Consider the following 144,179-nt stretch of genomic DNA (forward strand, 5'->3'; position numbering starts at 1 on the left):
ATTAACCTGCACTCTGGTACTTTAATCTGTGCTAATATTTCAATGGGGTTGAACAACATAAAAGCTCCTTTTTACAGTCAAGCCATTAGACCCTCTTTCTGCCTCAGGTCTGTTTCCTAAGCATCTTTCTACTTGCAGGCAGGCTCCAGGGATTTAGCTTGCTTACCTCTCTTCCTGCCAGCAATCATGCATCTACTTTACTTCTAGGCCTGGCTTTGGGAATGTTATCTCTTAGATTCCTAGTGAAAAGGCCTGTGGCAATTTAAAAACTATAATTGTTTCTGGATGACTTTATCTTTCCTACATATTTTAGCCTGTCTCAGCAAACTCTCTCCAAACAGGGGATATGTTACAGGACAAGAGTTTGAGGGAGAACTAAATTAATACTGGCCACGGCCATGTTTGTATTCTTTTTCCTTGGTAGAAGGCAATGGGAATAGCTGGAGTGGCATTAGTTAACTCTAGGAAAGATTTGTAGCTCTAGGGAATAAATGTAAATGACTTACATGTGGATTCCATAATAGCCTCATGTAGACTGTATCTGTGACAAGTCATATTCTTCTAGATATCTGATTCCCCCCACACCAGCTCAAAGGTATATGGAAAGAATGTTATTAGGAGATTATTGATTTACTTGGTTGTGTCTGCCTTCAATAGATAAGACATACAAGCAATAAAAATGCATGTACATTCTCCTGGCTATTCTCTGTAAAGAGGTGCAAATAGGCCCAGTGCCAGGAAATGCTACCAGGCATTGTTTTGTCTTTTGAGTAATGCTTCCTACTACTTTTATCATTTACATGGGTATTCCAACCCAACAATATTAACAAATTTATGTTTTACAGTCTTATTTACAAATTCAAGAAACAATCCTGCAGTCAATGCCTATGACCTAATTTTTTGTATTTTCCTGTAAGTTAAAAAACATAGGTACCATCTTTGGTACTACTGATGGGCCCAATCTTAGAAATTGTTAAAATCTATAGTGCACAACAGTTATCAATATATTCAATTACTAAAGACAAGCAGTGACATGAATAACAAGTGCTTTATATTATTGCAAAAAGTGGAATAGCTATTAATTGAGCAAAGGTGTTCTGTTTAAAAATAAAATTCACAGTTGAACACTGCTTATGTAGACTCAAAGTTACCACTCAGTAATGCCATCTGTAACAAATTCTTATCTGAAAAATACATACTAAACTACCAAGCTCATTCTGAAACAAATTTGGGATAAAACATACATTCAAACTTGAGTTTAAAATAAATAGAGATTCCAATTATTAAGGTTTGAATATCTCTAAGACAAAATAGGGTTTAGAAAACCTAATACTTCTCTCCTTTTATAACATTTAGAGGTCTTAATTTGTTAGCTATTGTAGCATGCTTGTTTATTTGGGTATTATGTAATATAGGCCACCACTAATAATTTTGGGGAGCTTTGTGTTCAATTGATCATGGACATGAATTTTTTATTGTGAACTATCATGCAAGTTACTGCAAATCAAGTTTTTGGAACAAATAAAATAATTATAGTACAAACATTCTTTGTAATAAACGTTTGTATTATATGTTTTTAGGGACTAGTAATTTAGAGGTATTTGTTTTTCACCTTTGCTAACAATTTCCAACACCAAGAAGGAGCCAGATCTTAAGTCTACATTCTACTTACCTAGTATGTGGACTCTTGAAGAGGAATACCATTGCAGTACTGTGCTCAGAAAGTGTGGGAAAATGGAGCAAAAGCTCAATTCTATTTTTTCCCTGCCTTTAACAATCAGAATTTTTTTCAGTTTGCACTTTTCTGGAGGGATGAACAATACATCCCTCGTATCTACAATGTGTTTGTGATTTGCTAAACAGTTTTTGTTGTGTTTAAAAATTTTTTTGCCTCCTGTTCTATTCAGGAAACAAATTAAGGAAGTTAAGCAGGAACAAAGGTATAGGATCAGTAGGCAATCATTCCTAGATACAGATGTTAACTCCATGTAGAATGCTTGTTGTCTTCATCAGATCGTAAGTTCCAATGAAAGCAGGGGACTGTGAACACACCAAACCCTGCTGTTTCCCCAGCATATTGCATATTTCCCCAGCATATTAGAATTCAAATATCTGTTTAATGAATAAAGAACTCTTTCACATCATGAGAAAGCCATCTGCTGCCCTAAAATAACTGATATACTTAGGTAAATTATCTTGGATGTAATTAACTTTCAAGGAAAGCAGGGTATGATATAGTTGACATATAATGAACTAGAATTTGTTTGTTGTCCTTGTTCGTTGGTAAATAGCATGATAATGGGTAAGTCACTTGAGCTCTCTGGATCTCAGTGAATGAATTTATGAAATTAAGGGACTGGACTAGATGAAACCAGATAGAAAATTCTAAGTCATTTAAGTTTTAAATTGCTTCCCAATTCTGAAATCACTTAGTGAGATTAGGTCAAGACCACAAAACTTTCAGTTCGTAAATAACAGACAAGGAATATTAGAAAATTTAAAATTTTTAATAAATGTGCTTTGTTCACAAAATGTGAAAAAATACAACAAACACAAACATACATTTTCAGGTAAGCCACCTCCCACCACTTGGCAACTACCATATAAACCACTTGATCTAGTCATAATCCTGAAGAAACCAAGCAAATGATCATTTATTTGTTTTTGAAACATCAAATTATTTTGGAGAATACTGTTGTGAATGTGACAGGAGGCCCCTTAACTTCTTCATATCCAAACAAAATCATTCTCAAGAGTACCCATACAGTATTAAAGGCTCTAATAACTTCTTGTGTCATTACATATATAATCTGGCACCAAGCCACATGACTGCTTATATTTTAACATTTATATGTTGAATTGGCTTTGGTGGAATATGTATTAGTTTAAATCCTGCGCCAACCTAATTTTGAAGATGAATTTACAGTAGTAACAAATGAGATTTATAAATCCAAACAAATTTATACTAAGTGAGAGTATAGGTTTTTATAAAGAGATTTTTTCTTTAAAGTACTACTTAAAATACATCATGCACACTTTGGAGCATAAGCAGAATCAACATCTGTAAACAATCAGAAGAATTTATAGCACCAACATTTTAGCTGTAACACATGGGCTAACTCCAAGGTCATATATCAATACTTACACCAGCCTCTCAAAAGCACTGTTTTCATTTACTTTCAAAGCACTTTTGTTTGGTATGTTGCTTTTCTTTGCCTTTAACATAGCATTTAGCCAAATCACAGAAAACGGACCGTATGGTAAAGGAGGTACTAACAACACACATTTCTATGTTACCCTGAACACAGTGTTTTTTTTCTTCTTTTGGGCGAGTTACAAGACTTGACCTGTAGCTCTTAATTGGAAAGAAAGTCCTAATTATTCCTTATTATTAAGTAATCTTATGCTATTGAAAGTAAACGAAAAACTTCAAGTTACTTCTGGCAAATTTGAGCAACCAATATTTATTGCATTTACTCAACTTTTAGGTTAATTACAATCTTGTTACTTTCATTAATTTAGAATGTGAAATTTAATTTGAAATATTGGGTATACACACTCAACCATTTATATCTTAAAGGGTAAATTTTTTATTTCTAAACAAAGTTTGACATTCAGAGTTAACTACAGCAATTCACAATAAGCACAAAAACACTTTTATCAGAGTAAAGAAGTTCAGTTTATGAATTTAGGATCAACTATTGAAAATGCAAATTTCCTTTAAAAACGCACACACACAACATTAACCATGAAATCTGAAACTGTGATATTTCAGTGCAAAAACCTCAGTATGAGGTAATTTTAATGTAATAACCACTTGAAAAAAAATCCACACAGTGGCACTCTTAAAAATGATAGTTTACATGACAATTGCTGGCTGACAAGACAATGTGGACTAAATGTTCTTAGCCATTTAAACTAATCTTGTCTTGTTGGACATATATTTCTCCTTAATCATTTGCTTCTGATTCAGAAACACAGAAAGGCATTTATCAGTGTGGAAAGGGAAAATTCCCACAGCCAACTAATGGTTTATATATTCAAAGAAAAATTTCTTCTAGGATTTAGATAGAAATTAGAATACCGAAACGTCAAAACCATTTTATGAGATTACCAGCAGAGGGTTAATTTAAAATTTTTCTATATAATTCCAGACTTGTAGTGCAGCACCTCCTTAATGGAAAGGTGAGGACCCTATTAAGGTTGGTCTAGGTAGAATATAAGCTCTCTTACAAGTGCAAACCCTTTCACAAATGTGTTTCGGGTCAGTATTGAGTATTATATTGTTCCTTGCTTAAATCGAAAATTTGGTAAATGAAACCTAAATGTAAAAAAGTAAAAGTGAATTCTCACCATTAAATATACTTAACACCAAGGCCCAAATCAACAAGAAAGATATGAAAACTCTATTTTGGCAATGGTGTTTACTGTACTATGCTAATCAAATTAGAATACATACTTTGGGGGAAATATCTCCCCAATGTCTGCCAAATGAGCAAGCAAGAAAGAATAAGAATTATCAATTCCAAAAAGTTTGGGGAATGTTCAATCATCAGACAAAACTGAGCCAAAATGGCTTTCTCTAACAGGTAACAATTTAGTTAGAAAAAAGAATAAGTGCATCACAAAACTACTAAACCAATCTATCTCTGTCACATTTAACTTGTGAGTCATCAAAGTGCAATCTACAGCTTTCTACATATCTTAGTTTCTCATTGCAATGGTTTAAAGTCAACACTGAAAAGATGAAAATAAGAAAAATACATAGCAAATTATGCTTCATTTTTCACAATAGCACTAAAGAGAAAAAGGTACCTTTCTATAATATCTTAGTGCTAAATGCTAAAATAACAGTGGTTTCTGCTATGACAGGAGTCACTCTGCGTGAAACTTTAAGCTTTCTATATAAGAATAAATTTTAAAATCCAGAAGTAGAAAAAAATAGCAAACTCTGTAAACCTTTGCATTTCTTCTATGCAAAGCAGGTTTTAAGTACTGAGTTCATGTTAGTATTTCTGATTAGTGTAAGCAGTTAAGTTTACGAGTCTGGACTGAAAGGGCCTTTTGCTTTTATATTAACTTAAAAGTAATATGGGATCTTCTAGCTCATAGAAAGGAATAGAGCTGGATTGACTTTCTCCAGAATCTGAGTCGTATGGAGCATCAGGGAGCTCTGTGAAACCATATGCTAGCTGTTCATCTTCTATATCTGATCGAACGTAGCAGGAAGGGTTAGAATATTCCTCATCTTCTATACTGTTGAAATCTTGAGGAATATATAACATCCCTGGGTAGTTCCTACTAACCAAGTCACTTGTGGTTTTTAGAGAGGTTTTTCTAAATGCCATCAGATGCATATGTGAAAATTTTGAATACTTGAAACGTTTAAAGCCCAGGGACTCTATAGCAATCTTCCAGCTTTTCATCATCATAGCGTGACGGTTCTGATGGGAGGAATCAGGTGTGATGATAAGCAATAAACCATTTAACACTAACAGTTCATGGGCTTTCTTGCAGCAAATCCATCGCTGGTAAGGTGATGGAAAATAGGAAAGAAGGAGAGAGAAAACAACCACATGGAAAAGTTCTCCAGGAAGAGAATCAATAGGGTTTTTTAGCTGCTTCAAAAAGGCATCTATAGCATCCTGTGCAAGCTGGAGTGGTTGCTGAAGCTGCAAATTCAGGAAGTCACATTTATACACACTCTGCAGAAAGGGAAAAACAAGGCATGTTAAGAATTTTAAGATTACCTCTACCTAATTACATAAATTTTAAACCAAGCTATTTCATTGCATTTCTATATAATTCAAGCTTTAATTATGTACCTTTCCCTTATAAATATTCCACTTGCACAGACTTATTCAACCAAAACTTTTATTCAGAAAAAACTCAGAGTAATTAAGCCCAAAGAATTTCTGTCATTATTTAAAAAAAATATTTCTGAGTAACAATTAATTAAAAATTAGAAATAATGTTTAAGTATATATATTTTAAAAATAATAAGAGTTTATTTAAAATCTTATTTGGGTAAGAGCTTACAGGGGAGATTTATTTCTAAACTTAGTCATATTTATATTCACTTAAACATTTATAGTTACCAAAAAACAGGTTTATATAAAAATAACTTTAAACAAGAAATACCATGAAATAAAGATGAATCTAAGAAGTCAAAGAGGATAATGAAAGCAGTTATAAATATGTAAAAGCAAAATACCAAAACTTTTTAAGGTCATGAAAAACATCTTTTCAACCATTAACTTTAACCATCTCAAAAGTAATTTTAATAATATATTGATTCTATTAAATAGCGAATCTCCGGCTTGAAACAAACTATGTATTAAATTTAATTAACTGAGTCAAATGACCATGAGATACACTGAAAGTAAAGAAACAAACAGCACTGTATCATTTGCTGAATATTAAAGCTCTATGGAGACCCTCCGCCTCTGCCCTGAAGGGGCTGGATGGGCGAGTTTGGCGCGATGGCTCGATCCTGGGCGGCAGCGGCAGCGGCAGCGGCGGCGGCTGGAGATGGCAGCGCGTCCTCCTCCCTGACCCGGCACCGGCGGTGACCGGAGCGAGTGGCCGCGGCCCCCGATGAGACTGCTAGCGGGCTGGCTGTGTCTGAGCCCGGCGTCCGTGTGGCTGGCGCGGAGGATGTGGACCCTGCGGAGCCCGCACACCGGCTCCCGTACGTGAACATGACGAGCGGACCGGGGTGGGCTGGCGGCGGCCGCAGGCGGCAGGAAGAACCACCAGTGGTTTGCGTGCAACAGAGAGAAACTATGCGACTCACTCCAGGCTGTCTTTGTTCAGAGTTACCTTGATCAAGGAACACAGACCTAAACAGCAGCACTGAGAAATCGGGCTGGCTATTTATCCAATTATATCACTCTTTTGTGTCATCTGTTTTTAGCCAGTTTACGTCTAGAACATCTATCAATGGGTTGCTACGAAGAGGCTCAATGTGTTTTCACCAGATCAGTTTCAGAGACTGCTTAAAATTAATCCAGACTGGAAAACCCACAGACTTCTTGATTTAGTTGCTGGAGATGGAGAAGTCACAAAAATCATGAGCCCTCATTCTGAAGAAATTTATGCCACTGAGCTGTCTGAAACTATAATATGGCAGCTTCAGAAGAAGAAATACAGAGTGCTTGGCAGAATACAGGGTTCCAGTATGATATCATCAGCTGCTTGAATTTGCTGGACCGCTGTGATCAGCCCCTGACTTTGTTAAAAGGTATCAGAAGTGTCTTGGAACCAACGAGAGGCAGGGTCATCCTTGCTCTGGTCTTACCTTTTCATCCCTATGTGGAAAACATAGATGGCAAGTGGGATAAACCATCAGAAATTTTGGAAATCAAGGGATAGAACTGGGAAGAACAAGTGAATAGTCTGCCTGAAGTTTTCAGAAAAGCTGGTTTTGTTATCGAAGCTTTCACCAGACTGCCATGCCTGTGTGAAGGTGACATGTATAAAGACTACTACGTTCTGGATGACGCTTTGTTCTCAAACCAGTATAAACATGTGGAGGTTGAAGTCTTCAGAGCCCACCCCAAGAATGTATGCTCCGGAAGAGGGTCTGTGTTCTCAATTTTGTGAAGGGAGGACGTTTGGGGACTGCCATTCTAAATATCATGCAGGAATTTTAAAAGCCAAAATACTAATTATTTCTTTGTAGTGTGTAAAAAATGTTTTTGAAAAACAAAAACCCAACTCTTTGAGGATTTTTATTAACTCTTTACTCTGTAATGCAGGTCACACTCCGATTATGGGAGATATATGTATTTTTTTGAATTTTTGAATTTTATTTATTTTTTTATACAGCAGGTTCTTATTAGTTATCCATTTTATACATATTAGTGTATATATGTCAATCCCAATCTCCCAATTCATCACAGCACTCCCCGCCCCCCGCCACTTTCCCCCCCTTGGTGTCCATATGTTTGTTCTCTACATCTGTGTCTCTATTTCTGCCCTGAAAACCGGTTCACCTGGAAGATAATTTTTTTATACTTAATTGCAGTAGGGACTCATTCTCAGGCAAAGCAACAGTCATGACTTCACATGGAACCAATAAATATGGATTGTCTTTAATAAAATGAAGACTGGCAATAAAGCTGTCCATCCAGTTGCAAATACTGGTTATAGGATATAGCCACTGATACTCTTTTATGTTTAGAAATTCTATTATTCAAAAAATGTTTTTAATCATGCTAATAAACTTTTTTGGAGATGGAAAAAAAAAAACCAAAAACTCTGTGGAAATAATCCAGAATAAGAAAGCAGTTTTAAAATTAGATAAAAATTAGTTACCCTTATATATAACAACAGTTAATTAATTACCAAAGATATGAGCTAATACCTTAGTCCCTCAGTTCTGTTAGTGTGTAGACAAGCTGGTCACATAAGCATCTGGACTATCTATTAGGAAATGCGACACAAAGTTCTACTACATGGAACTACGTGGAAAAAGGTTGTTTTTCTTCTTCCTTTTGCTCCTTTTAGGGTAGGGGGATAGTATAACTGATGTACAACGTGAAGTATAACTGACACACAAACATTTAAAGTGCACACTTTGGTAAGTTTTAACATTTATACACTCATGAAACCACTACTACAATCAAATTAATGAATAGATCCAACACCTGCCAAAGTTTTCCTGTGCCCCTTATATAATCCCTTCCTTGTACCCTCCCTGTTTTTCCCCTGCCACTAGGCAATCATTGATGTGATTTCTATCTCTATCGATCAGTGGGTATTTTCTAGAATTTTACATAAGTGGAATAATACAGAATAACGTACTCTTATTTTCATACAGCACAATTATTTTCAGATTAATCCATTTTTTTGCTTGTATTGATAGTTTATTCCTTTTTTTTTTTTTTTTGCGGTACGCGGGCCTCTCACTGCTGTGGCCTCTCCCGCTGCGGAGCACAGGCTCCGAACGCGCAGGCTCAGCGGCCATGGCTCACGGGCCCAGCCGCTCCGCGGCATGTGGGATCTTCCCGGACTGGAGCACGAACCCGTGTCCCCTGCACTGGCAAGCGGACTCTCAACCACTGCACCACCAGGGAAGCCCAGTTTATTCCTTTTTAATTGCTGAGGTAGGCTACTATATTAAGATATACCTTTCATAGATAACTTGGTTGTTTCTAGTTTTTGGCTATTACAACTAGAGCTGCTATGAGCATTCCTGTTTGTCTTTGAATGGACATGTTTCATTTGTCTTGGGCAAATACCAAGGAAGGGGTGGCTGGATCATATAGTACGTGCAAGTTTAACTTTTAACGAAACTTCAAAACTATTTTCAAAAGCACTTATACTGAGTTTTACATTTCTACCAGGAGTTTATTGCAGTTCCAGTTCCTCCAAATCCTCATCAACACTTGGACCGGCCAGGCTTTTAAATTTTAATCATAGTCACAGGTGTGCAGCAGTATATTGAAGTTTTAATTTGGATTTTCCTAATGAGTAGTGATGTTTACCTGGGTATCTTCTTTGGTGAAGTGTTTGTTCAATTTTTTTGCATAGTGAAAAATGACTGGGTTGTTTTAAATGTTAAAAACCTATTTTCTTATTGAATTTTGAGAGTTCTTTATTCTTCATCCAAGTCCTTAATCTGATATATAACTTGAAAATATTTCTCTCAGATTATGGCTTGTCTTTTAATTCTTTAACAATATCTTCTTTTTTATTGAAATATGGTTAATTTATAATATTAGTTTCAGGTGTATAGCCCAGTGATTCAGTATTTTTAGAGATTATACTCCATTAAAAGTTATTATGAAATGGCTATATTCCAGAGTGCTGTACAATATATCCTTGTTGCTTATCAATTTTATACACAGTAGTTTGTATCTATTAATCACATACTCTATCTTGCCCTTCTTCCCTTCCCTCTTCCCACTGGTAATACTAGTTTGTTTTCTATATCTGTGAGTCTGTTTCTGTTTTACTATATACATTCATTTGTTTTATCTTCTAGATTCCACATATAAGTGATATCATATAGTATTTGTCTTTGTCTGACTTATTTTACTAAGCATAATATTCTCTAGTTCCAACCATGTTTTTGCAAATAGCAGAAATTTCATTCTTTTTTTATGGCAGAGTAAGGTTCCACTATGTGTGTATGTATGTGTATATACCTGTGTGTATGTGTATATATGTGTATGTATTTTCTTTATCCATCCGTTGATGACACTTAGGTTGCTTTCTTATCTCGGCTATTGTAAATAACGCTGCTATGAAAACAAGGGTGCATTTATCTTTTTGAATTACTGTTTTCATTTTCTTCTAATATATACCCAGGAGTAAAATTGCTGGATCATATGGTTGTCTATTTTCAGTTTATTGAAGAACCTCTATATTATTTTCCTTAGTAGCTGCACCAATTTACATTCCCACCAACAGTGTACAAGGGTTCCCTTTTCTCCAAATCCTCTCCAACATTTGTTATTTGCAGACTTTGAGAACAGCCTTTCTGAGGTATAAGGTGATATCTCATTGTTGTTTTGATTTGCATTTCTCTAAATTAGCAGTGTTGAGCATCTTTTCATGTTCCTATTAGCCATCTGTATGTCTTCTTTGGAAAAACGTCTATTCATGTGTTCAGCCCATTTTTCGACTGGGTTGTTTGTTCTGTTGATATTGAATTGTATGAGTTGTTTATATATTTTGATATTAACCCCTTGTCAGTCATATCATTTGCAAATACTTCCTCCCATTCTGTGGGTTGTCTTTTTGTATTGTTGATCATTTCCTTAGCTGTGCAAAAGATTTTAAGTTTAATTAGGTCCCATTTGTTTATTATTGCTTTTACTTCTTTTGCCCTAGGAGACAGATCTGAAAAAATATTGTTACAATTTATGTCAAAGAGTGCTCTGCCTATGTTCTCTTCCAGGAGTTTTATGGTATCATGTCTTATGTTTAAGTCTTTAAGCCATTTTGAGTTTATTTTTGTGCATGGTGTGAGGGCGTGTTCTAACTTCACTGGCTTATATTCAGCTATCCAACCTTCCCAGCACCACTTGCTGAAGAGACTGTCTTTTGCCCATTTTATATTCTTGCCTCCTTTGTTATAGATTAATTGACCATAGGTGTGTGGGTTTATTTCTGGGCTCTCTATTTTGTTCCATTGATCTATGTGTCTGTTATGCCAGTACCATGCTGTTTTGAATACTGTAGCTTTGTAGTATAGTCTAAAGCCAGGGAGCATGATATCTCCAGTTTTGTTTTGTTTTTTTCAAGACTGCTTTGGCAACTTGGGGTCTTTTGTGATTCTATATGAATTTTAGGATTAATTGTTTTAGTTCTGTGAAAAATGTCATGGGTATTTTGATATGGATTGCATTAAATGTGTAGTTTGCTTTGGGTAGCATGGCCCTTTTAACAACCTTAATTCTTCCAATACAAGAGTACAGGATATACTTCCATGTTTATGTGTCATCTTCAATTTCCTTCATCAATTTTTTATAGTTTTCAAAGTACAGGTCTTTCACCTCCTTGGTTGAGTATATTCCTAGGTATTTTATTCCTTTTGATGTGATTTTAAATGGGACTTTTTTTTTTACTTTCACTTTCCAATAGTTCATTACTAGTGTATGGAAAAGCATAAGATTTCTGTATATTAACCTTATATCCTGCAACTTTACTAAATTCATTTATTAGTTCTAATAGTTTTTTGGTGGAGACTTCAGAGTTTTCTATATAAACTATCATGTCATCTGCAAGTAATGACAGTTTTACTTCTTCCCTTTCAACTTGGATGCATTTTATTTCTTTTTCTTGCCTGATTGCTGTGGCTAGGACTTCCACTACTATGATAAATAGAAGTGTGAGAGTGGGTGTTCTTGTCTAGTTACTGAATTTAGAGGAAAGACTTTTAGCTATTCACAGTTGAGTATGAAGTTAGCTGTGGGTTTGTCATAAATGGTCTTTATTATGTTGAGAAATGTTCCCTCTATACCAACTATAAGGACAGTTTTTATCACGAATGGATGTTAAATTTTGTTAGATGCTTTCTGTGTCTATTGAGATGATCATGTGACTTTTATCCTTTTGTTAATGTGGTGTATCACATTAATTTGCAAGTATTGAAACATCTTTGCATCCCTGGACTATATCCCACTTGATGATAGTGTATGATATTTTCAATGTATTGTTGGATTTGGTTAGTTAATATTTTGTTGAGGATTTTTGCATCTATTTTCATCAAAGATATTGGCCTGCAATTTTCTTTTTTGTAGTGTCTTGCTGTTTTTGGTATCAAGGTAATGGTGGCCTTGCAGAATGAATTTCGGAGTGTTCTGTCCTTTTCAATATTATGGACTAGTTTGAAGATGAAAGGTATTAGCTCTTCTTTGTATGTTTGGCAGAATTCCTCTGTGAAGCTATCCAGTCCTGGACTTTTGTTTGCTGGGCGTTCTTTTAAATTACAAATTCAGTTAAACTACCAGTGATCAGTCTGTTCAAATTGTGTTTATTCTTGATTCAGTCTTGGCAGGTTGTATGTTTCTAGAAATTTATCCATTTCTTCTAGACTGTCCAATTTGTTGGCATATAAATGTTCATAGTATTCTTTTATTTTTCTTTTGGTATCTCTGTGGTATCAGTTGCTATTTCTCCTCTTTCGTTTTTTATTTTTTATTTTTTATTTTTATTATTTTTTTTTTTTTCTTTTTGTGGTATGCGGGCCTCTCACTGTTGTGGCCTCTCCCGCTGCGGAGCACAGGCTCCGGACGCGCAGGCCCAGCGGCCACGGCTCACGGGCCCAGCCGCCCCGCGGCATATGGGATCCTCCCAGACCGGGGCACGAACCCGCATCCCCTGCATCGGCAGGCGGACTCTCAACCACTGCGCCACCAGGGAGGCCCTCGTTTTTTATTTTGTTAATTTAGGTTCTCTTTTTTTCTTGGGTGACCCTGGCTAAAAGTTTATCAATTTTGTTTGTCTTCTCAAAAACCAGCTCTTGCTTTCATTGATCTTTTCCATTATTTTGGGGGGTTTCTATTTCATTTATTTCCTCTCTGATCTTTATTATTTCCTTCCTCCTGCTGACTTTGTTCTTCCTTTTCTAATTCCTTTAGGTGGTCCACGATTAGGTTGTTTGAGATTTTTTTTCTTGAGGAAGGCCTGTATTGTGATAAACTTCCCTCTTACAATTGCTTTTGCATCCAATAGATTTTGGGAAGTTGTGTTTCCATTTCCATTTGTCTTGAGGTATTTTTCTGATTTCCTCTTAGATTTCTTAATTGAACCATTGTTTTTTTTAGTAGCATGTTATTTAGTCTCCCCGTTTGTTCTTTTCCCATTTTTCTTCCTGTAACTGATTTCTAGTGTCATACTGTTGTGGCTGGAAAAAATGCTTGATATAATTTCTATTCTCTTAAATTTGTTGAGACTCATTTTGTGGCCTAGCATGTGATCAATCCTAGAAAACATTACACGTGCACTTGAAAAGAATGTGTATTTTGCTGTTTCATGATGGAATGTCCCGTAGATATCTATTAAGTCCAACTGGTCCACTCTGTCATTTAAGACCACTGTTGACTTATTGATTTCCTATCTGGGTGATCTGTCCACTGATGTCAGTAAGGTGTTAAAGTCCCCTACTATTATTGTATTCTTGTCAATTTCTCCCTTTATGTCTGTTAGTTATCTGCTTTATATATTTAGGTGCTCTTCTGTTGGATGTATATATGTTAATGAGTGTAAAACTTCTTGTAGTGATCCCTTTATCATTATATAATGCCTTTGTCTTTTGTTATACACTGTTAAATTCTATTTTGTCTAATATGAGTATTGCTACCCCCACTTTCTTGTCATTGTGTGAAATATCTTTTCCATCACTCACTTTCATTCTGTGTGTCTCTTTAGCTTTGAAGTGAGTCTCTTATAGGTAGCATATAGATAGGTCTTGTTTTTTAGGCCAATCAACCACTCTATGTCTTTTGTTAGGAACATTTAGTCTATTGGCATAAACTGATTATTGATAGGTATGTACTTATTGCCATTTTATTACTTGTTTTCTGGCTGTTTTTGTAGTTCTTTGTTCTTTTCTTCTTTTGTTTCTTCCCTTGTGGTTTGATGAACTTTCTTTAGTAGTAAGCTTGTGTTCCTTTCTTTTTAATTTTTGTCTACCTATTTTAAGTTTTTTTATTTGTGGTTACCACAGTGTTCATATGTATTGACCTATAATATATCTACTTATTTTAAACTTACAGTCATTTAAGTTCAAACACATTCTAAAAGATCTACATTTTTAATTCCCCTCCCATTTGTGTTTTGATGTCATATTTTACATCTGCATGATTCTCCCTTAACTGTTTATTGCAGTTACAGTTGCTTTCACAACTGATTCTCTGTCTTTACTATATATTTGCATTTCCTAGTGGGATTTTCCCTTTCCTGTAGATCCTTACTTCTTTCCACTTAGAGAAGACCCTTTAACATTTCTTTTAGGGTAGGCTTAGTACTGATAAAACTATTTTTCGCTTGTCTGGGAAGTTCTTTATCTTGCTTTCTATTCTTTTTCTTTTCTTTTTAAAATTTTTTTATACAGCAGGTTCTTATCGCTTTCTATTCTAAATAATCGTTTTGCTGGGTATCCTAGTTTGCAGGTTTCCCATTTCAGCATTTTGAATATATCATGCCACTTCCTTCTGGCCTGCAAAATTTCTGCAGAGAAATCAGCTGATAGCCTTACAGGAATTCCCTTGTATATGACTCTTTGTTTTTCTCTTGCTGTCTTTAAATTCTCTCTTTAAATTTGCCATTTCTATTATGATATGTCTTGATATGGGTCTGTTTGGGTTCATCATTTTGGGACCCTCTGTGCTTCCTGTACCTGGATATGAGTTTTTTCTCTTTCAGGTTTGGAAAGTTTCCAGCCATAATTTTCTCAAATACATTTTTGATCCTCTTCTCTTTTCTTCCTCTGGGACCCCGATAAGGGGTTTAGCCCTATTTGTGGACTCTCTGTTATATTTCATGGATAATCTTGACACTAATACCACACTGTTTTCATTACTATAACTTTAAAATAAATTTTGAAACTCTCCAACACTATCCTTTTAAAAAGTTGTTATTCTAGGACCTTTGGATTTCCACACAAATTTTAGAATACATTTTTCAATTTCTACAAAAAAACCTGCCAGAATTTTGATCAGGATTGCACTGCATCTATAGATCAATTTTGGGGAAATGGGTGTGTTAAAGATATTGAGTTTTTCCACTAATAAACACAGTATATATCTCTACTCATTTAGGTCTTCTTTACTTTCTCTTGATAATTTATAGTTTTCAATATACAGGTTTGCCACATATTTGTCAGCTTTATATTTCATATAAATATATGTTCATATATTAAATACTTCATATTTCTGATGCTATTACAAATGGTACTATTTTTAATTTCTAGTTGATTGTGGCTAGTATACATGAATTGATTTTTATATGTTAATCTTATATCTTGCAACCTTGTTAAACTCACTTACTGGTTCTAGTAGCTTCTCTGTAGATTCCACAGAATAATGTAATAGATGATCAATGTCATCTGTGAACAAAGACAGTTTTACGTCTTATTTTCCAATTTGGATGCCTATCATTGCTTTTTCTTGCTTTCCTGCACTGGTTAAAACCTCTAGAGAATGCTGAATAGAGATGGTGAGAGTAATCTTATCTTGTTCTTTTTTCAGTTTTTATTGGAAAAACATTTTTCTTTCACTATTAAGTAGGATGTTAGCTGTAGGTTTCTTTTTTAGTGTATTACTGTGATGAAAATAAGTGGGTTTTTATTATGGTATATGTAATTTTATTTTTAACCATTTTTAAACTGAAGTAGTTAATTTACAATGTTGTGTTAGTTTCAGGTGTATAGCAAAGTGATTCATTTATATATATATTCTTCTTCAAATTCTTTTCCATTATAGATTATTGCAAGATACTGAGTAGAGTTCCTTGTGCTATACAGTAGGTCTTTGTTGTTTATCTATTTTCTATATAGTAATGTGTATATGTTAATCCCAAACTCCTAACTTATCTCCTCACCAAACCCATCCCCCACTATCCCCTTTGGTAACCATACATTTGTATTCTGTCTGTGAGTCTGTTCTGTTGTGTAAATGAGTTCACTTGTATCATTATTTTTTAAGATTCTACATATAAGTGATATTATATGCTATTTATCTTTCTCTGTCTGACTTCATTTAATATGATAATCTCTAGGTCTATCCATTTTGCCACAAATGGCATTATTTCATTCTTTGTTATGGCTGAGTAATATTCCACTGTGTATATATACCATATCTTCTTTATCCATTCATCTGTTGATGGACAGTTAGGTTGCTTCCATGTCTTGGCTATTGTAAATAGTGCTGCTATGAACACTGGGGTGCATGTATCTTTTCAAATTGGAGTTTTCTCTAGATATATGCCCAGGAGTGGGATTGCAGGATCATATGGTAACTCTATTTTTAGTTTTTTAAGGAACCTCTATACTGTTCTCCATAGTGGCTGCACCAGTTTACATTCCCATCAACAGTGTAAGTGGGTTCCCTTTTCTCCACACCCTCTCCAATATTTATTATTTGTAGACTTTTTAATGACGGCCATTCTGACTGGTGTGAGGTGATGCCTCACTGTAGTTGTGATTTGCATTTCTCTAATAATTAGTGATACTGATCATCTTTTCATGTGCCTGTTGGCCATTCATGTGTCTTCTTTGGAGAAATGCCCATTTTTTGATTGGGTTGTTTTTTTGATACTAAAAATCACTAAAATTAGGCTCCTGCCCATTTTTTTTTTTTTTTTTTTTTTTTTTTTGCGGTACGCAGGCCTCTCACTGCTCCGGCCTCTCCCGCTGTGGAGCACAGGCTCCAGACGCGCAGGCTCCATGGCCATGGTTCACGGGCCCAGCCGCTCCGCGGCACGTGGGATCCTCCCGGACCGGGGCACGAACCCGCGTCCCCTGCATCGGCAGGCGGACTCCCAACCACCGCGCCACCAGGGAAGCCCCGCCTGCCCATTTTTTGATTGGGTTGTTTTTTTGATACTAAGCTGTATGAGCTGTTTGTATATTTTGGAGATTAATCCCTTATTGGTAGCATTGTTTGCAAATATTTTCTCCCAGTCTGTAGGTTGTGTCTTTTTGTTTTGTTGATGGTTTCCTTTGCTGTGCAGAAGCTTTTAAGTTTAATTAGGTCCCATTTGTTTATTTTTGTTTTTATTTCCATTACTCTGGGAGATGGATCAAAAAAAAATATTGTTGCGATTTATGTCAGAGTGTTCTGCCTGTGTTTTCCTCTAGGTGTTTTATAGTATCTGGTCTTATATTTAGGTCTTTATTCCATTTTGAGTAGATTTTTGTATAGGTGTTATAGATTGAGTATTTTTTTTAACATTAAACCAATCTTACACTCCTAGAATAAATCAAACTTAGCCATGATGTATTATCCCTTTTGAAATACTGTTTGGTTCAATATGCTAGAATTTTGTAGACAACTTTTCTGTCTATGTTCATGATGGATATGGTCTACAGTTTTTGTTGTTGTTGTTCTGTAATGTCTCTGGTTTTGGTATTGGGGTAATGGCCTCATAGAATAAGTTGGGAAGTGAAGCCATTTGAGCCTGGAATTTTCTTTGTGGGAAAGTTTTTAACTGCCAATTCAAATTTCTTTAATACATTTAGGGCTACTGAGGTTATGTATTTCTTCATGAGTGAGCTTTGGCAGTGTCTTCCAAGGAGTTTGACCATTTCACTTACATTGTGGAATTTATTGGCATAAAATTTTTTGTAATATTTATTTTCCTTTCTTTTAATATTGGTAAAATATACATGATGTCACACCTTTCTCTTTATTTCCTAATCAGTATGGCTAGTGATTTATAAATTTTATTGATCTTCTCAAAGAGTGTTTGCTTTAATCAGTTTTTCCCTACTATTTTCTGAAGGTTTTCTATTTCATTGATTTCTGCTGTAATCTTTATTTTCTTTCTTGTATTTTGGATTTAATGTGGACTTGTTTTCCTCCCTAGTTGGAAAGTTGATGTCATTACTTTGAGACCTTTCTTATTTTTCTAATAAAGGTGTTTAGTATTGTAAAATTTCCTCTAAGTACTATTTTAGTGATTTTAGTGGCATCCTATGCATATCTTATGTTTTTGATATCATATGTTTTTATTTATCTTCATTCGAAAATATGGTCTAGGGCTTCCCTGGTGGGACAGTGGTTGAGAGTCCACCTGCCGATGCCGGGGACACGGGTTCGTGCCCCGGTCCAGGAAGATCCCACATGCCGCGGAGCGGCTAGGCCCGTGAGCCATGGCTGCTGAGCCTGCACGTCCAGAGCCTGTGCTCCGCAACGGCAGAGGCTACAACAGTGAGAGGCCCATGTACCGCAAAAAAAAAAAAAAAAAAGAAGAAGAAAAAGAAAATATGGTCTAACTTTCCTTGTGAGTTCTTCTTTGACCAATGTTTTAACTGTTCCATCAATTATTGAGAGAGGGGTAATGATATCTTCAACTATAATTTTATAAATGTCTATTTGTAATTGCTACTTTATCAGTTTTTGGTTTACGTATTTTGAAGTTCCGTTATTAGATGCATATATATTGAGGATTGTTTTGTACTCCTGATGAATTGACCGTTTTATCATTATGAGATGGCCATCTTTACTGCTGGTAATATTGCTCTGACATCTACTTTGTCTGACTGTAATAGTGCCACAGTGCCTTTCTTTTACACATCCTATTTTGTGTGTTTATAACTGAAGTGCATTTCTTATAGGCAACATATATTTGACTCTTGCTTTTTTTAATCCAATCTGACAATTTCCACCTTTTAATTGGGGTATTTAGGCCATATCTATTTAATGTGATTATTGGTAAACTTAAGTTTAAATGTATGATCTTGTTATTTATTTTCTATGTTTGCCATCTGTTCATTGTTTCTTTCCCTTTTCTGCCATCTTTTGGATTAAAGAAATTTCTTTGTAATTCTATTTTATCTCCTTTGCTGGCTTATTAGCTGTAACTCTTTATTTTACTGGTTGCTTTAGAATTTATAGTCTACATCTTTAACCTATCATAGTCTACTTTCAAATAGTATTTTACCACTTCATATATATTATAAAAACCTATTACTATACATATATTTCCCTTTCTCCCCTCTTGTGCTTTTGTTATCATACATTTTATTTTTATATAGATTATAAACTCTACATTACAACTGACTCTTGAACAACACGAGTTTGAACTGCATAGGTCCAATTATACATGGATTTTTCCAAGAAATATACACTTAGTCCTCTGTATCTGTGGACATGGAACCCAGGAATATGAAGAGCCAACTCTAAGGACCTGAGCATCCACATACTTTGATATCTGTGGTGGTGGTGGGCTGTCCTGGAACAATTCCCCTGGTGCCAAGGGTCAGCTCTACTATTAGTTAGCTTTTATCAAGTTCAGAAAAATTCTGACCATTATTTCTTTCATTTCTTTCTGGGGGGGACTCTAATTATGCTTACATTTGGCCATTTGAAATTAACTCACTGCTTGCTGATGCTTTTCCATTAAAAAAAAATCTCAGTTTAATTTTGGGTAGTTTCTATTGCCATGTCCTCAGTTTAACTTTTCTTCTTCAATATCTAATGTACCGTTAATCCCATCTAGTACATGTTTCATATCATAGATCATAGTATCCATCTCCAGAAGTTAGATTTGGGTATTTTTAATTATCTTCCGTGTCTCTACTTTACTTTTTGTTCATACAGAATACAGTCAAAATGTCCCTATCTTAATGTCCTTGTTTCCGAATTTTAACATCTGTGTCAGTTCACAGTTGGTCTCTGCTGGATGACTGACCTCCTCATTGTGGGTCCTATTTTCTTGCTTCTTTACTTGGCTGATTACTTTTTTTTTTTTTTTAAAGAAGATGTTGGGGGTAGGAGTTTATTAATTAATTTTTTATTTTTGCTGTGTTGCATCGTTTCTGTGCGAGGGCTTTCTCTAGTTGTGGCAAGCGGGGGCCATTCTTCATCGCAGTGTGCGGGCCTCTCACTATGGCAGCCTCTCTTGTTGCGGAGCACAGGCTCCAGACGCGCAGGCTCAGTAGTTGTGGCTCACGGGCCCAGTTGCTCCGTGCCATGTGGAATCCTCCCAGACCAGGGCTCGAACCCGTGTCCCCTGCATTAGCAGGCAGATTCTCAACCACTGCGCCACCAGGGAAGCCCAGCTGATTACTTTTTTATTGGATGCTAGGCATGGTGAACTTTACTTTGCTGCATCCTGGATGACTTGGTATTGCTATAAATATTCTAACTTTGCTCTAGGATGTAGTTAAATTATCTGGACACAGTTTGATCTTTTTTGTTTTTGTTTCAAGATTTGCTAGGTGGGACTAGAGCAGCCTTCAGTCTAAGGCTAATTATTCTCCACTACTGATGCAAGGCTTTTCTGTGTACTCTACCCAGGCTACTGTGATTCTTGAGGTTTCCAGTGTGGCTGGTGGGAAGGGTGCTACTTCCAGCCTGTGTGAGTGTGCTGGGCACTATAACCTCTAGATCTTTGAGGTGGTACTTCCTCCAGTCTCATGCAGTTTTCTCACAGACATGTACTGGTAAGTACTCAGCTGAGTACTCAGGGAGGATTCTTTGTAGACCCCTGGAGTTTTCTCTCTGTGCAGCTCTCATATCTTTGGTACTTTGTCCATGAGCCCTAGCTGTCTTGGTCTCTCAGGACTCTCACCTCTGCCTCTATAACTCAGTACCAGCTGGACTCTGCTTGGGATCCCGTTTGTGCCACACATTGGAAACTCTCTGAAGGCTGTATGCTGGTGCAACCATATGGCTCATCTCATTTGTTTTCCATCTCCTGGGGATCACTGTCCTTCACTACCTGATGTCCAGTGTCTTGTATATTATTTTGAATATTTTGTCCACTTTTTAGTTGCTGCAGGCAGGTGGAAAGAGGATCAGTCTGGTCCCTGTCACTCCATCTTGACTGGAAGTATAAGTTTCTTCCCTTTGTTTTAAAATTAGTTATAGTGTACTGGAACTATCAAAGTCTGATTCTACTACTGAACTCATGTATAGTAGTCCTTTTGCCTTCTCTAATGGCTTTACAGTTGAAAATTTATAGCCCTATCTATAAATAAGCTTAGTATTTTAATATTTGAGCCTTAGGTTTAGATCAAATGGTCATCATGTCTTACCAGTCCTTGAAGGACATCTCTAATGTGTGCCTTAAGGAAGGAAAGGGAGAGAATTCATGTACAAATCCACCTGCACTTTAAAAATATAGCTTCTAATGGCCCAGGAATTCTCTGCCGTGGTAAGCTAAGAACAGCTGTTTTACCGTACAGCAAGTATCTGTCTACCTTTAGGAGGTAAGAGTAATGCTTTTAGCATTTTCTTATTCGTCAGTGTTAGTCATATAGATTCAATATAGACAGTCAAGCTCATAAAAATTAAAGAATAAATTCATATGAAAGTTGACTCTTCATGCAGGAACTTTTCAATAATAACAGCAAACATTTCTTTAGCGCTCACTATATAACAGGTGCTTTGTTAGGTGCTTTAAATACTTTTTCTCAAGTAAACATGACAACAATCTTATAAGGTATGGTCCATTACAAACCCCACTACACAGATGAGAAAACTGAGGCTCAGAGAGTCAAATCAAGGTTGAAAATAGATTCCATTCTTTTATTCAAGAAGTATTTCATGAGTACTTAGTATGCCAGGCACTCTTCTAGGTACTGGGAATATAGCAGTGGAGGAAAAAAAATCTCTGAGCCTGAGTTTATACTCTACCACAATCTCTTTATAGCAATAAAAATTTGTAAAAAAATTTTTATGCCTGGTGCCATATCAAAAGTAAAATGACAAATGTTATAAACTTATGTCATTGAGGGAAAAAAATCTAATTTTAAAAGCAGAGGAAACATTCTTTGTAAAGTTAAGTAGTTTTATCTACTAAGTACAAATAGCTGGGATTTAATAAAGTTTTGGCTGTCTCCAAAGCCCCTGCTCTTTCCACTATTCCATAATAGCTCTACATCAGAGTACATTTCAGAAAGAGATGCATTAAAAAATAAAATAAGGAATCTTTGCAACTTACTGAAGTTTCTTGATTGAAATGATAGATGATAAACAGGGAACAAAACAAAATGAAGACAAATATGGTGCTGGTCAAATTAATATTAGTTAACTAAATGCTCAAATTTTCACAAAATATACTTTTAGTTTTGAATAGAAATAGTCTCTTATCAACTTGTACACAAGAAATATATTGGCTATTTCAGGAATGTAAAGACAGTGCTTTCCTTTGTGTGTGTGTATATATATATATATATATATATGTAAAATATGTAAAATATTATATATGTAAAATATTCAACTCAAAACAAACAGAACTATGCATACCTCTACAGCAGGTACGATGTCTATGCCAACAGTTAGAAATTCTTCAAACTTCAGAAATGGGTTAAAGCAGCTGCCAACATCAAGTAATCTGATCTTTCCTGAGGTTTGTAGCAACCTAAAAATAGATAATTTTCATTATGCTTTTTATAAGATGAAATAAAATATAAGAAAAAATCAAACATTTGAGAATAAAAAAGGTCATATAGATTATTGGCTCTCTTTTTGGTCTCATGATCCCTTTACATGTTTAAAAATTACTGAGGGCCTAAAAGAGCTCTTTTGTTTATGCAGGTTCTATCAATAATACCATATTTGAAATTAAAACTGAATGGTTTGAAAACATCAATTCATTTATAAAACAATAACACTATAGTATATGCTAATGTAAATTATACTTTCTAATGAAAATCTAGATTAGAAAGATAGTAAAAGTGAGCTACTGTTTTACATTTTTTCAAGTCTCTCTAATGTCGGGCTTAATAGAAGACAGATGGATTCGCATGTCTGCTTTGCATTCAAGCTGTTGCAACATCACATGCCATGAAGTTTCTAGAAAACTCAACCCTACACTCAAGAGAGGAGGAGAGTAGAAAAGGCAAACGATATTTTAGTATTATGATGAAAATAATTTCCCCCCCACAGAGACCCTAGAAAGGTCTCAGATCCCCAGACCACACTTTGAAAACTGTCTTTGTAGATGAAAGAATCCATTCACAAATTAATTCTCAGTAGTCAATATAATGATGTCTTTGGACTTAACTTGAATTTGTCTCAATGATTTAAAAGGACCAAAGAGCAAAGCAATGATAGAATAGTATTTCTTAAGTTATGAAAAATTTTATTTTGTGCAGGAGCGTTCCTTGTGTCCCAAAGTAGTAGGAAACAAGAAGGTAAACAAAACTGAACATGACCATTTAGTTAGTCAAATGCAACTATTGATAATATGGATCTACATAGCAGCAAATAACGATGAAGGAAAACAGTGGATTTTTGTCGGTCTGAAGCCTATAGACCTAGTGTTCAGACAGTAAAGCAATAATAAAAACCAACTTAAGACATATGCCATTTTATTGATATTAAGACAATTTTTCTGAAAAAAAATTATGAGTAGATACTGGAAACATAAAGGAAAGAAATACAGTGAAATAACTGGGTAAAAACAGAATCTTGGTTCTTTAAAGCCTATAAGGCAGAGAAAATCTGCCCAGCTTCTGTTCCTTTTACCTCAGCTAGCATATTGCCATAGTGTCCATTAGAGAGGTGTTAAACTACAGACTGTAGTTAAGCTCCTGGAAAAGGCACTGTAAGTCAAAATAAAATAATATAATCTAAAGTTGATTTTGTTTTTTCAGAAAAGGAATGCAATAAATAGGGGTTACATTTTTTACCAAGAGCCTGATGTCCTAACATTTTATAGAAATGACCATAATCACCATTTGATTATAAATAAACTGTATACAGGACCTGTTTAATACAGTACATGGCATTTCATAGTACCATAAAAACAATATGAACCAATTAAAAGATTTCTGTCAACAAAATTTTATTTAAGAACTCATCCAAAGAAGGGGTTATGAGGGTATAAGGAAATAAATGGAATAGCTAGAAACTCCCTCAGCAATAAGAGCTGATCCTAGGGCTCAAAAGGTAATTTTCTGTACTGCAGCCAAATCAGGAAGCAGATTATTATGTAGTTTGGGTGATGTGTATAACAAATAATCATCGGTAAAGTTGAATTAAGTTTAGCGATACTTGAAATATCACAATACACTAGCTCTAAGGAAGAAGGAGGCCAGCGAACTACTGTGGTATAGGTTCCAAGTTGCTAAACAGAGCAAAAGATCCAGTAGATAGGTACCTTGAAATGCCTGGCATATAGCTGACATTTTCTGCTGAATTAACAAATCTGAATACTCAAATCATAACCAGTTTGAATAAATGAATCTATAACAACATGTAATACTAAGTACACTACTAGATTGCTGTTCTAATCCTTATGTGGGGCTATGGTTAAGAACAAGAGTTCTGGAATCAAAGAGACTAAAATCAAAACCTGATTCTGTCCTTTACCTGTGTGATATGGGGACAACAATGGTACCCACACTTAAGAGTTGTTTCTAGGATTAAATGAAATAATGCGTTTATAATTCTTGCCTTAGTATCTGGTACATGGTAAACGCTCAAAAAGTGGTAGATATCATTGTTAGCTATAAATATCATGTTATATATAAAATCTTTTGTGGTTTGTCCATTAATGATCTTCCTGAACATGGTAAAAGCAGAATTTTACTATCTTCCTGAACATAGTAAAAGCAGAATACTGGTAGACGCTAGTAAATTGGGTAACAAAAAATTTCTGATAGTCTTTAAAAAAGTGCTTCTTAGAAATTAACCTTTCTACCTGGATGGTGTATTCCAAATCATTCAACTTAATTCAACTTTAAAATATAATTACCAATAACTTAATATCATGGATTAACTTAATAACATTAACTCTCAGTAATACACTTAATCCATTTCAAATTCTTTGGTTGAGCTCTGTAATTTTTTTTGCCTCAAACATATATTTAGTTTAAAGACTAATCACAAAGTGAACAGAACATCCAAGTAATTATCACCCAGGTCAAGAAATAACACATTGCCTGCACTGCAGAAACAGGATCCTCCCTGACGACATCCCCTACCCCTTTCTGTAATGGTAGCCACTATCCTGTTTTTAGTGATAATCATTCCCTTGATTTCCTTTTATAGTCTTGCTACCTATGACTGAATGTCTTCTGAATAACATAGTTTAGTTTTACACTACACATTTGCTTTTGTGACTTTCTTCTTTCATTTAATATTAAGTTTGTGAGTGTCATTTGTGTTTCTGTAGTTAATTCATGTACATGGCTGTGTGATAGTACCTTTATACAAAACATCCCATTGTGATTTTGATTAGAGTGGCACTGAATCTAAAGATCATTTGGGAGAATTAACGTCTTTACAATATGGACTCTTTTAATACATGGACATGGCATAGTTCTCCATCTATTTAGTTCCTCATTGTCTCTCAATAGCTTTAACAATTTCTCTTAAAAGGTTCCATGTATATTTTGTTGGATTTGTATTTCTTGTTAACTCATATTTTTTGGTGCTGTTACTACTTTTCCCCTATGGATAAACCTTATTATTTTTTAAAATTTGATTTTTCATTGTTGGTTACAGAAATGCAATTCATTTTTGTACAATGATTTGTATCCAGCAGCATTACTAAATTCCTGTTATCTCAACTGCTTATCTGTATATTATTTTGGGTATTCTAGTCTAGGTACATAGTTATATAATCTGTGAAAAATAATATTATTTCTTCTTTTCTTATCTATCCATCCACCCACCCATTCATCTATTTTTTGCCTCACTGCTTTGCCCAGGACTTCTAATACAATATTAAACAGGACTAATACAAGCAGGTACTATTTTGTTTCCAGTCTCAGAGGGAACATTAAGTATAATGTTCACCATTAATGTATAACTCACCATTAAATATAATGACTGTTGTAGGTTTTATATAGAATCCTTGATAAAGTTGATGAAGTTACTTTTATATTTCGCTAGTTCCTTTAAAAAAATTTCAAACAAATCTATGTTGGATTTTATCAAATGTACTCAGCTACTGAGATATGACTTTTCTTTGATCTGTTTATGTGATACAGTATACTCATTAATTCTGTAGTGTTAAATCAAACTTGCCTTATTGGGAAGAATCTAATTTGGTTTTGATAAATTATTGTCTTCATAATTTCAAGGATTTGTTTTATATATGTATATATAGTTGGTTCTATTTGTGATGGGTCTGGTCTATAAAGTCACCACAATCACCAAACCATGCTCCTAAGGGAAATACAAGACTAGGCCTCTGGTTACAATACTTTCAACACCAGAGCAACACATAACTTGGATTTATGTGTATTTCTGTTTAAAGGTAACTTATTTAATATGTATTATGAAGCATCAACACTGAACTCACAGCCAACACCATTATAACTCATGCCTAAGGGAAGCATATCTAATACACTATTTTCTCTGTAAGGCATAATACAGCATTCCTGTGCTTAGATAGGCTCGATAGAACTTTAACATTATGCTTAGGGGCTATTTTTAAAGCAAAATAGGGCTTCCCTGGTGGCGCAGTGGTTAAGAATCCACCTGCCAATGCAGGGGACACGGGTTCAAGCCCTGGTCTGGGAAGACCCCACATGCTACGGAGCAACTAAGCCCATGTGCCACAACTACTGAGCCTGTGCTCTAGAGCCCACGAGTCACAAGTACTGAAGCCCGCCCACCTAAAGCCCGTGCTCTGCAACAAGAGAAGCCACTGCAGTGAGAAGCCCGTGCACCGCAACGAAGCAGTCCCCGCATCGCAACGAAGTAGTCCCCGCATTGCAACGAGCTAGTCCCCGCTTGCTGAAACTAGAGGAAGCCCGCGTGCAGCAATGAAGACCCAATGCAGCCAAAAATAAAATTTAAAAAATAAACGCAAAATCAATAAAGCACAAAAAATGTGATATTAAATAAACTGAAAATGGGACATTTTTATACTTGAGAGCTGAAACAATAAGGCAGAGCTTGCATTGTTCGACTTCAGCTGGGAAGGTGTGTGTCAGATGACATATTTTTCACCACCCTCAGCATGTCCACAAATGAGTCTGAAAATTCCATGAGTACTGACATTGGAGTTGAATTTTAGTGAGTAGGTGAATTTGCAGATATGGAATTTTTGAATAATTAGGATAAACTGTGTGTGTGTGTGTGTAGAGATTTTTGCATCTATGTTCATAAGTGAGATCAGACTATAATTTTCTGTGCTAGTACTGTCCATGATGGGTTTTAATATCAAGGTTATGCTAGACTCTTAAGATGAGTGTGGGATAATTCCTTTCATTCTATTTTTAAAGAGTATGTGTAAGAACAGAATTCATTTTTCCTTAAATGTTTACTAGAACTTGCTGGTAAAGCCATTTAGGCCTGGAGTTTTATTTCTGAGATCTTTAACCACTGATTTAATTTCTTTAATATTATTACAAAATTCCAACTTTTATCTCTGACTTTTTCTATCTTCCTGCTCTTTACTATTTCCTTTTCATTGTTTTTGGAGGGGGAAAGGGCCTTATTTGCTGAGTTATCTTTAATTTCTTGAGGTAGATTCTTAGTTCACTAGTTTCAGCTTTTCTTTATAATATATGCATTTAAGCTATAAATTTTCCTTTAAGTGATGCTTTAGCTATATCCACAAGTTTTAATAAAAAGCATATTTGTAACATTTTTGACAAAAAATTTCTTCACAAAAAGTATCATTATTATTTAGTTGAAAATATTTTCTAATTTTTATTATAAATTTTCATCTCATGGATTTTTTTTTTTTGGAAGGTTATTTACTAATTCCTAAACCTTTGGGTATTTCCTTATTGCCGTTTGGTACCAATTTTTAGCTTACTAGCATTGTCTACATAATTCAACCCTTTGAATCTTACTAACATTTGACTTATAAATTTTTACAAATTAAATAATATCTTAAATATTTAATATATTTTTTTAAATTTATAAATTTTTAAAAAACATTTTTATAAATTTTACCTGTATGGGGCTGAAATGAATATTACTTTGTAGTTTTGGGGTACACTATTCTATATATGGCTATTAGATTGTTAATTATGTTGTTCAAATCCTCTACAGTCTTACTCACTGTGAATGCTTGCTCTGTTATTGAGAAAGTGTATTAAAAATCTTCCAACTTTTTTTTAAAGAAGCAGATAAAGATCGGCATAAATTGATTTGAAATGATAGTTATTGAAATTAAATAATTCTGAACACAGTATTCTGATTATAATCATATCAATGGGTGAAATTTTAAGGACAAAAAGCTGCAAAGAAATCCTGACTTTTACTTAGTATGTTGTTGTGGTACTAGTGCAGCCATTTAAAAATTATTTTGTGTGTATTGAAGGGCTGAGCAAATAGGGAAATAAACTAAAGTTTCTGGGAGATACAAATTCAGAATGAGGGAAAGGAGAGAAAGAATTCTTCGGTGATAGACTAGAATTAGAGGTTTCATACGAAAGGGAGTAGATGCAATGACACCCCAGTAGCAGTGAGGATACCTAATGCCAGAATTTTGTCCCTTGCTAAAAGGAATCTGCACTTCTTACAGGAAGGCTTATTCCAGGGTTGAAGCAGAGAAAGTACAAGGTGAGCTTCAACTATCTTGTTGTACAAGAAGGTAAGGTAATGCTCAAAAACTAATAGGAATATATCAAAAGGTCAAAGGAGCTAGCTTACAGGAGTTTCCACTGGCCTAATTTGAGATGATTTTAGCATCATAATAATGATAGGAATGAATTATAACACACTGAATTTTTTACAAAATCTATCAGTCTACAGAACTTTAAAAAAGAGGGGGAAAAGGGAAAGTTCTTCTTTATAGAAGAATACCAACCAATCAATGTGTAAGCAAGCTAGAAATAGAAAAATCACCTATTTCCAACTATTATAGTAAAAAAAACAAAACAAAACTTGATTCAGGCAAGACCATGTTAAAGTTACAGTGAAAACTGTCAAGGAACAGGAAATTGTCTCGATCTTCACGTATAACCCAAAAGATTAGAGATTAAAGGTGCCTTTACAGTGAAGAAATCTGGTGGATACCAATTTAGTCAAATGATTAAACTTAACATGAATGATAATGGACAAACTGATATATGCCCTCTTAGTGATATACTGAGAACACAGTATCATCTATACCTATCAAAAATATTTAACATGGATCTATCATGGGGAATTTTCTAGATTAATCAAGCCTAAGAGATAGTCAACTAAATACAATATATAATATTTGATTGGATCTTGGATCAAGCTACCAACCCACAGTTATAAAGAACATTATTAGAACAATCTGGAAAATTCAAATGTGAACTATGTAAACATGTTAACTATATCAATGTTAAATTTCCTGAACGTGATGACAACTGTATTGTGGTTATGTAGGAAAATGTCCTCAATCTTTGGTGATGCATGATAACGTATTTAAGGTTGAAGTAACTCAAATGGTTCAGAAAAGAAACAAAAAGAAAAATGTGTCAATATATACACATATAGATTTATGGAGTAAATGTAGCAAAGTATTAACTGTTAATGAATCTTGGTAACAAACATCAATGAGGGTATTGTTTGTACTACTCTTAAAATCTCCCTTAGAGTTTTGAAACTTATCAAACTTTAATGCTGGGGGAAAAAAAAAAACTCCTCCTCAAAACAACTGTAGGTTTGTCTGTCAATTTCTGCTTATATTGAAGCTATACTATTAGGCACGTACAAATTAAACACATATTCTCCTGTTAAATCATATCTTTTATTATTATGAGAAATATACTTTATCTCTAGAAATTATATTTATTCTACCATCTTATATTTTGGATATGTCTCTCATAAGCAACATAAACTGTATTTTTATGACAATAAAAAATTTCTTTTAACTAGAGCATTTAGATCATTTACTTTTAAAATGATTTGCTAACATATTTTGATTTATATATAGTATCTTACCTTGCACCTTCTATCTGCTCTATCTGTTCTATGTTTCTTTTCCTCTGCTCCTTGCTTTCCGTAGAATCACCCTGGGAGCTTCAAAATTACTTAGACTCTGATTTAATTGGTTTAGGATGGAGCCTGGGCATTAGGTTTTTTAAAAGCTCCCCAAGTGAATGTATTGTGTAAGCCAAGGTTGAGAATTGGTTTTAGATTTTTCCTTTTAAATTTTAATAATTCCATATTGTTTCATTTTACTGATTTCAAAAATTTATAGTTTGTTCTTTTAGAAAATGTATACTTAATTATTGAATAATCTTAGCCTTCTCTCAAACCATACAAATGCTTGAGACCACAATTCTGTTGTGTGGCTATGTTAGTCTTTTTGTGTATTCTGTTTTATAAATGTTTGTCCATATTTACTTTTTTGGTTGTTGTTGTTCATTCTTTCTTTCACTTCAGACTTTCCATCTGGGATCATTTTCTTTCTGCTTAAAATACACCTCTAGAATTTCTTTTAGTAAGAGATTCCTCTCTCCCATTCTTTCCTCTCCTTCTGCAACTCCATTAAGAAGTTAAACCTTATTTTATCTTCTTTGTCTTTAACCATTTTAATTCATTATTATTATTTTTTCTTGTCCATATGTGGCATTCTGGATAATTTCATTTACTCTGTCTCAGTTCAATAATTTCCTCTTTAATTCATGTCATACACTGAGTTATTTTAATTATTTTATTTATCTATTCTTGATACCTGCTGATTTTAGATCATGGTTCCTTGTTTCCATACATGCTTCATAATTACTTCTTACTGTGAGCTGTTTTTCTTAAAAAATTATTTATGAAGTTTCTTTGAGCAGAAGTATTCATTTTTGCCCTGTCAGGCAATCTGGGATACCACCAGTGCCGGACCACTTTCAACCAAATAAACAGGGTTTAAAGTTTTTTGGACCACCCTCATGATGTGAATTTAGGAGATTATGCTTGGGATGTCCTATAGTTTCAACCTGTCAGACTCTGTCATGCTGTGGATGAACGGGGTAGATTTATTCTGGTTCACCCTTAAACTGAGAAAGTAATTTTCAGAGTTGAGGCTCCAATCAGTGGAGTATAAAAACTAAAGTTGAAGTCTGCAGTTTGGAAAAATGCTCTCAAGGCAAAAGAAGCTTTGTGCTCTGCCTCCCTTTCTGGGTTCCTGCCAGCATGTGCATTTGGCCCTACCAGTTCTTTGGTGTTTTTAAGATTTATCCAACATTAAAAAAAAATTATTCTTTTCAAGTTTGAGAGATTAGTTAGAATATCCTGCTAGCATATTCTAGTTAACTTTCAAAGTAAACATATAAACAGATAAAATTAATTTAGTGTAGTTGGTCAGCATAAAATCAGTCTGTGACAAAAAGAGTCAATAATTATAAAAGGAGTATAAGAAGTATTTCATTATTGTTCACCGATATGAAAATACTTATTATGAGAATACATTAGGTATGCTAAGAGCAAAAATAGCCTCTGAATAATCTATCAAATGACGTTGAAGTTTCTTAATCAAAAAAGGCCAGAGAGCCAACCTTAAGTGACCTTATATGACAGACTTTATAGTTAAAATGCCAAATACAGATATGACTAAAATGACATTGAATTACCCAATTTTCTCACTTTAATCACTATTTCTAATTTTTCTGCAAGAGAAATAAGCAAGTCTTTTATGTTAATACTATGTAAAAGCTATGCTGGTCTCTCTCAGGTTTACCCTTAATAAATTCTTATGGGATTTGTAATCCCATAGTCCAAAATAAATAAAATTTATAATGACTACTGTCACATCAAGATGACTTTTATTGATAATGACTAAATCCTGGCACCTACATTTCTGTATTTGAAGCACCAATACTTCAAAATTAAGCAACAAACATTATTACTTATGCAAATTCTCATATTATAAATTTACTTGGGGGAAAAGCCCCTTTTATTTGCAAGTTAAATGATGGGTAAGGTGGTGGTTAGGTATCTGGAATTCAAAACGTTGGCCTCAGCAAAGTAAGAATAATTCATTTAACAAAAGAAATACTTAAACAGTATAATAAGGTGTTTTTCTTTTTTTTCTCAATAGTACCAACAAACTACTCTTCCTCACTGAAGCTGAAAGATCTTGAAATTCCAGTATCCTGGCACCCAAATTATATTTCAGAATACCTTTCATTCACAGAACACAAAAACAAAACAAAATCTTTGTCAGATCATATGCTCTAATTTTTGATGTGGAAATGTAAGTCTGAAGCCTCAAGGTTCTAAAATCAGAAATAAGATTAGATTTTGGAAGGAAAATTTCAAGTTTATACTAAATAGCTATAATCATAAATATATAGTTAAGACTGTTTAATCTTAGTTTAGAAGTTGTTTTAATTTGAAATTATTCATCAAAACAGTATTTCAAATCTTCTACAAAAAACCTGAATACCTTTAGTATCATTTTAAAAAATACTTTAAATGTATACATAACTATAACTTGACAAATACTTATTGAATACTTATTGTACCTGTCTACCTCTGTTTAGGAGCTTGAGATTCCCAAGTAATTCAGTTCAGTAAAGAAGACACACATGCAAATGCAACATGAAAACAATGCAATGATTGTATAGCAAAGGAGTGTATAAAATGTTATAGGAGCAGAAGAACAATGGTAGAAGAGAAGGGATATCCACATCTGGGACCTGCAGGATAAACAGGCTTCTCCCAGGAGAAAATGGGAAATGGGGGGTAAAGACTAAAGGGAAGGACTGTTGAGGTAGGTGACTGTCATTCCAGTAAGTGCAAAGGTACATGTTTCCAAGTAGGTGTGGACTTTCCATAAAATCTGTGAAACTCATCAAGTGCCTTTTGAAATGTCCAGTAACTGATTTCACTGTATTGTAGTTTTTAAGTCCAGAGTGACAATTTTTTGTTCTTTTTGCCCTTAACGTTTTTAAAACTTTGAATTTTAAAAACAAGCAAACAAACAAAAAAGTCTCTAAACACATTTCCTAGAAAACAGAGAAGAATATTATCTGAAATGGCTCTTTCATTGATTTATCCAAGACTTGAAATCTAATTCCACTACCATGAATAAGCACATATATGTATATGGCACTATTTTTCAAACTGACTTACGTATTTTAATAGAACATTCACAATGTAATTTCCCCAAGAAAATTTCCCCAGAAGAAATAGTTACTAAAATGCCAGTAATAGCACCTTCTTCATAGTGTTGTATAAACATTAAATGAGTTGACTACACATCATAGATGGGGACAAGGAGTAAAGAAGTAATAATTATCAAAAGTTTGGTACAGTAAAAAAAAAAAAAAAAAAAAAAAAAAAGGCTCTTGAGACAGTCAACAGAACTCCAGCCTCACTTGTGCTTTACTACCAAGTGACCTTAGAAATTTTACTTACCCTTTTTGTGTCTCAGTTTACTCATCTGTAAAATTAAAGGCCATTCTAATTCTAAAATTCTAGATCAGTTCTTGGTAGAACAAAATACCACCCTCTTGCAGGTTTGAAACCTGTCTGTATCAATGTCCCATTGAAAATAATCAAATAAACAAAAACTAAGACTTCTTAAAAAAATTACTACCTAGTGAATTTTCTTGAGGTCCAAATTTCATGAAAATCTATTTTGTCAGATTGTTAATAGACATCTAACAGCAGCAAAGCTCTAAGGGGCATCTTTTTCAACGTTCCATATATAGGATAAAAACTGGCATAATTATGGCACTGTCAGATGCAACAATAATAAACCAAAGTCTTTCACTGCCTCAACATGGAGGCAAAATGGAAAGGGACTCTGTCACTTAGGATGCCTCTGCATGAGGCTCTCTACCAATAGTTCTTAATATTTTTGGGTTACAAACTTCTTTGAGTATTTGATGAAATCTATGGCCTTTTCCCCCTAGACAACAATACACATATGATACACAAATCACATTTTTATATAATTCAGGGTGGTTCACAGACTCTGCTTGGATTATCTGAGTTTCCATGTATGGGCAGTGATGATGAAGATAAGGTTTTATAGAATCATTGTCTTGGTCTGGTATAGTTTTGTTGCAAGGAACAGAAAACCACTTAAAGTAGCTTAAGTAAAGTCAAATTTATTTTAAATATGAAAAGATATCTCATGGAATTCAACTTTAAGAAGCACAGTTGGTCTTCATGGGAACAGAAAAGTTACCAAGGAGATAGTCTTCTGTCTCCTTCTTCTTTCCAGAAAGCTGCCTCAGTTGCCTACAAAAAATTTCTGGACTTTGATGACAAAAATAGACATGGTCCTATATCCCTGAACTACACTATTAAAGTATAATTATTTTTCACTTCAGTTTAGAGTAGTTAGTATTTACATACACAGTCAGGATATGAGCTAGATTAATAAAGTAATATTTGTGAACTCCTCTCTGAGTTAATGTTTAGCATTCTTTGTTAGGATGTGCTCTTTAAATCCCTTCCAAGACACCTGTAACTCTCAGATAGCCCTTCTCAGATTATACTTTTCATGCTTTATCTCTCTTCCCATAGCAACCTAGGACTTATTACAGCTATATCATTTTCTACTGAAACATCTCTCCAAAAATTAACATCAAACTCAACCACAATAGACAATTTGCCACCATTAAGAATGTTTAAAAGAAATGCGATGTAGGAGTTGTAACTTCATTAAACAGTTGTAATAAATTTTGTGGTCTACGGCAGCACTGTTGGAACATGTTAGTGTTCTCTGGAGACTACTCTGGGGCATTTGAACACATTTTTCTAAATGGGCACTAGGCCATATATAAGCCTTAGATTTTAAAGCCTTTTTTTGACACGTAAAATGTGATTCCAAAGAGATCAAGGCAAAGAAAAAAAAAGTCATTATACCTTATGAGAAACAAAACAAAAAGGAATGGCTGAATTTACTAATGTTGGTAAGGCAAATATTTGGAAAAAATTAGTTTTTCTGATCAGGAAAATCTTTATAACAGGTCAACAGTCTGACTAGTCAGGAAACAAATGGTTTTCTAAAGGACAGATAATTGAAATACAGTTAGATTGGTTCCTAATTTCAGCATATATGCACTCACTTATTTACATTCTGTAAAGTGATAAAACATACTGATTAGAAAACAAAGTTTAGCTAGAAAGTTTGTAATGCTTCCTCTACATTTTAATGCCTCTTTCAAATGTTCATTTACATTCCTCAGTAAATTTTCATTTTGCTTCTTTAGACAGATTTAAGCAGAGAATCTTAAAATTGTATTATTTAAAAACATTTTTAAAACTTAAGAATTCATAGTCTTCTAACTTCATTTGCAGTTTTTCAAGTGTTAAGAAAAAATCTTATATGTAAAAAAATGTATAGGCTGGTCAAATGCTAACTTTCTATTTAAATTTCCCATGTTGGTGTTTACTCAATATTGTCTTTGTTCTCTTTTCCAAAACAATTATAGTAAAACATCACATTTCTTTACTCTCTCCCCCTCAATTCCCATCCGTTGGTTAAGGAGTTTAGTAAGGAAATGCAGGATTTTATTTCCCACAAAATTTTCTGTCTGGCATGCTGCCAGTGTCAACAACAGCATCTTGAACTCCTCAAGACATACTAAGAGGGAGCTGTAAACTCTAAGTAAAATTTTTTGCTCATTACATAAGAAAATCTGGCAATATTTACCCAAGTATGCAGTTTTCAAAGTGCTCTCTACAAAGCTGTAGATATTTTCCAGAGTCCATTCAAGGGCCAACAAAGGCAGGTATGGGAGATATCTGGAGGCTACAACTTCTATACCATTTGACCGTACCATAAAATGTTTCCTCTGAAGAAAAGGTTCTATGGTTAAAATGGTTGAAATCAATGATCTAGGCCTTATTAATTATCCCTGCTGGTTTGATGTAGAGGAAGGGGGAAATTGGATTTCCATATCTTATCTTTTTGAGAAGAAAATGCATTTTTGGGAGTCAGTATGTAAAACAACAGCACTGTCACTCTGACTCTGAATTCATGACAGTCATATATACGGAAATTTTTCTAAAGCCAACTTTTAGGGCTGCCAGATGACAAATAAGTGGGGTAAATTTATTACTAGATACCTTGGATCATATAAAAATCCTTAGTTCCACCTATCCTCTTGTCTCAATCATTCCTTCAAGGAACAGCAAAAAAAAAAAAACAGTTAAAATAGAAAACTTCTGACTCTGATGACTTGGTTTATTACCATTTATTTAGCAACTCATTCTTAGCATTGTACATAATCCATTTCATTTCTATAAGTATCACAAATCCCTGAAATGACGCTAACGATTATTGATTTTGATGGCAATGTGTAAAGCCAGACAACAGCTTCCCCTCCATATTTTGGTAGTAAAGAACAAAAAATATATTGGAGGGAGATTAAGTGTGTGAGTAAAGGTTGTTTATAGGCTAAATAATCTGCACTAAGTAGACGAAGTCAGGCTTTAACAAGGAAAAGAGAAAACAAGAGTTAGCTCATGGAGCTGATTTATATCTGAAGGGACAGTTTTTCCCAAAGTGCATTTCACGAAATAGTCTTGCAGGTCACTTCTTTGTCAATAGGTCAATGAATGTGGAAAATATAATCTCTTTTTGAAGAGCTACAGGCATGTAACCATATAATAGCTCTATAATTAAGAAACTCAATTTAATTTTAATGTCCAAATTTATTTTGTTGACAAACTCCCTTTCAAATTATGTCTTACTTATTTTATAGAACTTCTCTGGGAAATTTTTGAGACGAGATAGGGATTCATGAGAAAGGCATGGATATCTAGTTTTTAAGCAAAACATCTGAAAAAAACTGAAAGGATAACCCAGAAAATCCATATACAGAGATCAGAGAAGGGTATAAAGAACTAAGTGAAAAGATCTCAGCATGGTTTCACATGAATGCCCAGATTCCCGCTCTTATTGACAACATTCTTTGTATTGCCATCATGGTGATCATTGTAATCATATAACAATGGTCACTATATCGGCAATGTAAAATTCTTATGAGTAGGTACTACTACTCTCATTTTATAGATGATGGGAATGAAGCTTAGAGAAGTTAAATAACACATGGAAGGTCATATGCTAGTAAGTGATTTCAGGTGGAATTAAAATGTCTAACTCAGCAGCCTGAGCTTTTAACAATTATGCTATGTTTAGCACAGAAGGAAGTAGCAGTTTGGATACAAATTAACAGTTGTCCATGCATAAAATAAATATGCTATGGAAATATATACTATAAATGTAGTTCTTCATTTTGAATACAAGCTAATCATATGTATTAGTTTTCTATTACTATGTAATACACTACCACAAAGCTAACTTTAAAATACAACCTAGGGCTTCCCTGGTGGCGCAGTGGTTGAGAGTCCGCCTGCCGGTGCAGGGGAGGCGGGTTCGTGCCCCTGTCTGGGAGGATCCCGCGTGCCGCGGAGCGGCTGGGCCCGTGAGCCATGGCCGTTGAGCCTGCGCGTCCGGAGCCTGTGCTCCGCAGCGGGAGAGGCCACAACAGTGAGAGGCCCATGTAACGCAAAAAAAAAAAAAAAACCTAATTCTATAGGTTAGAAGTTCAGGTATGCTTGCCTGGTACTCTGCTCCGGGTGTAATAAAGCTGAAATCAAGGTTTCAGCAGGCCTAGGTTCTTATTTAAGAGTTTTGTGAGGGAAGAATCCACTTCTAGGCTCATTCAGGCTGTTGGCAGAAACCAGTTCCATGTGAATGTAGGACTGAGAGCCTTGTTTTCTTGCTGGCTGTCTGCTCAGCTTCTAGAGGCCACCTGTATACCATGGCTCATGGCCCACCCCATTTTCAAAGCCAACAACAGCATACTGAATCCTCCTTATGCTTCAGATCTCCCTGATACCCTCCTTTTCCCCTCCTCTTCTGTTGCATTTGGAAAAAGTTCTGTGTTTTTAAGGGCTCATGTGATTAGATTAGGCCTACCCAGATAATCTTTCCATCTTAATCAATGGATTAGTAACCTTACCAGAAAAAAGACTAAGGTCACATGAGGAAGAGGGAATTCTGCCTCCAGACTACTTTTAGACTCAAGATGCAACATTACCACTTCCCTGGGTCTCTAGCCTGCTTTCCTGCCCTGCAATTTTGGACCTGCCAGTCCCTACAATCATGTGAGCCAATTCCTTAAATCTCTGATCCTCTACACACACCCACATACTATACTGGTTCTATTCCTCTGGAGAACACTGACTAATACACACTCCTCAAAAGAATCCCTGTATCTGGTGGTCAAGCTTCCTGTTTTTGTGTAGGGTTACCTGGGAGATGAGAGGGAGTTCCAAAACACGGAGGAATACCAGTGGCATATCCCTGCTATATGTTCCCTAGCAGCATACCACAACATATTGAGTTTCCTTGCTCCCAGGTAAGTCAATAGATGACTGAATTATTGGTTTTAATTAAACTAAGCCTCATGAAAGAGTAGCTTATCAAGACTGCTGGCAAAGAAGCTTAAAGGTTGGGGCTTCCCTGGTGGCACAGTGGTTGAGAGTCCGCCTGCCGATGCAGGGGACACGGGTTTGTGCCCTGGTCCGGGAAGATACCACATGCCGCGGAGCGGCTAGGCCCGTGAGCCATGGCTGCTGAGCCTGTGCGTTTGGAGCCTGTGCTCCACAACGGGAGAGGCCACAACAGTGAGAGGCCCGTGTACCGCAAAAAAAAAAAAAAAAGAAAAGAAGAAAAAAAAAAAAGAAGCTTAAATGTTGAAGATAATCTAAAAATGGAAACGCAAGGGAGTTACAAACAAAACAAAACAGATCTGACACTTCGATTCCTAGTAAAAACATTTATTAGCTAGACTGAAGCAAGCAAAAAAAAAAAAAGACTAAATCTGGCAAGAAATTGGAAAAATTCAAAATTATAAAGTTAATTGAAATGCAGATTTATATTCACTCATGACCTTGTCCTAAGTGATATTTTAAAACACTGTTTAGGGCTCCCCTGGTGGCACAGTGGTTAAGAATCCACCTGCCAATGCAGGGGACACGGGTTCGAGCCCTGGTCTGGGAAGATCCCACATGCAGCGGAGCAACTAAGCCCGTGCACCACAACTACTGAGCCTGCGCTCTAGAGTCCGCAAGCCACAACTACTAGCCTGCAGGCCTAGAGCCTGTGCTCCGCAACAAGAGAAGCCACCGTGATGAGAAGCCCACGTTTCACAACGAAGAGTAGCCCCCGCTCACTGCAACTAGAGAAAGACCATGCACAGCAACAAAGACTCAATGCAGCCAAAAATAAATAAATAAAATAAATTTTAAGAATAAAAAAATTTTTTTTAAATACTGTTTATTTCAACTTTCTCACCTGTTATTTATGAAATAAACAATTTGTTGGTAACCTACACTTCAGTATTTTTTAACAACTCAAAATTTTGTGATAGGGCATGATTCTTTAAAGGCAAGGATCTAGTGCTTGAGTGACAATATATTTTATATGTAATGGAAATCTTTTAAGAGTTAATATAGTCTTACCTGTCTTCTTAAAAATGACTTGAACATTATCTTTTCTGGACATCAGAGGTATTCATCATGACCATTAATCATTTTTATAGATATATAAGACTCTGCCCCTCCAAAAAATTTGCCTGTTTCTAGAATTATTTGTTGCTTTTCTTTAAGATAGTTGGTCTTTTCTCTGTCACATTTTGTTATTATGTAAACTGACTCTTCTGTTTTCTTAAGGTTTCTAATCTACTATGCTTTGAAAAACTCTCTCCTTTATTTCCTCTTCTTCATTTTCATTTTTGTGTATGAAGGCCTAATTCCATGGCAATTACTTGAACTGATCTCATCTTTATTCAGGGTGGTTAAATATAAGTCGGCTAAAACTAGATATACTGTCTTTTATTAACCAGGGTAAGAAGCCAAATAGTAGAGATATTAGATTACCAATGTTTTCTGAAGATATAAAGTGTCACACACAACACCCCCAACATCTGCACCCCGTTTTTAAAACCTTTTCCTGGTCTACTTCTAACGTTTTAATCCTTTGTTGTTTCTCCTTGGGATCACCCATAATCTGCTGTATTTATGGCTCCATCCTACTCTAAATACTTTGGGCCATCATACTCAATGGTATACAGAACTGAAAAGATATTCTAGGGATAAAAAGAAAATAAAGGAAACAGAGTACTACTAATTTTCCCTGTTTCTAACCCCGATTAAGTCATCTTTGTTCTAAAGTCACAGTTAATTTAATCATGAGATTCGCACTATTTGGGGTTTTGGTTAAAATTAATTTTATAGTCCCTTCTAACAGAATTCATTCATTCACCGATTTACTGTGTTCCTTTATGTGCAAGGTTACTGTGTTAAGCCCCCAAATTATAGCAGAGAATAACAGAGTTTGAACATCTGTCCTCATGATGCTTTATACATTAGTACATGGTTTGGAAAATTATAATGGTTAGGAAGATTATAATGCCCCTTGGGCCAGTTACTAAAGTGAATAACTTAATTCTTTTAGAATTTTCTAACCCTTTTTTAAAGTTCTCAACTACTATTAAAGCCTAAAGAAAACCTGGCCTTTAGACACAGACACAAGTTCTCTTGTGATTTTATGATAGAGTAGATTATTTTACTTAGATTAATTTACTGTGAATTCTGTCAAACATAAAGACTTTTCCAGGTTTTTAAAATTGTTTCTACCTTTGAGAATATGTATTCAATCTAGAGTTAATCCATAACAGTACAGAGATCTTGGGAGGAATAGGCTTTTCCTCTAAAACAGTTCTTAAAGCAAATAAACATTGCCTAAAGGCTTAGAGATTGAGTGAGGTAGACAATGTCATTCTGAAATACCTTACTACTCTACACTCAAATTTATAGTTTGAGTTCTAGGCTGTGACCTCTATCACTGTTGGCTTAGATAAAAATTAACACAGGTAATATTGTTTCTTTGAAAACCACTGGTTTGGAAAACTGAGGTAGAGAAGCATCCAGCTGGCTAAGGTTCTTTAACAACTTACATATTTCACAGAAGGCTTCCACCTCAGATTCACACTTCATCTCTGGTCATGTTCTTAAGGCCACATTCTTAATTTTAAAATATTCTCCAGAAGTAAAGCAATTATGCTCATACTTTCTATATTAGATTACTCAATTGTTTCCATTTTTCTTTCATTTATTCAAATATATACTGAGTACTTATTGTATGCCAGGTATTCTGTAGGTACTGATGATACAGTGGTAAGGCAAACTTACTGTCCTTAAATTTACACAGCAGGAATCTAATTTAGGTAAGTGCTGTATAAATAAAACATCATGAATTATTTTCATATGGCTTTCTATAAGTAGAGCTGAACTGAGTGAGAATGGGAAATACACACAATGTAATAAATATATAGTACTACATGAGGACCACCACTTCAAAAAAGAGTCATAAATAATATATGATTTGGGAACTGAAGTGTCTATTCACTCCTCCATATACGGTTACTCAGTATCACTAATTTGGCTATTATCAGTATAGTAAGAATAAACTTAGTAACAATGTGTTATTAAATTTGGTGCAGGGAAACATTTCAGAATTCTGTGCAACACTGTGACTAATCTAAAGACTCCAGCTCTGACTTTGGCAGATCCGCAGGTAGGCAGTCTCCATGGGCCAAGTGAAGCATGGAGAACGGGCGAGAATCAAGGAAGGAAAGCTATGAGCTACCTGCTGCTGCCTGGGGAAACAGAAGAGGTCAGGAGGGAGTGGGCTGAAACCCAGGAAGGAGGCTGTTTATTGTTTACAGACTTTCAGTTCCCATTTTATCTCTAAATAGCAGCTTTCCCACAAGCTTTATGGTTGAAGGTTTAGAAAGCCAGACACTAACTCTATTCTTCACTATAGATCTCAAACTATAGATCCTGTCTAGGCCTAAGTACTAGATCTCAGAAGAGCTTTATAAAATCTGTAGAGTACTATCCTTAACCATGACAGTTATCACAGCAATATTTTGACACTTTCATATCAAAATGCTGTGACAAAGACTGAGTTATATTTATCAAAAGGCAAGTGACTGAAGAAAAAAAATGTCAAAGAAAACATAAGTACCATCACTCTCGAACACTCCATATAAAATTAGTGAATGTTTTCTAAGGTTCAATACCAAAAAACCAAGTTATCCTAGTTAACTAGGAAAGGTAGCACTAACTAATGGAAAATCCATTCTCTGAATGTAATGAATGATTTTTAAAATTACGGACCAGAAAGACTTACCTACAAATGAGGGGGGGATAAGAACAAAGCTTTCAAGTGAAGCATTTCTTTTGGAGAAGTACTAAACAGGAGATTTTTATTAAGAAAGTGATTCTCCTAGGGATAAGAAGGAGGTGATGATTTAAAGTTGCAGCACAAACAACACAATTTACTCTTCAACCCACTCAATTCTATACATATACATACATCTTCTGTTCCTTGACTTTAGCCAGTTGCTTGTATATCTCCATCCTCTAATTTAGTTAATGTTGTTGTATTAGCATTAAAAATAAATCCAGTTGAATTCTTATTTAGATGATTCAAGATAATAAAAAAATTTACTCTATAGACTTACAAGTACAAAATAATATGTGTGTTGTAGTCATTTGGGGAGAACTCCTGAATTTCCCTAAAGACATTATCCTATCTTAACCTTTTCACTTGCTATCATGCTTCTCTTTAGAGTATCATTAGTCTATAAACCCCCTGAAGAACATCCTCTCAATCTGTATCCAATTAATGATTGTCCTCCTAACTCTTACATTCATTATACCTTCCTTTTTATTCCTGTTATACATAAGCATTCCCTAAAGTTCCATAATTAAGGTTTCTCTCTTTCCTTCTCTCTTTCTACTTTACAATTTTTCTCCAGACTGATTCAGGTGATATTCTGTATATCCAGATGATATCATGTATTTCCAACAATCAAAATAATCCCCAAATGCAGATGATACTTCTATATCTACTTTCTGATTAAAAATTTTTTTTTTCTTAGCTCTAGACTCACATTTCAACAATATGCAAGATAATAATAAACACATGCTGTTGAATTCAGTAATTTAACAAGTATCTATTGGGGACCTTGTATGTATTGGCACTATGCTAGGAGCTGAGTTACCCACAAGGCAGACATGGACCTTATCTTCACAGGGTTTACAATGTGGTCTAAGAGGAAAGACAAACCATAAACAGAATAAGGAAAATACAGTGAGTTAGAGCAGGGGTTTTCAAACTTTTTGGTTTCAGAATAACTTTCTACTCTTAAAAGTTACTGAAGACATCAAAGAACTTTTGTTTATGTGGGTTATATCAATTGATATTTACTGTATAAAAATTATAGCTGAGTAAATTTTTCAAAATTTATTCATAAAAATGGCAATAATAAAATCATCACAGGCTAACTTTATAAATAGCATTTTTGGAAAAAATTATATTTTCCAAAACAAAAAATTCATGAGAAAAGTGACACTGTTTTACAGTTTTTTTTGCAGATCTCTGTTGTCTAGCTAAACAGATAATAGCTGGATAATCATGCCATCATGCTTTAGTGTGCATTTTGTGTATTTCCCATTTCATCACATGACATATTAAAAAGACAATTACTCAATAGTTAAGTTTAATACAATTTATAATTTTTATTGCTTCATCACCAATAATCAAGTTGAAACTGGACTTTTTTTTTTAAATTGTGGGTGCATGGCGAAGAATACGACTATTAATATAATTTGGTTTCACTGCCTTGATTTGTGCTAAGATGTCAGCAATTTTATCCACCATTGCTTCTGAACTATCAGTACAAATAGCAACATGGTAAAAAAGGCAAATAATATTTTAATATTAACATGGAAATACTTTGAACTCACAGACCTCCCCAAAAGGGCCTCGGAGACTCCTAGAGATCCATGGATCACACTTTGAAATCTGCTATGTTAGAGGATTCTGTAGCCTTGTTGATGATACCAAATCTAGGAGTAAAGGAAGTTCCTCCTCAGAGTGTTGAATGTTTAAGACTATATGTAAGGATTAACAGGAAATTATCCAGGTGAAGGGGTTGAATGATGGGTTGTGAGAGGATGTTCTGGGCAGAGGGAAAAACACCAGGCCGAAGCTGGAGTTCTACATGAATAAAAGAAAGATCAGTATTATTAAGTCATATAGTTAAAAAGAAAAGGTACTGAGGAAATGAGGGATGCCTAGGTCAATAATGAAGGATTTTCTATGTTATGTTAAGGAGCCTGCATTTTATCTGAAGAGCAAAAGAAAATCCCTGAACAGTTTTAGGTAAGAGAGCTGGCATTATCAGGTTTATGTTTCAGAAAAAAATTCTCAGGTTTAACTGTGGAGAATGAATTGCAATAAGACTGGAAATAGAAGTCTATTGTAATTGCCCTGGTGGGAGAAGAGGACAGAGAGATGTAGACTGACTGAAGTGATATTGAGAACTTAGAAACGATAATAGGGCTTGGTGATTAAATGGATGTGGGAAGTGAGATAGGGAAGGAGTCAAGATAAAATCTTTACGTTTCTAGCTTGGGCATACAGATGTATTTAATGAAACAGGGAACATTGGAAGAGGAAAAAATTGGGGTGATTCAGAGTAGGAAAGGGGAGAATATTAGCTTGCTCATGATACAAGGGTATCTCACAGGCACAAATGCAAACAGAGTTTAGTAGGCACCTAGATATACGAAGCTCAGATCAGAGCTTTGAACTGGAAATACAGACTTGGTATCATGGGCATATACGTGGTAACCGAAACTATGGAAGTAAATTAAGCTGCCAAGAGAGGAGATGAAAATGAAGAGTAGAAGCACAGGACCAGCATTTAAGAGGCAAAGAAAGGGGATGTACTGCTAGTAAGAAATAACAAGAAATGGACTGATAAAAGGACGTGTCCTTACAGCACATGTATTAAGATGAAGACATTTATTTTTTAAAGATAACACTGTAATCATAAGGAGAATACGTAAGTTGATTGTTAATAACCACTAAATTACCATTAAGACTCATAAAATAGGTAATAGCACATGCCTCTGCCACCCCCATAAAATGAATAACATTCATTGATATTTGTTTCAGGACGAGTTTTATTAGGCTTTAGGTAACTCGCTAGAAAATGGTAATCTGTTAGCTAAAACACCAAAGACTCTATTTCCTAAATTATATTTATATAATTCCATGTAAGTCTAATTAGCTTTATATTTTTTATTAGATCAAATTAGATTCAATTCCAGTTACCAAAATAATAAACAACTTGTTTTAGATAGTAAATCTTTAATTTACTATCTGTTGAGGACATAATATACAGAACTATATTAAAAATCTTATAAACTGAAGTTAACAGAATTTTGGGGGTATGCTTTAAATCTTGCTAAGGAAGCACATTTACTTTAAGAATTCCTCCAAACAGGGACTTCCCTGGTGGCGCAGTGGTTAAGAATACACCTGCCAGGGCTTCCCTGGTGGCGCAGTGGTTGAGAGTCTGCCTGCCGATGCAGAGGACATGGGTTCGTGCCCCGGTCTGGGAAGATCCCACGTGCCGTGGAGCGGCTGAGCCCATGAGCCATGGCCGTTGAGCCTGCGCGTCCGGAGCCTGTGCTCCGCAGTGGGGAGAGGCCACAACAGTGAGAGGCCCGCGTACCGCAAAAAAAAAAAAAAAAAAAGAATACACCTGCCAATGCAGGGGACACGGGTTCAAGCCCCGGTCCAGGAAGATTCCGCATGCCATGGAGCAACTAAGCCCATGAGCCACAACTACTGAGCCTGCGCTCTAGAGCCCGCAAGCCACAACTACTGAGCCCACGTGCCTAGAGCCCATGCTCTGCAACAAGAGAAGCCACCACAATGAGAAGCCTGTGCACTGCAACTAAAATTAGCCCCCACTCACCGCGACTAGACAAAGCTGCTGTGCAGCAATGAAGACCCAACACAGCCAAAAATAAATAAATTAAAAAAAAAAAAAGAATGCCTCCAAACTGAATTTTTCGTAGAAAATATTTTTTGGTCATCATTTTCCTTTATATATACAGTCAGATTATAGAGGTCTGGATCATGGTATTCTTCTTATGATGATTTGCCCATTGTGCTATTGTTACCCAAATGATGCTTTGAACCTATATAAGCATCATTACTTTCATTCTCAACATCTAGTACTTTGGGTCATTATCTGAAAGCTCTGATCTTTGGGGTTTTTATACATAGTTCTTCCTATTTTCTTTTAACAGTTAGAAGACTATACAGCATTATTTTATTTTTATAAATAAAGGGTAACTCAGGAATGTTAGATATTTTCCCAAGGTTATTCTCTAAGCCAGTGTTAAAATTGGGAAAGGAACTATCTAACGTTTTAAAAAGGAGCAACTGATAAGCACGGATTATTAGCATTCAGCTTATTCATAATCTCCAATATATATATTTTTTAAATGAAGAAAACCTATGGAGGAAAACTTTACATTTTGAATTGGTAATTAATACACATTGTTTCTGTAGAAATAGTTTAAAAATATTATACATGGCTTTAAATGGGACTTAATATCTTCTTTTTTTTAACAAAAGGCATCAGCCATCATGTCTGTCTCTTTTTTATTAATTTTATTTATTTAGTTATGTATGTATGTATGTATGTATGTATGTGTTGGGTCTTCATTGCTGTACGCAGGCTCTTCTCTAGTTGCAGCGAGTGGGGGCTACTTTAGTTGCGGTGCATGGGCTTCTCATTGCAGTGGCTTCTCTTGTTGCAGAGCACGGGCTCTAGGCGCACAGGCTTCAGTAGTTGTGGCACACGGGCTTCAGTAGTTGTGGCTTGCGGGCTCTAGAGCGCAGGCCCAGTAGTTGTGGCGCACAGGCTTAGTTGCTCTGCGGCATGTGGGATCTTCCCAGACCAGGGCTCGAACCCATGTCCCCTGCACTGGCAGGCAGATTCTTAACCACTGCGCCACCAGGGAAGTGGGACTTAATATCTTAATATTTCTAAAACTCCATATTTGATACCTGTAATCACAATTTTATCCATTTAGTGTTTCAGTGAAATAAATGAAGAATTTTACTCTCAGGTTCAAATTTATACTTGTATATATGCTTTGATTAATATGTAATGCATTTCAAACTCAAAGCAAAACACCTGAAAAGCACTACTGAAACAAATTTTTCATTTATATACTGCATTATGTTCAAAAGACATTTAACTTCCTCCTTTACTACTGTAATATCTTTTACTTACTAGGATAACCTTCAAAGTTAAAAGCCAAAGAAAATACAAAGAATGCTAAAAACTGAATAAAAATCAACTGCTAACTAAAACTTTGAAAAAAAAGAACATTAAAATGGTATTCAAAACCACTACTTAATTATTATAAACCGAACTCTCAAAACCAGCATTAATATGTCGAATGAGGTCCTCTTTATTAGATATTACCTATCATCATGTATTGTATTCTCTTTCTGTCACAAGCCTCTTAAGAATATGTCCAGGGGCTTCCCTGGTGGTGCAGTGGTTGAGAGTCTGCCTGCCAATGCAGGGGATGCAGGTTCGAGCCCTGGTCTGGGAAGATCCCACATGCCGCGGAGCAAATAGGCCCGTGAGCCACAACTACTGAGCCTGTGCGTCTGGAGCTTGTGCTCCGCAACAAGAGAGGCTGCGATAGTGAGAGGCCCGCGCACCACGATGAAGAGTGGTCCCCGCTTGCCACAACTAGGGGAAGCCCTCACACAGAAACGAAGACCCAACACAGCAAAAATAAATAAATTAATTAAAAAAAAAAGAATATGTCCAATATCTTACATCCTAAGGCAGTATTCAGGTAAGGTCCCTAAGACTCTTGGATTGGCAGTGACCATCTAATAAATAGTCTTTCCTTTTGCTCAGTGCCACCTCTTCCTTTCCCCTTTCTCTACCAATTAACTAAATCTCAAGTAGATGATTAGAAAAACCTGATTCTACTGTCCTACATATGTCTTTCCTTCTTTCATTTCCTTCCATCCATCCATCCATCTGTCTGGCTGTTCTTTTATCCATGAAGCATGTGTTAAGGCCCCACTCAAATCACTATAAATGTCCAGTAATATCCTGAGTACTAAAGAGCTCATACAAATTGACAGACTTAAGATCATAAAACTTAAGTGAGCAAATGACATGAACAGACAATCCTTAAAAAAAAAAAGAAATAAAAAAATGATCCTATTCGAATCCTTGGCTTAGATGCTAAGAAACTTAGAGTCAAAACTGTGTGTTCTATTTGTAACAACAGTAATGGAAATAAATGGCAGATGAGTTTCTTCTCTTATATTGACTGATTAATTGGAAACAGCTTCTTAGAGTGCTGTGTAAAAGGGATTCTGAGGCCAAGTCCAGGCTCTGTAGGAAAGATCCAATGACCAACTACCTACATTTATCATGGATATTGGAAAGTATTATGAAAGCATGTATGCCATGTTTCTACCATGGCAAGTACTAGAACATCACAGAATGAATTTTATTTTTCTGATTTCATATGATTTTCTTTTATTTAAAATTTTTCTTTTTTACTTTAGATTGGGAAATGGGAAGACTGGTTTAACATCTTAAATTACATTCTGCTGGCCTCACAGAATGAATTCAGAAGTGTTCCCTCTAATTCTATATTGTGGAACAGATTGTAGAGAATTGGTCTTTTTTTCCTTAAATGGTAGATATCACCAGTGCAACCAACTAGGCCTGATGCTTTCTGTTTTGGAAGACTATTCATTATTGTTTTAACTTCTTTAATTAATAAAAACCTATTCAGATGATCTATTTCTCTTTGTGTGAGTTTTCGTAGATTGTGTCTTTCAAGAAATTTCATCTAAGTTATTGAATTTGTGGGCAGAGTTATTCATAATATGCCTATATTATCCTTTTATTGTCAATGGGATCAGTAGTGATCCCCTTCTTTCATTTCTAATATTAGTAATTTATCTTTTTTTTTTTTTTTTGGTTAGCTTGACCAGAGGTTTATCAATTTTATTGACCTTCAAAGAACCAGCTTTCAGTTTCACTGATTTTCTCTATGGCTTTCCTGTTTTCAATTTTGTTAATTTCTGCTCTAAGTTTTATTATTTCTTTTTCTCTGCTTATTTTGGATCTAACTTGCTCTTGTTTTTCTAGTTTCCTAAGGTAGAAGTTTACATTACTGATTTTACATTTTTCTTCTTTTCTAATATATGCATTCAATGTTAAAAATTTCCCTCTAAGCATGCTTTCACCACATCTCTACAATTTTGATAAGATGCATTTTCATTTAGTGCAATTAGTGCAAAGTATTTTAAAATTTCTCCTGAGACTTCTTGTTTGACCCATGTGCTAATTAGATAATCTATAAATATTTTGGGATTTTCCAGTTCTTTTTGTTATTGATTTATATTTTAATTCTATTGTGGTCTGAGAGAATACTTTATATAACTCAAATCATTCTAAATTTGTTAAGGTGTGTTTTATGGCCCAGAATACAGCCTATTTGGTAAATGTTTTGAAAAAATAATACTTTTTAAAAGGAAGCAAAGTACTTATTTTGTATCATTTACAAGTATATATGTACAACATGAAGGAGGGTCGGGACACAGCTATCTTAGTATTAGAAGGAATGGTAGTAATTGGGGCTTGGGATAAAATTTCCAGCAATCACATTATATACAGATTCAAAAAGTGTCACATCTCAATTCTGAGCTATAGATGACTTTAAAAAGTGACTCTAAAGAGGAAATAGGCAGTCTACCTGAAAAAGAATTCAGAATAATGATAGTAAAGATGATCCAAAATCTTGGAAATAGAATAGAGAAAATACAAGAAATGTTTAACAAGGACCTAGAAGAACTAAAGAACAAACAAACAATGATGAACAACACAATAAATGAAATTAAAAATTTTCTATAAGGGATCAATAGGAGAATAACTGAGGGCGAAGAACGGATAAGTGACCTACAAGATGAAATAGTGGAAATAACTACTGCAGAGCAGAATAAAGAAAAAAGAATGAAAAGAACTGAGGACAGTCTCAGAGACCTCTTGGACAACATTAAATGCACCAACATTATAGGGGTCCCAGAAGAAGAAGAGAAAAAGAAAGGGACTGAGGAAATATTTGAAGAGATTATAGTGGAAAACTTCCCTAATATAGGAAAGGAAATAGTTAATCAAGTCCAGGAAGCATAGAGAGTCCCATACAGGAAAAATCCAAGGAGAAACACCCCAAGACACATATTAATCGAACTATCAAAAACTAAGTACAAAGAAAACATATTAAAAGCAGCAAGGGAAAAACAACAAATAACATATAAGGGAATCCCCATAAGGTTAACAGCTGATCTTTCAGCAGAAACTCTGCAAGCCAGAAGGGAGTGGCAGGACATATTTAAAGTGATGAAGGAGAAAAACCTACAACCAAGATTACTCTCTCTACCCAGCAACGATCTCATTCAGATTTGACAGAGAAATTAAAATCTCTACAGAGAAGCAAAAGCTAAGAGAATTCAGCACCAACAAACCAGCTTTACAACAAATGCTAAAAGAACTTCTCTAAGCAGGAAACACAAGAGAAGGAAAAGATCTACAATAACAAACCAAAACAATTAAGAAAATGGGAATAGAAACATACATATCGATAATTACCTTAAATGTAAATGGATTAAATGCTCCCACCAAAAGACAAAGACTCGCTGAATGGATACAAAAACAAGACCCATAGATATGCTGTCTACAAGAGACCCACACAGACTGAAAGTGAGCGGATGGAAAAAGATACTCCATGCAAATGGAAATCAAAACAAAGCTGGAGTAGCAATTCTCATATCAGACAAAATAGACTTTAAAATAAAGATTATTACAAGAGACAAAGAAGGACACTACATAATGATCAAGGGATTGATCCAAGAAGAATATATAACAATTGTAAACATTTATGCACCCAACATAGGAGCACCTCAATACATAAGGCAAATACTAACAGCCATAAAAGGGGAAATCGACAGTAACACAATTATAGTAGGGGACTTCAACACCCCTCTTTAACCAATGGACAGATCATCCAAAATGAAAATAAATAAGGAAACACAAGCTTTAACTGATACATTAAACAAGATGGACTTAATTGATATTTATAGGACATTCCATCCAAAAACAACAGAATACACATTCTTCTCAAGTGCTCATGGAACATTCTCCGAGATAGATCGTATCTTGGGTCACAAATCAAGCCTTGGTAAATTTAAGAAAATTGAAATCGTATCAAGTATCTTTTCCAACCACAACTTTATGAGACTAGATATCAATTACAGGAAAAGATCTGTAAGAAATACAAACACATGGAGGCTAAACAATATACTACTTAATAGCCAAGTGATCACTGAAGAAATCAGAGAGGAAATCAAAAAATACCTAGAAACAGATGACAGTGGAGACACGACGACCCAAAACCTATGGGATGCAGCAAAAGCAGTTCTAAGAGGGAAGTTTATAGCAATATAATCCTACCTTAAGAAACAGGAAACATCCCAATAAACAACTTAAACTTGCACCTAAAGCAATTAGAGAAAGAAGAACAAAAAAACCCCAAAGTTAGCAGAAGGAAAAAAATCATAACTGTCAGATCAGAAATAAATGAAAAAGAAATGAAGGAAACAATAGCAAAGATCAATAAAACTAAAAGCTGGTTCTTTCAGAAGATAAACAAAATTGATAAACCATTACTCAGACTCATCAAGAAAAAAAGGGAGAAGGCTCAAATCAACAGAATTAGAAATTAAAAAGGAGAAGTAACAACTGACACTGCAGAAATATAAAGGATCATGAGAGATTACTACAAGCAACTCTATGCCAATAAAATGGACAACCTGGAAAAAATGGACAAATTATTAGAAATGTACAACCTGCTGAGACTGAACCAGGAAGAAACAGAAAATATGAAGAGGCCAATCTCAAGCACTGAAATTGAACTGTGATTAAAAATCTTCCAACAATCAAAAGCCCAGGACCAGATGGCTTCACAGGCGAATTCTTTCAAACATTTAGAGAAGAGCTAACACCTATCCTTCTCAAACTCTTCCAAAATATAGCAGAGGGAGGAACACTCCCAAACTCATTCTACGAGGCCACCATCACCCTGATACCAAAACCAGCCAAAGATGTCACAAAGAAAGAAAACTACAGGCCAATATCACTGATGAACATAGATGCAAAAATCCTCAACAAAGTATTAGCAAACAGAATCCAACAGCACATTAAAAGGATCATACACCATGATCAAGTGGGGTTTATTCCAGGAATGCAAGGATTCTTCAATATACGCAAATCAATCAACGTGATACACCATATTAACAAATTGAAGGAGAAAAACCATATAATCATCTCAATAGATGCAGAGAAAGCTTTCGACAAAATTCAACACCCATTTATGATAAAAACCCTGCAGAAAGTAGACATAGAGGGAACTTTCCTCAACATAATAAAGGCCATATATGACAAACCCACAGCCAACATCGTCTTCAATGGTGAAAAACTGAAACCATTTCCACTAAAATCAGGAACAAGACAAGATTGCCCACTCTCACCACAATTATTCAACATAGTTTTCGAAGTTTTAACCACAGCAATCAGAGAAGAAAAAGAAATAAAAGGAATCCAAATTGGAAAAGAAGAAGTAAAGCTGTCACTGTTTGCAGATGACATGATACTATACACAGAGAATCCTAAAGATGCTACCAGAAAACTACTAGAGCTAATCAATGAATTTGGTAAAGTAGCAGGATACAAAATTAATGCACAGAAATCTCTGGCATTCCTATACAGTAATGATGAAAAATCTTTAAGTAAAATTAAGAAAACACTCTCATTTACCATTGCAACAAAAGAATAAAATATCTAGGAATAAACCTACCTAAGTAGGGCTTCCCTGGTGGCGCAGTGGTTGAGAGTCTGCCTGCCGATGCAGGGGACGTGGGTTCGTGCCCCAGTCCGGGAAGATCCTACGTGCCGCGAAGCGGCTGGGCCCGTGAGCCATGGCCGCTGAGCCTGCGTGTCCGGAGCCTGTGCTCCGTAACGGGAGAGGCCACAACAGTGAGAGGCCCGCGTACAGAAAAAAAATAATAAATAAATAAATAAACCTACCTAAGGAGACAAAAGACCTGTATGCAGAAAATTATCAGACACTGATTAAAGAAATTAAAGATGATACAAATAGATGGAGAAATATACCATGTTCTTGGATTGGAAGAATCAACATTGTGAAATGACTCTACTACCCAAAGCAATCTACAGATTCAATGCAATCCCTATCAAACTACCCCTGGCATTTTTCACAGAACTAGAACACAAAATTTCACCATTTGTGTGGAAACACAAAAGACCCCAAATAGCCAAAGCAATCTTTAGAAAGAAAAATGGAGCTGGAGAAATCAGGCTCCCTGACTTCAGACTATACTACAAAGCTACAGTAATCAAGACAGTATGGTATTGGCACAAAAACAGAAATATAGATCAATGGAACAGGATAGAAAGCCCAGAGATAAACCCATTCACATATGGTCACCTTATCTTTGATAAAGGAGGCAAGAATATACAGTGGAGAAAAGACAGCCTCTTCAATAAGTGGTGCTGGGAAAACTGGACAGGTACATGTAAAAGTATGAAATTAGAACACTCCCTAACACCATGCACAAAAATAAAGTCAAAATGGATTAAAGACCTAAATGTAAGGCCAGACACTATCAAACTCTTAGAGGAAAACATAGGCAGAACACTCTATGACATCAATCACAGCAAGATTCTTTTTGACCCACCTCCTAGAGAAATGGAAATAAAAACAAAAATAATCAAATGGGACCTAATGAAACTTCAATGCTTTTGCATAGCAAAGGAAACCATAAACAAGGTGCAAAGACAACCCTCAGAATGGGAGAAAATATTTGCAAATGAAGCAACTAACAAAGGATTAATCTCCAAAATTTACAAACAGCTCAATATCAAAAAAACAAACAACACAATCCAAAAATGGGCAGAAGACCTAAATAGACATTTCTCCAAAGAAGATATACAGATTGCCAACAAACACATGAAAGAATGCTCAACATCATTAATCATTAGAGAAATGCAAATCAAAACTACAATGAGATACCATCTCACACCAGTCAGAATGGCCATCAACAAAGAATCTAGAAACAATAAATGCTGGAGAGGGTGTGGAGAAAAGGGAACCCTCTTTCACTGTTGTGGGAATGTAAATTCATACAGCCACTATGGAGAACAGTATGGAGGTTCCTTAAAAAAGTAAAAATAGAACTACCATATGACCCAGCAATCCCACTACTGGGCATATACCCTGAGAAAACCATAATTAAAGAAGAGTCATGTACCACAATGTTCACTGCAGCTCTATTTACAATAGCCAGGACATGGAAGCAACCTAAGTGTCCATCGACAGATTAATGGATAAAGAAGATGTGGCATATATATACAATGGAATATTACTCAGCCATAAAAAGAAACGAAATTGAGTTGTTTGTAGTGAGGTGGATGGACCTAGAGTCTGTCATACAGAGTGAAGTAAGTCAGAAAGAGAAAAAGAAATACTGGATGCTAACACATATATATGAAACCTAAGAAAAAAAAAGAAAAAAGGTCATGAAGAACCTAGGGGCATGAGGGGAATAAAGACACAGACCTACTAGAGAATGGACTTGAGGATATGGGGAGGGGGAAGGGTAAGCTGTGACAAAGTGAGAGAGTGGCATGGACATATATACACTACCAAACGTAAAATAGATAGCTAGTGGGAAGCAGCCGCATAGCACAGGGAGATCAGCTGGGTGCTTTGTGACCACCTAGAGGGGTGCGATAGGGAGGGTGGGAGGGAGGGAGATGCAAAAGGGAAGAGATATGGGAACATATGTATATGTGTAACTGATTCACTTTGTTCTAAAGCAGAAACTAACACACCATTGTAAAGCAATTATACTCCAATAAAGATGTTAAAAAAAAAAAGAAAATGTGATACACACACACACAATGGAATGTTATTCAGCCATAAAAGAAGGAAATTCTGCCATATGCAACAACGTGGATGAAACTTGAGGGCATTATGCTTAGTGAAATAAATTAGACAGAGAAAGACACTTATGATCCCACTTAAATGTGGAATCTATAAAAATCAAACTCATAGAAACAGAGAGCAGATTGTCAGGGGCAGGAGGTGGAGGGGGAGAAAATGGTAAAGGTGGCCAAAGGGTACAAATTTCCAGTTATAAGATGAATCAGTTTCTGGGGATGTAATGTAAGGTAATGTTCTGTACGTGAATATAGTTAACAATACTGTACTGTATATTTGAATGTTGTCTAAGAGAGATTTAAAAAGTTCTCTCCTCAGAAACACACACAAAATTGTAACTATGTGAAGTAATTGCTGTATTAACTAACCTTATTGTTGTAATGAGTAACATATGCATGTATAAAATCATTATGTCGTAACCTTAAACTTACACAACGTTATATGTCAATTACATCTCAATAAAGTTAGAAGAAAAAAAAGTGACTCTAGTAGTAATAAATTTTTGCTTTTCATAAAATGTAAGTTAAAAAAACCCAAGGTATTTTTGCTATGTGAGCCCTCACTATCTGAACCCGGAAATCAAAATGACTTGATTTTGTGGTGAGACCGGGAAAAAGATAACCGTTGCTAGCTACACTTGCTATCCAAAGTCGGAAGTCAAACAGATTTAGATAGTAACAAATACATATCTTCCTACATAATAATATCTATAAATAAAGAGAGTAAACATCTGACCTTTGACTGTTTCATCTACCTCTCTAGAAGTGTGTATATGTAAGAGAGTGAGAAATTCTCTTTGGAAAAATTGATTATTATTTTGCATGAGTATCACTTTATATTTAGACACATAAAGTGGTAGATATTTATGATAAAATATAATGTAGAATGAATGTTTTAATAGCACAGGAAGAGCAGTTTACACAAAATTTTTTATACTGCACGGTCTCTATTGTGTAAGAAAACAGTGCCTATTAAAAAGACTGGAAAGAAATATACCTAAATGTAACCAGGATTGAGTAATAATTTTTCTACGCCTATAATCTTCTCTACATGCAAATTTTTCATACTGTTATCTTATTTCATTTGCAGTCAGGAAAATATACAATAGTGATTTTAATACAACGTGATAAGTACTGTAATAGAGTTATTAAAAGTTTGATATTGGTACCAGAGTACCAATTCTTTTGAGAAGTTCAAGTTAAGTTCTGGAAGGGAAGATGCTTCAAATATAGCCTAATATAATACAGCAACAGTTGATCAGAAAGAGGATATATTGTACTTGCAAATGCCAGAAAATGAGAACATGCATACGCCACTAGGGGAATTTAAACAGTTCCATAAGACTAGAATACGGGCTGCAATAATGGTAGGAGGAGCGGGAGGGATAAGTCTACATACACATATTGGGGCCAGATGCTATACAAAGTAGTTTCTAGAATGAAGAAAATCTGAACCTAGCCATCCTAGGCTAAGATGTTTCAATGCTTAATTTCAATACAAAGTAAGTCCTGACCTATAACAATCATATTTCCTTTAAATACTTAAAACTACTTTTTCTCCTTTAAAATTAAATCAGAGACTAAAATTTTTAAATTTCTAAAATTTCTAAACTAAAATTTCAGCAGGGGAGAGGCTGGCAAATCCACTCCTCAGTAAACAACTATAACAAAGAACACAATCATCAAACACAACCATTTCAGGGCTCAAACCTAGGCAAACACGTTGCAAAGTGTTCATTCATGAAAACCAGCTAAATCTTAGCTAACAACAGTGGGGATCTGTGGTGTCTTTGCCTGAAGCCACTCTCATCATCCCCACCCTTTGCTCAGTTGGTATGCAAGTTCTTTGAGGACAGGGCTGGCTGTGAGAAACAGCAACTTCCCTGCTGGAAGGGGTTAACAGGATTTGGAGCAGAGGGTGAAAAACCCACAGAACAATGTCAGTAAAAGTAACAAACATGGTAAGAAACAAACAGGGCAAGTCAGCAGCTATGCTAGCTTCAGGCTGCAGTTTTGGTTGGCCAGAGCTGTAGACTGGAAGACTGGTCAGAAATTTAGAAATTCCAGAAATATCCTGGAAATGAGAGAGGCACAGAAGGGCTAGATAAGCTTTCCACATAGCCTTGGCTGATTGGGAGGCTAAATGAACATGCACGGAGACCCACGAGGGCCTGATAAAAAGCAAAAAGTGAGGCAGACTTGGAAACTGCCTGAATTTTAAATGTACTCCCAAATCAACACACATCCACTGGCAGAGGGTGGGAGCCTTACAGGCTGGAGAGGTGTTTGAGCACAACCTCTGACCTATCATTGACCCCTAATCTGTGCAGACACAGGTACAAACCATAGGAAACCAGCCTAAAAAAATAAAAATAATAGTAATGTACGAACTACCAGGGAAACAGACCCCACAGATTAAGTGCAGGGAGATTACTAAAAACCATCACCACCACCACCACCCTCCTTGGGGAAAAATCCAAAACAAGAGTTTCTATAACTTCAAAAATATATTGGACAGTATTCAACAAAAAATTATGAGACATGCAGAGAAAAACAGGAAAGTGTAGTCCATATTCAAGAAAAAGAGCAGTAAATAGATTCTGAGTGAGCCCAAATGTTGTATTTAGCAAAGACCTCAAATTAGCTATTATAAAAATGTTCAAAGAATTCAAAGAAACCACGTTCAAAAGAGTAAAAGGAAAATATGACAATGACTTAATAAACAAGGTAATCTCAACAATGAAACAGAGACTATAAGAAAGAACGATATAGAAATTCTAGGGTTCACATTTTCCATATGTACCTGTTTTTGATAGCACTGTTAACTATATAATTTCTTATGCTGGTCAATATTTTAAAAATATTTAAGAATGTTCGTAACACCTGAGTTATAAGATGTTTAGTAACTCATTATGCTTTGTAAGCTTTGTAGTAACCTTTGAATAAAGGTAAAGATCTTTTCCTACAGAACTAATCAAAGGTATATTCATTTTTGAATGAAACTGCTTATACCTAACTAGATAATATTTCAACATGGTATAAAATCAAAGTAACCAAAGGTAATGTTATGTTGATATCTACAGGTTTGGAAATGTTTTAAGAGGTTAATTTAATTTTATTTCCATGGTTAGCCTGCAGTGTCTATTAGAAATGTTTCTAGAATTATTTGAGCTTAACATTTTCAAGAGAGTAATACAATATTACTTGATTCCACAAATTTATCTGGTACTAAGGTATATAAATAATTTTAATACTATTAATAATTAATTGGATTATAAAACATACACAATGAAATATTATTTAGCCATAAAAAATGGGAAATCCTGCCATTTGCAACAATATGGATGGACCTTGAGGTCACTGCACTAAGTAAGTCAGACATGAAAAGACAAATACTGTATGATCTTACTTCTATGTAGAGTCAAAAAAAAAAAGTCAAACTCATACAAACAAAATCAGATTTGTGACTGTCAGATCACAAATTTAGGGATTGGGTGAAAGGTACTTCCAATTATAAGATAAATAAGTTCTGGAGATGTAATATCCAGCATGGTAACTACAGTTAACAATACTGTATTGTATATTTGAAAATTTCTAAACATTCTCATAAGGAAAAAAAATAGTAATTAGGTGAGGTGAGGGATGGTTAACTAAACTTACTGTGGTAATCATTTCACAATATATACATATATTAAATCACTTTGTTGTATGTGTTAAACAGTGTTACATGTCAATTATGCCTCAATAAAACTGGGAAAATACTCATGTACTTATTAAATAAAATTTATGCCTATATGCATATATATATATTACCAGCAGGCAGATTTTTATATTGAAAATACAATAATGGGAATTGGTTCTATTAATAATCTTCCATTAATTCCTTATTTGTGATTTGTCAGTGGATAGCCACTTTAAATTTAATTTAATTGGATTTCACTGTTTTGATTCTTTGTATTACCATAAAATGTAACATTTAATGAATGATTCTTTCTCATTTTTAGTGAGAACAATCGATGTTATGGAACTACTAGTTTCCCAGATATCCCCTAAAATTTTATGCTACTTTCCTACCTAATAATATTACAAATTAACATTTCTCAGACTTACATACTACCAGAGAAGCAAGCAAAATGCTCACTACTTGGTGTAAACCATTACACTATTTTACATTATTAACACAGCTATCCAGGATAATGTTAATAATCTAAGTAGAAAAGTGTACTTACTCAGTTATAAATTCAGGGTTTGTAAAGCTGAGGTTGGTTAAATGACCTTCAAGTTTAGAAGATTCATGCGTATTTAAGGCTGGAGTGGTCTTAGTGGCGAGTACAGCTCTTTTTTCATCTTTTTCAAGTGCTTTTCTCTTCCCACCATTTTGGAAATATTCTCTGCATACACTACAAGGCAAAATAAAGTTATATTTTAAAACAATAGGTATAAATATAAAATAAAATGGGAAAATATTAACCTTTATTAATCAAAATGGGAAATTTTCAAATTATAGTGTCCTATTTTTAAAATGTCACATAGAGGTAAGTTTGAGCACCTGTAGCATTTTCAAATTTTTAAAATTACCATACAACAAAGCATGATCATAGATTATGTTTAAAAGTGTTTTTTCAGAAGTACAATGTGCCTATATGTTTTGCTGAACTTTATTCTTAGCTAAAACATAAGTTCCTCCAGAAAAGCTTAGATAACTCTGTTATTCAGTGACAGAATCCAAAAAGAATAGTAGTCACAGTTAACTCTGAGCCAGCTCTGCTGGCAGTAGACAGTCGTTTTTCAGATCCCTCCTGGTTTATAAAAACAAAGTCACACATATATACACTAATATGTATAAAATAGATAACTAATGAGAACCTGCTGTATAGCACAGGGAACTCTACTTAGTGCTCTGTGTTGACCTAAATGGGAAGGAAATCCAAAAAAGCAAGATATATGTATACATATGGCTGATTCACTTCACTGTACAGTAGAAACTACCAAAACATTGTAAAACAACTATACCAATAAAAAATTATATATATATATGTATAGTTATCACACAAAAGAGAAGCTCTATTAAACTATATCTAATTGCTGTTAAAAAAAAAGTCACAAAATCAGGTTGCCAACATAATAAGAATCATGCTATTTGCTCTGAGAGAAGAGCATAAAAATCTGGTTAAGGTAAAAATGGTATCATATTATAAAGGTATACATTCAGAGAGAACAAAGGTTTGAACATAATAGTGATTTTTATAACACTTGGAAATTATTCCTGTCCATCAAGAGACCACTATTGTTTGTCCCAATTCTTATAATATAAATGGATATTAAAATGCAGATTTTTCAAGATGTATTATTTCAAACTCATTTAGTTTAGCCCATATCAGGTTGTTATCCATAATCATAAACTGATGACTGGCATTAAGATTAAACAATTTTCTTCATACCTAATACAATTTTAGGGTGAAAATAGTAGGGTACCATGCCTGGGTATGTAACAGGACAATAAACATGAACCACAGAATCAACTCAAAACACTTACTATCTATTAAAGACAAGAAACTTAAAGGAGGGCTTCCCTGGTGGCGCAGTGGTTGAGAGTCCGCCTGCCGATGCAGGGGACATGGGTTCATGCCCCGGTCCGGGAAGATCCCACATGCCGCGGAGCGGCTAGGCCCGTGAGCGATGGCCGCTGAGCCTGCGCGTCCGGAGCCTGAGCTCCGCAACGGGAGAGGCCACAACAGTGAGAGGCCCGCGTACCGCAAAAAAAAAAAAAAAAAAAAAAGAAACTTAAAGGAAGAAAGACTGGTATGAGCTGCCTCTGGCCCTTGAGCTTACAATATGACAGGAGATACATACTTAGACAATTAACTGATATACTTACCAAAGCTTAAAGTGAATGTAGATGGAAACTAAACAAATTTTCTTTCTTTTTAGATTCTTAAACCACATTATTATTCCATATAGCTCATACTCTGAACAAGCTAGACTATTTTTCTCCATAGACACTGCTTGGTGCAGTTTCAAAAACACATGGCTAGAGAAGAACTGAAAAATTAATTTAAAACTGATTTCAGCAAGTAGAACTATGGTGTCTAACGAAACAATGCCCATTTCTCCTCACAATTAAAGGATGCTATTAGTTCAATTTCAGTTTGTCTAAGTATCTATTAAAGACTTCTTTAACTTATCCTATGGAGATTTAATTTTAACTCAAATTATATACAGGAGTTGAAACTCATTTATCATTAATCAAACATTTATTAAGTACCTATCATGTGCCAGGCACATAGGTGATGGAAAAACAAATTGAAGAAGGCATTGCTGCCCTCAAGGAGCTCAGACTAGTGAAGGAGACAAATAATTATATATTGGGTTGGCCAAAAAGTTTGTTTCGGTTTCCAAAAGAAATTTTTGGCCAACCCAATAGTAAAGAAAATAAAATTGATAAATACCTAACGCCCAATCTAAAATCAATAGTATAAGCTGATTTTAGGAAGATAAGTAGGAATAAGTCAGGCTAGGAAGAATGTTAGTTAAGAAGGAAAGTGCTTTCCTGGCAGAGAGAACAGCATGAGCAAAGGCATGGAAGAGAAAAGCATCATGGATCCCGCAGAGATAGACATCAGTTCAAGGCATGTGAAATTTAAATTGCCAGGCAGAAAATGGATGGATGGACTCATAAGTGAAAAGCCCCTAAGGCCAACACATATATAGAGAGGAATGATAGACACATGACACTGGAGAGGTAAGCAAACTTCAGATCATGCAAGACTGACAGGCCTATTTAGGAATGTGGCCTTTTTTAGAAATCTAATCTAATGACAGAAATGGTTTAGTGGTTTCTTGGAGTGGGGGGTGGGCTGACTACAGAGGTATACACTAGAGCTTTTTAGAGTCGTGGAAAAGTTCTGTATCTAGACAGTGGTGATGGTTACACAAGTGTAAACAACTGTCATTACTCACTGAACTGTACACTAGAATGGGTATATTTTATTGAATATTAATTAAACCTCAGTAAGGTTGATTGAAAAATATAGCCTGAATCACCTTGGAATTAATACTAAAAATAATACCTTTATCATATAATATTTCACTAAGGCATGAAACACAAGGGTAAAGAGATTGCTTACGTTTCTGTCAGGTGGAACCACAAAGAGCTGCTGATATTCAGTAGTTCTCGACCCACAAAAATTGCAATTTTATGTGGTTCAATCTCAATGTTACCTAGAGACTTGACTGCAAAATACTTAAAGGGCTAGAATTCCAGATACTCATAGGATAATAACCACCATCTAAACCCCAATCTCCCTACAAAACTTCCAAAAAATATACAAATCATTAGGAAGAGCAACTAAAAGCACACACAGTTCACACCTATGGCATAACTAGGAAACAGGAATAGCACCTTATTTTACATGTAATTGGGGAAATAAAAATCTGAGGCCAACTGAGTTGGCTTTGGAGTTACCCAAAGTACAGAGTCAGATGAGGACTGTGTAAGAGAGGGAGGTATGATGGGGTCTTACAGGTGGCACAGAAAAATCGATAATACCAGCTAAGGTTCACCACAGAGAGAGTCCAACTCTGAATGGAGAGATCTTAAGACTTATGCGACATAGTGAAACAAAGCATTAGGCACAGGAAGACCAAAAGGAAAAAGTTTGGAAAGTATATGGGAAGGGCTGTCACCAAAGGTGAGAGCTCCGTAAAGATATTATTTCTGAGGGAGAAAGGAAGCACCTTGAAAAAAGGGGGTATCTCTGGAGATGTGTTGATAAAGGGAAAGAATGAAGCAATTAAGAATAAAGAGCATATTGACATAAGTTAAACCTATTAAAAATTCATAAATCAGCCAAAAGAGGACAATATTTATTAAAGGAACTCCACTTTCATATCTGTAGCAATCAAGCAAGGATCTTTGGAATTAAGAAACAAAGCAAGCACCCAAACCTCTACCTATACCTCTAGAGACAGTCCAACATAAAAGACAAAACACATAAAAGAAATGTCCAATGAATCCAGCAATCATACAAGTTTCTATTAGAAGGGAAGAGAAAGATATCAAAACTTTTCAGTGGATGAAAATTCTCAAAAACACAGAAAATAACAGCTATAAAAGAGAAGAAAATTGTAACATAACACTTCAATTATACATAATTAAGCAATGCAGATATGAAAAACATTTCAAATTTGAAATTAAATAGAAAACTGAGGATAAAGAAGAACTACATAAATTGATATTCCATGAATATGAAGACTCAATACTGTCACTATGTTAGCTCTTCCCAAATTGATTTATACATTCAACACAATCCCAATCAAAAGCAGAGCAAAATATCTTATAGATAAAACAAATGGATTCTAAAGTTTACATGGATAAGCAAAGGACCCAGAATAGGCAACACAATATTGAAGGAGATGAACAAAGTTGGAGGACTGACACCATCTGATTTCAAGACTTAATATAAAGCTATAACTATACTATTATATTAGTAATCAAGGACAGTATGTTGTAGGCAGAACAATAGACAAATAGATCAATGGAACAGAAGAGAGAGCCCAGATATAGATCCATGTAAATACATTCAACTGATCTTTGACAAAGGAGCAGTGGAGTAATACAGTGGAGTAAAGACAGTCTTTTCAACAAATAGTGCTGGAACAACTGGATATCGACATGCCAAAAAATGAACCCTGACACAGACATTACACTCTTCACAAAAATTAACTCCAAATGGATCACAGACCTAAATGTAAAACACAAAACTCTAAAACTCTTAAGAGAGTTTTATAAATTTTTAGGAGAAAATCTAGATGACCTTGGGTGTTATACCTAAAAAGTCATTGCCAAATCTAAGTCACAATCCTTAAAAGAAAAAACTGAGAAGCTAGACTTAATTAAAATAAAAAACTTCTGCTGTGCAAAAGACAATGTCAATATAATGAGAAAATAAGCCATAGACTAGGAGAAAATATTTTCAAAAGATATATCTGATAAAAGACTGTTATCCAAAATATATGAAGGATCCTTGAAACTCAACATTACGAAAACAAACAACCTGATTAAAAAATGGGCAAAAGACCCAACAGACACCTCACTAAAGAAGGTACAGATATCAAATAAGCTTAAGAAAAAGATGCTCCATATCACGTCATTGGGAAAATGCAAATTAAAATAGCAATGAGATACTACTACACATTATTAGAATGACCGAAAACCAGAACACTAACACCACCAAACACTGGTGAAGATGTGGAGCAACAAGAACTCTCATTCACTGCTAGTGGGAATGCAAAATGGTAGAGTCACTTTGGAAGACAGTTAGGTAATTTCCCACAAAACTAAATATACTCTTCCCGTACAATCTAGCAATCAAGTTTCATGGTATTTCCAAAAAGAGTTGAACACTTACTTCCACACAACAACCTGCACATGGATGTTTACAACAGGTTTTTTTTTAAGATTTATTTATTTATTTATTTATTTAATTTATTTTTGACTGCTTCGGGTCTTAGTTGTGGCACACAGGATCTTCACTGAGGCATGTGGGATCTTTCGTTGTGCCACACAGGCTTCTCCCTAGTTGTGGCATTTGGGTTTTCTCACTCTAGTTGTGGCGCACGGGCCCCAGAGAGCATGGGCTCTGTTGTTTGTGGCACGCAGGCTCTCTAGTTGAGGCACTTGAGCTCAATAGTTGTGGTGCACAGGTTTAGTTGCCCCGCAGCATGTGGGATCTTAGTTCCCTGACCAGGGATCGAATCTGTGTCCCCTGCATTGTAAGGTGGATTCTTTATCACTGGACCACCAGGGAAGTCTCTACAGCAGTTTTGTTCATAACTGCCAAAATGTGGAAGCAACCAAGATATCTTTCAGTAGCTGAAAGGATAAACAAGCTTTGGTCCATCTAGATGATGGAATATTATTCACCACTAAAAAGAAATAAGCTATCAAGCCAAGAAAGACATGGTGGAACCTTAAATGCACATTATTAAGTGAAAGATGTCAATATGAAAAGGTTAAATACCGTAATTCCACCTACATATATTCTAGAAAAGGCAGAACTATGGAGACGGTAAAGAAGTCAGTGGTTGCTGGGTACAGGGGGAAGTTGGGAGGAGAAGGAATTAACAGTTGGAGCACAAAGGATTTTTAGAGCAGTGAAACTGTTCTGTATGATACTATAATGGTGGATACTTGTCATTATATATTTGTCAAAACCCATAAATATATAATACCAAAAGTGAACCCTAATGTAAACCATGGACTTTGGATTCTAATGATGTGTCAGTGTGGGTTCATCAACTGTAACAAAGGTAGCACTACAGATGGATGTTGACTGTGATGTGACTGCCCATGTGTGGGGTCAGGGTGTATGGGAACTACCTGTATTTTCTGCTTAATTTTGCTGTAAACCTAAAACTGCTCTAAAATAATAATGACTATTTGAAAGAAAAAAAAAAAGAACACAGAATAGATCATGTGCCTCTTGATGTAGTACCCTGAGAAGGATACAATATCACCTATGTGATATTCTTGCTAATAATATGCTTAACTTGAACCTAATCACAAAGAAACAACTATACAAATCCAAACTGAGAGACAGTCTGTAAAACTTTGACTTTACAAAATGTCCATGTCATAAAAGACCGAGAATTTTCCTAGATTAAAGAAGACCAAAGAGGGATAACAACTAAGTGCAATGATACACACTGAAGGATTCAGGAGCAAAAATCTTGTGATTTCTGCAACTGACTTTCAAATGGTTCAATAGAGTGAAGGGAAAAGGCGAGGGGGGTGTGGGGGGGGTGAGAAAAGGGGGAAACGCTACAAAATGAGACTAAAATAGAGCAACATTTTTTTTTTCAAAACTGAAAGAAAGAAAGTGTGAGTCAAGGATTTTATATCTAGCCAAGTTATGCATCTTGTAACAAAAATATAGAAAAATAGCTTTTAGTATGTAAGAACTCATAGGATATCACAGTTGCCAAGATTATTAAAGCATGAACTTCATCTATGATGACTGGGAAATGTTGAAGAAGTGGCTGGTAGAGAATAAAAAGCATTAAATGAATTAAAAAAGGATACTTTATCATGCTGAAGACCACAATTCCCAGTGAAGCCATGTACTGTATCATAGCAGCCATCCTCACAAAGCAGAAACGCCATGAGATGCATGGAGAAACAGGCAAAACTAAAAACAGGGAACTTTAACACACCACTCTCAATCAAGTAAATGAACAATAAGTAAGGTTACAGAAGCTCTAAAAACATAATAACGTTTATCTTATCACTGCATAACAAACTTCACTCTCTCTATTCTTTTTCAAGTGCACATGGAATATTCACAAAAATTACCATATACATGTATTAGGTCACAAATAAAACCACAGTAAGAGCCATAGGAAAAATAATACAGACAAAATCATCCAATCTCAATGCAATAAGGCTAGAACTAATAACAAAATAAAACAAAAAATTCATTTCACCTGCAAATTTTTTTAAAAATTAAATAACTCTGGAGTCAAAGTACTAATAAAAATCACAGAACTTCTAAAAAACAATAACAAAACCACCACAAGTCAGAATCTAAGAAATGCACTAAAATAGTGACCTGAGGAAAATTCAGACCTTTAATATTTATATCAATACAAATGAAAGAATCAAAATAAATAAAATAAATATCCAACTCAAAGGATTAGGGGGAAAAAGTAAACAAACAAAAAAAAGGGACTAAGATATTAATGTTAGGAAAAAACAGAACCAACAAATAAATACATAAACTGGTTCTTTAATTTACATAACTTTATACAAATAAAGCTGAAAACTTAGATGAAACAGATAATTTTTCTAGGTAAGTATATTAAATATAGGATATAGGAATATACGAAAATTTATTAAACTTGACTCTTGATTACTGGTAGAATTAATAAACTGCAGTTAATTTTGCAGTTAAATTGCAAAATTTAAACAAAACCAAAATTCATAGATGAAATAAGAGAAAGTTATCAAAGACTTGCTTCACCAAAAAGCATCAGTATCCACTGAGGAATTCTACCAAGGCTTCAAAAACCAGATAACCCCTGTATTTATGAAGCTTTTAATTTTCTGTAACTTAGGATGTTCTGATATCTGGGAGGGCCTTACAGACCCAGGGAGAAACTGCCTCTCCCAAGGCTAGCTAATTCCTAAAGATAATAAACAACTTACTTGGGAGCGCGCCTCTCATGTGCAACCCAACCATTTCCTTTATTTAACTCTCACACAAGTCCATGTTTCCCATACCCTAGATTAACCCAGGTCCAGGTACCAGACAGTTAGGGACAGCTCCTATGTTCCAAAGCCCACCAAAATTATTCAAACTAGCCAGTCCTATACTGTTTACCCTGCTTTGCCTTTCCCATGTAAACCCTATAAAGGATCAGGTCTATTTTTTCCCTTCACTCCTGCTTCTGCCTCCTGACCAAATCTGGTGCTTCCCTGTGTGACATGGCATGCCCACTTCTCTCAGGACATGTAAGTAATAAATTCTTTCAATGGCAATGACCTCTCCATGCCATCACTCAGTCACCTCTATAAATAAAACACACAAGTACAAATTAGGCAACGCCAAAACTGTTTCAACAGTTCCAGACCATATAAACAAAGGAAAATTTTCTAAAGTCATTTTTTTTATGGAGCAAATACAATGATAAGTAGGTGTGAGAATGTCTACAAAAAATACAGAAATATAAAATACAAAAATAAATATCAATGTAAAATATGAAATAAAATTTTAACAAACAGAATCAAACATGACCAAGGAGTATGTATCTCAGGAATATGAGGATTATTCAATATAAAAAATCCTTCTATATAATTCACTATATTCACAAATCAAGGAGAAAACTTATTCATTTCCATAGATGCTGAAAGGACATTCAACAATATCCAACAGCTATTCCTAATAAAATCAATCAATCAATCAGAGCTTGGTGAATACTTCCAAACAGGTAAATTGTATCTATATATCAGCCAAAAAAGCCAGCAATTTATATAATGGGGACATACCAAACACATCACTGAATGAGTAAAACATAGCTAATGTAATAGACAAGAGAAAAATAATTAGTCAATGAATTGGAGAGAAAGAAATAAAACTCTATGTATACACAGATATGATAATACACCTAGAGAATCCAAAAGAATCAATCACAAAGTAATACAAACAGTAAGAGAATTCAGTAAAACAGGATGTAAAACATACAAAAATCAAAAGCCTCCACATGTATACAAACAGTAGCCTGTTAGGATATACAACTCAAGGAAAGATTTCATTTATAATAGCAACAAATGATAAAGTACCTAGGAATCAACATAATAAGAAATGTGCATAATCACTATACAGAAAACCTTAAAACACTACTGAAAATTCAAAAGTGGACTAGAACAAATGGAAGGATATATAACTTTTTCATGGATACAATGACTCAACATTATAAGAAGTCCACTTTTTTCCAGTTATTAAAAAATTTAATGTAATCCCATTAAAAATACAAACTAAAAAATGTAGTTAGGCCAGTTGATTCTAAAGTACATATGGTGAAAAAAAAAAAAAACAAGAATAACCAAGAAAATCCTGAGAAAGAAGAATGGTGGTGGGGAGGGGGAAGAATGTTATAGAATACCATGGATTAAATGATATAGACAAGGAATCATTACAGGAAGTCCTAAAACAGAATCAATTATGTGGGGAAACTTGGTATATCACGTAAGTATATGTCAAATCACTGTAGAAAAGGTAGACATTTTCATAAATGATGTTGGAGAAATAAATAACTATTGGGGGGGTTAGATCTATACTTTGCAACAAACACTGGAATGAATTCCAAAGAGGTCAGAGATCTAAATGTAAAAAAAAAAAAAATGATTACCATAAAAGTACTACAAGAAAACATGAGTGAATTTCTAATAGGAATTCTTACAGTCTGGGAATCAGAAAAGCTTTTCTAAGACAACTGGAATCTGGAAGCAATAAAGGAAGAGACAGATATATCTGATTATGTGAAAACAAAAACCTTCTGCATGGCAAAACAAAAACTTGCATGGCAAAAGATACAAACTCAAAGAAAAAGGGCACATTATCTCTAAATTATATAAAGAGCTCTAAAAAAAAATCAAGAAAAAAGGGACCAAAAACCGTTAGGAAAAAAAGCATCAAAAACACAAACACATAATTCACAGGAAAAAAGGCAAATATTTCCTAAGTATATGAAAATGTACTCAACATCATTCATAAGAGACACGTAAATTAAAATCACACAGAGATATCAATTCCCATCTATCAGACTGGCAAAAATTCAACAGGTAGGCAACATACTCTGTTGGTAAGATTTTGGAGAAACAGGTATTGTCATTTTTGCTGGTGGAATTAAATGATATAACCTCTATGGAGGGTGATGTGGCAACATCCAACAAAATCACATATGCATTTACTCTTTTACTCTGCAATTCCACATCTACAAATCTACAAAGATACAATGCCAAAAATACAAAATGAATACGCACAAGGTTATTCATTGCAGCACTATTTGTAACAGAAAAAGCTTGTATGTAACTTGACAAAATGAGGAAGACATCTATATATTTGTGATGGTCAATTTATGTGTCAACTTGACTGGGCTCCGGGGTGCCTAAATATCTGGTCAAACATTCTGGGTATTTCTGTCAGGATATTTCTGGATGAGACTAACATTTAAATGGGTAGACTGAGTAAAGCAGATTGTCCTTCTTAATGAGTGTAGGCTGTATCCCATCACTTGAAGGTCTGCATAAAACAAAAAAGCAGACCCTCCCCAGAGTATGAGAGATTCTTCTTGCCTGACTGCCTTTGAACTGGAACACTGAATTTTTCCTGCCTTGGACTCAAACTGAAACAGCAGCTCTTCCTGGGTCTCGAGCCTGCTGGCCTCAGGATAGGAATTACACCATTGGTTTGGATCTCCTGGGTCTCTGGCATGTCAACTCATCCTGCAGATCTTGGGACTTGTCAGCCTTCACAAACACATGAGCCAATTCTCTGGAGAACCCTGATTAATACAATATCAAATAGAATGATCTCCATGACATAATATTAAGTAAAAATGAAATGTACAAAAGAGAGTATATGACATGTACCACTTGAAGAGATAAGACAGGGTGGATACATGTATATACATTGTATGAGTTTGCTTATTTCTGCAAAAAGGAGAAACAAGAAACAAATGAAGAAAATGGAAGGGAGCCTATTCTGAGTATACCTTTTTGTAAAGTTTTGACTTTTGAACCATGTAAATGCCTTATATTCCCCCAGATTAAAAGAAAATAAGAAAAAAAACCATAAAACAAAGTGAAGTGAAACAAACTGCATAGTAAATTGGTAACATAACCATACACAAAAGAATTGTTTCAAGTAACTTTTAAACACAGTATTTTGACCCTTAATGAGATATGTTCTAAAGACGAAAGAACTAACTGCAAAGAAATCTTAAACTTCACTCAGTTTATTGTTAGAAGTAGAATTGGTACTGTAATTTTGAAACCATTTTATGTGAACTATAGAACAAAGCAAATATGTTGATGTTATTCCAAACTAAGTCCTTCAGAGTAACAGAAGAGATACTATACAAATATAAAACAAAGAAGTTAGGCAAAAAAACCTGTAATGTTACATTTGAATAGCAAATATCAATTATGAATTTAAGACTATATAATATTTCTGTTCAGTGAAAAATTCTAGAAGAAAGGACACCCCAGAAGCATATCTAGTGCCCAGATCTTAATTTCTATTCCTCACTACAAGAAACTAAGGCTCCTTGATTATAGGTCTTGACTGGGAAGGTAAAGCTTATCTTGTAGTAGAGAGCAAGAAGTGCTCAAAGGTGATGTCAGAACCAAGAAGCCAGCTTTGAAGAGGCTCCCACTGGCTAAATACAGATTAATTTGAACACAAACACACACTCAAACATAAATCAAAGACAGATGGGAAAAAGTGAATCCAGGAGCCTACAGTGATATTCCAAAAACAAACAGACAAAACCCACCAAAACAAAACCAACCAACCAAACAAAAACTACAAAACCACAACTCACTTGTCACAATTAGAAATGACTATTACACCAACTCCTTACTCTAAAAATTGCTAATTAAACAGAAAGAATTACATGTATATGTTTACTTTTACCTAACCTTTCCAGAAAACATGTAATCATTCCCTGTTCATAAGGGAAAGTTTTTATTTACAGAAGAATGACCGCTAATAAATGCAAGGAATGATACAATTAAAAAAATCATTTTACCACCCCAAATTTATTTAATAAATGGAGTAAACCTATTAGTTGAAAGATTGTTGGGAGACAGGATTGATCCACAAGCCAAAAATATCACTCTACGTATGACTTGCTAATTACAAAAGGAAAACATAAGTTTACAATGGAAGGATCTAGTAGTTACCACCTTAACCAAATGGCAAAATTTATCATCTCTAATAGTGGAATAACCTGACAATAAGAACTTGCTAACGTGATGCAATGTGAAGTATGCAGATTCACCTAATAAATATTTTGGCAAAAATCTGGGACCTGAATCAACACTTTAGACTCAACGTTCAGTTTATAAGAAATAAAGGAGACTGATGAAGTAGTTAAATGGCACCATGATAAAACAATCAAATAAATCCAAAACAAAGACACAAAGCTAGTTTTGGATTAGGATACAGATAATCACAACAGACCCCTAGTTGTGCTATAACTAGGAAAAAAGAAAAAAACCTACACAATCTAAAAAATAATGTATTAAAAAGAAATCAAGAGAATTGAGTATGCAAGGAGGTCTAATGGAAGGGATCACAGGCACTTTGTGCATTTGCTGAAAAGGAGCATGAGTGAAGGATCAAGCCTTCCAAGGTAGAGGAATTTTGTTCGGTTAAAGGAAAAGCAGCAGAGCTTTCAATGGCTGCTTAGAATGGAGTGACACACTGGAAACTTTAAGAAACCCAAATGCAGAGATTGTTCTCCCCATTCTCCTGCCTTCCCCCATAGGTCTTTTTTCAAGTAAGAAAAAGGTGGGGGAGGGGGGAGCACTGGAGACTTGGAGTGGGATTAAAAAAGCAAAGAAAATTCTCTGCACTCTTCCATGGGCTTAGGTCCCAGAGTCCTGCTACAGGTTGGTACCTGTAATATACACAGAACAGGACTCACTCTCAAGGCATTTGAAGCCAGATGTGAACTGAAACTATCTAAAGTGGTAATCCAGCTTCAACCCAGCCTAACTCCTGATTAGATCAAAGTGTTCAATCTCTCATCCCAGCTGCCTATCAGAGAAAAAACCATGCCCTCTCTGGGAAAATAATATTCACCCCAGTCTCTTCTAAACATAATGTCAGTATATATGGGTTGGCCAAAAATTTCGTTCGGGTTTTTCTGTATGCTGTTATGGAAAAACCTGAACAAACTTTTTTGGCCAACCCAGTGTATTTTTAAAAATTACCAGACATACAATGAAGCAGAAAAAAATGATCCATAACCAAAAGAAAAAGCAGCCAAAAGAAACAGAACCACAGATTAATTTTATGTTGGAATAAGCTGACAAGGACATAAAATAACTATTATAAATTTTTTAATAGAGAAAAATATTAACTGAATAGATGAAAATATGGAGAACTTCAACAGAAAAATGAAATCTTTAAAGAAGAGCCAAATTATTACAGAAAAATTAAGTAAAATGATATCTTGGAAACATCTCTTTTGGTAACTGATAGAAGGCCAAAAAGAAAAATCAGTAAGGATATATAGAATATTTGAACAATGCTACTAATCACCTCGAACCAACAATCACAAAATACAGAATGTGGTATATTTTACAAATCAACGGACATTTCTCTAAAAACAATGCAATGTTAGGGAAAAAAAAACAATAACCTAAAAAATTTAACCACCAAAGCATAAGACTTGATTTAGGGGAAAAAAATTATAAAGCATGTTATGGGGACAATAACAAAAATCGGAATTTTATGAACTAGATATTTTAGGAAATTACTGTTAATTGTCTTAATGTGTTTATAGTATTGTGGTTATGTAGGAGATGGAGATGAAATGTCATGTCATCTGCAATTTACTTTCAAATGGTTCAGGAAATGGTGTGTTTATATGTTCCTCTGTGTGGAGAGTTAGAAAAGGCAAATTCTTTTATTAAACATGCAACTATAACTTTATATTGGGTTTTGTTTCTAATTTAAATACTTCATATTACAAATAAAATTTTACTAATTTTTAGAAGGAAATCTTACGTATAATTCTTCAAGCTAAACAGTCAACAAAATCTCAGCAAGGTAATGTCAGTAAGACTTATTTCACATATCAAATTCCTCTAAAGTTTTAAGTATAACTACTGGAAGCAAACTTTTGTCAAACCCCTTTTAAAGCTGATTTTAGCTTTTCAGAGTGACACTGCTCTCTTAGAATTGTCAACAGGGAAAGGAAATACATATAACCCAAGTTAGAACTACAGATAACTCATTTCAAAATTCAATATTGCTTTGAAGCCTTTTTTCCCCAACCTAGTTTTAAGTTTAAAGTAAAGACACTATAAAACTTCTCTTGGGATTACTTTCCATAGTAAAATCTTTTTACCATATTTTGCCACTGTTATTTTTCAGCAGTTTGACCTAAATTCTTATTAATGTTCTTTTTCAGCAGTTTGACCTAAAAATAACCTCTTTCAGAACACATGTAGATACAAAAACTAATGATAAAAGCACAAATCTGAGGAAAAAGAAAGAGTGAAGTATGAGGCATATTCATTATTCAAGTGGAAGGTACAAGCAAATGCTCCTATGAGAATACCACATATCAAAGTGGTATTTGAAATAAAGTCTGAGAGCTTGCCTATGTATTGGAATACTAATTTAAAAGCAGTGCTGCTAAGAGCAAAGAACGTTGGTCTTAAATAGCGATGGTACTGACTTCCTGATTGGATTACATTATTACTTTGTGTCACAAGGGAAATATTTGGCTCAGTAGTATGCCTCAATTTGCGTTTCTTAGCTTGAAGGAGAAATGTATACTCCGTAGAACAGTCACATTTATAACCATTTTTTTCCTAGAAAAAGCAAAAAAAAAAAAAAAAACAACAACAAACATTTTAATCCCAAGCATCTCATTTCTTATTATTCTGGCTCCTTCGTTTAGTTCCTCAACTCCACAATTCTTTGGCTCCACAATCCACTGATAATACCAATCTTTTCACTGTTCCTCACCTACCTCACATTTTCAGCTCACTTCTTACATATCATCATAATCCCACCATGTATACATCACCATCTCCCCTGCTCCTCTCTTAAGTCATTATACTCATTTGAGCATTAATCCTACCACACCGTCTGTCCATTCACTCTCTCCTTCTCCAAGAAAACTGTTTCACTATAACTTTGTGCCTTGATTACTGTAGCAGCTTCCTAACTGGTTTCCTTACTAACATCCTTGCCTTTTCTATAGTCTATCTTAACACTACAATTAGTTCTTAAAAATCCTTGACACATTTCAAAAGATTAGTAAAATCCTGTTACTTCTTCTTAAAACATTTAATGACTTCGCATCTCATGCAGAATAAAGGCCAATGTCTTCACAATGGTCCACAGATCCTACAAAAACTAGCTGTTTGTTATCTTATTTTCTATCACTCTCCCCTTCTCATTCTGTTCTAGCCACACTGGTCTCCTTGCTGTTTCTGAAACGTGCCAGCAAGCTCCTATCTCAAGGCCTCTGGACTTGTTAAGGCTTGCTCTCTTACTTCCTTCATGTCTTTTACACATCACTTTAGTGAGGCCTTCTCTGTCTACTCTATTTAAAATTGTTTTATTTCTCCTTGCTTTATTTTTCTCACAGCACTTACCATTATCTGACCTAGTGTATATTTAACTTATGTATTGTTTCTTGCTTCTAACCCTCACTAGCATGTAAGTTCAATGAGAGCAAGGATTTTATCTGTTTGGTTGAGTGCTATACTCACAGTACCTATGATGTGACTGGTACACAGTAGACAATCATTTAAAATTATTTATTAAATGAATAAATAAAAGAACGAAGTAAAATACATATTTTTCTTTGGATTATTTGTTGAATAAATGAAATAGGCACTATTACATAACTTTTAAATGAAATCAAAACAGAAATTTTGAATAAAAAATAATTGAAATGAAATATAAACCAAAAGTTACCATAAACTTATTGTCCAAGCAGAAAGATAATGTTTTGTTTTCTGGGAATTGATTTTTAAATTCAGTCAATATACAAATTCATTCTTATTATTTTACCACTTGAGAGAAATGATCAGCAGTATTCCATTTTCTGATGTTTTTAAAATTAGAAGCTCTGCTATGAGAAAATAAACATTATCCAAAGTCAATATAAGTGCTGGAATACCCTGAATCACATATAAAAATTCATGATTTGGAAACTTTTAAGATGTTTTCAGCTTTAAAGAATGGAAAGTATTCATTTTTACTTGAATCCAAATATAATTATCTAAAGAAATTTCTATATTATAACTTATTAATGATGAGTCAAGTACTAAATCTCATATTTTAAATGTACCGATGCTTAATTAAACATATTAAATGTATTTAAAGTTATACGTTTAAAAAGTTGAAACAAAGAAATTTAAGTTATATCAAAGAAAAACATTTTGATTAAAAAAGGTGAATGAAATAAACATAGAGAAAGTGAGGCAATGGGGAGAAGCTATGTAAAAGACATCATCTGTTTTAAAACATTTCTCTTTTGGTACAATGAATCATATACAGCATTACTTAGACTTAAGAATTTAAATAATACATTAGAAACCAAAAATGTTAATTCATAAAAACACTCACCTACAACACCATTCAATACGACCTTCGCCCTCACAAGTTTTTGCCCAATGATTATCTGCCAAATTTTTCATTGCAACAGCATATTCACAAAGTGTTTCCTCATCCTCACAATGTTCTCGCCAGATCTTATCAAAATCTCCCACTAAAAACAAGGAAAAAATTAAATTAAGTTGACTTAAAATACGTCAGGCTCTTAAAAGCTTCAGCATAATCTACAATTATTTAAAGATGAATAAAAGCAAACTCATGAAGTAAAATTCTATGAAGTTTAAACTTCATAATTTTCGAAGTTCCTTTATGCAAATGGATTCATCATTTTAACCATGATGATTTGATAACCAAATAAATTTTACCATTTTAAACAGATGGATTTGTGAAGCTGAATAAAACTAATAAATATAAGTAGACATATACAAGTTATCAATTTATAAACCAAAAACATCCTGGTAGGGGACAAGTATGGCTGGGCATTCAAACATTAATTGTCCTGCTACCATTGGGCAATATGACCTCGCAGCAACAGAGAAGCCACTTAATCCTTCTTCTTGTCTGTTATTTTTTTGGATCTCTACAAATTTATCAGTTTTCTATATTAAAAGGGGTTGATAAGTGAGATGGCAACATAAATTAGCATGCAAGTTAAATGGCTGTGTATTGATACACTTGGACTTGCTGTAGGCATACTACACTTAAAAAATTATAATCCTAGTGCAAAAATGTTGCTAGAGAAATTACCTTGGAAACCTCTCCAAAGTTTTGTCTATAAGATGAATAAAAATTATAAGCTGACTATATTATCTGGCCACAGCATTACTTCTAGCTACTACCTTTTTTCTTTTTTAATTAGATCAGTCATAGTATTTAATTTGAAAAATCAATGTGAGTTGATAAAGAAAGGTATGAATATGCCACAGCCAAATAAATAACATTTACATAATTGTAAAGGTAAAAGAGTAAACAAAAATTATCAAGTTGGCTTCAATCAATGTTCTTAGACATAATTTAGGTTCTCTTGCCACATGTTCAAATATAGGCAATTGTTTAGTGACAGAATAAACTTAAAAACATAAACACAATAACCAAATTTGGGGGTGATAATTATATTCAAGTTCTTTCCCCAGATGAGACAATTAGATTCCAGTATTTAAGAGTTGGGTTTTTTTTTTAACAGAAAAGGAATTATAATAGTTCAAATTTAACAACACTTACCTATTCAAAGTTTGAAAAACTTTACTGGTTATTTTAAGCACTTAGCCCAGCACATACTGAGCTGAAAACCAAACTATTAGCCTTCTAGTTTGACCAATACCAGAAAGAGTAATAAGGGTACAAATATGCCCTCACACACACATTGCTCAGTTAAGATGAATATGTATCAGTCTCAGCCTTGGTCTGAAAATTGACTTTAAACCCCAAAAGGATGAAAAGCTTTCTCTTTTTTCATGGTTATGTTCTTATACAATAATATTTTCATTAATCACTAACATTTGTGTAGTGACAGGGCTCTTAATTTGTTATACAGCAGGTTGGCAATAACTGTCCACTGAAAACAAGCAGGCAAACAAATTTTTCTACATTCTCAGAGAAAAACCCCTCAGTTTTAGTAACATCTTTCAGATGTAGTTATTTATCAAGTATCTAAGTAGGACTACAGGAAGTAAAGTCTTTAAAGCAAATATTTTGGTTAATGATACTTTAATAAACCTATGATGTTCATAAGAGTATTCCTGACTTTACTCATCAGACTTGATGTCAAATGATTCATTAAGGTACAGTATTATTATTATTATTATTTTTTTTTTCAGTACACGGGCCTCTCACTGTTGTGGCCTCTCCCGTTGCGGAGCACAGGCTCCGGACGCGCAGGCTCAGGGGCCATGGCTCACGGGCCCAGCTGCTCCGTGGCATGTGGGATCTTCCCAGACCGGGGCACAAACCCATGTCCCCTGCATCGGCAGGCGGACTCTCAACCACTGCGCCACCAGGGAAGCCCTAGATACATAAATTTACTACATTTTCTGGTAATAGAAGTCATTCAAACAAAAGTTCTATGATCAAATATATTTGGGAAAAGCTATGTTTAACATATTTAAACAGATTTCCTTTTTTTAAGACTTCTTAGTTTAGATTCTACAGAAGGTACAACTTAAGACAAGGACCTAGGTTCAAGTAGTCTATTTAGGAGGGAACCCTATGAAACAGGAGGGAGTGGGGAGAACAAGTTAAGGGAGGAGAAAATGCTAATACAAGGGTGCATTACTGAGGCTGCTGCTGTAGGCAACACAGAAGCACACAGAAAGCCTCTGGAATTGTATGCCTAAAGGATGGGAGGCTGGAGCATTTATCTATCAGTTACTATCCCCCATTAACTGAGGGCTGTTAACAACCTGTACCTCTAGTCTACACTTAGGCACTGAAGAAGGGGATGCCCTCAGTGGGCTCCATCAGTGTTGGGAAAAGGTGAAAAGTAGAAAAGAAAGCAACACACATTTAAAATGGGACTCGGTCGGGGTCAAGTGCCTCTGAGCTCAGTGTTTGTCCACCACACCCAAGGACCAATGGTATGCTATGTGAGCCGCCAAAGGCATCTACTATAAATTCTCAGAGTCCTTACTATGACACTGTATACTGTGAAACTCAATTTACTCTAGAATTATTCTACTAGTTATGAGATACAAAGACGAGTTTATATATATGTGGAAACCTATCGCCCTTCAGCTTTTTAGATGACCTCTAGTTTCTCACACTCAAAATTCTCTTTAAATACTTCAATTTTTTATGTAGTTTTAAGGCTTACTATCTGCTCTACTAAAGTTTTGAGGAAGGATTCATATTTTGTCCGTAAGCCTATCAAGCTGATTGCAAACTTCAATTTAATGTTTTCACTAACATATAAGAGTCTCCAGGGCTTCCCTGGTGGCGCAGTGGTTGAGAGTCCGCCTGCCGATGCAGGGGGCACGGGTTCGTGCCCTGGTCCGGGAAGATCCCACATGCCGCAGAGCGGCTGGGCCCGTGAGCCATGGCCGCTGAGCCTGCGCATCCGGAGCCTGCGCATCCGGAGCCTGTGCTCCGCAACGGGAGAGGCCACAACAGTGAGAGGCCCCCGTACCGCAAAAAAAAAAAAAAAAAAAAAGTTCAATCAATTAGAGGTCTCAATGAATTAATGAGCTTTATAATGATTTTTATATATTGGTATTTGTGATGACTCAAAATCATTGTGATTAATCATCTATTTTCTTATTTCTTACAGGCATCCTATAAAAATATGAATGTATCTTAGTTAAAAAGAAAGACAGAGAGAGAGAAAAGGGGGGGGAAGGGAAGAGAAGGGAATGGAGAGAAGGAGAGGAAAATCTCTAATTAATGCATACACTCGACTTTGCCCTAACACAGAGAATTCTGGGCAATTAAAAAATTATATTTAGAAAACACAATTAAATATATATATGTCCTGCAGCCTAACTTGAAATTAATAGTTAATAAACATTTTATAGTCAGACTAAAATAATAAATCTAGAGAAGAAATCAGTATTCATTTGTTCAAATACATCGTTTTAAGATCAACTTAAAGCTCTGCCAGGTCTTAAAGATAAAGTCACCTGATGGCCTCATAAAATTCTAGAATGAAGTTCACATTAACATGACTTCTATTCATTATATTCTCTTTACATTTAAAATTTTTTAAACACTAATTAAAAAATTAATAATTCAAAACACAAGTGATGCCAACTTAAAGTTGCCAAACCAAATTCAGTATGGAAGTCGGATGAACCAAATTATTTTGAAGCTTGGTTCTACTGTCAGGATAATACCATAATTATTGACTAAACTCACCTTCACAAACATATGCAACAACTAAAGAATAAATATGTTACTTCCTATGAAAAGACAATAACTAGGAAAAAATAGCACATTCATTAGTTGATTAAAAAGACAAAGTTCTATGGAATCTAAGAAGGAAAAAAAAAAACCAAACAGCAAGCTCGTAGATACAGAGAACAGACTGGTAGTTGCCAAAGGCAGAGGGTAGGGCAGTGGGCAAAATAGGTGAAGGGGGTCAAAAGGTACGAACTTCCAGTTATAAAATAAATACATCATAGAGCTGTTTAAAAAAAAAAGAGTTCCATTTTTAAGAATTTTGTGATTAGTTTAAGATATTATTACTTTGACTGCAGCTGTCTTTGTAAGAACCAAGTATAATAAGTTAAGGAGTTATTTACTGTTGCTCAAGAACAGCTGTATTACAGGTCCAAACTCAGGTGAACCAATGGAATCTCTAAACTGTCTCTTTAGAATGGATACTATTCTTCCTTTTTGAATTAACCTCTCTCATGCGATCTGGTATAGCAAATTTCTTTCCTTCAAAACATAACTGAATTCCCATGTTCTTCAAGAGGATTCACCTGCCTCCCATTTGATCATCTTACAATTCCCCCATATGCATCTGCCATCCTTATAGTACTCTGTCACTTGTTTATATAAAGAGTTTTCTATTAAAACCAGGTGTGATTTTTCCCATTAGAAAGTATAAATTGAAAGGTAAAGACTACTTTTGATCTATAACTTATATAAGCTATAGAAGTTAATCATGGTGCCCCATTAATGGGGGAGAAAATATTTAAATTTTCACCGTGCTCAAAAATTATAAGAAACACCAAAAATTACAAATTAAATAGTTGCTAGAGTAAAATTCAAATTACAGTTCATAACTGTCAATAGATAATAGTGATGAATAAGCAGTAAAATTTGAATACTTCAAACAGTGTTCTCAAAATATTAGTTACGAGACATTTAGGAAACCAATAGGTTCAAAGTCAATTTTCTGGAGATTCTCTCCACTGTTTTAAGCTAATTTATCTTTTTTTTTCACTTCACATTATTGTCAAAAAAAAAAAAAACCAAACTTGCAAGTGGAAATGCAATCACATCTATTAAATTCTTTGATTATAGTACTTGGGTCTTTTTGGAAAATCTATAAGGTTAAGAAGAAATTATTGGTAACACATTACATAGATAAAGAATTACTTATAAATGAATAAATGAATAAGAGGTGCTAAGGTTCATGCATTTTTACATGCTGGGACCATTTGATGTTTAGAAGTACATTAGAAATAATATTATTTTTTCAATAACTCTATTCTAACTCTCAGTATAAAAAGACAGAATATAAAGCACAGAAGATAAGACATTTAGCAAGTGTAAATCTGAGGCCAATTTAAGATAAGAATAGCATGTCATTCTTGTCAGTTTAGCCTTGTGAATCACGATACCAAAGATTAACATTGCACTATGGTGGTCCTTAAATGGTGTACAATGCAATGGAGAAGGTATCACATGATTCCATGTATAAAAATTCTAAAATATGAAAACAAATCTACAGGGACAAGAGATCAGTTGGACCAAGAGTAGAGTGAGAGAATGACTGCAAAGGAGCACGAGGAAATTTGGGGGGCAACAGAAATGTTCTGTGTCTTGATTGTGGTAAAAGAATATAGGGTGTATACATCTGTCAAACCCAGTGAATTATATACTTTGTGTGTAGTTTATTGTATATAAATTGTACCTCAATAAATTTCATTTTAAAATATGATGTGCTGTGAACACAGCAAAAGTTACAAAATAAAAACTGTATTTCATTAAATTTGAGGGTCATCAAATACTCTGAAAACAAAAACAAGGAGTTACCTTGAGTATCACAAACAAGTCTTAAACTTTTAGAAATTCAGAAAATTTTCACTTTTACTTAGGTATATTACCAAATAGATGACCAGATTACCAAATTCAAGTTCAAAGAACATTTAAAGGTCATTTTCTCTAATATGAAGTAAGCAGAGAAACTCATGACCAAGTGGAAACAAGTTCAGCAGCCATTCCAAGACATTAAAACAAAGTGATCAGGACAAGATTGTCTCACGAACATAGCTAAACCACACACAGACCAGCTTTCTCAGTATTCTTGAGCATCTGATATAGTGACACACATAGAGGTGGGACAAAAACATCCAAGATGTTTGGTGTTGAAGCAGCTCCTGAGAATCAAACAAATGAACCACCTGAAAACCTGCATCTTACACCTAACGTGTTGCGACTAGTCATTTCTCTGATAAAGGGAAAAACCCAGTATTCTAATGTGCTAAAAAAGGCTGGACCTTTCACATAAAAAGTTAGAAATACAAAAGTAAAGGGGGTCAAGAAAAAAAAAGAAAAGAAAAGAAAAAACACTACAGCAATCCTAATACTGAAGAAGAAAGACACTATAGAACAGTCTAGATAGAAATTCCAGAAACCATTCAATCTTCAATGCCCTTAATGCATCCAGGTGGTAGCTACAGATACACCTTTAATTTTTAAAATTATGTATTTAACACAAGTAATGCTTCCTATGTGCCAGATACTGTTTTAAGTACTTTACAAATATTAATTCATTTAATTCTAATACCAACCCATTGAGGCAGATATTTTACTTTACAGATAAGGAAATTGAAGTATAGAGAGATTAAGTAACCTTCTCAAAGGCACACATCAAACCTGGCAGTCAAGTGCCAAAGTGCACGCGCATAACCGCTATACCACCTTGCCTCTCTTTATGAGTTTTTAATTTATGAACTTCCATGGATATGAACAAAGCTTTGCACTAAAGCAAAGTACACTGACTCTACTAGCCACAAACAAATGGTCTTTTGTCAGTCAAATGCAGTTATTTAGTCTCTGCAACTGCATTATTTGTTAGATTTCTGGCAGTGATTTCAACTCTGGCTGCACACTGGAATCACCTAGAAGTTTCATTTAATTGGTTTTAAGTGGGAACTGGTCATTTATTTCACTGCTCCCCAAATGAATCCACTGTGCAGCCATGGCTTAAAGCCATGGGTCTATGGCAAGACTGTAAACTCAAAAGTCTGGTGAAATAATACACAGAGCAATTGAGACTTGGGGCAAACTGAAGAGTCAAATTTAATTAAAAAACAAAACACTGCATAGATAAAAGTTCACATTTATAAACACAGTTTGGCCCATGGTGCATCTTCTGTGCATGGAACACACCCTTACTATAAACATATTTATGATAAAAACAGTTAACTGAAATGTAAAACTTTGAACACATCCTATACAAGAGATGGAAAAGAATCAAGAGAAGTTAGAAATAATGGCATCAGTATCTGTTATTCCCCTGTGAAACAACTTTACCGAAATGTGTACCACCACACAGATCTCTTGTCTAGTGTAAGCAAAGGACTTACGGAGAAACTTCTGGGACTTAAATTTTTATATAAATGGGAATAGGAATTTCTATATAAGTAGAGCAATTTCTGTATAAATGAGAATAGGGGATACTCAGATGTCCCTCTAAAGGCATGGGGGTCTAAAATAACCCTTGCAATGAGCATCAATATATCTACACTTAAAGCACAATAAATTAGTACAGTTTAGATCAGTGGTTCTCAGATGTTTGGATTTTACAACGAGTACAAATTTCACCTCCAAAATTTAGGCAATTGATATTGGGGTCACAAAATTTTGTGTGTGAAATTAGAGTATATAATATATATACACATACACAAAATTATCATCTAATACCAACACACACAGAGACACATTATACCACACACAATATCCTTATTAGTTCTCATTTTCTGAGAACAAAAAATTTTTTTAATCTATATTTGCTATTATTTACAGTTTTTTTAATAAAAAAATGGAATGATACTAATAATGATAATTTGGACCATTTTCAAAAGGTTAAATTAATCTAATATACTCACTTAAAAAGATATGACCATAAATTCATTACAAAAAATTTGTATCCAAAGTTAAAATTTATAAGTTATGAATACAAAAAGATTAGACTCAAACTATAAGGAAATATGTATATCAGCTTCTTTCTTTTGTGTGTGTGTGCCTTAAATCTACAAGGCAAGGTGCTAGGTACTAGGGATACAAAGATAAAAGGCAGAGTCCTACTCAAGTAACTAAATTCAGTGAGAAAGACAAGTGAACTGGTAAGTGATAACTATGATAAAAGCAAGGCAATTGTGCCATGGGAGCATACGGTAGAATGGGCAGTACTTATGTAAAACTGGACACTACTGGTATCTTCCAAGGATCTGTCCTCAGTTATACATTACCATCACTCCACTGGGTCATTCATCTGCCCTCAAAGCTACAACTTCAAGAGAGAGCTTCCAGTCCTTCACTTCCAAGGGATACATTCCAAACTAAATCATTACCACTATCCCTATGACAAGCCAACCTGCCTGTCTACTCTTTTCTCCCTGCTCCCACCTCAACACAGACATTTCCAAACTGGATGGAAATGGCTATTTATATTTTTCCAGGCAAGAAATCTTGGCATCATCATTGACTCTTTCCCCCTTTACTTTCATTAAAACTGCTCACTCTGACTTTGACTTATGTATGACTATTTGACTTATCTTTCTGTATTTTCATGATCACTACTGTTATTTATGCTACTATTCACCTTTAAAAAATAGAGTAGTGTAAGAGTCTCCTAGCTGATCTACTTTCTTCTAGATTCCTTCCTACTCCAATCTATAGTACTTTAGCTAGGTGTTCCTCAAGCCTTTTGTCCACTGTATAATCTATGGAGCTTTTAAATAATACAGATGCCTGTGTTCCACAAAGTTCCAGAGATGATACTGATGTGGAATCAAGGCTAATATCCACTGCATTTGTTGTTATATTTTTTCCCACAAAACAATCAAAGGATCTATACCAATACTTTTTAGTTTTACCGTATCTTTTGAAATACAAAAAATTCCTAAAAAGATACAAAGATGACTAGAAATAACAAAATCAAATAGTTAATATACTATGTGTACCTCACTGAGCTGACTGTTTATCAATGTTCCCTTTATCTTTTAGTGTTACTAATTATTAAACTCTTTTCATTTTTTTTCCCCCTGCTAGAATGGCAGTTCAAACTCTCCTACGGCAAAGTTAACAAGCATTTCTATGGACACTTTTCACCTTATTTTGTTGATTAAGCAAAGATTCTACCATAAAAACCAGCATTTTCAGATTCTATGTCAGAATCAGAAAAGACCATGTAAAGAAAAAAGGGTAAAACTTCACTTGATAAATAAGTAAAACAAGGAGAACCTGTGAAAAGTGCCTTGGGGTCATGGAGTTGGTCAGTATTTTGAAACAGTTTTGAAAGCCACTGAAGGAAAAAAAAATTAGAAAATTTCAATTAGAAACACATAGTCTGTTATCCTAATTTTAAAAACAATTTCAAAACTTTGTTTCAGGAAAAACTCTAACGATACATTCATTCTTTCATTTTTAGACCTTTTGGTTTTAGTTTAAAATTATTTCTAATTCAAAGGTTTTTTTCCTTCCCCCCTACAATTCTCATTTTAGATGTATGCTAAAGAAAACTCAATCACAAATGTATTTTTCAGCTTATCCTAAACTGCTATTCTAGCTCACCCTTTGTCTCAAACAAGGAAGAATAATTTCAATAATCAATAAGAATTAAACATCTAAACTAGGCTATTTAGTAGTTGACTCTTAAAATGCTGCTCACAGCTGTTAACCTTTGTAACACAATGTTTTCCAGACTTAGTCTACAGAACCAACCTACTCTGTGTTCTCCTTTTCTGTTTCAGTATCAGTAATCTGTCTTACTTACTCTAACCACTTTTATAATATTATCATTGCTACTAATAAGATTGATTTTTTTAAATGTAGAAAAGTATAATAAAGGTCTCCCATTAAACCATGACTTTGAGAATATCACTGTTAACAGGGTAACGTGCATTTTTAAATTTTTGTCTGATAACCTACACGGGTTTATGTGACAAACTTATTTAACCTGTTCTGGCATATAGAATAAGTAAATTCAGAGACTTAATTAAGTTGATGAAAATTACTAAAGTAAAGACATTCACAAGATAAGTTAAAAAATCAAAACTAAGGAACGGGGATCATACTTTTATTCCCAACAGCTGTAGTCTTTACATTTTCTTGTAGTTTTTACACGGATACTTTCAGTTTAAAAAGAGATGCCAAGCATAATAACAATCATTACAGGAATAAGATTATGTGACTAGGATTATGGAAAAAATCATACAAAGTCAACTGAAAATACACACGGCTCTACTTCAGTTCTCAATTAGATATGTACTTATCAGGCAGATTTGATTAAACAATGCCTCCCTGTTCCAAACTCCCTGTTTGGAAAGAAAAACTAGCTGTTTCTTATTTAAAAGCTGTCTCCAATCCTATGATATATTTTAAAATATTTTTGGCTTATATCAAGGCCATTATTTTGAAAATTCTGTATAGCAAAGATAGAAAACACCTACATCTGCAAGCATATTTCCATTTATATAAACTCAGTCTAAAAGACTGTCCCTTATCTATAAATGGCTGACACCAGAAACACCCCTTCTCATCACCATTGCTAAACATTTCCCTACCATTTCCTTTTGGTAACTACTTCAGATATCAGCACTGCCTGGAACACTGACGTTTATCTCCAGTTCTCACTTTACTCTTATACAAATAGAGAAAGGATCTCTAAGTGGTGACACAGGCAGTAAAATGGAGCAGAGAGGGGAAAAGTGGTAAAAGAGTGCATTAAACTTACCTGCTAGTCTTTACAATCCTATCCACTACCCTCTACGCCAAGCCTGCTCAGTGCCACATCAAGCATCGGTTTGGACAAATGGACTGGGAAGGATGGAGAGAAACCTTTTTCTACCACATCAGAAAAATCTTATTTTCAATCTTATTCCTGCTTCATGTTCAATTCCACTACCAGAGATAAGGAAAGGGAAAACTATATTATCCAACCCTACACTCATTATCCAGGTCTCACTCCTGTCTTTACTATCCAGTGAATATTTTGCCTCCTTCTTTATTCTACCCCAACTTATTTCCCTCTTTCCCATAACTCCCTAAGAGACCCACACCTCACATAGCCTTAACTCAGCGAACCATACCTATCCCATGGATTGCCCCATTCCCATCAGTTTACATCCTCTTACCCAACACAAATTCTAGGGCTACTTCCTGCTTCCCATTTTCCCTACCACTCCAACAACATTTGGAGACACCATTAGGCTTTGAATTGGAAAGAAAAACACATTATTCCCATAAAATGTTCTGTGCTAATGATAAACTATCCAAACTTCAAGCAAGTTATTTTACTATTTTTAGGATTCAGCTCACTCATGTGTAAAAGGAAGGAAGTAGTTTAGATTATCAGTCCAAAATCTGGCTGACCAATTTCCAAGCACCACTGATAGGGATTCTGAAACTGTACCTCTGAGGTGGAATGGAGTAATTTTCTAAAAGGCACCCATATAAGTCTACTGTTTATCCATGTTTGGGAATCACTGATAAATGCTAAAGTTCCTTCTAGTTTAACATTCCAAGATTCTAAGCTGGAATTTTCACTGCATTTTCTGACAGGAATATTGTTATAAAAGGAGTAAAGTTTCCATAGTTATTGGTGTTACAGTGAAGGCATGTTACTGATCAAATAGGCCTTTGTAACCTGACCTAGTACCTAAGCACCATTTATATTATTATTTTATAACCAGAGATGACTTTGCAAATGATATTATAATGATACTAAGACCTCAAAGGAAAGCACTAAAAATTACTTCTCTGGTATTATTATGTGCATAATCAGACTTTTTCACAGATGGCTTTTTCATGGATTTTTGTCAATCACAACTAAGATTTGACCTACAGGTCAGAAATAAAGGTAGAAAGGGCATGCTCTTTAGGATCTTTTACTTTGCTAATTCACTGATGGGGCTTTGTATATCATTAGAGTAAAGCCTAGAGAAGTCTAGATCACTGGTGGAATTCAGGGCATTAAAACGCCTAAAGAACAGTCTCATTCATATGTTTACAGACTGCCAGGGCTTTACCTGCCCTAAATCACACTAGATAATTCACTTATGTACTACATGTATCTATTCTAGCTCTCAGAACTTCCAAATACTAATTCTCGTTATGAACAAGTGTTCCCTTGGTTAATATTCAGGCTTAAAGACATGTTTCAACATGTGAGAACTAAGCAAATATAAACAGCTCTTGAAGACATGATGACACATTAGCAGTATATTAAGTGTATCTATTCATTTATGAATAAGTTAATAATAATAATTATAAAAAGGTAAAAATGGAAATTGAATTATATGCTACCCATTTTTCTTTAAAAAGATGTACTTGCTTAAGTTTATGCAAAATAGCATGATAAATTAAAGTGTGTCCGTTTTATTTGCTCATTTCTCCAAACAACACAAGAACCTACACTGAATGCCATTACGTAAGTGCACTCTCTGAATATCAAGAATGATGCAACGATTGCTATGGTAACTACTCATTTTATTGAATAAATTGTGGGTTGGGGTTTAAAGCATTCTTTTAAAAAACAAATTTTAACATCCCAGTATGCCCGATAAGTCTCTTTCTATTGCTACCTATTAAACAATAACTATAGGCTAGCTTTGAGGAGGACTATTTAAGCAGCTATTTAAAAACTGAGGCTTGAGTTGCCAAGGGGAAAAAACTCTGAATTTAAAGTTTGAAAAATGAAACACATCACCTACACTCAAGAGAACAAAAGACACTTAGTTTTAATCTTCCAGAGTAATTGAAAAGTGTTTGTAACTCAAAAGTAACATGATCTTACCTATCTGTTCCTTCACTGTCATAATTTTGCTTCTAATCCTAACTTAACTACGTATAAGACTGCCGACTTTTGTTTGCAATTAAGCTAAAGACAGAAGAAAGTTATCCCTCGTTTCGATCTTTAGAAGAAATGTCTCATAAGCGCATGAAAAAAGTGGGAATTTTCACTGTTAGTTTCTTATAAAATAGCTCTGTAAAAAAGCCTATATTTTAAAATACCAAGGATAACTGTAGATCCCAACTATAAACCTTCCTCAGGCCCACGCAAAAGCTACTATGGCTTCTTCCTTTGCTCAAGACCTTCCATAAGAGGGGTTCCCAGCGACGGCCGGCTTCACCGGGGTCTGTATCCTTAGGAGGCTTGGTAGTTACGGATTAGTCAAATCTAAACAGTATTTTGAGAACCTGCCCCAGATCTCTTCCTCTCCCGCCTAAATAAACCCTAAGATGCAGCATTTGAAGAATGGGGGGGGGGCAAGGATGGAACCCCTCCCCCTTTTAACAAGGTGAAGTCTAGTCAGCTCTAAGGCCTGCTGACTTCGCAGCCCTGGAAGCCAATGAGAGGAAGCTCCGGCCCGGGCTAAAGCCGCAGCAATTAGGTACTAGGAAGGGGGTCTGACGGGGCAGCAAATCAAACAGGCTGATCAGGCGCGAGGCAGCGAAGGGTAACTCGGGCTTCTTTCAGTTCGTCTTTCTCGAATGGATTCTACCTGCCTTCGTGTTTTAGCTTCATGTCTCTCGCAGCGAGCGAACTCCACCTCCTGTGTGAGGATCTACGTGCTTGTGTGTGTGGTGACAACAATCTCAGCACCCCGGCTGGGGACAGGGGATGGGGGAGGTGGGCACTCGGCTCCTCCACAGGCCTGGAACTCTCCTGAAGGGCCCTCGAAGAAAAGGGGGCGGGAGGAGCACGCCTGACGCCGACCGAGTACTCGACCGAGAAGGGGGCGTCCGGACCTGGGAGAGCGGCCCTAGCAGGGGCTGACGTGCAGCTCCTTCAGGTTGTAATGGTGGCCCCTTGGGGGGAGGGGAGCGGTTGACAAGGGGCTGGGGGCGACGAGGCCTCCCCTTCCCCCCGCTCAGCTCGCTGTTTACCTTCCCGGTACTTCTTGCGGAGCCGCCGGTGGACGCTCTTTACCACCCCGGAGAGCTTCTCCTGCTCCAGCTTCCGCTCCTGCTCCCTGGGCGGAGGAATGCTCGGGGGCCTGGCCCCGTGCCCGCGAGCAGCGCTTCGGCCGCCGGCCCCCGGCTCCATATCGCTGCCGCCGCCGCCGCCCCTCGGGCCCCCGCAGCCGCCCGCCTGACGGAGGAGGTGGGGAAGTAGGAGGCAGCAGCGGAGGCAGCAGCGGGAGGAGGCAGAGGACCTGGAGCGACAGCCTAGGAGGTGGCCACTTACCCAAACGCACAAGCTGATTGGTGGACTCTGGAGGGCTGGGCGGAAACGGAAAAGGCCAAGGGCCAATGGACGGAGAGCGCCAGGGACGCACCCGCTTGTTTGGGAAGGCGAGCAGCTGAAGGAGGCGGAGCTTGCAGGCTGGAGTTGCCGAGGCGGTAGGAGCGCCAGGCCCGACTGCTCCTCTCCTCTCCCCGCCGCTCCGGGGATCCTGTGCGCAGGCGCTGTGGTGAGGCCACGGAGACGCGCCGTGAGCCACGCGCGCTTGCGCGTCTGAGCTTGCTTAGGTTGGGCATCTTTCTACCGCGCAGCATTCTTACGTCTTCTAGCTATTCCTCCTTTTGCGAGTTATATTCTGGTGTGTTGCAGCCAGGGTCCTCTACTTGAGCCCCCGCTGCACCTTGTCGGTCGTAGGTTCCCTTTAGCTGTGTAGCCCTGAGAAGTGCTTTAGAGGTGACTTGGCAGCACTAGAATTTTACACTTTAAGGAACCCAGGCATGGGTGCTTTGGTGGGCGCAAGAGAGGCCTGGCTGCCAAATACTGGCTTAATTCACTGGCCAACAATGGGTAATACCTCTAGTGCTAGTGCTGGGCGAAAAACACAGAACTTGGGGAGAGGAGAGGGCCAATGAAAACAATATAAGATGGAAGAGAGGAAAGGAAAGATGGGGAATCCACAACAGATGCCCTCAAGAACTTTCGTGATGGCCCGGGTGTCAGAGAAAGCCTGCCTTGGTCTAATTTGCGTCAGAACTCTGAGCGCTTTTAAAGTTGGCTTGGGTGACCTCCCGCCTTTTAATTGGTAGGTTAATCTATGCGAACGCCTAAGTGGGTTTGGCAACCTGCTCTACCTCCCTCCTCTTCTATCTTCTCATGGGAAGCTTATGGAGAATATGATTACTGACTTCTGCCCCAGAAAGGTGGAACGCTGCTTCCCAGAGAGAGAGAGAGAGAGAGAGAGAGGGGTAGAGACTGTTAGGTTGTAGCCCCCGCGCTCCACCCACCGCACTGCAGTTGTCGGTTACATGATGTTGTTTGGAAATTGTTGTAGTTACTATCTGATCAGTAATTTTATAACTACGAATGAAGCCTGCGTTATGTAACCGTTTTGTATGGCACCTTCTGAATAAAGAAGACCCTGAAGAATATAGCATACACTTTCGAGAACATAGGAGAAGCAAGAGGGAAGAAGTGAAGGGAGAAGACTGGTGAAATTTAAGATGGAAGACTATGTCCCTACCAGCACAGAGAAGCAGATGAAACACAGATAAACTTCATAAGAACTAATTGTAATTATGAGGAGAAATTACATAGACATGCCTAATAAAATGAGGATATGCCTCATGAGAATATGGGGTCATATTTGGGGGGATTTCATTTGGGAAAAAAGGGAGCTTGAAAAGACATACCTCGTTTGGCTCTTACATATTTTAATATTTATCGGAGGCAGAAAGAGGTGCAAATATTTGGAAGTTATAATCATAGTAAAGAGAGCATTAAATTTCATTTGTACTGAATTGTAGTTAAAAAAATTTTTTTTCCCCTCCATGCGACTACTAGCACATGAATTTTAAAGTCCTTTTAAAAAGTAAAGATTACACTGAAGGGCTTCCCTGGTGGCGCAGTGGTTGAGAGTCCTCCTGCCGATGCAGGGGACACGGGTTCGTGCCCTGGCCCGGGAAGATCCCACATGCTGTGGAGCAGCTGGGCCCGTGAGCCATGGCCGCTGAGCCTGTGCGTCCGGAGCCTGTGCTCCGCAACGGGAGAGGCCACAACAGTGAGAGGCCCACGTACCGCAAAAAAAAAAAAAAAAAAAAGATTACACTGAAGGACACCTGGAAAATACAGAAAGGAGTAAAGAAAGTAAAAGTGCTAAAAGAGTAGATCTTAAATGTTTCCATCACAAAAAAAGAAGTGGTAACTGTGATGGGATGGAGGTGGTAGCTAATATGATGGTAATCATTTTGCAGTTTATAAAAGTTTCAAGTCAGTTGGATGACTTAAACTTATACAATGTTATGTGTCAATTACATCTCAATAAATCTAGTGGAAAAAAAGTAAAAGTCACCTGGAAACCCAGCATTGAAAGATAACAGTGCCTTTTTTTTTTCCTTTGCTTGTACATACTTATTTCAAATGAGATATTTCTTATGGCTGTGTGATAATCTATTATATGAGTAGCCTATCGTTTTAGTAACCAATTCCCAGCTATTGTATATTTAGGTTTTTTCCAGTTTTTCTGTATTCCAAGTAATGCTTTGATGAACACCCTTGTACACAAATGCTTGTCCATTTCTTTAATTATACATTTCACTAGACTAAATTTCTAAAAGTTGAATTTCTGAATCAAAGGATCAAACATGTTAAGGTTTTTTTACGTATATTGTCAAATTGTCTTTTCTGAAAAGTGGTAGCAGTTTATGTCACCTCCAGCAGTAACTGTGAGTGTCTATTTGATTGCACCCTTACCAACTATAGGTAGTACAATTTACAAAGTCATTAATGAGATTTTTTTAAAGGTCTCTATTTTTAAGAAACATGTGGGAATTTTCTGCTGTTTCTTAACTGGCTATTCTGGTTGGCATAATTTTTAACACTAAATACTAATATAAGAGCAAGTAAAAGGAACTTATTTAAGACTATCTAGTTGTTATTTTTCAAGCAAATTGAAGAGCTCCAAATTTTTAATTTGTTTTTTGATTTCATATTTTCTCGAGAAGCAACTCAAGATTAGAAACTGAACAGCTGGATTTTATTCTAAATTTGAATGAATTCACATAGGGCAAAGGCCAACATGTCCTGAGATACATCAGTACTGAATTTTCTTTGGAGGGCTATGGCAACCAGCCATAGACCACAGTATAAAAAGGAGTTTATAATCTTCCTCCAGTGTAATTAGTAATATTGGGAAAAGCTTTCTGGCTGTTAAGGTAGCAGAAGAATGGTAACAAGATTTTCCATTTAAGTAAAATAATTGTCCCAATTGCTGGTAAGAAGAATTCACTGCAGAAAGTAGGTTTGGTGCCATATTCAACGAGCATATCCTAGGCTCAGGAAAATATCAGCATCTTCCCCCTACCCTCTCTATGTGTGACAGAATTTCATTTACTGTAAATATCTTTAAATTTTTTTTCTCATTATTATTTTAAATGGCTGTTGGGAAAAGGGATGTTGGAATAATACAGTATTCACTGAACGGGACAAAACAGTCTGGGAGGAAGAGACATTCCTAACGACTGCACTAAACCCCTGATAACTAAATTTCTCATCCTCATTCTTTACCTTACCTGATGGACTTTTGCACCCTTTCCCATGCACATTTGGTATGTCATAGTAAGCTTCCTATGTCAAAGAACCACTCAGTATAGGAAAATATCCTTGGCAAGAAAAATACCGTGTCTTCTTTGTTTGCAGCTATATTCTTTGTAAGGAAAACAAGTTCCCACAGGCGACGAGAAGAGTCAACATGTAAAAATAAAGTGCATTCTATTTTCAGTATGAGTTCAAAACATATTAACTGGTGATGAAAAGTAAACTTGTAGAATTCATATCAAAATCTGGGTGGTGGCACTGAGTTAGCAAATAGAAAGATTCTGGGTGCACTTTGCAAAAGTGTTGTACTTTTCATTGCTACATTTATTGCGTTTTAATGTAGGAGGGAGAAGCCTACACAATGGAAAGTGGGGTTCTTTGATTATCTAAAGCATTAATCATTGGTATTTTTTACTCCTCTTTGACCCTCTTTATCATCAAAATCTTAAAAGCAATTAGGTTTTAATGTGTAATAGAAGTATTTATATTAAATTTCTGTTTATAAAATACACAGTGGTGTACAACAGAGCAAAAAGACTTAATGAACCTCTTTATTATTGAAGATAGAGATATTGCAAGCTGGCTAAATCTTTGGCTCATGGCTATTTAGAAATAGAATTTTAGAAATTCAGTTAAAATGAGGCATGGAAAAGTAAAATCTATATTATTTTTAAAAATATTTATATATTATTTGTATAGCTCTTACCCATTAATATAAAAATATCCATGAAGTTTAAGTACTTTGTTTCTAGTAATTCAAATTTTTAAAGTGTAGATGTATCATTAATTGGGCACATTTAGAGAAACTGTTGAGAAGCTTTTGTTTTTCAAATTTTCTTTCAAATCATAGAAACTTTTTTTGGAATATGTATTTAATGTTTTGAAAGAAACAAACATAGCAGAGAACTAGCAAGAAAAGAAATATTTTCATTGATATGTCTTCATTCAGTATGGCAGATTACAACTTTAAAATTCCTTCTATTTATTGAAAATAAAATTATTTTCTTTAAAAATTTGTTTATAGTTACTAGTACAATGTGTCACCTGCAATTCTTAACACATCTGCCAACATAAAAATCTTTAAAATAACAGAGGTTAGCTGTTTTTCCAGAGTTAAAATGCAGAATGGTGTTAAGACTAGTATTAACTACAGCAACTGGTAACAATTATCTACTGCCTCACTCCAAATGCAACTATAAAATTGACAATATTTTTCTGATTTACTAATTATGAAATACATTTAATTACCACAACAAGGCTAATGTAGGAGAAGATCTACATAGGAAATGGGAAGTATTCTTCTAGGTGATAGATAATGTCCTTATAATGCAGAGTAGGACTGAGAGATTTTCTGCATCTTGATTCCAGCTTTATGCTAACCGCCAGAGCAAGGTACTTGATTTCTCTGAGCCTTATTTTTTCTCCTTTAAATGTAAAATGAAGAGATTGGATTAGACTAGCATTTTTCAATTTTTTATATTCACCACGACTCACAGTAGAAAATACATTTTACATTGGGGCTTGGGATGTATATCCCAAGCCCCAATGTAAAATGTATATATATATATATATATATATATATATATATATATATGTACTATATATATACAAATATAAATATGTATGAATACATATATATTGTACATATACATATATATAGACATGTAGACACACATATACAATTAGGACAAAAGTTTCACCAGATGGTACTTACCTTCCCTAAGTGCAATCCATGGTGATATTTGCAATTCTATTTTAATTTTTAAAACTATGGAGCACACTACATTGATTTTTATGATGTTCTAATGAGTCATGGCTAAAATTTGGAAAATACTGGCAATTTAAAAGATCCCTGTCAACCCCCAAACCACTGTCATTCGGTGACTCACACTGATTTTAAGAATGCTTTGTGACATGTACCTTGCCATGTTGAGGCTATTCACTGCCTTTTAAATTTCATTTTTACGTTTGGGGAATTTCCCCCATTATGAATGTAGGCTCAAATACGTGACTGGACTCTGCTAATTGTATTCTCTGGAGTGACCTGTCTGTTCAGAAAAGGGCAGAAAAATGAAGCAGAAGCTACAGGGAAACTTTTGGTTCATTGAGCGAGACTGTGCTGGTGTGGGTCTTTTAGGATCATAGTGACCGAGGTCCTGTCTTCTAGTGTCCAACATTTGTCCTTTAAGCCAAAAAACAAAGGTAGTGCGGTCTGACCTAGCACATTAGTCACTGGGTCTGACTTAGGTGTTGATCTGGGCTGGGTAGTCTGCAAGTCTGCCTCACTGGTCCTTCTGGAGATTAGGGGGACACCTAACATCCTTTAATAAATGCCTTTTCTATTTGAACAGCTAGAGTGAGTTCTATTTTTTGCACAGAAGTGTCTAATGAAGAAACATCTCAAAAGAGAATTAAGTGACCTGAAAGCAGTTTTCACTAGCTCTCACTGTGACTTTTGGTGATCTGTTATCTGCTGGGCTCCTCAATTTCCTCAGCTGCCAATGATGGCGACTTGTCATTCTTACTTCAAAAGTTGTATGAATAAAAGAAAATCATGAACTGAAAGTGTTTTGAAAAGTTAAAAAATTACAAAAGCAAATGAAAGTGATAGGTATTATTTGTTTTTAAGGGGCCTGAAAAAGTGAAATTGCCTGGATGCAGGAAGCTAAATCTAGACTTTCTTTTATTGAATGTTCATCAGTCTCCCTTTTAGATTTTAGTAGTTTGTCCCCAAATCACGATTTTCTTTTTCTTTTTCTAAAGGTAGATCATGCTCCAAAGATCTTGTATTAGTTCTGAAATTACAAGGTGTTATATGTCAAAGAATGAAGCAATTACAATACATTTCCTAAAGTTGACCATATATCCCCCAAATTTTAAAAGTATAATTAGAATGTTTTTTGAAAAGCCAAATCAAAATTTCCTGCCATAACATTTTAATAAACATGATATTTCTAATTTACCTAGAGCTTCTGAAAAATCTTTTTTTTTTTTCTGTACATGGGCCTCTCACTGTTGTGGCCTCTCCCGTTGCGGAGCACAGCATCCGGACGCGCAGGCTCAGCGGCCATGGCTCACCGGCCTAGCCGCTCCATGATACGTGGTATCTTCCCGGACCGCGGCACAAACCCGCGTCCCCTGCATCGGCAGGCGGACTCTCAACCACTGCGCCACCAGGGAAGCCCTGAAAATTCTTTATTCTAAAACTGAGCTTCAACAATTCTTCTTTTATCCCTTAAAAATGTATTCAGCCATGGGTCAGAAGACTGAATGTTGTTAGGATGTCGATTCTCCCTAAATTGATGTAAAGATTCAGGGTAATCCCAATCAAAATCCAAGCAAGCCTTTTTTGTAGAACTTGACAAGCTGATTCTAAAGTTAATGTGGAAAAAAAAAAACAACTCAGAAGATTCAAAACAATTTTGAAAATGAAGAACAAAGTTGGAGATCTCAAGATTTAGTATATGGCCACAATAATCAAGACAGTGTGGCAGTGGCATAAAGAGAAACAAATCAATGAAACAGGAGAGAACATTCAGAAATAGACCCACACATGTATAGACAACTGGTTTTTCCACAAAGTTGCAAAGCTTATTGTTGGAGAAAGGATAGTGTTTTTGACAAATGTTGCTGGAAAAATTGGACATCCATATGCAAAACAATGTTCTTCAGTCCCTGCTTCATGCCATATATAAAAACTAACTCCAAATAGAACACAGACCTAAATATAAAACCTAACACTGTAAAACTTTTAGGTGAAAATCTTTATGACCTTGGGTTGAGCAAATAGTTGGCAAAAAGTGTGTGAAAAAGTGCTCAATATCATTAGTCATTAGGGGCAAGCAAATGAAAATCACAATGAGATACCACTACACATCAGTGCTAATGACTAAAATTTAAAAGTTTGGCAATACCAAGTATTGGCTTGAACATAGAGAAAGGAGAATTCTTACACAATGCAGGTGCAAATGTTAAATGGTGCGACTACTTTGGAAAATGGTTTGACACTCTTAAAAAACTAAAAATACACCTAGCATATGATCCAGCCATACCACTCCTAAGTATTTACCCAAGAAAAATGAAACTGTATATCTATATAAAGACATACATGAATGTTCACAGCAGCTTTATGTGTAACCGCCCCAAATGAAACAACCTAAATGTCCCTCAGCAGATGAATGGATAAACAAACTGTGGTTTAGCCATACAACAGAATACTAGTCAGCAATAAAAAGAAATAACCTATTAGTTCACACAACAAAAATTAATCTCAAAATAATTAAGCTGAGTAAAAGAAGCTAGACAGAAAGCAAACCATACTTTATTATTTCACTTACATAGAACTCTGGAAAATGCAAACTAATCTATAGTGACAGAAAGTGGATCAGTAGTCATGATAGGAGGGATTACAAAGGAGCATGAGGAAACTTTTGAGGGCAATGGATATGTTTATTATCCTGAATTTGGTGATAGTCTTATGAGTCTGTACAGATGTAAAAACTTGTCACACTGTACACTTTAAATGCATGTTCTTTGTTGTATATTAATTGTACTTCAATAAATCTGTTAAAAATAATATATTCAGCACCTATTATATGCCAGGTATTGTGGCTTCGGTGGCAAAAAAAAAAAAAAAGAGAGAGAAATTGTGTATATTTTCATGAAGTTAGCATTTACTAGTAAGAGGATGCAAACCAGTGGAATTCTTATTTATGTACTATTTATAAAATAAAGTAAGTGGAAATTTGATACAAACTAGTTACTTATTTTGCTACCTAGATAAATTTAGTGTAAAAATAGCAAGGACTTAGCATATCTGTTAAATGAGAAGATATATAAAACTGAAAGAGAGATATCAAATAATTCTTGACTATATCTCTTAACAATGTCCATAACTTTAAAATAGAAAGTGATAGACAAAGTTTTAAATTCTTAATTTGGTTTAATTCCCAAAAGTCGATAGTGATAGAGACCGGATTTTTGTGTTGAATTGAAATATGTGCTACTTAATTTTAGGAGAATATGTTTTCTTAAATGGAAAAAGAAAATTCCCATTAAAGTATCAGACTAGTTAAAGAGAACTAGTGGCAGACCAGTTGAAGAGAAGTATAATACATTTTTGTTTTACTCTTTGGTTCACTTTACATGTTTTAGAAAAAGCATGAGATGGGGAAAATCTTTTGTTTGTTGATCATTTTAAAATATTTATCTGTCAAGTTGATTTTAGCCTATAATAAGTTGGCATATGAGGTTTATAAAGCAATCATAGTTAGTAATTAACTTTTCTCAACTGAAAAAAAACTACAGAAGTGACATACACTTTTAAGTAGAGAAATCAAGCAAAGAAAAATTGTGATCTATAGATAGATAGATAGATAGATAGATAGATAGATAGATAGATACTTTTCCTTTTCTGTCTTTTTCATTACATTCCCACCCTACATCCTTTTCAGCACTTGCATCTTAAAGATATTCCTATCTGGGACTTCCCTGGTGGCTCAGTTGTTAAGAATCAGCCTGCCAATGCAGGGCACACAGGTTTGAGCCCTGGTCTGGGAAGATCCCACATGCCTTGGAGCAACTAAGCCTGTGCACCACAACTACTGAACCTGCACTCTAGAGCCTGCGAGCCACAACTACTGAGCCTGCATGCCACAACTACTGAAGCCCACGTGCCTAGAGCCTGTGCTCTGCAACAAGAAAAGCCACTACAATGAGAAACCCGTGCACCACACGAAGAGTAGCCCCTGCGCGCTGCAACTAGAGAATGCCCGCATGCAGCAACGAAGATCTGACGCAGCCAAAAATAAATAAATAAATGAAAGATATTCCTATCTTCCTTTGTTAAAAGATAAATAACATTAGAAGGAACATTCTGTCCATGCCACTCTCTCACTTCGTCCCAGCTTACCCTTCCCCCTCTCCGTGTCTTCAGGTCCATTCTCTACATCTGCATGTTTATTCCTGTCCTTCCCCTAGTGGCATGGACATATATACATTACCAAATGTAAAATAGATAGCTAGTGGGAAGCAGCCATATAGCACAGGGAGATTGGCTTGATGCTTTGAGACTACATAGAAGGTCGGGATAGGGAGGGTGGGAGGGAGATGAAAGAGGGAGGGGATATGGGGATATATGTATATGTATAGCTGATTCACTTTGTTATAAAGCAGAAACTAACACACCATTGTAAAGCAATTATACTGCAATAAAGATGTTAAAAAAAAAGAAGGAACATTTTGAACTTTTTTAAAAATAAATTAACCAGTCATCATATGATATGGATTTTGAGGATAAAGATTTATGCTACATGGTAGAGAAGACAAAGTTGGGAAAGTAAATAATACTGAAGCAAGAGATCTTCACAGATAAATTTTGCTTGTTATAATTTTAACCCATATCAAGAAAAGAGGCAGTGATTCATTCCAAAATTTAATGATTTAAAATAGTATCAATCATTTATTTGCTCAAAATTCCAAAATTTAGGCAGGGCTGAGCAATGGTATCAGGTAAGTAGCTCAATTGCTCCTAGAAAACCCACTTCCAAGGTGGCCTCACTCATGTTTCTGGCATATTGGTGCTGTCTGTTTCAGCTGGGGATTCAGGGGCCAGTGGCCTCAGGTCTCTATGTGACCTCTCCACATGGGTAGGTGGGGCTTCTCACAGCATGATGATAGGCTCAGGGTAGTTAGACTTTATTCATGGTGGCTAACTTCCTCCAGAGCACAAAAGACACTTGCAGGCCTTCAGGGCTGATTCTTCAGCAATTCTACATCTCCTCTGGATCATTGTTTAAGTTGTGTCCTCTGCCTATAATGTCTTCCCCATGCCTTTTTGCTAGCCTACGTCTTATACTTCCTCTAAGATCCAGCACAAGGAGCACTTCCTTCATGAAATCTTTTCTAAATTATTCCATATCGGTATGCTAATACCAATATGGAATCTGACAGCTCTTATAATCTGTAAAATTCATTTGTGACTGAAAATATACTGTCTTATATTATTATTTACTTTCCTGTGGATAGGATATTCTTTCTCCTCAACCCACGATATGGTTCTCAAAAACACAAACCAAGGCCCATATCTCTATATCACAGTGACCGCCATGAAATATGTACTAAATAAATGTTTGATAGAAAGGGCAGCTGAATACTGGGGCATCTTAGATCTTTTTAGGAGATGTTATTTTGCTTGAAGTAATGTATGTTTTGAACTTATTATAGATGCTTTGTAAAAAAAATCTATTTGAGGAGATGTTTACCTGTACTACCAAAGAAGATTTTTAATTACTCATTAGGTATAATGAGTTTGGATCATTTATCTTATTACATTTTTTTTTTTTTTTTTTTTTTTTTGCGGTATGCGGGCCTCTCACTGTTGTGGCCTCTCCCGTTGCGGAGCACAGGCTCCGGATGCGCAGGCCCAGCGGCCATGGCTCACGGGCCCAGCCGCTCCGCGGCATATGGGATCCTCCCAGACCGGGGCACGAACCCGTATCCCCTGCATCGGCAGGCGGACTCTCAACCACTGCGCCACCAGGGAGGCCCTTATTACATTTTTTTCAATCTTGTTTTTTTTTTCTCTTCATGTCTCTCGGTCTTTCTCACTGATCCAAAGTAGCAATGGTTTTTTAGGATGTTTAACATCAGTGAGGTAAGCCAAAAAATGCAAAGATAAAACTAGTTAGCATGCAAAGCTTTAATGAGATTGGCCAAAAGGTCAGGTGTCTGAGAGCTGAGATGGAGTAAAAAGGAATGATAATGGGAGAAATCATTAAAGACCATGGCATGAAAACCAGTAAAAATAAAGATGAGATATAGTACCATTGGATCTACCTCTCTAAGAGGCCACAGAGTTAATTTATTTAAAGATAAAGTGATCTCTAGATAGTTGGGAGTAAGGAGTCCATGGTTCAATTGGAGCTTTGTCATTGATTTAGTTTTAGTTCAATCCAAAATAGTGAAAAAATAAGTTTTAATAGAATAAATCATTCTATACTGGTATATATTCTAGTTTATAGGCAACTTTTGGAAAGAGCAGGTCATAGGCACTGCCTCCACTTCCTCTTCTCTCAGTCACTTCTCAAACCACTGCAATCTGTCTTCCACCCCCACCACTCTACTGAAATTGCTGTGAGAAAGGTTAGCATCATGTGATTGACAAATACGTTAGCCTCTTTTCAGCTCTCAGCCTATATTTCCTTCCAGCAGAATTTGATATCGTTGATCTTTTTTTTTTTTTTTCCTGTAAAGCTCTTTCTTGGCTTCTAAGACACAGTTATCTCTTATTCTTCCCTAACGTCTCTGACTGCTCTTTACTTTTCTCCTAGTTCCATCTCTTCTGATGGAGTTTCCCAAGGGAGTTACTATCTTTTCTCACTTTACATGATCTTCCTGAATGATCTCATGCAATCCTAACATTTCAACTATTGCCTTTGCATCTCTTAAATACTGATTTTTCAACTCTTTCTTGAGCTTTGGATCTGTCACTGGATTTACTGTAACTCTTCAGTCTTGATATTGCCCCCTCAAGCCTTGGTGGGGTTTTTTTGTTTGTTTTGTTTCTTGTTTTTCATGTCTCAGTTATCAGCAATCATATTTACCCTGTTGCCCAAACTAGAAATCTTGGAGTAATCTTTTCTTTTTCACCATTCCTCACTGCTTATATTAAAGTCTGGTCCTTTTTCACCTTTCCTCACTGCTTATATTAAAGTCTGGTCCATCCAATCTCTGAAATGTGTCTGATATCCATCCACAACTTTCCATTGCTACTACTGCTATCCCAAACCGAGTTCGTTTTATTTTTTTGCTTGGCATTTTTCTTAATGGTTTCCTAACTTGACTTACCTTTCTGAATCTAGATTGTCTCTGTATCTATGTATTCTTTATATTGCTGCCAGAGTTATCTTTTTAAATGTTGGGTTTGATCATTTTACTTCCGTATTAAAAAATCCTCCCATGTCTTGATGATTTGAGGATTGCCTGCTTAACTTCTAAAAATATTATCTTCTATGAGCTCAGCTACTGATCCACAGGAATGGGTTTCCAGAAACCATATTTATTCAGCGACAACCCACTCTCCAGCCATAGTTGATTGAAACAGAAGTAGATACCTGAACTGGCTCAATCTCTCTCCCTCCTATAAAATCTTATGAGCAATGGGGTCACCATATTCTAATATATGAAATGGAGAAGAATTAAACAGACTGGAAAATAAAAGAAAAAGAGAAATGAATGACAATAAACACACTATATTCCAGGGCTTTCCATGCCGTTACTTCTTTTTCATTCTTGAATTCTGTAAGACACCTATACCCTTATTTTAAATATCCCCTTTCATTGTAGATACCACCCAAGTAGATATCTGTTATTTGCAACTCAAAGAGTCTTAATAATTATGGTTGTTAACAAATTAAGTTCAAATTCTTTGGCAGGCATGCAGTATGCTTCAAAAACTAGCTTTCAAGTTTCATCTCTTTTCACTGTCTCCATTCCCCATAATAGCCTCAGAAGACAATACAACATTCGCTCAACCTTATGTCTCCGTGGGGTCGTCCTCTTCCTTTTCCAAGCATGCTTCCTTCTCAGAAGGTCAAGTATTCATTGCTCTTTCTAGCTTTCTTTATTTTTTAATTTATATATTTTTTAAGCTTTCTTTATTCATAGCTTTGTTTAGCTTTCATACCCTCTCCCCTCCTTGTCCAACTTAGATTCCACAGGTCATCATTCTCTCAAGGACATCCTCAATTACTATGCTCCTTCCTCAGACTTCTTTCCCTGAACCATCAGTCTCTTTGTACTAGAGCATCCCCATCAATGTACCAATATGCTCTGGTATCTCCTCTTGATTCAATACCAACTCTCATTCCATTTTTCTGCTTCCCTTTGAAACTGAACTTCTTGAAATTGTTGTCTACTCCTGCTTCCTCCATTGCCTTCCTTCCCATTTACTCTTCAGTCTTCTTTCATCTGAATTTTGTCCCAATAATTCTACTGAAATTGCTTTAATCAAGATTGCAAACAACCTTCATTTTTCCATATCCAGTGGATACTTCTCTGCTCTTAGCCCCATTGAACATATTTGATCACTTCTTCCTTCTTGAAATACTCTCCTCTTCTAGGGAGATTTTTAGATTCTGAGATACCTCATGCTCTAGAGTTCTCTGCTCCCTCTCTGGTTATTCTTTATTCTTCCTTGGTTCCTTTTCTATCCAAACTTTAAATGTTGGAGTTGACCTATTCTTCCCCATCTATGTACATATTTAATTGATCCTCCCATTCTTGTAAATCAGAAACCTATGGGTCATTACTGATTCTTCTCTCTCCCTCACTCACATTCAATTCCTCACCAAGTCCTATCAAATCTGTCTTCGGATATATATTCAGAGCAGCTCACTTTTCTCCATCTGCACTGGAATCTCTGTAATTCACTGTCTCTGTCATCACTCACCTGGACTTCTGTAAAATCTTCCTAACTAATATTCACACCTCTGTTTTGTCCACCTTCTAATCTATTTTACATTTGGAAAAAGATATCTTTTTAATCTTTTAAATATATAAATTGTATCATGCCATTTTATTGTTTAAAACCATTTAATAGATTCATATTGACCTTAGAATAAAATCCAAACTTTCTACCATGGCCTACAAGGCTGTGAATTTAATAACCCCATCTATTAATCCACTTTCAACTTGTTCTACTTTCTATTTATGTTCTAGCCATTGGATTCTTTCAGGTCCTTGAACATGCTAAGCTCTTTCCAACCTCAAGTATTTTGAACATATTTCTTCTGCTAGAAGCTCTCTATGCACTTTGCATTCTTGGCTCCTCATCATTAAAGTTTCTCCCTAGAGAGGTATTTCCTGACCATCCAATACAAAACAGTGCCTTTTACCTGACCCAAATTCTCCATCACAACATAATCATTTCCTTCATAATATTTATCACAAATTGTAATTCTTTTTTTTCTCTTGTTTATTATCTTTCTCCCTTACTAGACAGGAGGAGAGTTATCCTATTTGCCTTGTTTACCACAGCATGTACTGGCACATATGTCCATGATGCAGAGTAAATACTTAATAAATAAGTGTTGAATGAATGAATAAATAGACATATGTTTTTGTGCTAGACTTTCTCTTTACCACTAATCTCTAACAGACTGGAAGCTTCTCAAATGCAGAACTATGCCTTATTAACATTTGTATACCTTACTCTGAGCATAATTCCTGATACATAGGAAATGCTCAATAAATGCTTAGTATAATAATTTTCAGCTAAAATGAATACACATGAACCCCAATGTTCATTGCAGCACTATTTACAATAGCCAGGTCATGGAAGCAACCTAAATGCCCATCGACAGACGAATGGATAAAGAAGATGTGGTACATGTATACAATGGAATATTACTCAGCCATAAAAAGGAATAAGATTGGGTCATTTGTAGAGACGTGGATGGACCTAGAGACTGTCATACAGAGTGAAGTAAGTCAGAAAGAGAAAAACAGATACAATGTATTAACGCATGTATGTGGAATCTAGAAAAATGGTACAGATGTACCAGTTTGCAAGGCAGAAATAGAGACACAGATGTAGAGAACAAACTTATGGACACCAAACGTATGGACATATGTGTGTGGGGGTGGTGGTGGTGGTGGGATGAATTGGGAGATTGGGATTGACATATATACACTAATATGTATAAAATAGATAGCTAATAAGAACCTGCTGTATAAAATATAAACAAATAAAATAAAATAAAATAATAAGAACCTGCTGTATAAAATATAAACAAATAAAATAAAATAAAATGAAATCATCAGACATTTTTGTAAAATAACTTCTTCACACTGCTGTATTCTTTATTATCTAGAAGAATTCTGCCATTTTGAACAAGACCAAAATTGTCCTTGGCTTGTAATAACTTGTTTACTCCTCACCAGTTCATCAAATATCGAGAGCATACTAGTGCCAGGCACTGTTCTAAGCTCTGGGGATATAAGAATGAACAAAAGAGAAAAAAATCAAAAAACAGCTCTTCCCTCGTGAAGTTTTATTTCAGTGAGAATAATAACTTAAAGATTCTGCTGTAATTAGTGAGGATTAAGACTTAGTATTTATTATTTTACAATCTGCCTAGGTTATTCTAATGTACAGCTGGAGTTGAGAACCATTGCTTTAGGATGACATACTCCTTTATTGCCTTTTGTTTGTTTGTTTTTTGACCATGCACCACTAGTGACAACTTTTTCTATCAGAATGTGAGTTCACTTTCAATATGTCACTGTTTTTTTAACTTAAAATATTTTTTAACTTAAAATATTTTAGGATAAGATAAATATGCAAAATATTTTTTAACTTAAAATATTTTTTAACTTAAGATAAATATGCAAGATAAAATGCCATGTTATAAAGAATTATTCTCTTTAGCTGGACACAGAATCTATTCCAGAGGAGTGGAACAATTTGAATTCTGTCTCTCTTGAAATGTAAATTTGAATCCTGAAGGCAAAAAGGGTCTTAACAAGGAACAGGAAATATCTCTGCAGTTTCCCTTTCCCAAGTAAGCACTGTTTTGTAAGTTTGGAAAATTTCTTGTTCCTTTTTTTCTTTTTCTCATTTCTTTCTATATTTAGAATTTATATTTGATTGCATGGAAAACTATATATAGTGATAACTATTCATGGAGGATAATTATATGCAATAGGCCCATATTCTCTAATGGTATTGAGGAATTTAAATTTTATAAGTCAATATGTAGTCTACAGATACTTTCTGATACCTTTTTTTTTTTTTTTTGTGGTATGCGGGCCTCTCACTGTTGTGGCCTCTCCCGCTGCGAGCGCAGGCTCCAGACGCGCAAGCTCAGCGGCCATGGCTTGCGGGCCTAGCCTCTCCGCGGCATGTGGGATCTTCCTGGACCAGGGCACAAACCCGTGTCCCCTGCATCAGCAGGCGGACTCTCAACCACTGTGCCACCAGGGAAGACCTGATACCATTTTTATTGAGAAAAATTTACAGTTTACAACAGATGAGTTACAACAGATGAATACGATCATGTAAGCATCAATTCAAATAAGATTTGGAATGTTTTTATCACTCCAAGAAATTATACTGTGCACCTTGCATTCAGTCTCCACTCCCCATATACAACTGATGTTCTGATTGTGTCACCATAGGAATGTTTTTCCTGTTCTTCAGCTTCTTATAAAAGGAATCATACAGTAAATATGCCTTTGTGTCTGGCTTCTTTCAAATCAAGCCTCCACAAGTTCATGGTTATCAGCCAGTAACTTAATTGCCTGGTCACACTAAAATCAACACTTCTCAGAGAAATATAATGAAATCTGGAGTCTTTACAATACATCATCCACAATATTCAGTGTGCAATCAAAAAGTAATAGACATACCAAGAAACAAAGAGTATAATCCCTAGTCAAGAGAAAAAAGAATCAATAGGAAGAAATCCCAAGTTGATCTAGATGTTAAAATTATCAGGCAAGTACTTTAAAGAAATAATTATTAAGATGTTCATGACTTAGGAAAAAGATGATCAAAATGAGTGAATGGATAGGCAAATCTCAGCAGAGAAATGAAACCATAAAAGAGAACCAAATGGAAATTCTAGAACTAAAAAGTACAATAAGCATATGAAAAAGTGATCAATTTCATTAGTTATCAGGAAAATGCAAATTAAAAACACAATGAAATACCATTTCATACCCTTAAAATAGCTAAAATTTAAAAGATGACAATACCAAATGTCAACAAGGATGCAGAACAACTGGAACCTTCATACATTGATGGTGGGAGTGTTAAATGATAGAGCCACTCTGGAAAAATTTTTGGCAGTTTCTTATAAAGTAAAATATATATGTTCTATGACCTAACATTTCTATTTCTAGGTAATTAATCAAGAGAAATGAAAACATATGTCCACATAAATACTTGCAAACAAATGTTAATAGCAGAAACAATTCAAAATCAACAACAGTTTAATAAACTAATTATGATCTATTTATACGATGGAATACTACTCAGCAATAGGAAAAAATGTCTTAAAATGTATTTCCTCTAGATTGTGTTATAATGCCTCTGTATTCTTCTCCTGGGCGTAAAGGCTAAAATCATAATATGAGAATACTGAGATGTTCCTTCTAATTGAGAATAAATTTCTTGCAATTGTCACAATTAATAAATATCTTATGCCAGTTATTCCTAGCTTGACCTAAAGTAGAGAGAGAAATATTTTGAGGGGTTTCCAATGGATACCAAATATTATAAACTGAACCATGTTCCTACAAAGTTCTTATGTTAAAAGCCTAACCCTCAGGGATTTCCCTGGCTGTCCAGTTGTTAAGTCTACGTGCTTCCACTGCAGGGGGCATGGGTTCAGGGAACTAAGATGCCACATGCCGCATGGCCTAAGATACCACAAGCTGTATGGCACAGCACAAAAGAAAGGAAAGAAAAGCCTAACCTTCAATGTGACTGTACTTGGAGATAAGGCCTTTAAGAAGGTAACTGAAGGTAAATGAGGTCATAAGGGTGAGGCTCTAGTCCAACAGAACAAATGTCTTTATGGGAAGAGGAAGAGACACCACAGCTCACTCACTCTCTCTGCACATACACACACAGAGGAAAGGCCATGCGAGGATACACTGAGAAGGTGATTCTCTGCAAGTCAGGAAGGGAGGTCTCACCAGAAACCAAAAATTGCCAGTGCCGTGCTCCTGGACTTCTGTGAGAAAATGAATTTTTGTTGTTTAAGCCACCCAGTGTGTGATACTTTGTTATAGTAGCCCAAGAAGTATAATACATCAAGATTGAAATCTTCTTGACTATTCATTATTAAACTCATGATGTTAATTACTAGGGTTTCTAACTGAAAGCTATTTAGATTTCTTTGACCAGGTAATACTATTATTTTCCTTAAATTTCTTCTCCCTATGCTTTATATTTTGAAATAATTCATATTCACAAATAAGAAGATAGGACCTGATTCTTATGATACTTTGCATGATTCTGAAATTCTCTAGAAACATGGAAACTGACAGTGAAATGCAGTATTTCATTGTATTTGAAAATGTGGCATCAAACTTACTTTAGATTCATATAATGTCAAATGTGTCACTCAAGATTATCTTCAGAGGTAGGCACCACTGAAATCCAAACATTAAACAAACAGAATAAGGAATCTTTCATCATTCCTGTGTGTACTCTTGACAAAGTGGTGAGGGGGATTTTTACTTTTTCCAGTTTAGTTCATTTTACTACATTGCTATTATTGCTAAACAAAATAAATATTTGATCATAAGAATCTATAACCCAATACCATAATTGATTTTTTATAATTTTATAATAGTAATGTATGATGTTTTACTTACTAAGCATTCCAATATATGGTATAATGCTGATTTATTGTCAGTTTTTTTTCTAGCTCTAACCATAGAAAGGAAATAGTTCAAAATTTAAGTGGGAGAAAAGAGCAATTACATGGATTAGACAGTTGCAACTTCATAGAATGTCCATGTATGTCATCTTTAAAATTCTGAATACTTTATAGCAAGCTGATTAGGCTTACCATAGTGTCTCTCATATTGCATGTGTTATAATTTTATAATTAGGCTATCACTTCGTTCTTCTGTAGATCTGCCACCGTAATGGGAAAATCTCATAATTATACATTTATGGACCTTTCAGAAATGAATGTTTATTAAAAACCTGAATTTAGTAAAGCAGCATGAAAGGGGAGATGCATCTGCTGGCTAACAAATTGCTGGACCATATTATTATCTGATTATATTACCATGATATATCATGGGATAGACATTAAAGTGGTATTTTAATTTCCTGTAATTAGAGTTTAGGTTATATAGTTTAGCATCCCTGTTATACAGATGAGGAAAGAAAGTTCACAGAAGCTGATCACTGAGATTCATTAAGGAAGTGAAAAAACATTTTAAAATTGACATCTTTCATTCTCCCATATCTGAATTCAGTTGATAATCATTTTTCGAAGTGTATCATGTCTCATGCATGTAGAAACACATAGTTTTCTGTTTGCAAATGTTAAATGTTTATTTCTGGTACTTGAAAAGAAAAAAGAGCCACACTACAAGAGTGAGAAATGGGATTGCATTGACAGTGCAGACTAGATAGCAAAAATAACTTAGAGTTTTTTAGAGAGGGATACTTAAAAGCTCAATACAACATATATGATCAAATAAAAAAGAAAATGTGAAACTAAATCTTTAAAAATTTAATCAGCAATAACTTAACAATATTTAGACATTTCTAAGTTATTGTATATGTTAACTCACTAAGTTATTTTGCACCTTGAATGGCTCTAACAGATGTTAGATTTCGTACACAATTTGGTAGATGTCAATCTTGCTTTTTCTGGGTAGCATACCCCATATTATCACCATCATTTCTGATGTTATAGAGTCAGTCAGTCATTTGGATACAATACCATTCAGGTTCTTTGCCAATTATCAGAAAGCATTAATTATATATAACTGAAAAATTACCTTGGTTTCAGAATGGAAGAACCCATTTTACAGTCTCATTCATTTATTGACCTATTTGTTCATCCTTTGTCAATTCATGTAAAGCTAAAAAAAAGGACAAGGAAAAAAGTTGACAGTTTTAGGGTTAGAAGCAAAATTATTACACAACGAATGGAACATGAAAAAGATGCTTCAGGAATGGCTCAATCAGAGCAAGACCTTAAGGGTTCTTAACTTTATGTGATGGCTCCAAAGAGAGGAAAGAGAAATAAGACTATGGTCCTCTCCACCTCCTATAATCTGGGAATATAAAGAAGAAAGTATAAAAGAGATAGTATTTTTGTTGTTGTTGTTAAAAAATGTCAAAGAATTAATGTTTCTATTCCTTAGGGTATTTTTCTAGACCTAAACAATAAAGCTTGAAATTTCCATATAGATTTTATTTCAACTTCACCATATTTCCACTGCTGAAATGTTGGCTCTTAGTGATTCAGACAATTGAATAAGGAAGTGGTGGGAAATGGGGGAAATGGTCTAAGGGAGTTTCCCTTGGGGGAAATGGCCTAAGGGAGTAAGGAAATTTAGGTTCTGAATAATTCAGCTTTGACCCTAAGTTGATGAATAGCTGAGAGACTTGCTAAACCTCTCTGGGAAACACAGTTTACCTCTAAAATAAGGATGCTGAACCAGATATCTCAGAGAACTTTTACAGATTTTTTTTCTAATAATTGTTAGACATCTGTTTTCACAGATATCAGGTGATCTGAGAGTGTAGTGAGCTCATGGCAAGATATGGAATGAACTGTTTCCAGATGAAAAGATTAAATTTGTTTTGTTAAGGGACATAGGGAAGGATGGTATGAGACTGAAGAAACTGATTATAATTTGAATTAATAATACTAGAGATTGAAACTTGAGGTGCCAAGATTGAAACTATCCGTCAAATACACAGAAGATTTAGATTTGCAAAGGTAGGGCATTCAAATTTCTGTGAACTATTCTAGAGACTACATTAGATTTTAAGAAAAAACTTTAAAAATAGACCTAAATGAAATTCCAAGAGTTGATTAATAAATGTACAAAGGATTAGATAATTTAAATTTTTGTATGGGGAATTAAGAAGTGACACATACCTATAAAGTTAGCACGAAAATAAACTTTGCCCAAATGTTTATTTCAAATAATTCAGGTAGCCTGGCAATTCTAAATGTGGACAAATGGAATGAAAACAGAGAAATTTACATTATGAAGGTTCTATTTTTACTGTTAATTCAGAATTTTTTCAAGTCAGCAGAGTTTGTCAGGGCTTTCAGCAGAATGATCAAAGGCCCTAAACAAGCCCTTGGGTATTGCAAATTCAGAAACCAGCAGAATACTTAGCATATCTCCAAAGAATAGTTGGTAATACACCTGGCAAAGAGGCTCATTGGGGTGGAGAATTGGGAATATAATAGTGACATAGAAAATGGAGGATAGATATCTCTATAAGCTTAATAAAGAGATACAAAGACCCTTATCAAAGCCACGATTAAATCTTACATTTTGAATTCTATGTCTATATTTCTGGAGACTAATTATGATAACTGGGAGGGAGGATACCATGTTGAGATTGTTTCCAAGCTTTCTCCTTCTCAGAGCTGCCACCCCTAGACCCCTGTTATAAATGTGTTGTAAATTGACCTAAGGTAATTTGGTCATTCATAATAATTAAGCTTCTGGGGTAGATAAGTGGAGTGACCTCCCTTAAAAGTTAGGTGAGGGCCTCCCTGGTGGCGCAGTGGTTGAGAGTCCGCCTGCCGATGCAGGGGATACGGGTTCGTGCCCCGGTCTGGGAGGATCCCATATGCCGCGGAGCGGCTGGGCCCGTGAGCCATGGCCGCTGGGCCTGCGCATCCGGAGCCTGTGCTCCGCAACGGGAGAGGCCACAGCAGTGAGAGGCCCGCATACCGCAAAAAGAAAAAAAAAAAAAAAAAAAAAAAAAAGTTAGGTGAGACTGTAGGTCTTCTCCCCCATAGCTTCACCGTAAGGTGAAATGTCATAATGAAAGCAAGCCCAAATTTGCCACACATACAAACATTACATAGCAATGTTTATTGGGAAAAGTCATCATGCTCTATAAACTGCATCATTTTAGGCACTCTGACAGAATCTTGCATACAAGCTTCAATATAGATGAATGTGATTATATTTTCATGTCAAATATAGCTAACATTTTAGTTAGAGTCAGTTGAGAAAATCTGTCATTAGGCAGCCAAACAATTTATTTATAAACCTAAATCAGTGCTTTATTCTAAAAGGTGTAGGGTATTGGATTGCTTAGATATTAAGTTATTCATTCAAAGGTATGAAAATCTGTACAATATTTCTAGCCAATGCACATATCTTAAACACTATTCATTTCACGGTGACAAATTACTTCTAACATATATCAAAGCCTCTTGTGCTGATTGGAGATAAAGATATTTGAAAGGCTGGTGTAGGTGTTTCTGGATTGTTTTAGTTAGAGCTATTCAAAGCCAGTTAACCACCCATGAAGTGTATGTTCCTGATTAGGACACTTCAATGATAATTACCTGCTCCTACGGTAAAATTAAATCGAAACTCATATAATATCTCTCCACTTACACTGGGGTATTCTAAAGTAAATTACAGACAATATAGAGCAATTTCCTTAAAATGTTAAAAATAACAATAATATGGGTTTATTTATAAATAAATAAAATAATGAAAATACATACTGGCCTAAAATCCCATCACCCAGGTAATATGTTGACATGTTAAATGAATACATACTTGAATATAATTAGAAAAATCCATATTGTAGAGAAAGACACAAACTGAAAGGTAGAGCCTCTTTTTCCCATCTTTCTCTAAACAGCTTCACTCACAACCACAGTCTTTTTTGTGTAAAGTAATGATAGGCACCATTTTCTTGCTTTTTTCCAGAAAAAAAAATCAACTCATTCCTCTTATTCTCTCTTACAAAATGATTCTTTCTTTCCTTATTAATTTATATGAGTTCTTTGTAAATTAATCCTTTTTTAACATGTTACAAATATTTTTCCTTATGTGTTCATTAACTTTGTTTACAGTTATAATTTTAGTTTTAGCCATACAGAAGTTTTTCCACATCGATGTGAAACACAATTTTAATATAAAGGACATCTCTGTGCTTCCTGCACACTATTTCTTGACTTTGTTCTGTTTCATTGATCTATTTCTTTTCATGTTCCAATCTGTTTAATTATGGAAACTGCATGATGTCTTAAGAGCTAATAGGGCTAGCCCCATTCACTCTTCCGTTTTAGAATTTTCTTCAACATCTTTGTGTGTTTATTTTTCCAAATGATCTTTAGTATAACTTTGTCCAGGTGCAAGAATCATCCTTTTGGTGTTTTGTGACTGAATTTAACCTATAGAGTAATTTAGAAAGGAAATGACAATATTGTCTCCCTTGTATACAAGTGGATAGTGTGCATAATAATTTTTAAAATCTTTTTATACACTCCTCAGTGTAGTTTTAAAGTTTTAGGAATAGAGATTCTGTAAAATTCCTGTAAGTTAATATTTAGACATTTAATCTTATTATTGTTCTTGTAAAAGATAATTTCTTCCACTGCAGATGGTATCATTGTTGCTTAAATATTGGAAAGCTAACATTATTTTTAATATTAGCTCTGTAACCCATGGACATGAATTTTCTTATTATTTCTAATAGTTTCAGTTACCCTTAAATACACACACATTCCCTGACGTGGAAATTGTCAGTAGAGATATGGACATATGTACGACATTTTTTTTTAACTATTTTTTATTATAAATTTATTTATTTATTTATTTATTTTTGGCTGCGTTGGGTCTTCGCTGTTGCGTGCAGACTTTCTCTAGTTGCCGCGAGCGGGGGATACTCTTGGTTGCGGTGGGCAGGCTTCTCATTTCTGTGGCTTCTCTTGTTGCAGAGCATGGGCTCTAGGCATCCGGTCTTCAGTAGTTGTGGCGTGCAGGCTTCAGTAGTTGTGGCTCATGGATTCTAGAGCACAGGCTCAGTATTTGTTGTGCACGGGCTTAGTTGCTCCGCGGCATGTGGGATCTTCCTGGACCAGGGCTCAAACACTTATGCCCTGAATTGGCAGGTGGATTCTTAACCACTGCACCACCAGGGAAGCCCCATGTATGACATTTTGAATCTCCACAAAATTCAACGCTAAAAGGGTAAGGTATCACATAAAATTTATTTCCACCTTAAGCAGAATGGACAGACCAGATACGTATATTTTATTTAGGTAATGACTATATTGGATAAAAGAGAAAATGAATTGTGCCTATTTACAGCATTGTTATTGTGGCTGAACTCTTTGTCTGAAAGGCCTGGGATTTATAACTATGATTGAAACACTGCAATTCTGTGAACAGTTTGAGGAAAAGGTAATAGGTTAACCAATTCTTCAGACTTTCTGACATATTATTTCAAGATTTAAGTCTGACAACATAACCTAATCTGTCCATTAGCCATTAGCCTTACTCTAGGTTTTTAACTGAACCTTTTGAAAAAAAAAATTATTTGCTTTTATCATGGGCAAAGGGGAAAAAATGAGCAGAAGATGCAAACACCCAGGTCATAACTGAAAAGAGGGCAGAAACAGCTCCTTCCATCTCCACCAAATAGATCTATAATGGGGAGCAGCAATTTTCAGGCCAGAAGTGACTGAGACCGAGGTAGAGGCTTTTGCGTTAGGAGTGCCACCCAGGTAGCCTGGGGTATCCTGGGGTAGAAGTAGGGACCAGGAAGTAAGCCCCAGTCCTGGAGAGTCAGGTAGTAGACCTTTGTAAGGACCACTCCTCACCAGAATATAAGAACATAGGATTTTTTTCTAATTTTAATTTTTATACAATATTTTAAAAATAAATTTATTTATTTATTTTTGGCTGCATTGGGTCTTTGTTGCTGCGTGTGGGCTTTCTCTAGTTGCAGTGAGTGGGGGCTTCTCATTGTGGTGGCTTCTCTTGTTGCAGAGCACAGGCTCTAGGCACTCAGGCTTCAGCAGTTGTGGTGCGCAGCCTCAGCTATGCCACACGGGCTTAGTTGCTCTGCAGCATGTGGGATCTTCCTAGACCAGGGATTGAACTTGTGTCCCCTGCATTGGCAGGCGGATTCCCAACCACTGAGCCACCAGGGAAGTCCTTATACAATTTTTAAACAATTTTTAAAGGTTACACTCCATTTACAGTTATTACAGATTACTGGCTATATTCCCCATGTTGTACAATACATCCTTGTAGCCTATCTTACACCCAGTGGTTTGTACCTCCCACTCCCCTACCCTTATATTGCCCCTCCCCCTCCTCCCCACTATAATCACTAGTTTGTTCTCTGTATCTGTGAGTCTGCCTCTTTTTTGTTATATTCACTAGTTTGTTGTACTTTTTAGATTCCACATATAAGCAATGTCATACAGTATTTGTCTTTCTCTGACTTATTTCACTTAGCACAATGCCCTCCAAGTTCATCCACATTGTTGCAAGTGACAAAATTTCATTCTTTTTTATGACTAAATAGTATTCCATTGTGTGTGTGTGTGTATATATATAGATAGATAGATATAGATAGATATAGATATAGATATAGATATAGATATAGATATATACCACATCTTCTTAATCTATTCATCTGTTGATGGACACTTAGGTTGCTTCCATGCCTTGGCTATTGTAAATAGAGTTGCTATGAATGTTGGGGTGCATGTAGTATCTTTCTGAATTAAAGTTTTCACCAGATATATGCCCAGGAGTGGGATTGCTGGGTTATATGGTAGTTCTATTTTTAGTTTTCTGAGGAACCTCTATACTGTTCTCCATAGTGGTTGCACCAACTTACATTTCCACCAACAGTGTAGGAGGGTTCCCTTTTCTCCACATCCTCTCCAGCATTTGTTATTTGTCAACATTTTAATGATGGCCATTCTGACTGGTGTGAGGTGATACCTCATTGTAGTTTTGATTTGCATTTTTCTAGTGATTAGCGATGTTGAGCATCTTTTCATGAAGGCGCATAGATCTTGAAGTGTATGTCTTCTTTATATCTTTTCCCAAATTGTATATTCTTTTCTTAGTGAAAATTTCTAAAATAGGTCTTAAAATCAGGCTTTGTTGCCAGAATGCTTGGCAGTGCTTGGTCTTTTATTCTTCCACATTCTCAGTAGAAATCAGAGTTCTCTCTTCCCTAAGTGAAGGAGAACCCCTCTAAGGTTTTGAGCAGAGGAGAGCAGATTAATGTTTTAATGTCTGTGTTGAAGGCAGACTATAGGAGAGAAAGTATAGAAATAGAGCAGTTGTGAGGCCATTATAGTCCAGTCATCCCTTGGTAACTGTGGGGAACTGGTTCTAGGGCACCTGCAGGTACCAAAATCTGAGGGAGCTCAAGTACCTTATATAAAATGTTGTAGTATTTGCATATAATATACATACATCCTTCCATACTTTAAATCATCTCTAGATTACTTATAATACCTAATACAATGTAAATGTTATATAAGTAGTTGCTGGCCCACAGCAAATTTGTTTTGCTTTTTGGAACTTTCTGGAATTAAAAAAAATATTTTCAATCTGCAGTTGGTTGAATCCGTGGATGCAAAACTGGTGCACATGGAGGGCAGATTGTAATTCAAGGTGTAGTAATTCATAGTGGTCTAGAGAGGTGCTGGCACTGCCATGGGAGGTGGAGAGGAGTGAGAGATGGTCAGATTCTGATATACTTTGAAAGAAGAGCCATCAAAATTTCTTGAAGATTGAATGTCAACTGAGGATCAAGGTTGACTCCAAAGGAAATGATGTAGATGTTTTCAAAAGAACTTATCTTCTGTAGCTCTTATGGCTAATATATTATAAAAACTTTTTTACCTTATCTGGAGGCCCATAAAACAGTGTTTCCATGATACATCTAATTCCAAGGGTTAGAAAGTCTAAGCTGACAAATAAATCTTGGAAGATTCCTCAATTAATGATGATTAGATGTCTACACTTCAGGGTTGCTGAACAAGCTGCCTAACTTGGGCAGTGTCAAGTTTTGCAAAAATCTTCCCCTTCAGTAAGAATGGAGTTGATTGACTATAGGAAATGGTTATGAGAGTTGCCTAAGGACATTATTTTTGTACAACTGTAGTCTTCATAAAGGCTTAAAACATTAGGCTTGTACAGACATAATTTATGTAATCCACTGAAAATTAGAGACAGTGTACTAAAGGCTAGAGTGAGATGATCTTACAACTAGAAAAATTAAGGTGAAATTCTAAGAGCTAAATAACTAACACCTTCATATAATTGACTAAATTAACAAATCTGTGGGTCAAGTTAGGAGAATTGCACCTAGAAATATATTTAAAAGTAAGAGTAAATGTGAAAGAAGCTAGAGCCTAATGATATTAACACATATCTGAAGATAGATTGGTTTACAGAAGAGGGAAAATTTGAAGTGGTCTGGAGAACAGGAACAAGAGTCTGTGTGTTTACTTGCACACTCTGCTCACTCTGATCAAAGCATAGGCACAGTTTTACAATTGCTTGTGTGGGAGAATGGCTACTCACTAGCTTGAAGAATAAGAACTAGTTTATCTAAAATCTTCTCTTTTGGGGTTCTTAGATCCAATTCCAACTTGTGTATGTTGGAGAAGGGTGTTCCCCACACCAACAAGGAATGCTCAGGTTACCAGGTGGGTGTTCTTTAATTCTGACTCTATCTACTGGGAGATAGCATCAGATTCCACAGGTTAAGGGTTCAGTCTTACAAGATCACTCCTCCTCTCATCTGAGATGCCAATCAGTCACAAGTGCAAGTTTTTACCTGTGGTTCTGACAAACTGGCTACAAATTGGAGGTTCCAAAAACCTCCTCCAACTCAGGATGCCAATCATAAGCTCTGGTTATCACCTGTATGTCTGACCAACTGGCTATAGATCAGAGGTTCCCACGACTCTCTCCTTGGGTTTGATTAATTTGCTATAGTGACTCACAGTACTTAGGAAACCTGTTTACTCACTAGATCACTGATTTATTATAAAAAGATATAATTCAGGAACAACCAGATGGAAGTGATGAACAGGGTAAGGTACAGGAAAAGGGCTCAGAACATCCACGCTCTCTGGGAGTTCCACTTTCCCTGAATCTCCACATGTTCACTAACCCAGAAGCTCTCCAAACCCCATACCTTTTTGAGTTTTTTGAAGGCTTCATTACATAGGCATGATTGATTAAATCACTGGCCATTGTACATTGAACTCCAGCTCCTCTCCCCTCCCAGGAAGGTCAGGATGTACAACTGAAAGTTCCACCACTTTAATCACCTTGTTGATTCCCTTGGCAATCAGCCCCCACCCTAGGTACCCAAGGGCTTTCCAAAAGTCACATCAAGAACATAACAAAAGACACCTTTATTGCTTTTGTCACTTACGAAATTACAAGGGTTTTAGGAGCTCTATGACTTTAATGGGGATAAAGACCAGATATATGTTTCTTATTATAAATCACAATATCACACAGCCCACTCAGAAGTTTCAGCCAAAATAAATACTCAGTGCCTTTGAAGAAGAAAGGGATACCTGCACATTTAGATATTGCAGGCATTCAAGATTTCATAGACGCTTGTTTCCTAGCCCTGGTCCTAAAATAGGTTTAAGCTGAGTGTGTTCTTCCTCAGGACAGCCTGGTCTGATAATGGATAGGATGCTAATCACCCCATTGAACTATTTTCTAATTTTCTGGATCACATTCTTTGTTTATTCCTGCTTCCTTGGAGAATATCTTGTAAAATTTATTTACAACTATTTGTAGTTTGGCCAAACTAAAAGTATGAATATGTAGGACACAAATTCATAATTAGCTGAACCAGTGTTCCCCCCAAGATTTTTAACCTTGACTTTGAAATGGTGAAAACACCTTCACAAAGGAGCAATGCTATATATGGACAACTTTCTTTCCTCTTGTTTCAGAGAAAGAAGTACTTTGCTTCCCTTATAGGTTTTACCATTCTGCCTGTTTATAATCTCAATAATGATTTTTTTTCATTAAATGTTTATGTGGCAGTATTTTATTGATATAGCGGCTATTTTGCGAGATCCTGAAAATATAAAGGTAAACAGGAGATGTTGCTTACTCTTAAGGATCTTACAGTCTAGAAGGAGATATAGACATATGTGAGATGACACATATGTTTATAACATAATAAAAGATAACAAGTGTTTAGAAAGAAGTGTGGACAAAGACCTAGGAGATCACAGATAGTGCTATAAAAAATTAATACAAGGAAACCTCAGTTAAATAGAGTCAGGGAATTCCCTGGCAGACCAGTGGTTAAGATTCCATGCTTCGGGCTTCCGTGGTGGCGCAGTGGTTGAGAATCTGCCTGCCAATGCAGGGGACACGGGTTCGAGCCCTGGTCTGGGAAGATCCCACATGCCGTGGAGCAGCTGGGGCCGTGAGCCACAACTGCTGAGCCTGCACGTCTGGAGCCTGTGCTCCGCAACAAGAGAGGCCGCGACAGTGAGAGGCCTATGCACCGCGATGAAGAGTGGTCCCCACTTGCCATAACTAGAGAAAGCCCTCGCACAGAAATGAAGACCCAACACAGCTAAAAATAAATAAATAAATTAATTTAAAAAATGTTTAAAAAAAAAGATTCCATGCTTCCACTGCAGGGGTCCCGCGTTCAGTACCTGGTTGGGGAACTAAGGTCCTGCAAGCTGCTGGGTGTGGCCAAAAAAACCAAACCAAACAAACAAACAAATACAGTCAGGTGAACAGAAGGGGGAGCTCTCATGCCTTATGACCAACAATGGTGGGAGCCCAACAAGAAGAAGACTTCTTCCTCCTTCCTGGCAAGAGCTCAGCCAATGAGAGACAGTCACAATTCAGCCAATGAAAAGTCATGGAGTCTTTGTTTACTATAGGCCTCCCAAGTTCCTTTTCCCCTCTATGAAAGAATTCTTCTCTCCATTTTTTTCTGGGGACTTGCACATGGTTCGCCATGGTTACAGAACCTAAATTACAATTCTTTTTTATTTAATAAATAGGTTTTTTTCTATTTTTTTAATACAGCAGATTCTTAATAGTCATCAATTTTATATACATCACTGTATACATGTCAATCCCAATCACCCAATTCATCACACCACCACCCCCACAACCCTGCAGCTTTCCCCCCTTGGTGTCCATACGTTTGTTCTCTACATCTGTGTCTCAATTTCTGCCCTGCAAACCAGTTCACCTGTACCATTTTTCTAGGTTCCACATATATGTGTTAATATACGATATTTGCTTTTCTCTTTCTGGCTTACTTCACTCTGTATGACAGTCTCTAGATCCATCCACTTCTCAACAAATGACCCAATTTTGTTCCTTTTTATGGCTGAGTAATATTCCATTGTATATATGTACCACATCTTTTTTATCCATTCATCTGTCTGTCGATGGACATTTAGATTGCTTCCATGACCTGGCTATTGTAAACAGTGCTGCAATGAACATTGGGGTGCATGTGTCTTTCTGAATTGCAGTTTTCTCTGGGTATATGTCCAGTAGTGGGATTGCTGGATCATATGGTAATTCTATTTTTATTTTTTAAGGAACCTCCATACTGTTCTCCATACTGGCTGTATCAGTTTACATTCCCACCAACAGTGCAGGAAGGTTCCCTTTTCTCCACACCCTCTCCAGCATTTGTTGTTTGTAGATTTTCTGATGAAGCCCATTCTAACTGGTGTGAGGTGATACCTCATTGTAGTTTTGATCTGCATTTCTCTAATAATTAGTGATGTTGAGGAGATTTCATGTGCTTCTTGGCCATCTATAAGTCTTCTTTGGACAAATGTCTATTTAGGTCTTCTGCCCATTTTTTGATTGGGTTGTTTGTTCTCTTAATATTGAGCTGCATGAGTTGTTTATATATTTTGGAGATTAATCCTTTGTCCATTGATACGTTTGCAAATATTTTCTCCCATTCTGAGGTGGTCTTTTCGTCTTGTTTATGGTCTCCTTTGCTGTGCAAAAGCTTTTAAGTTTCATTAGGTCCCATTTGTTTATTTTTGTTTTTATTTCCATTACTTTAGGAGGTGGATCAAAAAAGATCTTGCTGTGATTTATATCAAAGAGTGTTCTTCCTATGTTTTCCCCTAAGTGTTTTATAGTGTCTGGTCTTATATTTAGGTCTCTAATCCATTTTGAATTTATTTTTGTGTATTGTGTTAGGGAGTGTTCTAATTTCATTCTTTTACATGTAGCTGTCCAGTTTTCCAAGCACCACTTATTGAAGAGGCTGTCTTTTCTCCATTTTATATTCTTGCCTCCTTTGTCATAGATTAGTTGACCATAGGTGCGTGGGTTTATCTCTGGGCTTTCTATCTTGTTCCATTGATCTATGTTTCAGTTTCTGTGCCAGGACCATGTTGTCTTGATTACTGTAGCTTTGTACTGTAGTCTAAAGTCAGGGAGTCTGATTCCTCCAGCTCTGTTTTTTTTCCCTCAAGACTGCTTTGGCTATTCAGGGTCTTTGTGTCTCCATACAAATTTTTTTTTTTTTTTTTTTTTTTTTTTTTTTTTTTTTTTGCGTCATGTGGGCCTCTCACTGATGTGGCCTCCCCTGACGCGGAGCACAGTCTCCGGATGCACAGGCTCAGTGGCCATGGCCCATGGGCCCAGCCGCTCCGCAGCATGTGGGACCCTCCCGGACTGGGGCACGAACCCGTGTCCCCTGAATTGGCAGGCGGACTCTCAACCACTGCGCCACCAGGGAAGCCCTCTCCATACAAATTTTAAGATTTTTTGTTCTAGTTCCTTAAAAAATGCCATTGGTAATTTGATAGGGATTGCATTGAATCTGGGTAGTATAGTCATTTTCACAATATTGATTCTTCCAATCCAAGAACATGGTATATCTCTCCAACTGTTGGTATCATCTTTAATTACTTGCATCAGTGTCTCATAGTTTTCTGCATACAGGTCTTTTGTCTCCCTAGGTAGGTTTATCCCTAGGTATTTTATTCTTTTTGTTGTAGTGGTAAATGGGAGATTTTCCTTAATTCCCCTTTCAAATTTTTCATCATTTGTGTATAGGAAAGCAAGAGATTTCTGTGCATTAATTTTGTATCCTGCAAGTTTACCAAATTCATTGATTAGCTCTAGTAGTTTTCTGGTGGCATCTGTAGGATTCTCTATGTACAGTATCATGTCATCTGCAAACAGTGACAGTTTTACTTCTTCTTTTCCAATTTGTATTCCTTTTATTTCTTTTTATTTCTGTTTCTTCACTGATTGCCGAAGCTAGGACTTCCAAAACTATGTTGAATAATAGCGGTGAGAGTGGACATCCTTGTCTCATTCCTGATCTTAGAGGAAATACTTTCAGTTTTTCACCATTGAGAATGATGTTTGCTGTGGGTTTCTCGTATATGCCTTTATTAAGTTGAGGTAGGTTCCGTCTATGCCTACTTTCTGTAGAGTTTTTATCATAAATGGGTGTTGAATTTTGTCAAGAGCTTTTCCTGCACCTATTGAGATGATCATATGGTTTTCCTTCTTCAGTTTGTTAATATGGTGTATCACGTTGATTGATTTGTGTATATTGAAGAATCCTTGCATCGCTGGGATACATTCCAATTGATCATGGTGTATGATCCTTTTAATGTGTTGTTGGATTCTGTTTGCTAGTATTTTGTTGAGGATTTTTGCATCTATATTCATCAGTGATATTGGTCTGTAATTTTCTTTCTTTGTAGTATCTTTGTCTGGTTTTAGTATCAGGGTGATGGTGACCTCGTAGAATGAGTTTGGGAGTGTTCCTTCCTCTGCAATTTTTTGGAAGAGTTTGAGAATGATGTGTGTTATCTCTTCCCTAAATGTTTGATAGAATTCACCTGTGAAGTCATCTGGTCCTGGACTTTTGTTTGTTGGAAGATTTTTAATCACAATTTCAATTTCATTACTTGTGATTGGTCTGTTCATATTTTCTGTTTCTCCTGGTTCAGTCTTGGAAGGTTATACCTTTCTAAGAATTTGTCCATTTCTTCCATGTTGTCCATTTTATTGGCATAGTGTTGCTTGCAGTAGTCTCTTAGGATGCTTTGTATTTCTGCAGGGTCTGTTGTAACTTCTTCTTTTTCATTTCTAGTTTTATTGATTTGAGTCCTCTCCCTCTTTTTCTTAATGAGTCTGGCTAATGGTTTATCAATTTTGTTTATCTTCTCAAAGAACCAGCTTTTAGTTTTATTGATCTTTGGTATTGTTTTCTTTGTTTCTATTTCATTTATTTCTGCTCTGATCTTTATGATTTCTTTCCTTCTGCTAACTTTGGGTTTTGTTTGTTTTTCTTTCTCTAGTTCCTTTAGGTGTAAGGTTAGATTGTTTATTTGAGATTTTTCTTGTTTCTTGCGGTTGGCTTGTATGGCTATAGACTTTCCTCTTAGAACTGCTTTTGCTGCATCCCATAGGTTTTGGATTGTCGTGTTTTCATTGTCACTTGTCTCTAGGTACTTTTTGATTTCCTCTTTGATTTCTTCAGTGATCTCTTGGTTATTTAGTAATGTAGTTTTTAGCCTCCACGTGTTTGTGGTTTTTATGTTTTTTCCCCTGTATTTCATTTCTAATCTCATACCTTTGTGGTCAGAAAAGATGCTTCGTATGAGTTCAATTTTCTTAGATTTACTGAGGCTTGATTGGTGACCCAAGATGTGATCTATCCTGGAGAATGTTCCATGCGCACTTGAGAAGAAAGTGTAATCTGCTGTTTTGGGATGGAATGTCCTATAAATATCAATTAAATCTCTCTGGGGCTTCCCTGGTGGTGCCGTGGTTGAGAGTCCGCCTGCCGATGCAGAGGACATGGGTTCGTGCCCCAGTCCAGGAAGATCCCACATGCCATGGAGCGGCTGGGCCCATGAGCCATGGCCGCTGAGCCTGCACGTCCGGAGCCTGTGCTCTGCACTGGGAGAGGCCATAGCAGTGAGAGGCCCGCGTACCGCAAAAAAAAAAAAAAAAAAAAATCTATCTGGTTTATTGTGTCATTTAAAGCTTCTGTTTCCTTATTAATTTTGTGTTTGGATGATCGCCCATTGGTGTTAGTGAGGTGTTAAAGTCCCCCACTATTATTGTGTTACTGTTGATTTCCTGTTTTACAGCTGTTAGCAGTTGCCTTATGTATTGAGATGCTCCTGTGTTGGGTGAATATATATTTATAATTGTTATATCTTCTTCTTGAATTGATCCCTTGATCATTATGTAGTGTCCTTCTTTATCTCTTGTAACATTCTTTATTTTAAAGTCTATTTTATGTGATATGAGAATTGATACTCCAGCTTTCATTTGATTTCCATTTGCATGGAATATCTTTTTCCATCCCCTCACTTTCAGTCTGTATGTGTCCCTAGGTCTGAAGTGGGTCTCTTGTAGATAGCATGTATATGGGTCTTGTTTTTGTATCCATTTAGCAAGCCTGTGTCTTTTGGTTGGAGCATTTAATCCATTCACATTTAAGGTAATTATCAATATGTATGTCCTTATCACCATTTTCTTAATTGTTTTGGGTTTGTTTTTGTAGGTCCTTTTCTTCTCTTGTGTTTCCCACTTAGAGAAGTTCCTTTAGCATTTCTTGTAGAGCTGGTTTGGTGGTGCTGAATTCTCTTAGATTTTACTTGTCTGTAAAGCTTTTGGTTTCCTCGTCGAATCTGAATGATATCTTTGCCAGGTAGAGTAATCTTGTTTGTAATTTCTTCCTTTTCATCACTTTAAATATATCATGCCACTCCCTTCTGGCTTGTAGAGTTTCTGCTGAGAAATCAGCTGTTAACCTTACGGGAGTTCCCTTGTATGTTATTTGTCATTTTTCCCTTGCTGCTTTCAATAATTTTTCTTTGTCTTTAATTTTTACCAATTTGATTACTATGTGTCTCGGTGTGTTTGTCCTTGGGTTATTCCTGTATGGGACTGTCTGTGCTTCCTGGACTTGTGTGGCTATTTCCTTTCCCATGTTAGGGAAGTTTTCAACTATAATCTCTTCAAATATTTTCTCGGGTCCTTTGTCTGTCTCTTCTCCTTCTGGGACCCCTATAATGCAAATGTTGTTGCGTTTAATGTTGTCCCAGAGGTCTCTTAGGTTGTCTTCCTTTCTTTTCATTCTTTTTTCTTTATTCTGTTCCATAGCAGTGAATTCCACCACTCTGTCTTCCAGGTCACTTATCCGTTCTTCTACCTCAGTTATTCTGCTATTGATTCCTTCTAGTGTAGTTTTCATTTCAGTTATTGTATTGTTCATCTCCGTTTGTTTGTTCTTTAATTCTTCTAGGTCTTTGTTAAACATTTCTTGCATCTTCTCGATCTTTGCCTCCATTCTTTTTCCGAGGTCCTGGATCACCTTCACTATCGTTATTCTGAATTCTTTTTCTGGAAGGCTGCCTATCTGCACTTCATTTAGTTGTCTTTCTGGGGTTTTATCTTGTTCCTTCATCTGGTACATAGCCCTCTGCCTTTTCATCTTGTCTTTCTTTCTGTGAATGTGTTTTTTTTTCCAAAGGCTGCAGGATTGTAGTTCTTTCTTCTGCTGTCTGCCCTCTGGTGGATGAGGCTGTCTAGGAGCCTTGTGCAGGTTTCCTGATGGGAGGAACTGGCAGTGGGTAGAGCTGGGTGTTGCTCTGGTAGGCAGAGCTCAGTAAAACTTTAATCCACTTGACTGCTGATGGTTGGGGCTAGGTTCCCTCCATGTTGGTTGTTTGGCCTGAGGCAACCCAACACTGGAGCCTACCTGGGCTCTTTGGTTGGGCTAATGGCAGACTCTGGGAGGGTTCACGCCAAGGAGTACTTCCCAGAACTTCTGCTGCCAGTGTTCTTGTCCCCACGGTGAGCCACAGCCACCCCCTGCCTCTGCAGGAGACCCTCCAACACTAGCAGGTAGGTCTGGTTCAGTTCAGTCTCCCCCAGGGTCACTGCTCCTTCCCCTGGGTCTCAATGTGCACACTACTGTGTGTGTGTCCTCCAAGAGTGGAGTCTCTGTTTCCCCCAGTCCTGTTCAAGTCCTGCAATCAAATCCCACTAGCCTTCAAGGTCTGATTCTCTAGGAATTCCTCTTCCCATTGCTGGACCCCCAGGTGGGGAAGCCTGACGTGGGGCTCAGAACCTTCACTCCAGTTGGTGGACTTCTGTGGTATAAGTGTTCTCCAGTCTGTGAGTCACCCACCCAGCAGTTATGGGATTTGATTTTGCTGTGATTGCGCCCCTCCTACCATCTCATTGTGGCTTCTCCTTTGTCTTTGGATGTGGGGTCTCTTTTTTGGTGAGTTCCAGTGTCTTCCTGTTGATGATTGTCCAGCAGCTAGTTGTGATTCTGGTGTTCTCACAAGAGGGAGTGAGAGCATTTCCTTCTACTCTGCCATCTTGGTTCCCATCCCCCTGAATTACAATTCTATGCTGAATTTAAATAAACCCATTTTTGATGGAGAAATGACCTGAAATCTATTTGTTTTAGGTCAGCAGTGCAATGCAATAAGTAATTCAAATCTAGTTGTTAATGATGGCTTTATATAGTACCTTTGAGTTGGCCTTGAAAAATAATACCAAATCTGTAAAATGTGAAGAAAAAACTCAACAGTATTTCAGGCAGATGGATATAATAGCAGGCAGGAAAGGGTTAGCAGAAAGTAAGGCTGAAAAGGTAAATTTTTTCCCATATTATGACAAAGAATTTTTTCCTGGTGAATAAAGGAAACTATCAAAATTAAAATGTTTTAACTAACAATGGAGAAGACTATATCAAGTTTACTATTTTTAGAAACTATAATTTTACTATTAGGTGCTATCTAAATAGGAATTTAAAAAATAATTTATCTACTGAAAATACAGAGTTTATTTCCAATGACTGAAAGTGTCTGGTAAGCTAGTGTGGGATCACAGATATTTTATCTCTTTCCAAATATGGAACATTATTTGTTTTATGAAAAGTTTAATATAGTCATATCATTAAGAAATATGATGAAATTTCTGAATTTGTAGTTTGTTTTCAAGGAACTCTGAATTAGGAAAATGTTGTCGTTGATTGAATCTGTACTTTAGAGCATCTGTGAGGACAGTTTATTTAGTTGGCATAGAGAAAGAAACAATTTTATATATCTGTTTAAATGTATGTTATCTTCTGTTTTGAAATGGAAAGGCCACGCTCTTTTAAATAACAACAAAAACAAGTAGATTTATGAGTGATCTAAAACCTCCTGTACCCATTACCAAGGGACAATGCAATATGAGCCTATGTATACAGTGCAAAGTTGGAGTTAAACCAGTCCTGGCTTCATAAAGGAGGAAGAATGGGCATGAAAAAGAAATATGTTCAGAAGAGGAAATTTTTCTGCTGATTTGAAAAATGCAGTCACATGGAAGTTATACTGGGAAATATAGGACATATTCAACCTTGGGCTCTTTCTGTCAAATCCTATAAGGAAGGCAAAGTTAGAACTCGGAGGCAAAGGGACTTAAACCTCTGGGGAATTCACTAGCTAAGTCAAAGGTAAGCTGAGATTATAGATAACTATTAAAATGAGAAAAGGTGCAGTAAAATTTTAACTCCAACAATTGAGGAACTTTGGACTTCCAAAACTTGAGAACAACAATACTCTGTTTAAATCTGTAGGGAATATAATTGGATTAAGATTCATAATTGTTACAAGTTAATGAAGATGCTCTCAAACTTTGCCCAATTAGGACTTCCCTGGTGGTCCAGTGGATAAAACTTCATGGTGCGGCCAAAAAAATTTTTTTTTGCCCAAATATTTGTGCTTTTTCAAACTTTGATCTAAATTATCTAATCTTTAAAAACTATAGTTTTCATTTTATCATTTGTTCTAACTTTGTAAGCTCTAAGATGTATCATTATTTATTTTGGGCTATTTAACTATAATATGCTAAAATATTATTTCATTTTGCATATTTAGATTTTAGTGAGTTTGAACATTTTTTCTAGTCATCATCTTAGGTGAACTGCTGATTCATTCATGCCCTTTCTCATCTGTTATTGTGATTTTTGTGACTTTTCTTACTGATTTGATGAATATATTTGTAGGAATGTTAAAACTTTGCTATATTTACTGCTGAAATATAACATCATAATGTGAGTAAATATTTTATAGAATTAACATAATTGAGTATAAATAAATGTTTTATTTTCATTATACAGTAATGGAAAGTCAGACTTTTTGGATCTGGAGGCCATAGCCTAGGTGTTCCAATTTATTGGCTGGATAATTACAGGAATTTCAGGTATGTAACTTAGAACTAGAGTTTTTTTTTTTTTTTTTTTTTTTTTTTTTTTTTAACTGAAGATCTTTAGAGTGGTAACTAAATTTAGAGCATGAAAAGTCAATCAGCTTAAAAAATATTAATAATCTCTGTGCAAAATAACCTAAAATAAGAGCATTAGACCCCCCCAGGAAAATTAAACACTCTCTAAAAATTTTTTACACCTTTATGATAGCATGAAATAAGTTGTTATTATTATTATTATTTATAGTAAGTCCTTTGAAAATGAAACTCATTCTGCAAATGAAATTTTTGAGGATAGTGTTTAGGATCAAAGGAATGAGATAATATGCTTCACAACCCACCCCTCAACTTGCTAAAAGTTCAGGTCAAATCCTAGTATAAAAAGACCTACATAGGGCTTCCCTGGTGGCGCAGTTGTTGAGAGTCCGCCTGCTGATGCAGGGGACATGGGTTCGTGCCCTGGTCCGGGAAGATCCTACATGTCGCGGAGCGGCTGGGCCTGTGAGCCATGGCCTCTGAGCCTGCACGTCCGAAGCCTGTGCTCCGCAGCGGGAGAGGCCACATCGGTGAGAGGCCGGCGTGCCGGGGGAAAAAAAAAAAAAAAGACCTACATAAACAATGGTGCTTAATAGTGACACTGAACCAGATTTCCCCCTCTGCCTAAAAATAGCACACCAGTCGTGCTTAAAGGCTGAATCACATTTTTTAGGCATCAGAGAAATAAAGTTAGATACTGTGGAACATTTCAGAGCCCATATAAGCACACTTTTCAGTCTAACTGATAAGATCCAGCTTATCCTCTTAATAGTTCTGATGCTTCTTTATCTGTCACACTGTTGTGCAGGCAGCTTGCAGCAGATGTATTTGACAACTGTTAGGGTATATTGGGATCACGATTGCTTCTGACACCAAGTACATGGATAGAACTTTATCATTTCCAAATACAGGCTGACCCCTAACCAAGAAAATTTGTAATTTTGGGGCATCCTGACTTACAATGAGGACTCAGTTATGTTGCCATCAACTAGCTCATTTGGCTATGCCTTTGGGTGACAGAAGTGTTTGTTTTAAATGTTTGATTGCATAGAGTTGGTAGATAAGTCTACCCTTATTTCGGCCTTTCTCTCTCTAGTGCTCTCTTTCTCAGGCAGAAGATATAACCTTTCCACCCAGCTAGAGGGGAAACTCAGAACATTCTGCAGTAATTTATACTTCTATTAATATTTTGACTTTTGCAACGGAAGTATGTGCCTCCCTTGGTTGTAGAATTTCCATTTTAAAGTTGCCAAGAGTAAATTAGGGGGTTTTGCCACCTGTGACTCTCTTTTTCCTCTCTCTCAAGCTCCATCCCATGGTTAGAATAGTACTTTTCCTTTTCTTAGTAAATAAGTAGTGGCAATTAATTTCCATATTCTCAAAAGTCATCATTTTTGTGTTTTTTCCTACAATACGTATTTTTCTTAGACCAAGTTTTATATGTCTGTGTATTTTGGGGGACCAAGATAAACCTAAGCTTTAGGCAGCTCAGCTACTACACATAGCAGGAGGTTAGAGCAAATGAAAAATTGAAAAGAATTCAAGAGATGATGGTTATATTGGTAATTGAGTCAGGGCAAACTACTATCATGCAAAAAAAAGCAAAAGAGGATAATTTAAGAAACCTCGATTTCCTTTATGCCTCATGAGTAGTCGGTTAAAGCTCAACTGATTTTTTTTTTTTTTTACATAACAGGATGCTGACAAGCCTTGTTAATAATGCATCACAGAAAAACATTTACCCAATGTATAAAGAGCTGATAAAACTTGAAATATATCTACCTGCCAAACATCAGGGTTTCAAGGTCTCTAAGCCCTTGCTTTGCAGTAGGGAGTTGTATTCATTACTTGAAAGAGTGACCTGTTAACAGCATACAGTGGTATTGGCATCTGACATACAACCTAGAGATAAAATTGAGCGAAATGGGTAACTTTTTGAAATGAATACCAGGGTAGGAAAAAAGATACTCTCTATAATTATTGAATAATGTCAATGTTTTCTGTCTAGGGGGATTTTGTTATATGTTAGTAATTGTTCCTGAAAACAGCTTATGAAATTGATCTTAAATATTTTTCATGCTTATACTCACCTCTATGAGGTATATGTGTGTGTGTGTGTGTGTGTGTGTGTGTGTATTTAAACCAGAATCTAATTTCTATTTCCTATGGGATTTTAAAGGCTGTCTCCATAGTGATGGCCAATGAGCAGAGAGAATTTCACAGGTTTCTTTCTCAGTACATGTGGCACAGTCATCTCTTTTTATGTCCTTCTGTTTGTTCCCTGCACACCATTACTGGCTGCCTCCATGGCAACAGCCAATGAGCTCTTGCACATACATCAATGCACCCTCTGTGTATGCTCTTCTGTATGTGCCCTTGTGTACTCAGTGATATCATAAAGCATCTGAGAGCCATACATGTCCAGTCAGTTGGTTTTGTTTCCCTGGCAACCTCCTTTTCCATCCATACCCTCAGGATAGCACCAATTATAATTGTCTTAAGAATTGTACCTGTTGAGTTGTCCATCTGCATCTGATACACATTAATGTTCTATGACCTAGGTTTCATGGATATAAACTGTTAATTGGCTGCATAGTTATGGAAGAGCCCTAAGTTGTAAAATATCAAGTCTCAGTATGATAGCTGTTTAAGCCTAGCAGTATTTTTTTTCTAGTCAATGGTATGTCCTCTATTCATATTCTTCAATTCTTTTTCCTTGGCCCTTTTCATCAGTAGACACACAGCTTTGGTAAACATTTTTCACATATTTTTCCATATAAATATTCCATCAACATATCTGCCATTTTTAAATTTTTATTTAATATAACTTTTTATACAGCAGGTTCTTATTTGTTATCTATTTTATCCATATTAGTGTATATATGTCAATCCGAATCTCCCAATTCATCCCACCCCCACCCCCACCCCCAAGCCTAGCAGTATTTTCACATGAAAGGAGACATTCTATTCATACATTTTGGCATTTCATGCTATTTCTTACTAGAATTTAAAACACTTTAGCTTCAAATTTTTATTGTTTTATTGTTTGACTGACTTCTCTCTATGTGGTATTTTATTTTACAAGGAAACATTAAATTGCCCTCAAGAAGCTTGTTTTGACAATCATCTGATATATCTGCCTTGATGAGATAAATGCCTAATAAGAAGAGTTGATGGTGATCTCAAGCAATATATGGATCCACCAACTAACTGACTCATTAAAAAAATCTGGCCATGAGTGCAGGTAACTGAAAGTGTATATTCTTTTTTTTTTTAACAAGAGAGGGAAAAGAATAAAAATGAAAAACAATTTGATATAAAGTCAATTTTTGTGAAAATAAAATAATGTTATTAGTAGCATATTAAATAATTACTGCTATTCCTCACCACACATATTTGGGAAATGTATAGCTGAAAGATACGATTCTTTTGAATTGATCTAAATTATTCATGGATAAATGATTTGATGGCTGCAATAAACCAAAGATTGATTACTAAAGCTTCTTATGTTGATACCTTAATTTGGACTGATGAATTTGATTTAGATCAAATGACATTAATCATAAAACATTCCAAATTAAAAATATTTGGCTCAGAATAAAGTTATGAACCACAGGATAAAATGAACCCATACAATTATTAATTATTCTTTCAATTTATCTTAATTGCTTTCTTAGAGAAAATTTTTACATGCTCTCTCTAAGCTTTATGATGAACTGTAGAAAATGCATATTTACTCATTTGGTACTCTGGGGCTTGGATCCTCATAAATATAATTCTGTTATCAATTATCTCAGAGTAAAGACCTTTGTAAATAAGAGCAATGCTACTCATTCAAGGTATGAAAACATTTTTGAAGATTCCTTAACTTCAAGCACAGATTAAAAGATTTGCAAAAATGTGAAAGTGGAAAATTTTAATATCTAAATATTACATTTAAAATTTATTTTAGGTCAAAAGAGGCAAAAAATTAAAGAAAACAGAAATGTTGATTAATAGCTCAGAAGTATAAAGATGGTATATATATTTAAAACATCAATATGAGGGACTTCCCTGGTAGTGCAGTGGTTAAGAATCTGCCTGCCAATGCAGGAGACATGGGCTCGAGCCCTGGTCCAGGAAGATGCCACATGCCGTGGTGTAATTAAGCCCGTGCACTATAACTACTGAGCCTGTGCTCTAGGGCTCATGAGCCACAGCTACTGAGCCTGCGTGCCACAACTACTGAATCCCACGTGCCTAGAGCCTGTGCTCCGCAACAAGAGAAGCCACCTCAATGAGAGGCCCGCGCACCACAACGAAGTGTAATGCCCACTCGCCACAACTAGAGAAAGCCTGTGCGCAGCAAGGAAGACCCAACACAGCTAAAAATAAATAAATAAATAAAAATTTAAAAAAACCAAACAACATCAATATGAGATTAAACTAAAGAGAAGACTACTCTGGTATTTAGATGTTTTTGTTATTTTGCTTATTTTTAACTTTTAGATTTCTTATTGAGATATTTTAACCCTAAGATCATCATTTAATTTGAATCAATTTGGAGTTTGGGAGCATAGTTTAGACTGTTTGAACTTGATCATATCCAGTGATTTTCATCACTTTGTGTTTTTTAAAAAGTTAACAACAAATATTGCAATTGCAATAATATATTTCAAACTGGTGATCAAATGACAATAGAACTCCTTGTAAGGAAATGCTCCAAAGACAACATTCTCATGAAGGATAGGAACCTGTTGAATTGGTTGTCATCCATTGCATGGAAAAGCTGATATTTGCTCTTCACTGATTGGGTCCTCAGGTCTGCATGGGGGTCCTTCTTGAATGAACGGTTGTCATTGTCTCTCTAGGCAAAAGACATGGGCTGAAGATGTAGTAGACAGGGGAAGATTAAAGAATCACATTCAAGAGTAAGTCCTATGGAGCAGAAGTCCAATGGTTCTTCCAATGACCACTCAGAAGTCAACAACCAGAGATCAGGAAACCTAGTCATAAGAACATAATAAGGTTACTTAAACTTCGTGATTTTCCCATGCATTTTGGTTCTGTCATCCCCTTAAACCAGAAGCCCTATGTGTTTGCCTTTGGGGACAGCAAGAAAGCTTGAAGCTGCAGAGACTATTATAGTATTATTCCATCCAAAGTTCTTATTAAGCAATACTTGGGAATCCATGTTATTTGGAAAATTTTTTTTTTTATTAGTTTCTGCTTTATAACAAAGTGAATCAGTCATACATATACATCTGTTCCCACATCCCTTCCCTCATGCATCTCCCTCCCTCCCACCCTCCCCATATTTGGAAAATTTTTGATGCTTTTTTTTTTTTTTGCCATATGCGGGCCTCTCACTGCTGTGGCCTCTCCTGCTGCAGAGCACAGGCTCCGGACGCGCAGGGTCAGTGGCTGTGGCTCACGGGCCCAGCCACTCCGCAGCATGTGGGATCTTGCCGGACCGGGGCACGAACCCATGTCCCCTGCATCGGCAGGCAGACTCTCAACCACTGCGCCACCAGGGAAGCCCTGTGATGCTTTTTTGAAGCAACTTTGTATTCCTAACTCATAGATCTGTTTTAGCAATTCCTCACATGCGTCCCAATTTCCTCTATTTTATTTATCTACTCCTTAGTATCAAACTACCAATGATGGAACATTTGCAGTCATTCTTTGGTTTTCTCTATTTGCCTAGTGTCATTTTATGTAATTGTTCAATATCAACTTCTCTCCCCCACCCTGTCTTACCTGCAGGTGTTAGGTTCCATCTCACTGTTATGTAAGATATTAAGCTGTCCAGTAAAATGAATAATTCTTCTAGTGTTAAAAATTATTCTTTGCTTATTGCAAAGTTTTACATCATGTATCCACATTTATTCCTATTTGTTTCCTTTAACTATAGTTGAACCTAAAATTATGCAAGACCAGAGATCTCTTAATGTTTATGTCCTTGCTATAGTTATGTAAAGAAGTGGAAAGTCATTTCCAACGCTAAAATTCACTTGGTTAACAGGGAATAAATTTTTTATTCTTTTTTTAATTCAGTTTTCACACTGATAATTTAATCTTATTGACTCATAAGTAAATTATAAATTTTGTGCTTTATTATTATTATGGAATCATTATTATTATTAAGAAACCTTTATATTTCTCCATTTACAAGCTGAAATGCTCTCAAAAGGATCGTGAGAGTAAAGACAGCCTTTTTCTGAAGTCTCATTTCCTACCTTCCAGTGACAACTCGAAGTAAACCACACTATGAGTTCCTAAAGTGCCACAAAAGTTAATATGATGCTTCCAATATTAATGGTCAAGTTTATTGAGGTCTTACTGTATGTTAGACTATGTCCTAAGCAATTTATATGAATTTACTCAATTTATCCAACCTTGGAAAGCAGGTTCTTATTATCCCAACTTTATAAATGAGGAAACTGAGGCACAGAGAGGTTAACTTGTCCACAGTCATGCAGTTAGTGAGGGGAAGAACTGAGATTTTGAATCTGGACCATCTTGCTCTCGGTTACCCATTATTGTACAATTCCATGATCTTCACACACATTTTTCTGTTCCTCCACTAGGGGACTCTAGTTCTAATCCTCCCATCACCTGTATATGCTAAATGGACTACAAAAATTGAGATTGGGATCAGAAAGGCTACAAGGGAAACCAATGTGTCCCCAAAAGAAACTGCATAAGCTCCGTTTTTTTCCCAAGTCCTCTGGATTTTGTTTACATAAAAGCCATTGCCTGTGAGAATGCTTTTGCTACTTTTGCTTCAGCAGAATGTTTTTGTTCTTTTAATGCGTTTATACTGAGAGGAAGAAAGGTGAAATATCTGGGAAAGTATAAGTATGAGGGATGTTAATGTAAATTGGTGGTCAAAAATTTTTTAATGATTTTTAAAATCTATTCTATTTATTTATATTTAAAAAACATTTTTATTGGAGTATAATTGCTTTACAATGGTGGGTTAGTTTCTGCTTTATAACAAAGTGAATCAGCTACACATATACCTATATCCCCATATCCCTTCCCTCTTGAGTCTCCCTCCCACCGTCCCTAACCCACCCCTCTAGGTGGTCACAAAGCACCGAGCTGATCTCCCTGTGCTATGCAGCTGCTTCCCACTAGCTATCTATTTTACATTTGGTAGTGTATATATGTCCATGCCACTCTCTCCCTTCATCCCAGCTTACCCTTCCCCCTCCGCATGTCCTCAAGTCCTGTATTTATATAGGCCCCATGGCCTATATATAATACGTAAATATTTCTAGCTAATCCTAGGATACCTGGCCTTGAATTGAGTGCTCCAAACAGTTTGTGTGTCATCTCACTTATCTTCCCAGTCCTCCTTAAAAGTATTAAGCATCCTCAATTAAGAGATGATACTGGGAAACTAAGAAAACACCTCTAGTGAATGTCACTCTTTCATTTAGCTCACTTTATCAACCACTTTTTTTTTTTTTTTTTTGCGGTACGCGGGCCTCTCACTGTTGTGGCCTCTCCCGTTGCGGAGCACAGGCTCCGGACGCGCAGGCTCAGCGGCCATGGCTCACGGGCCCAGCCGCTCCGCGGCATGTGGGATCTTCCCGGACCGGGGCACGAACCCGTGTCCCCTGCATCGGCAGGTGGATTCTCAACCACTGCGCCACCAGGGAAGCCCCTATCAACCACTTTTGATGGTGTGTGTAGTGAGTTCTCTATCCCTGGCTGTCCTGCTTGGATTTCATGACCACAGTTTTACAAGGCACAGCCATCTCTGTTCCTGGCTGATTTGTTTTGTCTTTGGGATGCACAGAAGGCTCATCTCAGAATCCCTGAGTCTTGTTTCAGGTCTGTGTTCCAAAGAGCTCTAAAACCTACAGGGGAGTGTAATATGAGTCTTTGGCAGAGGCAATATGACTCAGGCCAGGATGGAGAATAAGGATGGCACTTATTCCTTTCATGAGGACTCCATCCTCATGACTTAATTACCTCCCAAAGGGGCTTCCCTGGTGGCACAGTGGTTGAGAGTCCACCTGCCGATGCAAGGGACACGGGTTCGTGCCCCGGTCCGGGAAGATCCCATATGCCGCGGAGCAGCTAGGCCCGTGAGCCATGGCTGCTGAGCCTGCGCATCCAGAGCCTGTGCTCCGCAACGGGAGAGGCCACAACAGTGAGAGGCCCGTGTACTGCAAAAAAAAAAAAAAAAAAAAAGAAAGAAAGAAAGAAAGAAATTACCTCCCAAAGGTCCCACTGCCAAATACCATCACAATGGGGATTAGGTTTCAACATATGAATTTGGGGGGGGGGGTCGCATAAACGTCCAGTACATAGAAATATCATTGACAAAATATACTTCTGTCTGGCAGTGTTCAATGAGCTATTTCTCAAACCTTTTCCTGGGCAGTGGACAAATGACTGTGTGTTTAGTCTGTGGGAGGTGGTGGTGAGTCTTTGTGGTAGAGGGATGGAGGAGGGAGCTTCAGCTGAAGTTTATTTAGGCCACTGTATATAACTCACATGTGGTACTCATATTTGCTTTAGTATTTGAAGTAAAAGAGAAGGAGAGGAAAGAAGAGAAGGTGAAGGCAACAAAAAGAGTCTATTTTCTTTCATTGGGTGCTTTTTTCTGCAGTCCACAGTTTTTCTGGTATCCCTTACCTTCCTTTTAGACCCATCTTTTTTTATGACTTTCCAGGGCCCTTTTGTAGTTCCTAGGCTTACATGCTTTCATTTGTACCAAGTCCTCTTCAGTTCAACATCCAGGTCTCCCATTGGTAATTATGTTCTCTCATATGCTTTTTCTCTCATCAGCAAGTCTAATTTCAGCTGGCTGTTATGAGGGCATGTGATTAAACTAACATTTACTAATGTGTGAAGAGTGGAGAGCCATTTACCCTTTCAAGAAGAATTTGTATTTTAAAGAAAGATGTAAACCAGAGGATTATCTTTTTGGTAGAATTTTATAGTACCATTCTATGGTGTAATATCTGAAGTGTAAAAAACCCAAACAAACCAGGAAATATTTTGGGCATGCAGGACAATATTCAAGCAAGAAGTTCCATTTGGGAAACTGGGTTCAGGGTGTGTTCACTGTTTTCACAACTTCTTCCCTTACTCACTCTTCTGAATGTAAGGATTGTCTAAAAAAATTCTGCCTATCTGTACTTCTCCTTTTCTACATCTTATGATAGCTCACCTGGCAATAGTTCTGGGACTTTTCTGTGGGGCTGTTGATATGTCCAAATAGAGGGAGAAAAGGTAGAGATACAGTTCAGGGAATGGAATTTGTGGATCATCAGTAAGTGCTGTTTCTCTTAAGTCAGATATTGCTTCAACTGAGAAGCAACATTATTTGACATCTGGTCGGAAGTTTCAGTAATGAATTTTTTAAATTATAAAAGTAACATATGATCATTTTAACCAATCTAAACAAAAAATTTTAAACAGAAAATACATGATTTAAAAGTGATAATTCTCCTCTTTCCCCAGCTCTACTTCCACCCTGCAGAGGCAACCACTGTTAGCAATTTGGGGTATATCTTTCCACACTTTTATCCATGCTCAGCTAATTTTGGCTCTGAATAATCCTGACATTTAGCTTTTCTAGTATTCTCATGGGCTATCTTGTACCAAAAGCTAGGTCAGATTTACATCTGGGCTATGGCACATAATATTTAATAAAGGAAACAGTGCTGTAAAAGTGAACGTTTTCCATAACATTTTAGAGAGTCAGCAGTGAACATTTAGTCCTTTGTACCCATATGATAGTTTATTATCTTCTACAAAATTGTTGCTTGCAACGTGGCTATGCCTACGCTACTAATATGTTCCTGTTTTGTTCTTATGTCATTTTAAACTTGAAGTCTTTCTTCATGTCTCTTTTCTTTGCATTCTGATTATTTGGCAATACATTTGAAATGGAGAAGTGCATACTGGTTGGAGCACAAAACAAACTAAAAAGACCCTCAAATTCAGAAAGTTTTCTGTTCTTCTCCCTATATTGATCAATGATTAATTAACACTTCTGTTTCTTCATCTATAAATGAGCATACATTTTTGGATTGGTTTGCTATTTGGAATACATTTTAAAATAATCCCTTACGTCTTAAATCTATGATTATCTTCCATTTTCTTTTCTCCAGATGGAATAATTTAAGTAATTTTCATGCCAGTTTACTGTCATCTCCAGTAATTGTTAACTTGTTTCAAATGCATATAGATAAAAACAATTTTTTAAGGTGGGATTTGCTTGAGAACAGAGGTCAGCTTTTGCTTTCTTATTTACATTTTTGAGGTGCTCTCTCTTTAAAATACCAAATTTACTTGAATTGTGTTGATTGTGCAACTGTTCTGCACTTCAGATACTATTTTAAAAACATAGGGCTGGCAGAAACTAATGAAAATCAGTTATAGAAGAATAGTTAATGGCGATATTGGAAAGAAACTGTAAGCTCTGGGAGTGTTAGCATACTTTAAACTGGATGTGAGTCAGCCATGAAATGCTGTTATCAAAAAAGAGAATGCATAAATGAGGTATCTATGCAAATCTGGCAACAATATGTTGAATTTATTATCATTTTATTATAAAGGATTAAGTAAGCAGTAGAATGTAAAAATGGAGAAATTAAAGCCTGTTCAATTGTTTATTTTAAACCAGAGGTAAAGGAACTCTGCAGAAGAACCACGCCTATTTGGAGACAATGGTAACATTGAACAGGAAAACAGTTTTTATCATGAATCTTAATTACTTGTGTAAAATATTTACTGTATTCTATGTTAGGATCCAGGCCTTAAAAGCAGTGCACTATTTATTGCTTTCTTTTTTATACACTGGAGGTGGGAAATGTTATGTCCTTATCTCTGAGAAGATGCCTCTATCTCTAAGTTTTCCCTGCTTTGGAATTAGCATTACTCTTTCCCACATACTAGAGTTAGGCTAGCTTCCGTCTTGATTACCAGTGTGGTAGTGAGTTCCTTTCTTCTTTCTGTGTCTTTATTTCACATTTTCGTGAGCAGTGGGCAAAGGCTGTGTGTAGGGTTGCTGAGGAAATGCTTGAAGTACAGTATCCGGTACTCAGCATGGGCTTAGTACGTAGTTATTGAAAGTGTTACCGACCCTCACGAGTCAGTCCCCAGGAAGGGTGCTCCTGCTTGGTGTCATTCGAGCCAAGAGAACGAGACTCAGTTCGGTTCTGTAGCAAAAGAAAGCTTGATTCTTTGACGAAAGAAGGGAGAGACGCGACCTCGCACTACAGAGCACAGCTCTCCGCAATAGGCGATGGGCGGGGCTGGTTTATAGAGTTCTCGCGGGTGGGTGGTGAGAACTGGAGCGTTCTCGTGGATCAGGTGTGGCTATGCTGCTCTCGCGGCACTTCAGACTGAAGCGCGGGGTACAGCGTTTTTGCACACCGCAGGCCGCCGCCATCTTGAATGAGTTGTCGTGCAGAAGTCTGCTGTGGAAAATGTCATCTGACGCGTTAGGCACAAAGCCTCTGCACACGACCCACTATAAGCAGGTGAAACTGGACCGAGAAGAAGAGGTTAGACCTTATTTTATCACCTAAACATTATCTTATTATTATTCTCGGGGACCGCCGTGGGCTTTTCTGGTGACGAAAGCACAGCTGCATGAGCAAAGTTGAAAGAGTAAAGTGGATTAGCGTAGCAGAGCAGACCGCTAATCACTTGACGTGATTTGAAAGGCACTAAAAAGACTGCCTGGTCCCTTAATTTGGCAGATGTAATATAGTGCCTGGGGTTCTCACCTTAGGTTTACAAATACTTTATGTTTGGGCCTTGAATACTGTTCTAAAATGGAAATTATTCTGGAGATAAATCTTAATCAACAATTAAAACCTAGTGTCAACCAGTATGGCATTTTAGCTAGTTTGTCATCAGTAGGAGAAATTTAGCACAGAAAAAGCCTTCATTTCTGAAGAAGAGGGATGAGAAATGGAGGGGGGAAAAGTTTAGAATCTGGAATGTTTGTTTTCAGAGTCTTTGGAGCAGGAAGGAGAGGGCTGGCCGGGGTGGAGACCCTCTCTGAATGGGGGGCTGGCACACAGAAGGTGCTTATGACTGTGGTGGTGGCGGGTAGTGGGGTATGGTCAACAGAGAAGAAACTGGACCTCCTTTACAAGTTAGCCCACCTGTGAAAGACAGAGAGCCAGCCCAACTTACTACCGTGTTTTTCTCTTTATGGCAAAGAGGGCTAAAAAGGGGCGGGGGGGGACATTTCTTCCAACTGGTTATCTGTTGAATTCTCCAGAGAATAGCTGAACTGTCACCATGGTTGCCTTTGGAGCCTTGAGAAAGGTCACTGCCTTATCTTGGTTTTTGCATTCATGAGACTTTCATTCTGGGGGAAAGGAAGGGATTGTGAGAAGCAAAGGAGGAAGAGAAGAAGAGTGCTGTGACAAATAGTCACTCAGCACTCATGGAGCCTGCTTCATACAATCGCCTCCACCTGTCCTCTCAGCCGTTTTCCGTGCTGTGCCCTGTGGACTGCTCACTCCCTCAGACTGACAGAGAAAAGAGACTAGGTTGGTGAGTGGAAAAAGAGCTGCTCTCCCACTGGAGAAATGTCCTCTCTTAATAGAAATACTCCACTTGCTCCTGTCTCCAGTGCAGAGTCTGGGAGTCAATTTAAGTAGAAGACTTGTGACATTTCTAAAGCTCCACTGGATTTTCCATATAAAGGAACTATACTTAGATACATTCTATATAACTCTATACTTTTATTATATATATATATATATATATTTTTTTTTAACATTTATTTATTTATTTTATTTTAGCTGCACCGGGTCTTAGTTGAGGCATGAGGGATCTTCATTGTGGCATGTGGGATCTTTTTTAGTTGCAGTATGCAGGCTTCTTAGTTGTGGCATTCATGCGGGATCTAGTTCCCCGTCCAGGGATCGAATTCGGGCCCCTGGAATTGGGAGCGGGGAGCCTTACCCACTGGACCACCAGGGAAGTCCCCTATTATATTTTTATTATACTTTTATGATTATTCTTTTGGGGGGATAATAACACTGAGGGATAATGATAAATAGCAAACTGATATGGAATACTTTCAAGAAGTTAAATTTTATACAGAAACTGATTTTATTTTTAATTGAGGATAAAATACAAATAACATAAAAATTTTCTTAACTATTTTTTCAGTTTAAAAACTTCATTCTTTTAGAAGAATTTTAGATTTGTAGCAAAATTGAGAGAAAGGTACAGAGATGTTCCATATACCCCTGCCCCCCCATATATATCAGTATTCCCCTCCCACCCCCACAGTGGTACATTTGTTACAATTGATGAATCTATACTGACACATCATTATCACCCAAAGTCCATAATTTGCATTAGGGTTCACTCTTGGTATTGTACATTCTATGTTGGAGAAATTTGTAGTGACATGTATCCACCAATACACTATCATACAGAATAGTTTCACTGCCCTAAATAATCCTCTGTGTTCCACCTATCGTCTCTCCCTCCCCCAGACCTTGGAAACCATTGATCTTTTTACTGTCTATACTTTTGCCTTTTCCAGAATGTTATATACAGTAGGTGGAATCATACAGTATGTAGTCTTTTCATACTGGCTTCTTTCACCTACTAATATATGTATAAGGTTCCTCCGTGGCTTTTCATGGCTTGATAGTGCATTTCCTTTTATTGTCAAATAGTATTCCATTGTCTGGATGTACCACAGTTTATCCATTCTCCTACTGAAGGACTTTTTGGTTGCTTCCAGTGTTTGGCAATTATGAATAAAGCTGATATGAACATCCATATATAGGTTTTTGTGTGGACATAACATTTCAATTCCTTTGGGTAATTTCAAGGAGTGCAGTTGCTAGGTTGTATGGTAAGAGTGTGTCTAGTTTTGTAAGAAACTGCCAAACTGTCTTCCACAGTGACTGTACCATATTACAGTCCCACCGGCAATAAATGAGAGTTCCTATTGTTCTGTATCCTCGCCAGCATTTAGTGTTGTCTGTGTTCTGGTTTTTGGTCATTCTAATAGGTGTGTAGTGATATCTCATTGTTGTTTTAATTTCTTAATTTCTTAACTTCTTTGAATGTACAGTTTAGTAGTAAGTATATTCACATTGTTGTGCAACCAATCTCTAGAACTTTTTCATCTTCAAAACTGAAACACTATACCCATCAAACAACTACTCTCCATTTCCTCCTCTCCCTACCACCTGGCAACAACCATTCTATTTTCTGTTTCTGTGAGTTTGATTGTTCTTGATACCTCATATAACTGAAATCATACAGTATATATTTTGTGACTGGCTTATTTCACTTAGCATAATGTCCTCAAGATTTGTTTATGTGTAGTCAGAATTTTCTTCCTTTTTAAGTTTGAATAATATTCCATTATATGTATCACATTTTGTTTATCCACTTATCTGTCAATGGACACTTGGGTTGTTTCCACCTCTTGACTATTGTGAATCATGCTGTTATGAATATGGGTGTATAAATATCTCTTTGAGAGATGCTGCTTTTAGTTCTTTTGTGTATATACCTAGAAGTAGAATTGCCAGATCATTTGGTAATTCCATTTTTAATATTTTGAGGAATAGCCATACTGTTTTTCCATTGTGACTGCACCATTTTACATTCCTACCAACAGTGCAGAGGGGTTTCAGTTTTTCTGCAGCCTTGCCAACACTTGTTATTTTCTGGTTGTTTTGAAGTTTTGTTTTGTTTTGATAGCAGCTCCAGCAAGTGACTTTTTAAAGGTCCCTTTCACCAAGCTATCATCTTTTCTTTACAGATGTGGAGATTGCAGTTCAAAGGAGCAGTGTTTGCCTTTAATAGAAGCTAAAGGATTGAAACTCAGGTTTTTAGAACCCAAGTACAAGGCTCTTTATACTATAACACTATACATCAGACAAAACTATTAGAAATGGCAATCAAGAGGATCTTAAAATAAGAGAGAGGAGATATTAGAAGCATGATTGAGGAGGTTTCTATTCTTTAGTGTTATGTTTGAGAGTCTGTTGATAATAGTGTCAAAGGGAGGAAATTTTTTAAAAATTAGCTATGGGAACAGTAAAGCTTGACCCTCATTAATATGCAGAAATTAGCACTGTGTGATTTACATTTGTGTTAGCCCAGGTGTTTGGAAGAGCAGCCAGGAGAATACCTCATATCATTATAAAACTGGAGATGTTTCTTCTGTCTCTCAGAATTTTCAAATAAACATTAATTATAACGGTACCCATTTAGGAATTGCTGATTACATAACTTCAGCAAACTTGTCATCTGTAAATATTTCATGAAATATAGAAATACAGTGTTTTTGATAGCTTCATGAAGATATTCTTTTCTCTGAAGAAAAAAACCAATAACTATGTTCTTATATAATTTCCAGGTCAGTCAAATACTACTTCTGCAGCATAGAATTATACCTACAGTTTCAAATATCATTGTTAATCTTCCTGGCTATATATTTTGGGTACAATGTGGCAGATACTGCTAAATGCTTATCTGATGACACTTTCTCTCTTGCATTGTGGAGAGAAATAAGATATGATAATATAAGTGTAATGCAGTGTTCTGCACAGTTCAAAATCCTGCAGTTTCTTTGTGCTCTTCCTGCTTGGTATGCAAGTTACTTTTAAGCATTCTGAAAAAATACAGATCATGGTGAATTTAAAACACTGGGCACTGTGAGAGTATTTTGTTGAGAGAACAGTGACAGCCCGGTGAGAGTCGTGTTCAGTTCATACTTAACTCTTCTTCATACTATTACCTCAGTTTTATGGATGACAAATGTGAAGAAGAGAGAAGTCAGGAGAAGACAATGCCAAACAAATCATAGAAATGATGGACCAATCATTAAATTCATTCATAGAAGGAATATTTACTAAATATTGTGTGCCAGGGTATAGTATTGGACACTCATGGGAGTGATATAAAGATGAAAAGACACCGTTCATGATTTCAAGGACCTTAAAAATAATCTCTATCATGCAGTACTCCCGAACATTAGAATCACATGGAAGTCTTGTTCAAACAGAGGTTGCTGGACCCCACCCCTATACTTTCTGATTCAATA

At 36.0% G+C, this 144,179-nt stretch overlaps 1 protein-coding gene and 1 pseudogene across 2 annotated transcripts; one reads left to right on the forward strand and one right to left on the reverse strand.

The window, feature by feature from the left end:
- Positions 1-2,488: 2,488 nt before the first annotated feature.
- On the reverse strand, positions 2,489-89,906 carry SAMTOR (S-adenosylmethionine sensor upstream of mTORC1). Its single transcript, XM_081244850.1, has 5 exons — positions 89,686-89,906; positions 75,919-76,060; positions 59,266-59,436; positions 22,431-22,545; positions 2,489-5,705 (listed from the first exon to the last, which is right to left on the reverse strand). The coding sequence occupies exons 1-5, from the start codon at positions 89,843-89,845 to the stop codon at positions 5,076-5,078; spliced, it is 1,218 nt and encodes a 405-aa protein (XP_081100976.1). The 5' UTR covers positions 89,846-89,906; the 3' UTR covers positions 2,489-5,075.
- Positions 6,324-7,975, forward strand: LOC308623015 (protein-L-histidine N-pros-methyltransferase-like; annotated as a pseudogene). The gene has a single exon. The product of its transcript is annotated as a protein-L-histidine N-pros-methyltransferase-like (transcript).
- Positions 89,907-144,179: the final 54,273 nt, after the last annotated feature.

Source organism: Mesoplodon bidens (assembly GCF_964165515.1).
Source record: "Mesoplodon bidens genome assembly, chromosome: 9".
NCBI lineage: Eukaryota > Metazoa > Chordata > Mammalia > Artiodactyla > Ziphiidae > Mesoplodon > Mesoplodon bidens.

Coding starts and splice junctions, on each gene's coding strand:
- SAMTOR (XM_081244850.1), bottom strand. CDS start 89,845: ATGGAGCCGGGGGCCGGCGGCCGAAGCGCTGCTCGCGGGCACGGGGCC. Junction 59,437..75,918: donor CGTATTGAATGGTGTTGTAG/GTGAGTGTTTTT, acceptor TTTGCCTTGTAG/TGTATGCAGAGAATATTTCC. Junction 5,706..22,430: donor ACATCGTACCTGCTGTAGAG/GTATGCATAGTT, acceptor CCCTTTCTGCAG/AGTGTGTATAAATGTGACTT.